The sequence below is a fragment of the Rhinolophus sinicus genome, chromosome 8, assembly GCF_057876585.1.
Source record: "Rhinolophus sinicus isolate RSI-liver-muscle chromosome 8, RSI-T2T, whole genome shotgun sequence".
Classification (NCBI taxonomy): domain Eukaryota; kingdom Metazoa; phylum Chordata; class Mammalia; order Chiroptera; family Rhinolophidae; genus Rhinolophus; species Rhinolophus sinicus.
In genome coordinates this window covers 34153938-34277039 of record NC_142508.1, presented here as the reverse complement: position 1 = coordinate 34277039, position 123102 = coordinate 34153938, and the positions used below count along the sequence as shown (strand labels likewise).

Here is a 123102-nt window from a genome sequence, read left to right as displayed (position 1 = left end):
TAAGCTGCAGGAAGATAGAGATTTATTTTGTCTCCGGCGTGCACTCCTTGTTCCCAGAGCCTGTAACTTAGCCTAATGGTACGCGACCGAAAATGGTTTTTGAATGAATGGATTCCCTAGGTCGTGGGAAACACCAGGGCACCATGGGAAATTGAGTCCGCAACCACTAAATCATACAAGACACTTCACCTCCAAGGCTCCCACGGTGGCCGCCCAGGGCATGCTGGGAAATTAATTTTGCGGCACAAAAGTCACGGCATCGCTTAACAGCCTCAGAGCATACTGGGAAATATAGTCCGCAGGACCACGCCCCTAACGGCTCTGCTGGTCCTTAAGCAGGGCCCCAAAGCACCAACAGAAATCAGGCTCAATGCCAAGAGAAGCTCAGAGTCCCTGATGGCAACCCCTGGATCACATCAGAAAAGGAACCCAAGGGGCGGAATCCACAATGACAGCGCCCCCAGAATACGTTGGCCCGCCCTTCTCCCGCTCTCACTCAGGGACGTGGAGCACACTGGGAAATGTAGTCCAGCCTCTACATCTTCGCAAGCCATGCTGGGATTTGTAGTCCAGAGGAGGGGGGGGAGAGAGACAGAGACAGACAGAGAGAGAGAGACAGACAGAGAGAGAGACAGAGAGAGAGAGAGAGAGAGGCGCGTTTGAATAGATTTGGAAAAGCGAATTGTTTCATACATAGCACTAGAAAGCACGAAAAAATACCTTAAGTATTCTGCACCCAAATCCCAATTGGGAAAAATGTGGGCACTTTGAGAGCAGAACAAAACTATACAAATTGCACAAAGGCGCCGAAATCTGGACAGGAGCAACAGACTCCACCCACTCTGAAGTCCTTGGACCTGTGCAAAGAAATAAACTATAAATCCCATGAGGCTTGGGAAACGCCAGCCATAGATACAAATGGGTTAGCACTCCCGGTGTCTCTTGGGATGGGTAGTCCTGAACCCCACAATTTCACACCCGTGCACAGCAATCTCCTTTAGGAGATTACCGCTTAAAAGCGGTAAATCATCCTGTTGTGTTTCTGTGCCTGTGTGTAACCTCGACGTTATAACTGTGTGCATTTGAGATTGTGTCTATGGCTGGGTGTGTGCTGTTGCTGAGTGTTTGTGTTTATGATGTCTGTAAGCTTTGGTGTAAATACATCTGTATTTTTGTGACGGTAATTTTTTTTATTTGTGAGACACAACTTGAGGTATCTGCTCAACCCATACAACGAACTGTGGGATGTGCTCCCACCATAAGCTCTATCAGCAATCTTTACATTGACTTTAACTTTTATTTTAAAAATTGTATTCTACTACAGTGGTTAAGAATTCCAGCTCTGGTTTAGGCAGTCCAGGGTTTGAATCTTGTCTCTGTCCACTTCCTAGCTCAGGGATTTGGGACTAGTCTCTTTATCTCTGCCTCCTGGAGTTGTTGACATAAATTATCTGATAGGTAGAAGTTGTTGGCTGTGTTCAGGCATTTGCATACTCCACTCATCAAAATGCTTTTCTTCTGCCGTTTTCTTTTCCATGGTGAAGGTTTTTTCACTTCTGAGGCCTGTTTTTCTCTCAGTGCTGACACTGGAATTTCAATGCTTGACCTTGGAACTGTGGACTCTCCTCACTGCTGGTGTAAATAATCTCAGAAAGATAAAAAAGATGTTCCCTCTTCCCCTGCATCAGGCAGAAAACCAGACACTAGGCTACATCATAAAGATGGTTCAGATAAAGGGATGAACTGAGAACTTCGCAAAGCATGCAGCTCACTCTCCTGCCCTGTGTGAAAACAGGGCTAGGCACATTATAAGTCAGTACTGATTTGTTATTTTAAAACTGTCCTTGCAAGACTTAGTTACACAAAAAAAGTTTTCTACGTTTAAGGGAGAAGTATACTGTGAAACACATCTCATGGCTGAGCGGCTTGTGGAGGCTGGTGGAGCACTGTCATTGTCTTAGTCAGTGCAGGTCGCTATGACGAAAACACCATAGACATAGACTGGGTGGCTTAGACAACTGTTGCTCACAGTTCTGGAGGCTGGAAGTCCGAGATCAGGATGCCAGCACGGCCGATTCTGCAACCCTCCTCCCAGCTTGCAGACGGTCACCTTCTCGCTGTGTTCTCACGTGGTGGACAGAGTGAGCGCTGGTCTCTTCCTCTTCTTGTGAGGACACCAATCCCATCATGGGGGCCGACCCTCATGGCCTCCTCTAACCTAACCACCTCCCAAAGGCCCCACCTCTGAACACCATCAAATTGGGTGTTCAGGCTTCCACATATGGATTTGAGGGGACACAAGCCTTCAGCCCATAACACTTGACCCTTGGACAAAGGCAACACTGTAGGATGGAAGCTTCACAGCTGAAGGAGGCCACGCCCGTACTTCACAAAACAGACCCCATCTCAATTCAGACAATCATGTGTGAGAGAAACCAACTAACTTGCTTAAGCCAAGGTTATTTGGGATTTTGGGCCCAGTAGCCAGACCTACACGCTCACTAATATAGGTCCCATGCTGAAAGTCACAAAGGCAGAGTGGCAAGTGACAGACATTGTCACTGAGCTGATCCTCCCCTGAGCAACTTTGCAAAATTTTTTGTTTAGCCTTGCATTTCTAAATTCAGATGTACTTCACATACCGAAAATTTGCCATTTTCAAGAGTGTAATTGAGTGATTTTTAGTATATTCAGTGCTGTACAACCATCACTACTATTTAATTCCAGAATATTTTCACCAGCCCAAAAAGAGACGCCATTCTTATTAGCCTTCACCCCCACCCCCATCCCTTCCTCTCCCCAGCCGCTGGAAACCACTAATGTAACTTTTTGTCTCTATGGATTTGCCTTCTGGAAATTTCACATACATGGAATCATACAATTTGTGGCCTTTTGTGCCTGGCTTCTTTCACAGAGCCTCATGTTGTTCGAGGTCCATCCATGTTGTACTGAATGTCCGTGCTTCCTTCCTGTTTGTGGCCGAGTAATATTCCACTGTATCCATTCACCAGTGATGGACACTTGGGTTGTTTCCATCTTTTGGCTGCCGTGAATAACGCTGCTGCCATATTTGTGTACAAGTTCCCATGTAGACCTATGTTTTCAGTTCTTTTGAGTAAACACCTATGACTGGGACTGCTGGGCCATAAGGTAACTCTGTGTTTGACATTTTGAGGAACTGCCAAACCGTTTTCCAGAGCAGCTGCTCCACTTTACACTCCCACCAGCTGTGTGTGAGGGTTTAACTTGACATATCATTGTAATGGCTGTTGATTCTCCAAGCAACAGCAAGTTGGTGGTAAGTCAATTAACCATGAGAGGCTGGCTGCATGTTAATAATAATAATCAAAGGACTCAGCAGGTGTCTGCAGGGGGAGCATTTATTTCAAGATACAGATGGGACAACACTCCATGGGCTCCCAGGTGCCTCAGGGTGGGCCACCGCCCCAGGTCCTCACTTCCAGCGGCCTCCAACACGGCCCTTCCCTGCTCCCTTCCGGCTGTGGGAGAAGGAAGGGTGTCAGGAAGGAGAGCTTTCCAGACCTCTGAGATGGGCCCCCCAAAATGCCTGCCCTCCCTGCCCAGAGGAAGAGGGGGATAAATGCATTCCCATTCAGGTGATGACTGGGGTGATGGGTGCATGGTCAAAGGCCAATTCCCATTGACATGTATGCATTGATATCTATGGTGAGTTGTGTCATGTGGAAGCTGATGACGTGAGTGACGAGGGGGCTGGCACTCCTGACATCTGGGGCCGGATCACTCTTTGCTGTGGGGTGCTGCCCTATGTACTGCAGGGTGTTGAGCAGTGTCCTTGGCCTCCCCCTGTACAGTTGTGACAACCAAAAATGTTCCAAATATTGCCCAATATCCAGGGGAGGAGGGAGGATGTTGGCGCGGGGAGGTTGTCTCCATTCCTTGAGAACAAGTGATTCAGAAGGACATGGAAACAGGAATGGAGATGCCAGAAGAGAGATGGGAGGGCAGAGAGAAAATGGAAGAGAATGAGGGACAAAGAGAAAGGGACAGAGACTAAGAGGGAGTAAGGGGCTAAACTCAGAGTGAGGGGCACCGAGAAAGAAGGAGAAACCCCAAGTCAGAGGGGCACTTACAACTTCTGGGCATGGCTGATACGGTTGTACAGCACGTTAATCTGTGGAGAGAGGCAAAGGGAGATGCTGGGATAGCGGGGGACAGGCCTGCCCCCCGTGCGCGCCCCACCCCTGGCAGCCTGGGCCCAGCAGAGATGGTGTCACCTCATATTTCTGCTGCTTCAGCTTGGCCATCAGGTCAAACTTCTCAGACTCCAGCTGGTGGATCCAGTCCGACAGTTCCTGGGCCTTGTCCCTGGCAGGGCAAATGGGCTGTCATGGAGGCAGGCCAGGCCACACTCTAGGCTCAGAGAGGTTGAGGGAACTGTCCAAAGCCACACAGTGCGTCTCTGAGTTTGGTGTTATTAGTGCCATTTTGAGGCCAAAATATTCATTGTGAATGGAAGCAAAGGGTTTTTAAATCTCTGTCCACTTTCTCCCTTTCCAGAATGGAGATTCATATCTCCCTAAGGGAGAATGAGGTCATGATTAGGGACCCAGGCTCCAGAGTTACAAAGCCCCGGTTCAAACAGCTCTGTCATTCTTTTCTTGGTGACTATGACTGAGTGACTTCACCCAGAATCCTGTTTCTCTCTCCAAAAAAATGTAGAAATGAAACTGTGAAAGAGACAGCTGGTTGCCCACCCAACATCCCTTCTCCCTTTCCTCCTTAGAAACAGAACTTTTTGCAACAGGCGCAGTCAACAAGCTACTCTCCCCAATCTCCCTTGCAGGTAGGGGTGTCCAACAGGATGAAAGTGGGTCACTGGCTGGGGCTTTCAGGAAAGCCTTTGTGGCTCTTCCCTTGCAACTTCTTTCTGCTGCTTAGATGTGATGTCTGGAGCTCCAGCAGCTATCTTGGACCATGAGGTGATTTTGAGGATGGAACTATTGGGCTAAAAGTGGTAGAGCAGAAAAATAGGAGTCTGGGTCTCTAATAATTTTGTAGAGTTGCCATACCAGCCATGGACTGCAGACATTTTCTATGTGAAAAAAACTCTGTATTTTAGGCTGCTATAGTCAGATCTCAGTTACTAGACACCAAACTTATTCTCAACTGATAAAAACCTATTGCATTGAGTTGTAGGATGAGATAATGGGCGTAAAGTGCCTGGCACATGGTAAACACTCAAGACAGCAAGTTGTTACTATTTTATTATTGCTAGCATTCTTTGTTTTCTTTTGCCAGCTAATGGCTTCCAACTGGAGGACCAATTAGCTTCCTCCCTCGTGTATTTTATTTTAAAATGTTACAGACTTTCATAGGACCTCTTCCTAATAAGTAAAATTTAGGTAACTGGAGAGCCTCAAAAGATACAAGTAGACCCAAATTGTGAGTGAATATATGGTGGGGGACAAGAAAAAAAAGGAAAATTGAACATTATTTTATGCCAGACCCTATGATCACGCAGGATGGAGGGCACAGAGCCGGCGGTAGGTTGGAACTGCGCACGCGCCTTCCAAGAACCCACCCCGCCCATCTTTTCTGCGTAGTGTCCTCCCACTGGTAGCTTGAAATTAGCGTAGTGGGAGTATTTACACCATGGAAATGGGTAAATGCTAAATTCTGGACTTTTTGCCCCTGGAGATCCGGCTATTAAACACTTACCATCACACCGTTTTATAACACAGTCATGAAGAGCACGGGCGACTACACCAGACTGCCGGGCTCCAATCCCAGCTCTTCCACTGCAAGTTGTGCAACCCTGGAAAGGTTACTTAACTTCTCTATGCCTCAGGTTCCTCATCTTTGTTAACATGAGGATAATAATAGTATCTGCCTCAAAGGGTTCCAAGTGCTCCCTAGGGGTTGCTGCTGCGATGATGATGATGATGTCACTGGCCTGTCACAGCTCTGTGAGGTCGATTTTCTTGTCATAGCCTCATTTTTACCAATGAGGAAAGCGAGGCCCAAAGAAGTTAAATACCATTAAGTCAACATCATCTCTTAAATTTTGGTGAGCTGTGTTGTATGGCTTCCCACCATATTACCTCCCAAACTCAGAGGTGTTGGCACCCACAAAAAGTGGGTGCTATCAGTGACACATTTCCCAGAGGAGGCTACAGCAGCCCAGAGAGGGAGAGACACTTGCACCAGGGCTGTGCCCACACGGATCTGGGTGAGGGTCCCCTTATCCCCTTGTGCCATCCCCAGGCCCCTCCCCGCCTACCGGAGCTGGTCCTCTCCCAGGTGGTCAATGTTCAGAGGCTTTTTACGTTCAGACAGGATACGCAGCTTCATCTCCCGCCCCGTCTGGCGCTTACCCCGCTTTTGTTCTGCCTGAGGGTTGCAAAGGGGACATGTTCACCCGGGGGAAGGATCCCCCAGGTGGCTCCCCACATGAGGGGTCTGCGCTCCTGGCCACCATCTCCCCCAGGACCCCAGGCATCTAAGACCCCAGCCCCTCCTCCCTTAGACCCAGGGGTCCAGCCCCCAGCCCCACCTCCGTCAGATGCAGGAGTCCAGGCCCTCCTCCCTCAGGAACCAGAAGTCTGGGCCTTTAGTTGCCTCCTCCCTGGGAACCTAGACCTTGGGTCTCAGCAGGCTGAACTCACCTTGACCAGGTAACCCCCAAAATGGGCCCCCATGTTGGAGAGAACCTTCTTCTTTTTGGCATCGTCCTCAGCCCGCTTCTTGGCCTCTTCCTCTTCCTTCCGCATCTTCTCCTCCTGTGGGAGGAAAGGGGTTAAACCCTCACTGAGGGGTGGCGCCCGAGATGGGGATGTGGGAGTAGGGCTCAGACCCACTCTGGGCCTTAGTGTCCCCCCAACAAAAATTAAAATGGGGGTGGGTTGTGCCTGAAATGGCCAATGGGGAACTTGGCTGTGTGATCTCAATGCAGATACTCACCCTCTCGGGGTCTTAGTCTCCCTTAGTCTTAGGAGATGAGAATGACTGTCTTTAGAGGGTCAAGGAGGGTAACTCGTGATGGTAGCAGGGGGCTTAGGGCACTAAAGAGGCTGATGGCCCTGAGCCTGAGGAAAGGGTTCCAGAATGTCTAGTGAAGGCGTTACCACAACCAGAATGTGTGCAATGCATGTTCGAGAAAGAGTGGCTTGTCCAGACCAAACTCCTTCCCACTGGAAGGGCCGGTGAGGCGGACTTAATGGCTTTTGCATGTCCAGTATTCCCCACCTGAGTTAGTAATTTGCAAATCTAGTGGCTTAAAAGAACACTAATTTATTATCTTACAATTGTGTAGATCAGAAGTCTGACATGGGTCTCACTGGGTTAAAACAAAGATGTGAGGAGGGCTGGTGCCTTCTGGAGGCTCGTCTCTTGCCGTCTCTAGCTTCTAGGGGCCACTGGCACCCCTTGGCAAGTGAGCCCTTTTTCCATCTTCAAATACCTGACTGACCCTCCTGCCTCCCTCTTGTAAGGACATTGGATCTACCTGCAATTCCAGTTTGCCTGGACAGACAGGATGCAGGATTGTTGGGGCTCGGACCGGGATAGTCCCACACTAATCCGGATGAGTCGGCCACCCCAGTGTCCACAGAAAGATGGGATGAGGAGAAGGAAGAGAAAAGCTAAGTTTTGTGATATTGAGTCCCTGAGCCAGCCACGCCTGAAGCAAGTCATGCCCTAGACTTTTGAGCTGTATGAGCCAATAAAATTTTCTGTCTGCTGAATCCAGTTTGGGTTGGGCTTTCTGTCCCTTCCAACAGAAAGATCCTTGAATAATAAAACATGAGGACTTTCTGGGGATCACAGAGAATATCATGAATGGAAAATGGAGCATCCTGCTGAAGCAGTCACACTCGGGCTCCCAGGGGCAGGAGGCACCCACCGCCAGCTTGGCCTGTCGCTCCCGCTCCTTCTCCGTTCTGAAGCGCTGTTGTTCCGCTCTCTCCGCCCTGCGCCGCTCCTGGGGGAGGGTGACGAATGAGGGGGTGCAGGGACCACCACCCACACGCCACCCCTCCCCAGAGGAAGTCAAGAGCAGAGGAATACAAGTTGGAGAGTGGCCACACTTGGGTACATTCCTCACAGTTTCAGCTTCGGGTCTGTACTGGACAGGAATTTGTTATCACCCAATACCCAAAGGATGGCATGGACTGAGGGAAGGATTTGGGGATCCCCACCTCCCTCCACTCACAATGCGGTCTTTCAGCGCAATGAGCTCCTCTTCCTCTTTCTTGCGCTGCTCAAAGTGCACATCAATGAGCGTCTGCAGCTCCAGCAGATCTTTTTCCATGCGCTTCCGGTGGATGTCCTGCAGGACAGAGGGTGGGAGTCCAGTCATGCCCAGGAGCGGGCCCTCCCAGCAGGAAATGATAGGTTTGACAATTTACTAAACTTCCAGCAGATGGCAGCAAAGCACCGTGTTCTGACACTACTTAGCTGTCAGGACGGAATTCCAAGAGGAGTCAGAATGGGACCCCTTTTCCTAGTTTGCACGAAGGCACCCTAAGGGGTAGCAGCTGTACCTGGGGGTGGGATATCTGTCACTTACATCGAAGTCCACACGTTCCCCTTCCGGGATCTTTGGGGGGATCAATGGAGGTACAGGACGGCTGAGTGGACAGAAGAGGAGAAAGACTGAGCAGTGTGACCTCCCTAACGCTCCCGGCTATGCTGTCTAGCATGGTGGTCACCAGCCACGCGTGGTTCCGAGCACCTGGGACGTAGCTGGTCCCAATCGAGAGGGGCTGTCAGTGAAACACACCTAAATTCGAAGACTTGGTACAAACAAAATAATCTAAAATATCTCACGTTTTATGATAATTACCTATTGAAATGATTAAATTTGGGACATCACAGGTTGAATAAAATATAAGATTAATTCTACATATTTTGTTTTACTTTTTAACATGCAGCTAATAAAAAATGTACCATTACATGCTAGCATTACATGGCTAGCATTATATTTGCATTGGGTAGGGTCAGCCCTCTCTCTTTGGTTTCTGAATTGCCTCCTACTTCTCTGATGTCCCATCTCTGTCTCCTTGTCCCCCTTTAAAGAGTTTTGCCCTTTTATTCAGAGTACACACTTGTGATCAATGTCATTCAGCTCCATTACTTTAACTTCGATTATCATCAGTTACTGAAGATTTGCCAATTCTATCGGAATCCCAGACTCTCTCCTAAGCCCCAGCCAACTTTTCCAGCATCTCCTCGCCTTCCTCACACATTTCACAGTTCCCTACCCATGTCCTGTGTCCTCCTGCCCCAGGGCCTTTGTACATGCTGTTCTCGCTGTCTGCAATGCCCTCCCCAATATACTCCATCCTCCTAAAGGGCTTTCCTCCTCCAACAAGCCTTACCTGACCCTGTGGCACATCTGTGCTCTCTCACCCAGATCTGACCCTATGCCTCTTCTGCTCAAAGCCCTCCATGGCCTCCCAGTGCCCTGGCCTTCATGGCCCCTCTCCTTCTTGCATTCTACACTGAAATTCGCACAGTGCCCACACAGGCTCAGAGAAGTTCTGCTTTTAACTTTTTTCTCATGCTCATATTGCTGCTTCCTTGTATGTCCAAGTTTTTTGCCCCAAGGTCGTCTCCAGGACCAGCTCCTCTCTGTGAGGTCCCACGGCCTCCCCTAGTTTAGGGTCCTCCTCAACAGAATGACCTGTGTCTGCGTCTGCTCCTTGAAAAATTGGCCTAGATCCAACCGCAGGACCTTGCATGTACCACACCACTTTCTTGTCTGCAATTTCCCTTCGACCTCCTTCAGCTAGATAGGCTTCACCTCCCCTGGGAAACCTTCCTCGATTGCCTAGGGCAAACGTAAGGCTCTGGTCTGTGTTACTCTGGTATCCTGGCTACCATCACTATATGTGGGTCCTTTTCACCAACAGGGCAGTCAGGGGCTGATGGGAAGACCCTGGGAACACAATGGGAAGTTCTCCAGACACGTTTGCTGAAAGAAGGAATCACTAATTGTCCTTTCCTCTGTTTGAATATCCCCAGTCTCCTTCTCTGCCTTCCTCACACCCTATCTCTGGAGTCGAGGGACAGAATTAGGAAGACATGATTGGGACCCCTCCCCCCAACCCTTTAGGATCTCACCTTGGTTTGGGGCGCTCCTCTTCTGGTGGGGGAGATACAAAGAAACAGTTAGTTAATGAGGGTGGGCCTGACACACCCAGAGGAGGGAACCCTCCAAGCCTCTGCTGGGTCCCCAGGAGCCTAGTTCCCTCCTCCTGCCACTATGGGTGGTGGGAAGGCATGGGGGAAGAAAATGGGAGAAGGGAAATCAGGGTGGCCAGAAAAGAGGAAGAGGGTCACACGCATCAGATATACATTCAGAACTGGTGTGGGGACAGCCCCCCACACACACTTTTCTGGGAACCCAGACCTTCCTCCTCCTACATACCCAGAGGTCCTGCTATCTTCTATCAAAACCTAGCAGTGCAGGAGGACCCCAAGCCCTCTTTTCATTCAGCGACCCAGGAGTTGTGTACCCAGCCCCTCCTCCTTGGGGACACAGGAATCCAGACTCCCAGTACCAGCCCTTTCTACAATCCAGGTCCTAATATTTGAATGTATATGGAAGAGAAAAACAACAGACAGGGTCGGGAGCAAAGATGGGAGCGGGGTGCCTCTCCGCAAACATCCAACCCTTCTTTAAGTATTCCTCCAGTCTGGAGAAGAAGGCTTGGGTGTCGGTCCCTTTAAGAAGGAAGGGAAAAGGTTAAAGCCGCAGAGAGGCGATTTCCCTTCGTATCCACCAGAGGGCGCGCGGGCTCTCCGAGGCTTAAAGGACCGGATCTGGAGCGTGTTTGGGGGACGGCAGGGAGTCTTCGTTGAGGTCAGGGTCCCGAGGATATCGGGAGTTCCCCGGGCCCCCGAAAGCGTTCTCGGGAAGCGAAGCAGCCGTTGTTACCTCGCTCTGCCACCGGCTCCGGCTCTTCAGGGGCTGGGGAGGGGGCAGCGGAAAAGCGAGGATTTGGGGAGCAGGGGATTTGGGGAGAGCGGCCACACCCAGATGCGGGAAGGGAGAGAGAGAGGGAAGAGGCTGTTAAAGGAACTGAAGCCGAAGCCATCGGGAGCCCCCGTAACCCCACCCCAGCCTCCACCCCTGGACAAGCGTCCCCACCGAGCCCCCGTCCCGACCCTCGCGTCCAGCTCCAGACCTTCGGAGTCCAGGGCCTCACCTTCCTCCTCCTCCTCAGCAGCCTCCTCTTCTGGAAGGGGTAGAGGCAGAGAAGAGAGGGCTTTAGGAGCCCAGTGAGGTCTGGGGGCGGGGTGGGGGGGCGGGGCAGAGACCCAGTTCCAGTCTTAGCTCGGACGGGGCACCGCTCTGAATACGAGTCTCAGCTGCATATGGGCACAGTGAGCTTTTCCCACTGGCTGTGCGGATTGAACTGGAAAACCCAGGAGGCTGGGATTCGGGGCGGGGAGAGCACACCCGCCACTCTGCACAAGCCTTCTCCCGGAAGGGTGCCACAAATCCTCTCGCCTCCCACAGGCTGTGATCCGCGTGGTGTCCCCAGGTGCCCAAGGCCAGCGCACTCCCCACTCACCTTCCGGCTGCTCCCTGCGGACCGGTTTGCGAAGGAAAGAGGGAGGGGGAGAGTTAGACGGTTGGAAGGGGGAGAGTGTCTCCGTTTCTCCAGGCCCCCCGCCCTCCCACCAGCATCACTCACTCCTCATATTCCTGTTCCTCAGCGTCCGACATCCTGGCGCGACCTAAGAACCGCAGAGAACAGGCGGAGTGGGGTGGGGTCTTGAAGGAAGAGAGGCTGGGGGTCTGGACTCCTGGGTCTGAGGGAGGAGGGGCTGGAGGCCGGCTCCTAAACCTCGGAGGACAGCTTCAGGAGGTGTGGTGCTGGCACGGCCCCAAAGCTGCAGCTCACCCACTCCACCCCACCCCCGCCCCCAGCTGTTCTCTTTTGTCTTATGATACGTCCCTGGGAACCTGATCTGAGTCAGCATTAGGAGAAGGTATTTGGAAGGACAGTGGCCTGAAGACAATAGAGCCCCACCCCCAGGAGCTATTTGGGGGGATGTCGTAGACAGTGACACAGAGGACATCTTCTAAAAAGGGATTCGAGGAGGGGGGCTTATTGGAGAATTAGTCACTCTCGTTGCCCTCTTCCGCCCCCAGATACCACCGCCTCCACTTTGGCTGTTTTGTCTTCCCACAAGTCTCCTTTCACCTTCACCCACAGCCAGGGAGGGAGCAGGAGCAGGAAGGTCCAGAAACCTCATCCTCACCCCTAAATAATACTTAGACCTCTCCCAATCACTGGCAAACTCCAGGCCTCAACCTGCTCATGCTGAGTCCCCCCAAATCCCAGTACCCACAGATCCTGAGACTCCCCAATTTATAATACACCAGCAACTCTCCAGATTCTGAAACCCCAATTGAGATTCCAAGTCTTGACACCACCTAAATTCTGAAACCTCAAGATCATGAGACCCTCTGATAGCGATGCCCAAACTCAGAGGCCCAATTCATGATACCCCAAATTATGACACTACAAGTTCTAAAACCCCCAGTCATAGGAAGATCCTGTGACCTCAGTTCCTAGAACTCTAGATTCTACACCCACCCAGGCCTGACACCCAGACTGTTTGACGTCCAAGCCCAAATACCCCCAATTTCTGAGATTCCCTGACTGTGAGACCTCTGAGGTCCTAAATTGTTATATTCTGGGGCACCCAAATCCCAGCACCCCAGATTCTTAACCCCCAAATCCTAACAATTTCCCCTCCATCCTCAGTCAACTAAGGCCTCAGCCTCCGGAATATCCAGACCTCCATATCTGTGCCCCTCCACCACTATACCTCTTCTTCACAGCGCCCCCCTGCCCGGGAGACCGCAGGGCCGTTACCTACGGCTGAAACAGCAGAGGCGTGAACTGCGGGGCCAAGCCTGGTGAGGCGGCGGAAGCACCCCTGGGTTTATAGTGGAGCTCAGCCCCGCCCCGGGGGAGAGGCAGGGGGGGAGAATTCCTTTCCCCAAACACTAGCCCCAGCGCCGAGGCTGCTCTGCCCCCACTCAGGCTCCAAGTTCAGGATCCCTGCACCTCCAGGCTGCTCTGAGACCCCTCCTCCATCCCGTGAGTGCCTCCCCGGAACGCCTGACTGGGTCCAGGCAACCCCATGCTTCCCACCCAACAGCACTCGGTACTCAGTGCTTTGAAGTCCCTGGGCTCAGCACATTTCTTATCTTTGGAGAATGCTTATTGACGAAGGGCGTAAAAGGAACGTTTTCTTTCCCAGGTTCTCTGTCCCAGGCTCTCATCTCCTTTTCTGTGTCTGGGCGCCGGTCTATTATACCCTCTTTCTCTCCTTTGTCTCTGTGACTCCATCTGTGTGTCTCTGTCTCTGTCCATCTTTCTGTCTCCCCTCCCCACCCCCACCCCTTTGTCTGCCACCAAGATTCCACCCTGGTGACAACAGGCGCTAAAGCAGGGAAGCAGGTGTGTGTCGGGGGAGGGGAGTGGGTGGGGTGTCAGGCTCGCTCGACCTCACTCCCCACATCTCCATCTGACACTGACCTTTTTTGGTATCCCTCTCCCCCCTTCCCAACCAAGCCATGACCTTGACCTCTCGGGGAGCCAGCCCTGGAGAGCAGGACTCCTCACCCTTCTGTGTCTCTTGGTGTGTCTGTGCTGTCTCTGTCTCTCATTGTCAGCCGTTCTCTTTATTTGTTTCTATGCATTTCTCGGACTTTCTCTTTGGGTCTCTTTCTCTAGCTCTGCATCTGTCTGTGTCTGTGTTCTTCACACTGTTTCTCTCTCCCTCTCTGCGCATTCTGGTCTCCTCATTTCTGTGGGTGTCCCTTCATATCGCTCCCTTGGTGTCTGTGTCCCCAGGTCTCTCTGTGCATATGTGTCTGTAACCCCGTTTCTGTCTCTCTTTTGCTCTGTGTCCATGTCTACCTTTCTAGCTCTTTCTTGGGTCTCTTTTTGTTTCTCTGCAGTTCTCCCTCCATGGGTCCTTATATCTGTCTCTTTCAGGGCTCCATCATCTCTGTGTCTTGCTGTGTGTACCTGCCTCTGTTTTCCCTTTATTTGCACTTCTTTCCATGAATCTGTATTTTTCCCTCTCCCTTTGGGTCTCTGTATGTGTCTTTCCCTGTGTCTCTGACTCAATGTCTCTGTGTCTCTCAGGACCTCAGTCTCCACATCTCTTTTTCCTCCGCGTGGAGCACAGAAGCTGAGAATGCCCCGTAACGGAGACGCTGCTCTGTTCCTGATATGCAGCATGCCTTCTGGAGAGCCTAGTCCTCAGTTCCCCTCTCTCTCCCACCCCCAAACCCCCTGGTAGAAGACATGCAGCCACTCCCAGCTGAGAGAGAAGCTTTATTCCTCAGGGCCATCCTTTAAGGCCAGGGCGATGGGAAGGCCGGCTCAGCCCTCAAACTTTTTCTTGCGGCCCTCCATTCCACTCAGTGCGTCGATGTTCTTGCGCCAGTCTCCCACTTCCCGGTTTTCCTGGGGGGGGAATGGAATCAGAGGTTGAGGTGTCTTCCTGGTCTACAGTCTCTCAAATATCCTCCACCTGCACTGCAGCCGGTGGGCCACTCTGTTCTGGATGCTTGCCCAAGGATCTTGTTCTGGAACATTTCTTTTCCCCTCAACAATCCCATCCAATTTTCCCCTTCCACTTCCTGTCTCTCCCATGTACTTCCTGTTTCCCCCATACACTTCCTGACTCCCTCATGCACTTCCTGCCGACTTGCTCACTTCTCTTCCTGTTGTACTCCCTGTCTTCTCCTTGTCTCCCTCATGTACTTCTTGATTCCTTGCTACTTCCTTTCTCCCTAAAGCACTTCCTGTCTCCCCCTTGCATTTCCTGGGCCCATCTATACTTCCTGTTGAGGACCCCTTACCACATACTGCTCCTCATAACTCCAAGGGCCATCTGCCTTCAGGATAGGCCCTGGGATTGTTGCCCCCGGACTCTCTCCTCTACATATCCCCTTTCCTGGCCCTGCCACACTCACCTTCTCTGTGTCCTCCTTCTTCACCTGCTTGAGGTGGGCCCGCAGGTCTAAGGACTCCTTAGCCCTTGTCCCCAGCAGTGCCTGCATCATGGCATCTGCAGAGATCCGCACTCTCCGTAGGGTGGGCCGCTTGAACTTGCCCCGAAGGTCAAAGATCTTCTGGGTCAGATCTGCGATCTGTGGGTGGCCATAAGGGGAGGTGGAGAGCCCTCCCTCCACTTCCCACTTCCCTCTCCCCCCACTCTTCCACCCTCCACTTCCCTCTTATCCCTATCAAGGCCTCATCCAGGGTGTCCTAGCTAAGGCGCCTACCACCTTCAGAACAAAATCTAAGCTCCACATCCTAGAACTGTAAGGCCTCCCCAATCTGCCCCAGCCTCAACTCTCTGAAAATCACTGACACATCCCTGTCCTGATACCTGCATCTCACAGCTCCCCACCCATGCCTGAGTTCATTTACCAACACTTGATGCTACAAGCATGTATGAAGCCTGACAATTAAGTTTGCGAACTCATTCTAGAAAAAGTGCTACATATCTCATTGCTGAATATCACTATGGTCACCTTTGAAGTACTCCCTTGGGAAGCTAGGCACTGACACCAGTGCCTAGTCCACCCTTCAAAGCAATTTTGGAACTTTTTCTGGAATGGCCATCAGAGCTGTTGTCGTATTACACTTGATGTCCTGAATGTCATCAAAATGCCTTCCCTTCAATATTTTCTTTATCTCTGGGTAAAGAAAGAAGTCATTGGGGGCCAGAGCAGGTGAGTAGGGAGGGTGTTCCAATATAGTTATTTGTTTACTGGCTAAAAACTCCCTCACAGAGGCAGCTGGTTAGCTCAGTTGGTTAGAACACAGGCGCTTAACAACAAGGTTGCTATTTTGATTCCCACGTGGGCCAGTGAGCTGCACCCTCCACAACTAGATTGAGGACAAAGACTTGAGCTGAGCTGCCACTGAGCTGCTGGTGGGTGGCCTAATGGCTCAGGTGGTTACAACATGTGCTCTTGACAGCAAGGTTGCTGGTTCAATTTCCGCCTGGGATGGTAGGCTGCGCCCCCTGCAACTAAATTGAAAATGGCACCTGGACTTGGGGCTGAGCTGCGCCCTCCACAACTAGACTGAAGGACAAAGACTTGACTTGGAGCTGACGGGTCCTGGAAAAAACAGTTCCCCAATAAAATTTAAAAAAAACAAAACAAAACAAAAAGACCCCTCACAGACAGTGCTGTGTGAGCTGGTGCACTGTCATGATGCAAGAGCCATGAATTGTTGGCAAAAAGTTCAGGTCATCTAACTAACTTTTTCATGCCGCCTTTTCAGCACTTCCAAATAGTAAACTTGGTTAACTGTTTGTCCAGTTGGTACAAATTCATAATAATCCATCTGATATCAAAAAAGGTTAGCAACATAATTGCAACAAGTTCACGAACTTAATGTCAGACCTTTGTATTTTCACAAACATGTTTTCTGCTGTCCTACCGCCTGGCTTTTGCGTGTGTTGTTTCCTCTGCCTGAAACAGCCTTGCCTGGCCATATTGAAGTCATCCTTCTGCCCCCTCCCTACTAGACTGACAGAGTTGTCATGGGTCTCCTTAACCACAAGCAGCTGCAAGGGGCCAGGCTGAGACAACAGCCCCAGGCATTGTACCCCACCCTGAAGGGAACCAGACTGCCCCGTGCCTCCCACCTCCGTGATGTTCTTGGTAACTTTTGCCTCCACATCGTATCTCTCCTCATCCACCTTGTCCACACGGGCATGAAGCTGTCGGCACAAGTCCTGGTGAAGGAAAGTGGTGTGTGTAGTTGGGGGGAGCCTGGGGACCTGGACTCTTGGGTCTGAGGGAGGAATGGCTGAGGACCTGGACATCTGGTCCTGAAGGAGTAGACTGAAGCTGAATTCTGAGGAACTGAGAACAAAGCAGAACTCTAGAGCAAGGAGTCCTGAGAATCTGACAGAATTAGGGCTGGAAAAAGCGACCTCTGGATTTTTTGCAGCTGCAGGCGGTATTTCTGAACTTGTGAGGGTAAGGATTGGGAGATTGGACCCCAAGGTCCTGAGCAGAAGGGGGAGAATAGTTACTGTACCCAACTCCCAAGGATGCAAGATCGGACACGAGGAACCTCGGAACCCGGGCTGGGCAGGAGTCCGTGATTAGGGCCAGTACCTGCAGCTCCTCGAAGCCCAGCCCAGCTAACTCCAGAGGCTGGCACCGCGTGCTCAGAGCGCGTCCCTTCTCTCCACGCCGATCCTCCGCCTCCCGCTCCAGCTCCTGCTTCGCTATCTGTAGCATCAGGGTCTGCAGAGGGGACGCCGGGACCACAGCCCACCGGGGTGAGGGGTTCGAAGTCGCAGAGGGGATGCCCCCTCTGTCTGGTCCTCCCTCTAATCTCAGGCGGGGTCCTTGGTCTTCCAGAGACCTGCCTCCTCAAGGTCCATCATTCCAAGGCCCCGCCTCTCCTATGGCGGGTTTCCCCACTTCAAAGTCACGCCCCCAAGACGCACCACTTCAAGCCACGCCCAATGACAATCCAAAGCCCTGCCCCAATTTTCAAGCTCTGCCACCCAAGGACATCTAGGCACCCTCTCCAGGCCCGTCCGCACCTTCAACTGCAGTTTTCTCGAGGCGGAGATCTTAGACTTTTTCTGCCAGGGTGAGATAGAGAGAGGATCAGGAAGGGGGATCCGAAGGTGGGCGGTGGGAGGGACTTAAGAACCCATGTGAGGCTACGCCCCTCAGTCCCATCCACCAATCTGGGCCCAACATTCCCTAAGCAATCGTAGTTCCCATGGGCAACGGAACTCCGCCCATAGGCAGCTCTGACAATCCGATCCCGGCCCCTTGATAACCCCCCGCCCCCCATCCAAAGCGCCTCATCCCTTTTGGCTCCGTCAGTGACTGAAGTCCCGCCTCTATTAAGGACCTGGCCCCGCCCCCATTTCCCAAGGTCCGAGTAAACCACCTTAGAGTCTGAATCCGGACCCCGCCCTTGCCCCGCCCGCCGCACTGGCCCCGCCCTCACCTTGGCATGCGGCTCGGTGGCATAAGCGCGGTAGTTGGCGGAGGAGCGGCGGCGGATCGGAGCAGGCGCGGGGCACGAGTCCCCGGCCTGGGTTGGGGGGACGGAGCCGCATTACCACCGGGACCTCCAGCTCCCCTGCATGCTCCAGCCTCCCGCCCCAGAGCCCTCCCTGCAGCGCCCTCCCCCGGCCCGCGGGTCCGGCCCACGCCTGCTCTCACCGCATCGCCGCTTCTGGAGGGAGAGAAACCAGGAAAGGGGGGTTAATGCTGGGCCTGTGTACTGTCCTGTCCAGTCCGTCTCCTAAGGGACCCCAGAAGCCCCTCTGACCAAGAGGTCTGGCCACCAGCTCTCCAGTCTCTGGTCCCAGGAGTGTGATTCACAAACTCTTAACCCATTCCGACTCCCAAGAATCCTGTCTCCACCTCCCTTCTCAGGCCAGGGGTCCAGTCTCCCAGCTGTCACTCCTCCCAGGGACCCAGGAGACCGGGTTACCATCTTCACTCACTCGTCTGCCATGCTGAGACTCCAGCCAAGAGTTGAAAAGGCAAAGAAGGGGCAACAGGCTCTTGGAGGGTCAGTGAGGGGGCGTCCGGAGTGACCTTGAAGACCCTTGGGACTTTGTGGCGTCTGAGCAGCTCAAGCCTCACTGAGGACACTGATAAAGGGCGAAGGCAGAGACTAAATATACTGCTGCCCTCTCCTCCCTCTGCCCAGGATGAGAGATAACAGGGCACGTGAGGGGTGGGATGGGCCATGCTTCAGCTGGATCACCCTTCCACATTGGTGGACTAGGAATCCAGCCCGGCCCCTTAGCTTTGACCCAGGAATCCAGGCCCCCAGCCCCTCCTCCCTCAGACCCAGGCATCTGGGCTCCTCTCCCCTCACTAAACTGCAATCTCCATGAGGGCAGGAGCTTTGTCTTTCGTTGTTTTTCATCTTATGGTTAGGTTCAGTGCCCCAAAGCTGTCAGCAACTCAATGTATTTTGTTGATTTATTTGAGGATCTAGGTGTGGGGTGCCCAGGCACTCAAGCGACAGCACCAGGAAATCCACTCCTAGTCTACTTGGAAACCCAGAAATCTGATGTTGGCTCTCCTTGTCTAACCACTTCTGACCCCTTCCTTGCCCCAACCCTGTGGCAAGGAAAAGACAGGAAAGACACACAGACACACAGAGAAGAGGACCAGGTTCTCTTTACTTGACCACGTGGGTGCTGACCAGCCCGAGAGAAGACACCCCCAACCCCAAGTTAGGAATGGAACAGCTGGGAACCACATAGAGGGCTGGAGACCCAGAGCCAAATCTCTAGGCCCCGTTTAGAGTCTCACCAGTGCAGTGTAGAACTCTGAGAAAACAATGTAGAATTCTAGGGATAGAATATAGAATCCCAGGAATGGAATCTGAAATTCAAGCAACACCTTTGGGGCTGAAGACCTGACTTTAGAAGTTAGAGATGGGGGACTTGGTTTCTGGGGATCCAGTCAGACTCTGGTTTTGAGGTCTGACTCCCTGTGGGTGGAGTCAAAGCCTGGGAGAATGAAACCTGAGATTCTGAGGGTAGTTGGAGGGGCACAGGGTGTGGGGTTCGGCCTTGGAGGGGCTGGATCAGATCCTCAGAGAGCGGGTTCCTTGCCTCATGGGGTGAGACCAAGACTTCAGGGAGCAGATCCATGACTCCAGGGGGCGGGACCAGGACTTCGGGGGTTGGAGGCCCGGGTTCCGCCACTGAGTCAGTGCAGACGAAAGCAGAGTCCCGGGACTTGTAGAAGCGCGCGAAGGTCTCAGACGGCCTGGCCCCGGGCTGTGGGGCGAATCCGGCTGCCTGAGCTAGCTCCCCGACCCGGGCGGTAAACGCCTGCAGCTGCTCCTGCCGCAGGTCCACCAGGTACCTGAAATCGGGAAATAGCGTTAAGAGACACGGTTTTCGGCCCCCAGCCTCGTTCCCTGCCCTACTCTCAGCTGCTGGCTCACCGGGCTAACTCCACAATCAGATGTCCACCAGGGGCCACACAGGCCCCGAGCTCAGGGCTGAGAAGATGGGCCATCCTGAGGAGAGAAACGGGGAGGGCTGAGGCTCAGACTTTCAGGTACTGAAGGAGGAGGGGCTGGTACCTGGACTCCCGGGTCTGAGGGAGGAGGGGCTGGGGGCCTGGACTCCTGGGTCCGAGGGAGGAGGGGCTGGGAGAGGGAAGTCTGCAAGCCCCCCACTAGGCCCTCGTACCCACAGGCCACGTAGAGAAGCTGGAACTGTCCCTTGTAGCAGGTCTTGTGGTGGAGGGTCTGGGAAGAATGGAGGGGCAGGAAGTAGATGGTGAAGGATGCCGGGCCCCGGGCTGCTGGGGAAGATGGCAGAGTTAGGCAGACACACAAAGCTTGGCCTCCTTGAAGCCCTTTCTCATCCTTTCTTTTAGGTGGATTCCTGGGAAATATTGGGATGTTGGCTGGGTAGGCAGAGACATTTTATAGACCAGGTAACTGAAACTCAGGAGAAGGGAAAAGAGTGAGCCCTCATGGCCACACAAGGCACGCAAACAACTGGGAGAGCTAGATTGGGGGATAGTTAGGAGGCGAGACCAGATTTGGGGCGGGGGGGCTTTTCTGCAAAGGTGAGCTGGGAAAGACCAGCACCTTATTAAAATGTTCTCATCCTCTTCGACTTCCCACGAAGGCTTAGAATTCTACTACTGGAATTCAGAATGCTAAGAATGGTGTCAGGACTTAGAAAAGGGAGATAGAAACACAAAGAGAATAGAGAAAAAGAGACGGACTGTCAGGAAGGGGAGGTTACTTGTCCAAGCATTGGAAACCGTTATCTGTCCACGCTGGTATTTGAAACACCTGAAGTCTGGAGCCCGGAAGGGGTGTCCAGGTCCCACTCTATCTGGGAGGATGATGTAACCACTTTATCACCTGAGCCTCCTCCCCTCTCAAGGGGAAGAACTGAGTCCGCCGCTTACCAGGCTCGCGGGTTCCATCCTCTTCGCCCGGCACCTCCATGGGGTTCCCCTCGGAAGCTCTCGGACGCCCCCAGGCGGTCAGCGCTCGGAACAGCTTCGTCACGTTGTGCAGCGTGATCTCGCCCGCAGTCTGTGGGGGAATGGGCGTGACCAGAAGCTGGGTTAGGACCGCGGGGCGGGGCTTAGAGAATGCCATCCCTCCCCCCTCTCCACCCCCAGAGCTAGCTTCTACGGTAGGGGGCGAGCTTGGATTCCCGGACTGTGTTTAGAAAGTAGAGAGAGGTGGGGCGTAAACCGTGGAGGCGGAGCCTATGATTTTGTGGCGGGGCCTAGAATACAGAGGGCGGGGCCTTGCGAACACCACTCTGGCCTCAGCACCCGGTGCCACACACTTTGATCGGCTGCGCGTTGCTGGTCCGCAGGAGGTTCTCATCGTCCGCTTCGATGCCAAAAGCCACGAAGGGCCCCGTGGCGATGTCCCCCCAGTACCCTCGTGCTGCCACGCGCTCCCCGCACTGGGAAAGCAGGGAGAGAGGAGGCGGATGAGGTCGACCCAAACTCCTGGGTGCCCCAAAAGAAGAAGGAGCTCGCCAGGGCAGGGAGTGGACACACACATGGCTCAGTAGGCGACCGGATGCCAGGGTCCTGTTGGGCACGTGGTAGGCGCTGGAGTCTCTGAGTTCAAAGGCGACGCCTGTGTCCCTCCAGCGCCGGAACTCGTGGATGTGGATGACTCGGGCCTGCAGAGGGGAGAAGGAAAGAAAAGAAGCCTCTGTGAGTCCGGTAAATGGGCCAACAACCCTTCCTCTCAAAGACCCAGGAGTCCGGGCCTCCAGCCCCTCCTCCTTCACACTCAGGACTGAAGGGCTCCAACCCCCTCACCCCGCGGTCGTGCAGCTTCATGTGCAGGTCCCAGTCGCTGACACCGCGCCGGGCGTCGTAGCGGGAGCCCAGGTAGTGGCGCAGCCTCGAATCCCAGAGGCGACTCATTGGGAAGGCCTCCGGCCCCTTCTCCCCACCTGCCCAAAAGCGGAACACCGCCTCCAGAACGTCCCGTTCGCGGAACTGCGCGGCCGGCATGCGTGGAGAGAAAGCGAGAGGGAGGGGCTGCAGGGAGAGCAGCCTCTCCTGCTTGACCCTCCCTTTCATCCCAGGGCATGGGCACGATTCTCCCGTTTCTCAGATAAAGAAACAGGCTCAGAGAGCAGAAGCCAACCCCTAGGCCAAATCCCACAGAGGGAGCCATGTAGCTGGAGTTCCAACTCTCCAGCTCCCGACCCGCTCCATCAACGGAAACCTTTTTGGACCGCTCATCTCCATTCTTTCCGCGGCCACCCGAATCCCAGGCGGTGACGGATGGAGGCTAGGCGGCGGCACCTTGAGTGCACCCAGGCTAATCCAGGGCAGCTGCTCCGCTAGGCTGTCGGGCTCCGGTACCAGGTGTGCTAGGCGGTCGGCCTGGGCGCGCACGAAAGCGGCCACCGGGGGGCGCAGCAGCGTGTTACCCCACACCTCCAGGAAGGCCTCGCTCCTCTCTGCGGGGAGAAGGAACAAAAGTAGTGGAGGGAGCAGAAGACTGAGTCCAGAAGTGAGACCCGTGTCTCATACTCTATTCATAGAATGACGCATTCTATATGATATATATCCTCCTTATTGTTTCCTAGTCATCTAATGAGTACAACGGACCCTGGCAAACTCCCCATCCATCCCAATAGCTAGAACGTGAAGAATAACTTACACCTCACCCAGGTTTCCAATCCCCGTCCCCAGGTAACCCCAATCCTGAATTTCAAGTTTGTTTCCCTTGCCTTTAAAAAAGAAAAGGTTATACTCGTAGATGGAGATGGAGATACATGTATGTTAAAATGTTACAGTATAATTTGTTTCATTTTAGTTAAGAATCTTATGAGAACTATATACCTTTAGTTGTATATACATATCTACATCAATAAATCTATACATCCATATATAGTTTTATTTTAGTTGTTTAAGAACCTTATAAAAGAGAACTCTATACCTTATGTAGACAGATAAGATTTGTTTAATTCTAGTTGTTTGTTTTATATAAAATGCACTTTGAAATGTGTGCAATGGATTATGAATGCCCTGGGCTACTAATGAATGATGGGTACTATCTCTAATCATGATAACAATAATCGCTAAGATATCCTGAGTGTATATCATAAGCCAAGAGCTAGGCTTTTTTTTTTTTTTTTTTTTTTTATTGAATCCTCAAAAGTACTCTGTGGGGCAAGAACTTTTAGGATCCCCATCTTATAAATGTAGAAACTGAGCTCCATAAAAAGGTAGATGCTAGCCCAATGTCCCAAGCAGAGCCAGAATTTGAACACTGCCTGTCTCAGTCGTGACTTTGCTCTAGGTACTAAGCTGAAGTTATTTCTGGGAGATAATCACTTTCTGCCTCCCCACCCAAACGCTCCTCCTCCTCCCTCTCCTTTTAGCCTCAGTTCCCAAACTGCCTCCTCCAGGCGGACTGCCTGGGATTTACATCTCTCACTGGGGAGGCTTTGTCAGGATTGAGCTCAGCTCAGCCAAACCCTCCCCACATCTGGGACTTACTAGCTCTCAAGAAGTCCCCTAATCTCTTTTGGACTTCTGTTGTAGGAGGTTTTGAATGCTTACACTGTGCCCATGCACTGTTCTGAGAGTTTTGTGTGGATTTTCTCTTGGAATTCTCTGAAACGAGTGAGCAAGTGATGAAATACGGAACAATGTCCAAAATGTTTAATTGCAACACTGAAATGCCAGAATCCCTACAAGAAGAGGCGAGAGACTGGGGGCCAGAATGCCTGGGTCCTCCTAACTGACCTTGCAGCCCCATCTTCTCAGGATCCTCCAGGGCTAGGCTAAAGATCAGCATATGTCTGGCCACAGCTTCCAGATTATTCTCCAGCACGTAGAACTGGAAGGATGGACAGGGCAGAATGATTCTCAGATCTACGTCTCTCGCTCCTAGGAGGCTCAGGAGTGGGAGACCTCAGGTGCCTCCTTCCACAGGACCCAGATCCCAACTTACACGGAATCTCCTGGGAGACCAGAGCTCCACACTGGCCAGTGTCCGCAGCAGATGCCGCCCATCCACGGAGCCCAGCAGCAGCACATTTAGCTGGGGGGTCCCGTGCTCTGTATCAGCCTGCAAGTCTGGGTTCACGGGAGGACCTGGCAAGGTGACAGCAGGCTGGGGGTTGGTGGGCTGGAGAGCACCCCTGCAGCCGCGCCTAGCACGAGGGACTACAACTCCCAGCAGGACTTGCACTTATGGCTTAGGTTCCAAAGGGAGCTGTGCCTCTAAGCATTCTGCGACTCGTAGTCCGCAGAGAGGCCACCTAAGCTGCCCCATTAAGGGGCGCCCCCACCTCCGCCGTTGTAGACTCAGAGAACGTTAGCCCATAGTCTGCCAGGTTGTGATGGTAGCCGCTGTGACAGATGAGGTCCTGGGGTGGGGGACTCACTCTCAGCCTGCAGGTCTAACGCCGGGGACAGGCCCCACCAGGACACGGAGCCGAAACCCGCGCCCGAGCCTGCCGGTGTGGTCATCGTACTGCGGGACAGACATCCAAGAAATCCTCAAACTTCGTCTCTCAGTCGCCCACAATTCCCTTCTCACCGACTCTGACTTCTTTCCCCTTTCCTCCAGGTGACAACCCCCCCCACACACACACACACCTTTATCCTTTCAGGTATCCGGGGGGGGCCTCCTCCCTCCCTGGTAGGTACTGTGAGGACGTCGGCCGCCGCTCCGCAACTGGGCCGGTAGCCCCCGCTCTTTTCGACAATCGGCCAATGGGAGTATACAGACTGGCAACACCTCGATGAACGGACCAATGAGAGTGAGCGACACCCGCCCACTTCGAACTTTTGGCCAATGGGAGCGCTGAGGGACGACTTCCAGGCGTGCCAGAGAGGAGGGCGTGTGGACGCGGTTGTCATGACGACGGTGTTGGAGGGAAGGGGGGGTGGAACGAAAGAAGCTGGGGCAAAGCCTATGGAGGTCCAAATTTCTTCGATGCGAGTGGCCTGGGCTTATTCAAAATTAGACAGAACTGAACAGAATCTTGATTAATCCAAATTAAAGTGAATTGCCCTAGACCTTAAATTATAGACCTCTGTGTTCCCTTTCCTCCCTCATACCCTGAATCTACCATACCGGGTTTCTCACCAGGTGGGAAACACAACAAAGTTCTGGGGCCAGTCAGCACTGGCCCCTGGTTATTAAATTTCCAGGAATTTTGGGACCTGGTTATTATACTCAGTCGTTACTAAAAATTATTTTTTTACTGTTAATTACTAAAATTACAATTCAATGCATTACATTAAAATAAAGGTAATACATACTCAAAACTCATACTTCTTATTTTACTATATTTTACTGTTATTGATGGTCCTATGGTTATTTACATCTATTGTATCTATATGAAGGAAATACTATTTTAATGTAATAATTTTTAAAAAGTAGAATAGGTAAATTGCGACTACAAGCTATCTTTGTTTTATTAGAACCAGGACCAGGATTAGGATGAGGCAGATTGGTCCAAGTGCAGGGTCAGATCCTATCTTTAAAATTTTTGCATTTTGTCCATTGTGGATTTTTTTGCATTAATTTGTATTTTTTAAAATATTGCATTAAAATAATATTTATCTTGATTACTGAGTGTTTTGTTTTTTGGAGGGGGGCTTTGCCTTAATTATTGGGACCATCGACCTGACACTGGGAAATAGTTTACGTTGGTGCACTAGTAGACATCTCTTCCCAACTCCATATTCAGTGTCTTCACAGTGGTGGCTTGCAATCAGCCACAGTGGAAGTATTTACACCATGGAAATGGGCAAACTACAGACCAGGGCTTCATAAGCTGGTAATAGCACATCATGGGAGTAAGTCCTCTCTTAGCTCCAGATCTGTATTCTTTGCATTATTTCTGCTAACATCCTCCCCATTCTCCTCCTAGAAAAATCCAGCTCATCCTTTTATTTCCAGCTGGAGATTTTCCTCTGAGTTCTGCTCCTGTCTTCCTGGCCAGCAAGATGGCCACAACAGCAGTCATTCCCACTACTTTATATTTGGGGGAACCAGACAACATGATTCTTGACAATGTGGCTTTTGGTGTCAGACATGCCTGGGTTTACATCTTGCCCTGTCACTGGCTGGCTGAGAGCTTTTGGCCAGGTGACAACCTGAGTTCCACAAGGGCAGGGATTTGAGTGAGACACATCCAGGTCAGCTCCAACATCCAGCACAGAGCGCAGCACCACAGGGGCCTCAGCCTTCTGCCTCCTCACCTCACCCAGCTACATAACCTTAGTCAAGTCATGATAAATTCACAAATAAGTAAGTGACCTCTCATCAACTCCTGGCAGCAGGGGGCCCAGTGAATGAATAAATGAAGGAATGAATGGATGAGTAAGTAGGTGAGAGGCTGGATGAACAGGTGGGTGGGTGTGTGGGAGGGTGAGTTTCCCTCAGTGTTTTTCCAGGATGGGCTGCCCTAACTCTACCCTTGCGTGATCCCACCCCTGGAGTTGAGGCTCTGTCTTGAGCCCTTGGCCCCGCCCCTGCCCCACCCCAAACAAGGAGCACTGAGCCAGACCACCAAAGTTGCTGAGTATTTATTTGGCCCCAGGAGCAGTGCAGGAATCAGAATATGGACAGGAGTGGGTGATCCTGTGTAGGGTGAAAGGGACAGTAGGATGGGATCACTGATTGTCAAAGCAGAGGGCAGGACTCTAGGTGGGGGGAGGGAGGCCAAACTGCTCCCTTCCCCCAAGGATCCCTGGGGCTTCTGAGTATGAGCAGTGGGGGTGTTGGCAAGTTATGACTGGCACGATGGGGGTGAGAAGGCAGGAATGGGTCAGATGATTGGGGTGGAGTGGGTGTGTGGCAGGTTAGTGGTCAGAGAAGCCTTAGAGGTGGGCCTGGGTGTGGCTTTGACCAGGAGTATGGAGTCAGGGGTTTGAAGGTGGGGTCAGGGTGCAGGCAGTGGCCTCACACGGTCAGGGGGCCGCAGCGAATGCCACTGGGCAATGGGCCGCCGGGGATTGGCCAGCATATCCGCCCAATGTCGCAGACCAGCTCCACCAACCACTGCCCCTACAGCCACCCTCCCAATGGCCTCGTTCTTGCCCAGCTTGTCATAATCCAGCACAGTCAGCTCCACCTGGACCTTCTGGATGGGCGGAGGAGGAAAAGAAGATGGGAGAGTGGGACACGGAGGCACTGGCAATGGCTCCAGTAGCATTACTAAGGAGAGGCCCCCCCCCGTGGAGTCCTGGGGGGCCTTGCTAAAGCCCTAGGCCAAAACCCACCTGGAGCTCAAACTGGGAGGGGGTGGGAGGTAAGGTGGGGAGAGGCCTGCATTTAGAAGGGTGCTGTGCCATCCTTCTTCCTCCGCTGCCATCTTTCTTCCTGTGCAATCAGATTGCACAGGCAGAAACCCTCAGGACTTCTTGCTATGGGGTTGTTAAAAGCCTCTTTAGGGAGCAACCACCTAAGGGGAGCCAACCTCCAGGACTCTTAGGTGGATGGAGGGGCCTGTCCCTAAAGGATTGTGGGGAAATCTCTTTTTCTTAGTAACCATGGCTCCTGAGGGGGTGGGGCATCCTTACTTGGGTTTGGGTCACCCTGGTCTTGCCTGGTTCTCATAGGAGGAAATCGAGAACAGAACTTCAGATCCCCAAGCCCTGGCTTCTAGGGGTAGCTAAGGAGTCTCCCTTTACCTAGCCATGGGGGGTTCTAAGGGTCTGGGGCTCTAGGGCAGGGGCTGTTTTGGTGGGGCTACTCGCAGGCAGTAATTCACCTGGACCTGGTCACAGGGCACCTCAAAGCTGAAGGCCTCATTGTAATAGGGGTTCAGAGTGTTCTTCTTGATGGTCGTTTTCTTCTTCCGCACCTTTTTGCCTCCCTGCAGCAGGTGCACCTTGACATACGGATCTAGGCAGAGGGAGCAGGAGTCTTATAGCTGCTCACTGATGAGTCCAGGGGGCTCAGATTGAGGGGAAGGCATGAGACTCTTCTTTGGAACAGAGACACCACATGCACCCCTCAAGTCTCCTCTGGTCTGTGTCCAAATCAAATCTACATCTTCCCATGGCAGCCTGGACCTCCCTCTCCCCCAAGGGACCCGTGGGCCGAGAAACTGTCAACCTTAGCCAGAGGAACCCCCCTGCACCACCACCACCACCACCACCACCACCACCACCACTACCACCACCATTTCCTTGCTTCCCGCACACCTGACAGCCCTCCTACATCCATCTTCTTCAGGTTTTTGGCCTCCAGGACGATGACAGTGAGCTTCCCGGCAGTGGGGACATAGCGGAGGGAGAAGCAAATGTCTCCTAGTTTCTCCTGCTAAAAGATGGGGAGAGACCCATCACTACAGCCCCACTGCACATCCAACCCCTCTGCAACCCTTCTTCCCTCCCCCTCGCCTTGGAATGGAATGGTCCAGAGGTAAGACTCCAGTGGTTCAATCCAAGAGGGTACCCCTCTGCAGCAGGTTGAATGGCTGGAGCCCTGGTCGGAAGGCCTGTGATCTGATTGGCCTAGGGTGCAGGGGCAGAGCCACACGTGCTCACCTCCTCCCTCGGAGCCGCCTGCAGCTCCCGCCAGGACAGCACTGGCCGCCCCAAGTCCACAGAGCTCATGGGGACCCGCACCTCCCCGATGGCATCATTGCGGGAGAAGCGGTCGAAGTCGTACACTGCCATGACCAGTATCCTGCCCCCTAGCTCCACGTAGGGGACCTGGGTGGGGAGTGCACAGAGAGAGCACAAGATGGAGAGTAGGGAATCAGAGAAGTGGGGCACCGCATATTCCAGTGTATGGTGACAAATGGAGAAGCGAGGGGCCCAGGGAACAGTTGGGGTGGGGTGTCCATGCTCAGATTGAGGGGAAGCATCCCCATGCATCCCAAATGGGACAACGCAAGGACCAAGGGTACAGCCCAGGGGTCTGTAGTGCCCCAAAGAGACAGCAAAGGGGTCAGTGGAATAGTCCCCAGAGCTGGTAGCTGCCACCTGAGCTGTGGCTACCTCCAGAAAAACCTGAAGGGGTCAGTCCCCAGTGCTCTACGGGCTGGAGGCAGGCTGCCAAGTGTGGGGCACTAAGGCTAGGTGCTTACCTTGAATGCAAAAGTCTCCCCAAAACGTGGGTTCAGCGTCTGCCGATGCACCTTGGTCTCATGCCGCCTCCGCTTGTCTGGCAGCAGGTAAACCCGCACATAGGGGTCTGAAGAGCCACCCAGGTCCAAGGCTGCCAATCCCTGGGCTTGCAGGATGCCCACTAGCAGCTGTACAGTGATGAAGGGCCCCTAGTCTTAACTTCCCTTCTGGATCCTCCTGGGACTCTCCCCTCCAAAGCCTCCGCGCCTCCTCTACACCCACCTGGCCACTCTGGAAATCATAATCCAGTGAGTACTGCAGTCGCCCTAGCTCATTCTTCTCTGCCACCTGCTGACCTGGCCCGGATAGTGCTGGCTCTAGTTCTTCCACTTCTGGCTGCACCTTAGGGAGGCAGGGGCAAGGGCAGGTGAACTCTTCCCCTGAGGGTGTTACCCTCCAGGGACAGAAGCCAAGGGAGACTCATACATCTGTCAGCTAAGCCTGAGCACTTGCAGGCTAAGCAGAGTCAGTGTTTAATTAGTGATGTCTGCCATAGGCAGACATAGCCATATCAACACATGCAGTATGACAGTGTTTGATTAGTGATGTCTGCTATGGTTGGGGAATAGACGTGATGACAGGTAGCCATGCTTGGACAGGAAAAACAAACAGGATAGTATCTCATTGCCTTCAGAAAGGAGGCAGGAGATTTTATTTCACGTGCTAATAGATGTATTGGGGTAGTTGTGTAAATTGCTACGTAGATTGGTGATCTTGTCACAGCAAAATATGGAGAAGATATGGCACATTTACTGTGTATTTGTTGTTCTAAAGTAAAACAGCAAAATCAGAAGACTTCTCCTTAACCTAAGCCAACAATTTTCAAAATTCAATGTGAATCAGAATCCCCCTGAGTAATGTGGTAAAAATTCCTTCACTTCGGAGATTCTGACTCAGTACGTTTGGTGCTAGATCAGAATTTCTTTTTCAAATACTAGAGGTGATTCTGTTGCAATTGGTCTTTGAATGTCACTGGCTTAAGGGTGGGGATGGAGACTGGACACCAGAACTCAAAAGGGCACCCTCGAGGGGTAAGAATTATAACAGCTATTTGTTGACAAGGGAGGAGGGGTAATACTAGTTATAGACCACGAATTTGAGGCTCAGAGAGGGACAGTGAAGTACCCTATAATTCAGGGGCCACAGAGCTGGCTTTTCTAGGATGGAGACCCAGGACTCCCTGGCTCCCAGGCGAGCATCATTTCACTTTGTATTCAGAGACCTAATGCTCAGATCCTTGCACCTGAAAACTTCCATTTTCCATTCCAATGGACTCTTCCAACTCATGGTTCCTTCACCCTCTCAGGGCTGCCATACGAACTCCTCCCTGGTCTCCTTGTCCTAGGCCTGTCCTCCACATGGGTTCCAGAGGGTTCATCCTAACACCCATCTGACCCTGTCCTCTCTTGCTCAAGTCTTCTGTGGCTCCGAATTGCCCTCATTATGTGGACATTGACGACTGTCCAGCCACCTCACTCTAGAGTGTAGTGTATCCGTGCTCTATGCCCCAGCCATTGTGGAAGTGACTCTTTGTTTTCTGAATATGCCTCAGAACCAGGATTCCAGGCCTCGACACATGCACTTACTTCCTTTGACTCAGACTGTCCTTTTCTCTGCTGTTGGTTAACTCTGTGTCACCTCCGCCGGGAAGCCTTCTGGGACCCGCTAGGCAGTCAGGTAGCTTCTTTACATCTCCATATGCCCTGTCCTGCCTCTAATGTGCCACATACCACCCTGTATTGTGAATGTCTGTGTGTATGTCTGACTTCTCCACAAAACTGGAAGGTTCTTGTGAATAGTGAGTAGGTCTGGTCCATCTCCAGATCCCCAGGGTCCAGTATGGGGCTAGACACACAGGGGAGAAGGGCAAGTAAGGTGGGTGTAGGGGGGAAGGGAGCAAGGACTGGGGTTGCTGGGCAATGGAAAAGAGCAGGGGTGCAGGAAGGGGCTGGGTTGAGGGGCTGGGCCAGGCCACACCTTGTCTATGTAACTCCGGCCCAGCTCCTTCACTTCCTGAAGGTGGACCTGGGCTTGGGCCTGGCTCTTCTTCCCCATACGCCTCCGACAACGCTTCCGGTAGAGACAGAAACAGCAGCTGAAGACGAGGAGGCCTGAGACTAGCACGATTGTGGCCAGGGCCCAGGGGGGCACTGCAGAGGGCATGGATACAACAGACATTGAGGCCCTAAGAAGCAAGCTGGCTGGTTCAGTCTTGATGACATGGGGAAGCTGGAATCCTGGCCTTGTTTTCCCTCCAGTCATATCCATCCCATTGTATTCCCAAGTTTTTTTCCCAACTGATCTCACCTATAAAGTGAAGTGATGCCCTAATCCAGGCTGACTGACACCACCCAGATTTTCTTGCCCATCACTTCAACTCCTATTCTAATTTTTCAGCTCAACTCCTGATGCTCTTAGAAGTCTTAACCGCTCCCTGGGCCTCAGTTTCTGTATCTTTAAAAGAAGGGAGAGGTGGACCTTCCATTGCACCAATCCAAGATTCCAATCCATTCCACACCCCTTGATCTGGTTCTCGTTTTTGCTGCGAACCTGTTCATTTTCCATTGCATTTAGATTCCAGTCCATAATACCGACTACGATGCCACCCGGATTTTCCAGCCCGCCAGCCGCCCAGTACACCCGTCCGAATCCCGCCCTGATAATCCTAGCCGGGCTTTCCCTCCGCTCCGGCCCCGGGTCTGGCTCACCAGGACCGTAGCTGATGCGACTCGAGTCCGGAAGAGCGTCGGGAGCTGGAGGCCCCGGAGTTGGCGGCTCCGGAAACATGGCGGCGGGGTCCTACGGTCCTTTCTGCGGAAGCAGCCAAGCGCCCTAGCCCCTCACGCCCACCCCGTGCCACCATTGAGTCCTCCCAATGACAAAGAACTCCAACTCCCATCGGCACCCTGGGCGACTGGTCGCAAAGGAGTTGGTCAGCTGCCGCGAGGCATGCTGGGGGTTGTAGTTTCATCCACGACAAAGGACGCGCGCTGGGAGTGCGTTCCAAGACCTACTTCCATTCTTAAAGGGACGTCTCCTCCTCCCGAGGTCCCCGCAGGAATCCCGCTGATGTCTGCTTTTTCCTTGCCCCTCCCCCGGGCCTGAACCGGAAGTGGGCAAAGACGAGCCAGGGAACCAAAGCACCGGGTTGCCCAGAGCAACGCCTGGCTCTACTCTGGCGGGGTGGGAGCCACGCTGGTTGCCCTGGCAATGGCCTGTTACCACGACAACGGGCGGGGCTATGCACGCAAGCTAAGTCTGCCGGGAAGACTGGCTCTGCGCTCTGTCCGGCCTGGGATCCCAGACCCAGGTCCTAGGACGAGCGAGGGTGGGTAGGGGCGGCCTTGCCCGTCGGTCCAGGCGCCCACAGCTGTCTCCTCCCTCCATCCACATCTGGCCCTGGAAGGGGACTCGGGAGCCCTTCCACTCCCATTCTTGCAGGGAGGCTGCCCTGTTGCCTCTGCTGGGCGCCCACATTCTTCTCCGCCTGTTTGTCTCTCCCGCGCATCCCGAGCAATTTCTTCATACCTGTCCTCGTGACCGCCTCGGCCTCCACTCTCGTTCTTGACTCCCTATTTCTGTCTGTACCCCCATCGGCTTCTCGTCGCTCCCCCTGTGTCTCCCTTGCCCTCTCCCTGTTGTCTGGCCTCTGTCTCCCGGGGTCACTCACTTTCGCCCCCTGCTCATTCCTCCCTCCTCTCTGGCTCTTTGTCCTTACACCTGTCTAAATCCCAATCTCAACGTTTCAGGCTCCAGCCCTCCCACGCCCTCTGTTGGTTCCACCCATGGGCCCCCCAACACAACACACTCCATTCCTTTAGGGATGGGATGGAGAATGGGGCTTAGGAAGGAAGGTCCCAGCAGCTCCTTACCTTCTCAGCAGCTGGACGGGACCCTCCCAGGAGACACCGAGGCGTCGGCCCTGACACTGACGTAGCCGTGTGGCGCTGTCCTGGGTGCTGATCGCGGAGTACGATGGGGCGGGGGCGCGGCTGGGCGGAGCCAGGCGTGTGTGTGTGTGTGTGTGTGTGTGTGTGTGTGTGTGTGTGTGTGAGTGTGTGTATGTTGAGAGGGTGTGTGTGTGTGTGTGTGTGTGTGTGTGTGTGTGTGTGTGTGTACGCGCGCGCGCGCGCGCTCGTGCGTGTTCGGTCCCGGGTGAGTGGAGAGACCCGCCCCGCCCCTCGTCCCCCCCACCCCCAGGCAGGAACCACCAGAGCGCCCACGGATATCCCCTCTGGTCTCCCAGGATTTTCTGCCTTCTAGTTCAGCCATCTGGCATCCAGCCCCCCACCTCCCCACCCCCTGTACTGCCCAAAGAACCGAGTGCCAGGGTGGTCCTAAGACACAAGAGACCCTCTCTGGAGACCCAAGAATTCAGATATCCAGATGAGAGACTCAGCGTGAAAGTCTCCAGCATATCAGCCGCAGACATCATCCCACCCTCTAAGTTCCCCTATCGCTAGGCTCAGGAGGCAAGGCCCCATGTTCCTTGCTCCAGGGAACCACATCCACACTGCCCAGACCCTGGACACGGAACTCTGTACCTCGAACCTTCTCTGAGAGACCCAACCATCCAAAGCTACATTTTTCAGGTGCAAAATTGTAGGCCCTTCTAGTTTCCTCCGTAGGACATTTGTCTCAGTACCTAAATATTCCATCTCCAGGAACCCATCCCAATACTATGTCCAGACCCAGAAATCCACGGGGCCAAGAGTCTTGGGTAGAACAGTGATTTAATAAATTATGGGATAGAAGAAAAAATATGTACAGGTAAATGTGTGCTGGGAAACCTGAGATCTAGAAGACTGATCTGGTTTCTGGAACAAAAGATAGTCACGATTCTGCCTGCCATTGCTATTTGGGTAGCCAGAATCCCAGACCCTCATTCCTTCCTTCTTTAGAACCCAGCTTGTTTCCATGAGACCCTGCAGCCCAGGCCCCTAGCATCCTCCTCCTGCCAAGAACTAGGACATTCATTCTATCCCCCACCCCCTCCCTGCCTTCAAGGAACCAGGATCCTGGCTCCCACCTGACCTCTCTCCCCCAGGGAAACAGTGTAGTCAGCCCCTTCTCTTGCAGGACCTGGGAATCTGGGACCCCAGCACTCTTCTCCCAGGGGTCCAGGAATCTGGGCTGAAGTCTGGATCCAGAGTTCAAGTCTAACTGGGCTGGGATCTCAGTGCCCCAAAGCTTAGCTTCCCCTAGCAGGCATGAATGGCAGCCTCATTCTCAAAGACCAGGTTCTCATATGTGGCCTCCTCCTTGGCTAGCGCTAGGGATGACTGCTGGAGAAACCGCAGGATGCACTGGTGCAAGAACACGTACTGGGCCTAAGGAGGTGACAAAGGGAGGGGTGAGCCTTGGCCTGCTTTCCCCTGTAGCCCCACTCCCACCAGCCCTGTCCCCTCAGAACCCATCACCTCAGTCTGCACCATCAGTGGCCGGCTTTCCCGCATCTTCCTCACATAGCTGAAGGGCGCCAGGAAACCCTCACATTCCAGTTGCCGCAGCAGGACGTCCAGGGCGATGAGGGTGCCTGTGCGGCCCACTCCAGCACTAAGCAGGGACAAGAAGCGGTCAGACCATGGGAGGGGGTTCTTGAGACAGATTGGAGGGATCTATTTTTGGAGCACCCAGGGATCAGGTTATTATTCAGCAAGACACCGTTCCAGGGAACACAATGTAAGTGGAGGGCACTTAATGAAGGGGAAAGTAATTACATGAGACTGCCTGGAGTTCTCTCTACCTGCCAGACCCTGTTCCAAGTGCCCCATGTGCCTTTCCCACTCCTCCCACACCTGAGAAGGAACTGTTAGCAGACCCAAATAATTCTATTTTCTGAGTCCTGAGGGTCCCACTGCTCTCACAGGGAGCGGCTTCAGGGTGGTCCTCACCTGCAGTGCACAATGGGGGGGCCTCCTCCCTGGGTCTGGTCCAGCCACTGCCTGAGCATCTTCCAGAAGGCTAGCAAGGGGTCTGGGGAGTGGGGGACGCCGTGGTCTGGCCAGGCCACATAATGGAACTGACGCACATGGAGAATCTTCTGCTCCTGTGTCTAGACAGAGGATGGGTTGGGGGAGGGAGAGCTCAGAACGCGAGGGGCTGTTTTCTGACTGGTAGGGGGATCCCTGGGGCACACTGGGGTTCCTTGGGGGAGTGCTAGAAGGTTAGACTTCCTGGGGAGTTCTGCAGAGGGCACTGCCTGGAATGTCCTGGGGCAGGAATTAGGGGCTAACATGGGGCTGGCAGCGTGGCGGGACTTACATGCCAGAGCTTCAGGTCTCGTATAGTCCAGTTCTCCATCACCTTCTCACCCTCCAGGGTCACTTGTAGGTGCCCGTAGGTGCAGGGCTGGGCATCTAGAGGCCAATAATGCTCACACTTCACCTGGAGGAGGACTGGGGGGTCAGAGAACAGGAGGCCCAAAAAACCTGCCATGAGGCCCCTCTGCATGGTGGTTCTTACATTCAGAGCTGGGAAACCCCCTGCTCTGGTGAGGAGGCAGGACCCACAGGCAGCCACGTGTAGATTCACCCCAGCCAGGGGGACCCCTCCATCCCAAGGTCATTGGGATCAGATTCACACCATATGTGGACCACTGCATGGACTGAGGGAGATGAAGGAACTTGGGGTCCTATGGGATGGAGTCAGTGAGGTCTGGTCAAGGCCTACACTGGGACCAGTGTCCGGGGCAGTGTCATGGGCCGGAGCTCAGGACTCAGGCCCCAGGTCTGCTCTCACCCGACCGAACTCCATGCAGTTGGTCAGCATGACCAGGGTGTGACTCTGCTGCTCCCACACCAGGCGCCAGAAGTCACCCACCGTCTGAGGCAGGGGACCCTGGGCTGCAATGAACTCCCGGGGGCTCCAGAGACCCTGGTCAAGGAAAACAGGCAGGTCATGACTCCTCCAGCCCTTCCCTTCTGAGACCCCTTCTGCACCCTCCCAGCTCCCAGCCACAACCTACAGGCATGAAGCTGGCGTTGATGTAGTCGGAGCCTGGCTCCCCACTGAGGGGCTTCAGGGGCACACGGGACCAGTCATCTAGGGGAAGAGGCCAGCTTTAGTGATGCAGAGAGAGGGGTGAGAGGCCCAGAGGCAACAGAGACGGAGACGAGTGAGACTGGGCGCTGGGACAGAAGTCCTACTGAGGTGCAGACAGACACTGGAAGCTCTGAAAAGGGCAGAGAACCTCAGCTGGGAAAAGTGGGCAGGGGACACACACCTCCCTGGGGTAAAGGGTGGGCTAGGGCTAGGGTGCTGCCAGTCATGCCTGGGAATGAAGTCGGTAGAAGCTTAAGACTCACAGGGCAGTACATTTCTGTACCGGTTCTTGGCGCTGTTTTCTGGAGCTGAGGCCACCCTTTGAGATTGGCTATGGCTCTCCAGGGCCAAATGCTGGGGGCAGAGGCAGAAGAGGGGTGCGTGGACATTACAATTCCTCCACCTTCGCTGAAGGACACCCCATCACTCCCTTTGCCTTCTTCAGTGTCCCCCATTTACCCTCATGCCCTGGAGTTCTGTAGCACCCACAGAAATGAAACGTGTGTGTGCCATCATCCCTTTGGGGCATTTGAGAGAATTGTGGGGATGGTGGGGACTGAAGAGTAGGCTAGAGAGTGGGAGTGTGGTGGGAAAACAAAGGCGTTTCTCTAGGACTGACCCAAGGATCGTCATAGTGTAAGATTCCAATGATTCAAAAAATGAATCGTGCCTCAGAATTTTTACATAAGCAAACAGATATATGTTACTGGTTTTCTTTAATCCCAAAGGGTGTGGAATGGTCTGGTGGGTGCAAGCGGCTCAGCTGAGTCCTCCATCCTCACCACACCTGCTACTCCCCTCTCCCCTCCATCCTCACCCCACCTGCTACTCCCCTCTCCCCTCCATCCTCACCCCACCTGCTACTCCCCTCTCCCCTCCATCCTCACCCCACCTGCTACTCCCCTCTCCCCTCCATCCTCACCCCACCTGCTACTCCCCTCTCCCCTCCATCCTCACCCCACCTGCTACTCCCCTCTCCCCTCCATCCTCACCCCACCTGCTACTCCCCTCTCCCCTCCATCCTCACCCCACCTGGTACTCCCCTCTCCCCTCCATCCTCACCCCACCTGCTACTCCCCTCTCCCCTCCATCCTCACCCCACCTGCTACTCCCCTCTCCCCTCCATCCTCACCCCACCTGGTACTCTTCTGCAAAGCCACAGTTGCTGTCCTTCTCGTTTTTCCTGACGTGGTCAGCAAAATCAGCTGCCCGGATGTCCCCTGGGAAGCTGGGCAGGGAGGGAAAAAGATTTACCTCCTTTAATCCTGTGCTCTTGGGATAAAAGAAAAGGTGTTTTCATTGTTGTTTACAACCCCAGAACTTATTTATTTTATAACTGGAAGTTCGTACCTTTAACCACCTTCACCTACCCCTTCGTCCCCCCACCTTTGGCAATCACTAGTCTGTTCTCTGTATCTATGAGTTCATTTGTTTTTTAAATTTTTTGATTATACATATATGTGAGCTCATACAGTGTCTTTCTCTGTCTGACTTATCTCACTTAACATAACACCCTCAAAGTCCATCCGTGTTGTCACAAATGGCTGGATTTCCTTCCTTTGAAAGGCTGAATATATTCCAATGTGTGTGTGTATATCACACTTTCAATATCCATTCATTCTTCAATGGATTCTTAGTTGCTTCCATGTCTTGGTATTGTAAACAACACTGCAATGAACATGGGTGTGCAGATATCTCTTCGAGACAGTGATTTTATTTCCTTCTGATAAATACCCAGAAGTGGAATTGCTGGGTCAAAAAAGGTGTTCTTCATCCATCAATTCCACTCTCGGGTATATATCAAAAGAATTAATAGCAGTGTCTTGGGCGGCCGGTTAGTCCACTTGATTAGAGTCAATGCTTGTAACACCAGGGCTGCTGGTTCAGTCTCCACATGGGCCAGTGTGAGCTGTGCCCTCCACAACTAGATTGAAACAACTACTTGTCTTGGAGCTGATGGGTCCTAGAAAAACACACTTATAATTTTTTTAAAAAGCAGTGTCTCGAAGAGATATGTGCACCCCCATGTTCACAGCAGCATTATTCACAATAGTCTAAAGGTGGAAGCAACCCAAGTGTCCATTGACATGAATGGATAAGTACAATGTGATCCATCCATACAAAAGAATAGTGTTCAGCCTTAAAAAGCAAGGACATTCTGACACGGGCTACAACATGTATGAACCTTGACATTATGCTCAATGAAGTTAATATGGTAAGTTTTATGTTCTGTGTATTTTACCACAATCACATTTTTTTAATGCAAAAAAAGGAAAAGTGTTTCTTCTCCATTTAAGGCTTCCCCTTCTTCTGGGCTCCATCCCCTCCCACCTCCTCCAGCCATCTGTTCTTTCTTGTCTTCTGTATCTGTACCCTTTCCTCTTTCCCTTTATCTTGTAAATATCATCACCTCTCTCCCACATTAAAAAAAAAAGCTTCAGATCTGTCGCTCCGGTTCCAGCCCTTTCTCTCTCCCTCCATACAATACAGTCATATAGTCTTATAAACGCTGTCTTGACTCAGTCTTGAGACCCTGGCTGGAGGCCCATCAGTTCCCTTTCCTGAACAACTGACTAAATATACAACCCATCACCTCCTTTATGGGACACACATGCACTGGGCCACTCTCCACCTGCCCTAATTCCCCAAAGGCAGGTACCAGATAATCATGGACAGCCCCCATGCCCCAGAGCCCCTGAAATTATTCAAACGAAGCCTGCTTGCCTTACAGTGCCTTTCCTTCTTGCAGAAACCACAATAAAGTTTCTTGCTCATGTCTCCCCCACCTCCAACCAAACCCGGTGCTTCCCCACATGGCCCCTTCTCTTGGGACCTCTGAGTGCAATAAACTTTCCTTTCAGTGGTGCAGTCCCCCGCTCCACTGGCCTTTCTCCACCTGGATGTCCTTGAGGGTTATCGCTGGGATGTCCAGCCATACACACTGAGGTTGGCAAACCCTGTCTCTGTGCTCAACATATAGACAGGGCCAGACTGGGAATCCAATGAATGTGGTGATTTGTTACAGATGCCATGTAAGGCAGGTGGGCACAGGACAAGGTGAGGAGAGGTCAACTTTACTGGAGTGGGATGCTGGCCAGGACAGGTTGTATGGCAAAGAAGAATCGGGACATCGCCTTCCCCTATATCTGCATCTATTCTACCTCATGCATCTGCTTCTGATGGCCACCGCCTCAGTTTACACTGCATTCCTTTGTGCCTAGACCATCACAGCTGGTCTCCCAACTTCCCTTCTCGCCCTGTCCCATCTCTCCTTATCCATCCCTGGGGATCATTCTAACAAAGAGATTTGATGACTATTGACCCAACCGAAAGAGGACTCAGAGTGATGAAGACATTTGCACAAAGTTTCTCTTGAACCACTGAGCTGTTTACCCAACTGCCCATTCAGCATCTTCACTTCAGATCCAACAAGCATTCCAGACATAAGGTGTCCACACGAAGCTCCGACTACTTCCCCCAAAACCTGCTCCCCTGTAGCCACTCCATCTCAAACAGCGGTGTTTCCAGCTGTCCTGGAGCTCAGGTTGCACTCCTTGGAGACACTCTTTAGTCCTCTCTGACACTCACACCACACACCCATTCTTTAACCAGCTCTTCTGTTTAAACGCTTGCACTGTATCTAGAATCTGACTACCTCTAATCATTTTCTGGTCCAAGATATGATCACCTCTTGTTTGGGTTATAACATAGCTCTTCCTCTATCTCGCTATTCTTGCCTTTGCTTCTTCAATAGGTGAGATTGTGTTACTGGCCTATTCACAACCCTCCCCAAACACCCATCTCAGAATAAAAATAGTCTTTACTTTCATGTACAAAGTCCTACCTGATCTGCTCCCACCTCTCAGACCTCATTTCTTACTACTCTTCCCTTCACCTACTTCACTCAATCTCTGAGACACACACATGTTCTCTAAACACACCAAGCACGCTCCTGCCCCAGGGCCTTTGCACTTGTTGGTCCCTCTGCCTGGAATGCCTTTTCTCCAGATGTACACATGGCTCCTCCCTCACTAGCTCAGTGTCTGTGTCAGGTGACTTCCTCTTAGTCATATTCTCAGTGAGGCTATTCCTGGACACCTTGTCTACAATTTCCTCTAGTTTTAACATCCTATCTAAAATGTTCCTCTACCCTTCCTATCCCCACCTCTTGCCTATTTGTCTCCAAGTAAGTATCACATTCTTTAATATCTTTTTTATCAATGTCTTCTTGTGCTAGAATGGAACATCCATGACGACAGGAATCTTTGTTTAATTCACTGTTTCTTCAGCACCTAGGACAGTGCCTGACACATACCATGTTTCCCCGAAAATAAGACCTAGCCAGACCATCAGCTCTAACGCGTCTCTTGGAACAAAAATTAATATAAGACCAAGTCTTATTTTAATGTGACTGTGTCTTGATAGTATAATATAATATGAAACAATATAATACAATATAATATAATACTGTGTCTTATATTAATTTTTGCACCAAAAGACGCATTAGAGCTGATGGTCCGGCTAGGTCTTATTTTCGGGGAAACACGATAATAGGTACTCAGTATTTTGTTGGATGAATGGAAGTCACAGAGGAGAAACTGAACCTGATTCCAAAGTCACTGGCCCAGGCTGCTTGGGGTATGGGGAGCAATGAAACTGTTGTGATCCCTGTCACAGAGGGCATTAGGTCCTTCTGAGACTAGTAGGTGGGTTCACTGATCCTGCCCTCTGAACCATCTAGTAACCAGCAAATGCCTCTTGATTTGACTGGACAGTGATCCTTTTGGATGCTTCCAAAACCTTCTACTCACCTGAAGACCAGATCCTGGGGTGCTGACTTCTTCTGGCTTGTCTTGTACCTGTGATTAAAGGCTCAGGGAGTGAGGCTGGAACCAGAGATGCTGATGCTTCCCCTGGTCCCCACCTCCACACGGTCGTCGCTCAGTCCTGCACTAAGTCTCTCACCTCTTCTTCAGGAAGAAAATCAGCAGGCCCACCAGGATGAGGAACAGGAGGACACCAACAATGGCCCCGGCAATGACCCCTGGGAGAAGGAGGGGTAGGGAGCCATTAGAGCCCGGGTCTTATCTCCTGGTGTCCCATCTCTCCTATCGTCCTTACCCAGACAGTGATCAGAAGGACTGCAGGGTAGATGCTGGGACAGAGAAGGGACAGGAGAAATCTGGGTAAAGCCCCGTCTCCCACTGAGCCTTTCCTCTCAGTCTCTCACTACCCCAGGAGACTGGTCCAAATGCATCATTTTCTCAGGTGACCTGGGGGCTAGAGTGACATTTCCCCTCCTTGGCCTAGGCTAATAGTTCTCAACGAGGGCAATTTTTGCCCCACCGATGACATCGGGAAATGTCTGGAGACATTTTGGTTTGTCACCAGTGGGGTGGTGGTGCCACTTGCATTGACTGGGCAGAGCCCAGGGATGCTGCTTAACCTCCTACAAGGCATAGGACAGCCCCCACAGCAGAGTGATCCAGCACCAACGGCAATATGCCAAGGCTGGGAACCCACTCCCTGAGGCTGAAGGCATTGATGGTTCTCCCCAGAAGCCAAGCTCATCTTCTCAGATGTCCTGTTTGCTAGGTGAAGGGCTCCCTTGCAGGGGGACCCACTGAGGCTGGTGGTGCCTAAGGCCTTGGTCCCAGGCTCTGATGGGCACAGATTTCCCAGGATCTGTCCCCAGACACCTGCTCTTAGGGTAGACTCAAGTCCATAGCCCACCACCATCAGCCATGGTGGCCTCAGGTTACAGCTTCTCAACTATCCTAGTTGCCAGGACCTGTCAACAGGCTCTAGTGGGGTCTTACACAGCCTGGTGGGAAGCCCATTCCCCTATGAGCCTGGTCCCACAGAATTGGACAAGAGGGTCTATCCTCCCAGAGACCCTTCTTGCCAAGATAGAGACTGTCCTGGGCAGTGGGCTCCAGTGAAAGTGAGTTTGGAGTCTCATCTATTGATCACTGCCAGTCTCTCTCCAGAGCACAGATCCAATCTTATAAGAGGCCCTGATTCCTAGGAAGTAACTGTGGAGGCCCAGTGAAGCCTATGACCACAGTCAGTGGGACATGATGAGAAACTTCCTGTTTGAAGAAGTTCAAACTTCTTTAAATACCCCCACTGATGAGTAAAAAATGGTGCCGCCATGGTGGGAATAAATCTGGCAGTTCTTCAAATGGCAACTCTAAACATAGAGTCGCTGTGTGATCCAGCAGTTCTACTCCTGGGTACATACTCAAGAGAAATGAAGACATACATTTACACAAAAACAGGTACATGCATGTTCATAGCAGCAATACTCATAATAATCAAAAAGTGGAAACCACCCAACTGATCCATCCACAAAAGAACAGAAATGACAGTGGGGTCCAGCCATACAGTGGAGTATCATTTGGCAACAGAACGGAAATGAAGCACTGACACACACTACAACATGGGTGGACCTGAAAGACATTATACTGTGAGAAAAGCCAGTCACAGAGGACCAACACGTTGTATTTTTAGGAAATGTCCAAAACAGACAAATCTACACAGAGAGAAAATAAATTAGAGATTCCCTGGGCTTGGTTATGGGGGAGTTGGGGCAACTAGGGGGCAATGGCTTAAGAAGGTGGTATTTCTTTATGCGGTAATGAAAATATTCTAAAATTGATAGTGATGATGGTTGCACAATATTGTGGATGCACTAAAAGCCACTGAATTATACATTTTAAATGGGTGAGTTGTATGGTATGTGAATTATAGCTCAGTAAAGCTGTTTTAAAGAAAGCTGGGAAAACACAAACAAACAAACAAAAGGACCCCATGAGCAGGTGAGACTCCCTTACAACAGGGCCTGATGAGGTCTAGAGAGACTTTCTCTATCCCCTGAGGCTCTGCTCACCTGTGCTCTCAGTGTGGCAGGTCACAGAGGCAGGCGGGGCCCTCATTGTGGACCAGATGGTAGTGACGGTGGCTGCGTAGGCCTGAGCCGGCTGGAGACCCGACACGGACACGCCCGTCTCACAGGAGGATCTGTCCTGGGAGACCTGCTGCCCACCCACCTGCAACTCAAAGGCCTCATAGCCTCCTGTGGGGCAGGACCAGGTCAGGATGACCCCGTAGCCCCCATGGGTGCTGATGCAGGAGGTGATGGTGACAGGGTCTGGGTCTGGGTAGAGGGGACAAGAGGAGTCAGTAGGTGCCATCCAAGGTGGTGTTCCATCCCTCCCCAACTTCACTACCAGTGACGCCAATTCCACGACAACAAGCCCATCCTTTCTTTCCCTAAACCAAAATACTTCTTCATGCCTCATTTTCTGTCTTTCCCAATAGGTCTCTTCACCCATGAGCTCTCTGACTCTGTATCATTGTAAATTATGAAATCACAGGCTGATGGGATTTTTAATCCACTCACTTCTCGTTGCCCCCAGGTCAGACCTAAGCCCCCCACCAGGTAAAAGGGGGCCCATCTCACCTGTGGATGCATGGAGGCTCTGTGTGGAACTGCCTACATCGTTCCTCTCTGACCACACACTGAAGTTGTACAGAGTCCCAGGTACCAGGGCCTCCACCACATACCAAGTCTCATTGGTCTTGCCTGTCTGGTAGGCTGGCCGCCTTTGGGGATCTCGCTCCCTCTGGGGATGTTCCCCACCAGCCCACTGGACCAAGTACATGTAGAAGTCAGCATGGGGGTCTGCAGGGGCCTCCCACTGCAGGGTGATTGAGATGTTGGTCTGAGTCTTCTTCTGCAGATCTGTGACCTCACTGGGAGCTGAGAATTGAAAAAGACACTCAAGAGGCTGAATCCTCAAGGATTCTCATACCCCAAACTGCTCACCTCCCCTTCACAGCAAGCTGAGGTGCCTCAGTCATCAGATGAGTCTACTTCCTAAGGAGTGTGGACCACAGAAAGGAGGCGGGGCCAGGATTACTCTGGCCCACTCTGTTCTGAGTCTGCAACACTGTGTCTCACCCACCACCTATCTCCATGGTCAGCCTAAGGCAGAGTCATTTCTCACTTCTAGATACACCAAGTTTCTAGAGGAAGCTGTTGACTTCAGTCTCCTTCGCCCAAATGACCAAAGACTAAAGGGTTCCAGATTCGGTCCATTCACAGTGAACCTAATCCCTGGGGGAATTCTGGTGCCTCTCGTGCTTGGGACCCTCCGTGTGTAGGTGAGAGGCGGGGCTCGGAGGCTTCAGCTCACTCCTCGACAACCTGTGGACGGTAGTCTAGCTGGTGACTTTGTTGGTTCCAGAGAGGTGGCACTGGACAGTCAGGGGCTCTCTTTATTCCCAAAAACAGACCCCAAAATTGGAAAGACTTGGTTGCTGAGGACAGACACCTCCTACGAAGCAGGCCTACAAGCCAAAGGTCTGATGAGGCTGGACAGGGTCCCCGAGCACAGCTCATCTCCCAGGAAGCTCCCAACACCCTCCTATCACTGTCTTCCCCCGTCCCAATAGTACTGGGTCCAGAACTAGACTGAGTCTCACCAGTGGCCCCAGTGAGGCTCCCTTTGTCACTGATGGCCCCGTTCCTCTCCGCTCGGACGCTGAAGGTGTACATGCTCCCAGCTTCCAGCTCCTTCAGCGTGATATTATTGTCTGTGGTGTTATGGGTCCTAAAGACAAAACTGCCCTCCTCTATCCATGAGACCCGGTAGGTGTAGGGAGGGTGACCTGGGCCGAGGGGAGCTTTCCAGCTCAAGGTGATGGAGCTGTTGGTCCGGTCCTGTATCCCGAGACTTGTCACTGCATTGGGGACTGGAGAAAGAAACAGGTAGTCAGGATTTCTATGTCCCCCATCCACTAGTAATCAGAACACAGTGATGTGCCCAGTTCCTGTACAGCCCAGCTTGTTAAGAAACACTTCCTAGCAGTGGGACCTGGGCTACTGCAGCCCTACGCTCAGTGGCAGACTTCTCGACAGGCCAGTCCCCAGGTATGGCCACGTCTCTGCTATGGACTCTAGGGGGGTGGGTCTGGCTCAAGGTCGAAGAGATGATGGGCAGAGCCCAGGGCCTGTAGGAGGTGCCATATTTGCCAGTTTTCAGCCTCTTACCAAACAGAATGAATATCGGTGCCTCTCACCTGTGGAGATGCTGAGGTTCTGGCTGGAGCCAGGTATATCATTCTTTTTTGCCCACACAGAGAATTTGTACAAGGTCCCAGGTTCAAGTCCTTCCATGGTGACACTGGTGTTTGTTGAGCTTTGGGTGTCAGTTTTGTCACTGTCACCCATCCACTGGACCCAGTAGGTGTAGGTCAGAAGATCAGGGCCATTGGGCACCTCCCAGCTCAGGGTGATGGAGCTGTTGGTCTGAGCCTCCACACTCAGGTTCCTGACGGGGTTGGGGGCTGAAAAATTAGGAAGAAGGAACTGGTGTCAGCAGGAGAGCAGATCAGACAGGACCCTCAGTGGTCATTTATAACCCTCAAAGTTCCCAGTCCTGCCTCAACTACCAGTCCCAGGAGATGCAGGGTGAGTGGTCTAGACCAGTGCTTCTCAAACTGTAGTGTGCACACAGAGCACCGGGATCTTGTTAAGATGTAGGTCCTGACCCAGTGGGTCTGGACAAGACCAAGATAGCATTTCCAGTCTGTCCTCGGGGCATGCTGGGGATGCCCCCGGGGGCCACACTTGGGGGAGTAAAGATCTAGGCCAGCGCTTTCCAGTAGAATTTCTGTGATGGTGGAAATATTCTTTCAGGGTCCCATATGGCAGGCACTAGCCCAGTGAGAGAATGAGGGGGACTGGGAGCCCCTCAGTAGGGCTCATGAGCACATGAAATGAGGAACTGAATTTGCAATTTTAGTGAATTTAAATTTAAATAGCCACACGTGACTAGAGGCTACCATATCAGACAGTGGAGGTCTAGAGCAGGAGCAATGTCCACGTCAGGGTGATGGAGCTGATGTCACAGCTTCCAGCCTCAAGACTGTGTCATAGCTGGAACGAGGTGAAGAGTCAGAGGTCAGAGTGTCCATATTCCACAGTACCTATTGCCCCCAGAGCTGAGGTGACCTGCTTTGCCCCTACACAGCCCTGGTTGCTCAGGAAGATACTCCCCACTATTATGGTCTAGAAAGCTGAGGTGCCCTGCTTTGCCCCTACACAGCCCTGGTTGCTCAGGAAGATACTCCCCAGTATTATGTCTAGAAAGCTCCCCAGCCACTAACTCAGAGGCAGGCGGGCCTGTGGATAATCCTTGGGATGTGGCCAGTGTCTCCCGCAGACTCACTGAAGGTCTGGCCTAATGAGGGCTAAGGACAAGTGGGCCCCCATTTGCTAACACCTTCTCCTGTGGGATCTTAACCATCTCCTACCACCCCACCCCGCTATGCAAAGCAAAGGGAACAAAACAGGGTGCTTCTGACCTGTGAAACCCTCGAGGGTCATCCTGGAGCCAGGTACACCGTCCTTCTCTGCCCACACAGAAAATTCATAAGAGGACGCCGATTGAAGTCCTTCCACTGCGTAACTGGTAATTGTCGTGTTTCGGGTCTCATTTTTGTTACCATCTCCAGGCCACTGGACCTGGTAGATATAGTTCTGAGGGCTTGGGCCATCGGGGACCGTCCAGTGCAGAGTGATGGAGCTGTTGGTCCACGTCTCCACACTCAGGTTTCCGACAGCGTTGGGGGCTGAAAAATCAGGACAGGAGGGGAAGTGAGCTGTGGTTTCTGGTTCCCACATTTCCAGGCCTTCCTTCACCACTGGACTCAGCAGGCATGGGGCGGGTAGCTAGATCCGCGAGTCCAATATGGCAGCTACTGAGCCCTGGAAACGTGACTTGTTCCGAGATGTGCTGTGAGTGTAAAATCCACACTGAGTTTTGAAGAATGATATGAAATTGAGCATGTATTAAGTTGGTGCAAACATAATTATGGTTTAAAAGGTTAAAAATAATTGCAAAAACCTCAATTACTTTTGCACCAGCCTAACAGAACATCTCATTGGTCTTCTTTTATATCAATTACATGTCAAAATGACAACACTTTGGATCTATTGGGCTAAACAAAATCTCTCTTTAAAATGAATTTAACCTGTTTCTTTTCTTTTTTTACTTATTTTAGTGTGGCCCATTGAAAATTTGAATTTATACGTGTGGCTTCCATAATATTTCTGTTGGTCTACACAACCTGCCATATTCTTGTGTGTGTTCTCAAGCACTGCCAGCCACCTCCCTTTAGAAAGCAAACAAACAACAAAAAATTAAACAGTGGCTGCCTCCCTCACCTGTGGTGGCTTTCAGGGTCTCCTGGGAACTGTTCACTCCACCTTCCTCTACCCACACAGAAAACTCATACGAAGACCCAGGGTCAAGTCTGTCCGCTGTGAAACTGATGTCTGTCGTGTTTCGGGTCTCATTTTTGTCACCCTGTCCAGTCCACTGGACCCAGTAGGTAGAGTTCTGCGGGTTCAGGCCCTCAGGGGCCTCCCAGCTCAGGGTGATGGAGCTGGTGGTCTGGGCCTCCACACTCAGGTTCCTGATGGGGTTGGGGGCTGAGAATTGGGAAGGAAGGTCCGATCTGAGCAGAAAGCAGATCACTATCCCCAGCTCTTATCACGTGTCCAGAAAGACCACTCCCATCAGCATCTGCCATGGATCACCGTGCCCTCCATGGAGACACCCCCCCCCCCCAGAAGCTCACAGGAGTTGAGGTGCAACCCCTTTGTGTGGGCGGTGAACTTAGCAGGGGTCACTCACCAGCTGCCCTGGCCCCTGTCCAGCTGCACAGGCCCTGGGGAGAGCCCAGAGGGCAAGAATCAGACTAAGCCCTACTTCCCCAGACCCAGGGGAGACCGTTGGGCTGGGCAGTTGGCCAGTACCCTCCTGTCCTCTGCCCCCACCTGAGTCACAGCTGCCTAAAGGAGAGGAGAGACAATGTGCAATGTCTCCTCCCCCACGCTGAGCTCTGACAAAGGTCACTCCAACTTTGGGCAGTCTTTTCTGGGTGTGTGTGTGTATGTTGGGGGGCAGGGGCGGGGCTCCAGGGACGCAGGAGCTGGTGTTGGCTCCACTGATAAGGCTGAGAGATAAACTTAATGGTTTCACTTCCTGAAAAGTATGGCCTTGGAAGACTAGGAACAGAAAAATAATCAACAAACGGAACAGGGAAGAGACCAAGGCTGGGGACCAGAGGCCAAACACACAGGTCTGAAGGAGGAGGGGCCAGGGTCTGGATTCCCGGGTCTGAGGGAGGAAGACCTGGGGGCCAGGACTCCCGGGTGTGAGAGAGGAGGGGCTGGGGGCCTGGACTCCAGGGTCTGAGGGAGGAGGACCTGGAGGCCAGAACTGCTGGGTCTTTGTAAACCAGAGTTTACTCTTACCCCAGACACTGCAATATCTAAAAGCCTGGGTGTAAGACTCCCTGACAATCTCTTCCAACCCAGACACCTGCTTCCTTCTTCCTGGAATCATCAGCCCTTACTCCCTCAGGACCTGAGTTCAGGGACTCCTGTTTCCCCATCTCTCAGACCCAGCAGTGGCCCTCCTGCCGCCCCTCCCTGAGAGCCCACTCCACCAGGCTGGAAGCACTCACCAGCAGCACCAGGCTCCCCCAGGTCCTGAGGCCCCCACCAGGACCAGCCATGTCTGCAGACACCGCGAGGGATTCAGGTGTGCCAACCCTGGACCTTCCACCTGCTGGACTTTAAATGGAAGCATTTCCCCTTTCCCAGCCCAAAGGTGAGGTCACAGGTCATGTTGGGAAGGGAGGAGGAGGAAGTGGAGGCTCCAGTGTGAGAGCTCCCAGCCCTGCCCCGCCCTTGGTCGGGTCTCTCGGTCTTCCTGCTCCACCTGGCCATGGGGTCTTCCATCCAGCCCCTGCCTCCCCTCCTGTGTCCCAAGATAAAAGCTGGGATAAGGCACTGTGTTCCCCGTTGGTGTGTGAATGCACTACACAGGTCGCAGACAGTCTCAGCTTTACTCCAACTACACAGAAGTTCTTAAGGTTTTTTTGGTAGGTGCTCCGGGCTGTTTCAAACACCACAGTCTTTTCACGTGCTGTTCCCTCCATCTGGCCAGTTCTTTCTTGCCTATGGCTCTGTTTACTTCTGGTTGACCCCAGATACAGTTGACCACTCCCTCCTGTGTGAGCTTACCTAAGCAAATCTCTTTCTATAATACTCATAACATTGCATGTGGTTATGTCTGTGTGTCCTTTCTTTTGAGGGTAGAAAGAAGTTTATTCCTCTCAGCAACCAAAGGGCCAACTTGACACCTGGGCACTGATGACATATCACGGATAAAGTGTGTCAAGTTCATTCATTCCCATTTGGGATTAGATCTCCCTGGATCTTGTGCTGGTGACCCAGCTCAGGCTCCCACCTCACTGCTCACTCCTCCAGCTGACTCAGCCTTGGTTTTCTTCTTCCCAGCCATGATGTGGGGAGCCAGGATGTGATGACCCAGAAAGTAATGGGAGCCTGCCTTGCCATGTTGTAGGAGGACTCAGGTGTCCTACAGTCAGTCTTGGCTCCCTTGTCTCACTCACTGAGGCAAGAAATGAAGCAGGTGTTGGGGGAGGTTGGAGAAGGGAGATTCCTGGGGGCATCAGGATCCCCACTCAGTTCCCAAAGCTGCCACCATACCCAAAGGTCCTTGGCAAAGCCATAGTTGCTTTTCTTTATCTTTTACCTGATGTCATCAGCAATATACTCAGCCAGGATACCCTTTGAAGACCTGGAGGAGATGGGCAGATTTCACTGGGCAGGAGGAAGGAAATAAGAATTTCTTCTCCTGTCCTCCCAGAGAGGAACCTGCCTGCCCCACCAGCCAGCCCCAGCCTGCCCTGAGGAGCAAAAGTGGACTTCTCTAATTCCTATCATGTTTAAGGGTTCTTTTGACTATGTCTTCACTAGGGGAGGGGCAACCAGAATCCAAAGCATCTGCATTTAGCTATCACCCCAATTCTGCCATTCACCCCCCCAGCCTCAGACAACCACAATTCTACTTCTGTCTCTTATCTATTCTGGATATTTCATATAAATGGAATCCCATACTAATGGTCTTTTGGAACTGGAATCTTTCACTGACTGTAATGTTTTCAAAGTTCATGCACTTTGTAGCATGTAACAGGACTTTATTCCTTTTTTATGGGCCAAATAACATGCCACGGGCCCATGTTTTTAAGGGCTGACAGGTTTGATTGTTTGCCTGCAGAAATGGATCCTAGTGAAGCCAAGGACTGCGAAAGAGCCCCCCAAGTTGGAGGAGAGGAAAGGAGCAGAGTCATCCTCATGGACCTCAGAAGGAGCCAACCTTGCTGACGCCTTGATCTTTCTGTCTCCAGAAGTGGCCTGTATGTTAAAAACAAAAACAAAAACAAAAAAACATGGTCATCAGACAGATACCATGTTTCCCCGAAAAGAAGACCTAGCCAGACAATCAGCTCTAATGTGTCTTTTGGAGCAAAAATTAATATAAGACCCGGTCTTATCATACTATAACATTAGACCAGGTCTTATATTAATTTTTGCTCCAAAGGACGCATTAGAGCTGATTGTCCGGCTGGGTCTTATTTTTGGGGAAACACAGTAGAAGCTGAAGTGTGGCTCCTTAGCACTTTTTGCTGGGGTGGGAAGTTGTTCTGGGGGGCTCTTTAGGAGGGGAAGAGAGAAGGTACTTTATTACAGCCCACTTAGTCTGTCGTGAGCCTCTCACTCTTCATGGCAGATAGGGCAATGGGGACCCGGGCAGCGTAGTAGGTAGCCATGACCACCAGGTGGGCGTGGGGCAGGGGTTGAATGAAGGCATCCTAGGCCAACACCAAATCTGAGATTGTGAAGACCCCATTCAGAACACCTGCCCCTGATCAGGCCCTGCCACAGCATTCATGCCTCATCCTGCCCGAAGCCTTCTTCTGTGGTGAGTAGGGATCTTGGCCTGAAGGTGGGGCAGGGACTAACAAACAGGTGGGCTCTGGGGTGTGTGTGTGGGGGGGTGTCTCTCAAAGCACAGAAGAATCTCCTCTCTTCTGTAAGAGTCCCCTGAAGCACATCGTGGATGTAAAAATCTCCTCTCTTGCTATAAGATTCCCTTAAAACACATCACAGATGTAGAAGTCAAGCATGGTTTGGAGAGCAGCTCTGACTGCTTTATGCCCTCAGATGCAGACCCTGAGGCCCAGAGAGGGGCAGTGGGCTGCCAAGGTCACAGCCAGGATGAGAGACACCCCTGGGTTTTCTTCCTAGTATTCTATTCCCACCCCATTGCTACCTGCCCTTTCCTCCAAGATTCCCTCCTCTTTGAGTCTCTTCACCTCCTCATCCCTCTCCTCTCCTGGTATTTTATGTGACTGTAGTGGGTTGAATTGCGTCCCCTAAAGAAAGGTGTCCAAGTCCTAAACCCTAGTCCCTATGTTTGTTACTTAAAAACAGGGTCCTAGGTGATGTAATTAAAGATCTCAAGATGAGAACATCCTGGATTTAGGGTGGGCCCTGAATCCAATGACTGATGTTCTTAGAAGACACACAGAGGGAGAACGCTATGTGGGAACAGAGGCAGAGATCATAGGGACACCAGGGATGGTTGGAGCCCCCTGAAGCAGGAAGAGGCAAGACGGGCCCTCCCCTAGAGCCTTGGAGGAGTGCAGCCCTGCTGACATTTTGACTTTGGACTTCTGGCCTCCAGCACTGTGAGAAACTAATGTTATAAACCACCCAGTATGTGGTCATTTGTGACAGCAGCCCTAGGAAACTAACACATGGACCAAAGCCTCCTCCTGGCCTCAGATCTGTAAAAACCTCTGTGATGGACATGAATCCTGCCGCCATCGAAGGTCCCTGGGTATTGTCCATGTCCCATAAGCCCTGGGTCCCAGGCCTGGTCACAGTGAGCATCCTGTGTGTATGCTTAATACTGCATGACACACATAAAGATGTCGCACTAAGTGTTCTTACCACGAGAACTTTGTTTTGTAATCCCCCCCCCCCTTTCTTCCACCTCCCACCATCCCTCCGGTTCAAGCCGTTGTTTCTCAGTCTAGTTGTAGGACACAGCTCCCAGGCCCATGCTGGTATTATGAGCCCTGCGCTTCCCCAGCTGAGGCTGTTGGTTGCCAGTCATCGGTCGGCCGCTCACAGCAGCTCACAGCAGCTCTTGCCGGCTGCTGGTCACTCATGCTGGCCACCGGCCACCGGCCACTCATGGTGGCATACGCTAGCCCACAGCAGCCCACGGCAGCTCACTGCCAGCCACTCACGCTGGCCACTGGTCACTCATGGCGGCACACAGTAGCCCACAGCAGCTCACTGCTGGCCACTGACGCTGGCCACCTGCCACTCATGGCAGCACACAGTAGCCCACGGCAGCTCGCGGCAGCTCACAACCACCTCTGGCTGCTCACAGCAGCCCAGCTCCATGGAGCGCTGTTGTTCACAATCTTAGCTGTAGAGGGCGCAGCTCACTGGCCCACGTGGGAATCGAACTGGCGGCCTTCAGCGTTAGGAGCGCAGCACTCCGACCGCCTGAACCACCGGGCCAGCCCTCAAGGATTTTAAAGTCAGTGCACAGCACTGTGAGTGTACTTCATGTCACTGAATCGTACACCTCAAATGATAAATTTTGTTGGAGGTAAGAAAGGAATAAAAAAACTTTTGTTCTTATTGTGATCGCCCCTCTCCCTAACACCCCTTCCCAAATAAAGGAGATGTCATTTCAATGTCAGCTTTACTCAGGTAACAAAGATAGATTAGGGCCAGAAGGATGGGGGTAGGCAGCGTGGGAAGCCACCTGGGGTCACGGGAGCAGGCAGAGGCCTGGTTGAAGGGCCTGGAACCTGGAATCAGAATGGAGAAAGGGTGTTTGGTGTGGTTTTGATTCTGCAAACGGTCCCCACACATCTCCAAATGGACCAGCGCCTGCAGATGGGAGTCTGGGAGCCTGGCTCCCGGACCCGAGGGCATTTCCCTCACTGGGCCCTTCTGGGAGGTCAAGGTCCTTGCAGGACAAGAGGGGGCAGATGTCTGCATGCCTGGACCCCTAGTCAGTTGGTCTTGAGCCTGGGGCTCTGGAAGGCCGACAGGGAGATGAGGAACTGGGCAGCGTAGTAGGTCGCCATGACCACCAGGCGGGCGTGGGGCAGGGGCTGGATGAAGGTGTTGCAGGCCAGCACGGTATCCGAGATGGTGAAGAGCTGCGCTCCCCAGCGGGCACTCCCACCCCTGGCCAGGCCACGCCATAGCATGGTGGCGAGGGCCAGGGTATAGGCTGTCAGGAGCAGGACCATGTCGGGGGAGAGGTGCAGCAGCAGGAGGCAGTAGAACGGGAGGGAGGCCAGGACAACAGGCAGCAGGAGGCCCAGCTGCAGGGGCCTGAGGCCAAAGGCCCAGATGTAGAGCAGCTGAGCCTTGGTGAAGGCAGCCACGCCTGGAGGACACAGGTTCAGGGCACCCAGTGAGGACTTCGCTGCATTGCCTCCCCACCCCGAGCCTAAGGGACAGGACTGCCCCCGAGCACCAGCACCTACCCAGGCTGTGCCACCCCGCTTCCTTGGTGGCCTTGCCTCCCCTGCCCTTGGGCCACGTGGTGGGATCTGTCCTTAGGCTGCTCAGAACTGTCCACTGACACCCTTCCCCCACCACTGCTTCCCACTTGCTCCATCACCGGACACACGCACACACCGGGCACACGCCCACCCCAAGGACTCTGTTTGCTTGCCCTTCTGCCTGGACCATCCTTCCTGCACCCCCTCCAAGATGTCCCTGTCTCAGCAAGGCCATCCTCAACCAGTCTACTCAAGGCCGTGACACCCAGACCTCTGCTGTTTCCTCCATGCCTGCCACACACCTTCTAAGATAAGGCTGCCCAGCCCCTCAGTGGACCGAGCTCCATGAGGACAGGGGTCTGGATGGGTGTTGGTCATTGCTATACCCCAGTGCCTTTGAACGCCACCTGGTTATGGCAGGTGCTATCGGGTAGCCGCCCCTGCACCCCAGACCCCTCAGTGTGGAAGTCCCAAAGAGACAACATGGCCCTGCTCCTCCTGCCTACCGTAGGGGAAGGCCTCGGGCCAGATGAGAAAGACGTCCCCACAGGCTGAGAACAGCAGGGCCACCTGCAGGAGAGAGCTGTAGTACCCGCCAGAGCAGGCCCGCAGGAACCCCGCCAGGCACAGCACAGGCAGGCACTTGACCAGGGCACCAACGCAGGACGGTGGGTCCTCGGGGATCCAGAGGAGGAAGTAGATGGCACAGGTGAGGAAGAAGGGGCTCAGGCACCTGCCCAGGTGTGGCTGCTTCGGGAACAAAGGGCTGCTGAACCACTGGAGCTCAACCCAGCCCCCTGCGATGAGGCTTGGGAACCCACCTGACCTCAGGGTCCCAGCCAGCCCCCGGCCCTTGGAGGTCAGGCCCCACCTGGCCAAAACTCAAGTCTTGGGGCTTCCATCCCACCCCCACCCAGGGATCCCAGGACTTCCAGTCCCACAGAACCCAGCCTACTGGGAGGCCAGCCCCCCCCCCCCCCGATTCCTCCAGGCTGCTTGAGTCCCCAGGAACCCAGGCCCAGCCCCCCTCCCACACTCAGGGGCTCTCACTTGGACTGCGAAGTGAGGATTTCGGGGTAGCCCCCCTTTCCGGGCGTCCATATCGGCCTGTGACCCCCCAGAGTGGTCTGTACGGGCACCAGTGGCTTTGGAAGTGGAGGGGACTGCGTGTGGTTACACGTTAACCCGGTAGTGTCCTGTGGACTCTGGGACTGATATCGGTTCAGGGAGATGCTCCCCCCACCCGGCGATGGCCCTGCCTGGCACTTGCTGATAAGGTGGCCCATCAGGTTGCAGGGGTCACTCCTCCGGCCCCCCGGGACCTAGTTTCCTCCCCCTCTGCCTGGGAGGCTGTGGGTACAAATGCCTGTCCTATAGTCCTGTGCCAAGCCACTCAATGCCCTCCTCTCCATGTGGGGTGGGGGGCATCGTCTCCAGTCTCTGCTGGTGGGGGGGCCACCCTGCCAGAGCAAGAGGCAGGCTACCCTCTACCCCTCACCACTCTGGGACCCCGAGAAGGCCACCCAGGGTCCTACCTGTACTTGGGCCTCTGGATGGTTGCTTCCCGGTGGGAACCCAAACCACCCTGCAGCACCCCATGCCGTGGCCTTCATAAGCCCTTCCTGCTCAAACGCCACAGTTGTCTGAGGCCATCACCAGCCTGCAGCACAGCTTTGGGTGTCACCAAAACAGTCTTCCCACACAGGTCTGGCAAGTGCGCTTGGTCTAGTCGTTCACTTCCCCTTTGGAAGGCACAGACCTACTGGGCACCTATTGGCTTAACTCGCTCGCTTCCTTGGCTGCCCCCAACCACCCACTGCTCCACCAGAAAGGTGGCGGCTCAGGGGACGTAGCTTCCGCAAGGTCACCTCCGCGGCCGGCCAGGGTAGGTGAGGGGTGAGCAGTGGACATGTGGGGTTGGGGAGACTAAGGGGACCCTCGGAGACGGCTCCTAGATAAGGCTGGGCAATGCCCAGCTCCTCCAAGGAAAGCCCTTCCTGGTCTAAGCAGCAGTCCCGCCCCCAGGAGTGTGTGGAGTTTTAAGAGCCCAGTTCCACATTCTGAAGGTCAAAGCCCAGAGGCGGAGGGAGGTGCGGGGACAGCTCAGGCCACCCCCCCGCCCCCCACATGTCCCAGAGCTCAAGGTCTGAACGGCAGGACTCTTAAACTGTCTGATTTATTCATAGTTGCAATATGAAATAGAAGCTCGGCACGGACACACAACACGCACGCCAGCCTGGGGACAGGGGGCTGGGACAAGGGCACTTGGCAGCTGGGCTGGACCCCAGACCCTTGAGCACAGGAGGGGGACCCCAGCCGGACCCCTGCCAGGCCCCCACGCTGGGGTCCATGGAGGCGCAAGGGTCTCATGAGTGTATCAGGGCCTCATGGGAAAGTCACTAGGGAGGCCCCCTTGGACTGGGACCCCCAGGTCCCAGACAGCCACCAGGCCAGGCAGAGGGTCCTTTAACTCCCAGCCTGGGGGAAAATGCAGGGTCCAGGGTGAGGGGCTGGGCAAAGGCACGGCCCCCACTCGGGCCCTCCCCTCCCAGGTGGACCTGAGCTGAAAGGCCGAGTGTGGGTGTGGGCGTTTGCACGGGGTGAGGGGGATGGGGAGGAAGGAGCATGGTGGGAGGAGAGGGTAGACTGTATCTTGGTAACCCCAATGAAGCCCCAGCTGGGCCAGGGTGATGGTCCAACCTCCCACCCTGCCTGCCCTGGGGTGTGGCTTCCTTCTGGCTCTCTTCCCACCCACTCTCTCCTCCCTCAATATATATATAATATATAATATAGGTCTCTCTCTCTCTCTCTCTCTCTCTCTCTCTCTCTCTCTCTCCCTCCCTCTCTCTCTCTCTCTCTACTGGACTCTATATCTTTATTCTAGGAGACAAAACTCCGTCATTTCTTTTCTCAGTGCAAATGGGGGGGGGGGGACCTGTCTCCCTGGCACCAGCCTCCTGGGAGTCCAGAGGAGAGAACGTGGTGGGTGGGGACGGGGTGATGGGACAACGGGCCATTGTGGGATCTGTCCTGCCCCTGCCCGGGCAGGGTCCACATGCAGGACGAAGATTTGGCTGCCACCACTGGGACCAGGCAGTTACCTAGGAACCGAGAGGGACACCCGAGTGAGAAGCTCGCCGGCCTACCCACCGCCCCTACCCCCAACCCCCTGGCCCCTGCCACTCACTGGGAGCCTGGGGACACTGGCCCTCCCGGGGCAGAGGTGTTGGGCATTGGAGGCAGCTGGAGGGCCTGGGCACTATCAGGAGAGAGGAACATGAGAGGTCAGTGCCTCCTCCCAAACCACCCCCCACTAGCTATAGGGCCTCTCCATGCTCACCTCTGGTTTTGGGGGAGCCGCAAGGGCTCTGGGCTCTTCTTCCCCTCCACGGTCGGCGGGGGCTGGTAGGCCCCAGGGGCTGGGACAGAGGTAGTAGGGTCTCTGGTTGCACTGAGGGGGGAGGTCAGTTGGGTTACCATCAGCTGTTTGCTGAGCATGGAAGGAAGGCACAGCCCAGGGCCTCACATCAAAAGACCCTGGGAGCTGTCCCAGGCAGGAGCTCAAGGTTGGCTGCGATGGGCTCCACACACTTCTGGCCTTCCTGGAAGCCTCTTTCCTGCCCCGGGGGCTGGGCTGGGGGCCCTGAGCTCCAGGATCCTGTATGGCTCCCATGTGGGCACAGGCACAGCCCTGGGGCAGGGACGACCCAAGGGCCAGACTCTATTCACCTCCCAACGCGGCCCCCCAGAAGCTGCTCCCCAGCCAGTCACCTGTCCAAGGACTTGGGGGCAGAGCTTGTCCCTCTGAGGGTGGCCTGGAGGTCCCCGAAGCTGACCAAGGCCCGACAGGGGGCTGTGCGGAGGAAAGAGGCCCAGAGACGTGAGACTTGGCAAGTCCTCCAAACTGGAGGTGTGTGCAAGGCCAGGGGACAGCAGGGGGAGGGCCGCAGGCGGGGGGGCAGTAGGCAGGAGGGCATGCTGGACGGACAGTGGGCAGGGGCTCACCCGAGGGCTCTGCTACTTTGCCGCCATCTGTGGCTTCCTGAGGTGCTGAGGTGGGTATGGGGTCCTGAGACCTGGGCGAGGAGAGAAACAGCCCAAGTGGGCAGCTGGGGTTAGCGCTGGAGCCTAAGGGAACCAGAACCGGGCTCCGCCTCCCGGTCCTGCCTCCTAGCCTCACCTGAGCTGCAGGGCGTTGGGGGCTGCAGGGTCGGCCCCGCTGGGGGCAGGGAGGTCCTGGGGCATGCAGAGGGGCCCCTGTGAAACAGGGGGCCCAGAGCACAGCTCTTTGTCCCCAGAGTCTTGGGGGCCAGCCAGGGCATTTGTAGGCACTGGGTCAAAGGTAGCTGTCCAGCTGGGGCCTGGTGTGGGGGCAAGAGTGAGCACAGCAGGCAGACACCCGCAAGCCCCCGACCACACCCTGCCTGCGTGTTCACCCACCCGGAGGCTGTGGGCCCGGGCTGGGGTAAGAGGAGGGCCCGGCCCCTCCACGAGCCACCCGGCTGTCTTCCTCGTCGTCTTCCTCGTCGTCCTCCTCCTCCTCTTCCTCCTCCTCCTCACTGTCTGTGCTGCCTCCACTCCTGCCCCCAGAAAGCAGCCATCAGCTGCTAAGCTGGGGCAGGGACAGAGTGGGAAGACACCCTGTCCCCACCTCCCGACCCTCCCAGAGCAGACCCCAGGGAGCAGTCTGTGAAGGAATCAACAGATGATAAAAACAGATCGGGGGGACACACACAGCAGGGAAACCCAGGGATGAACGGGTGAGGGCCTCCCTAGGCCCAGGGTGTGCCAAGATGCCCAGAGAGCATCCCACGACGGGCAGGCCAATGGGAAGCACGAGGGTCAGTGGAGAGTGCCACCGCCGGCATTACGGGTAGAAAGGCCCCGCCTCATCTCTCTCACAGGCCCTCCCGGCGCCTGAACCGCCCTCTCAGGGGGGCTGACTTGATGCTCTTCCCCCAACTACAAACTCGGGAGGACTTTTGTCACCACTGTATCCTCAGCTTAGAGCAGCACTGGCATGTGCAGCTGCTCCCAAAGCACTGCTGAGTGTTGACTAACACGTGACTCGAGACTATGGACAAAGTCCTACTGGCCTGCATGTCCCCCGATGGGGATGGTTGAGCAAATGCTGAACGCACCCTCCATTTGCCATGGGAGCAAATGGTGGAAAGGAGTACATCTTTTCTCACTGAAAATAAACTAAGACATTTGGCAAACAGGAGACAGAGGAGAGCTTCCCAATCCCGTGCACCACACCCACAACTAACACCACACTCGGTGGTGGAAACCGAACATTCACTGTTGGGACACTGGTGAAAGTAAAAAAGACCTAAAGACATGGAAACACATCCCATGTTCATGGATTAGGAGATGGAATATCATTAAATGGTACACTCCCAACCTGACCTACAGGTTCAAGGCCATCCCTCTCACAATCCCAGCCAGGTTCCTTATTGAAACTGACAAGCTGATCCTAAAATTCAGACGGAATCTCAAGGGAGCCCAGGGAGTCAACACAATCTTGAACAACGTGGCAGGACTCATACTTCCCAACTTCCAAACTTACTATAACACAACGGTGATCAAGACCAAGTAGTTCCGGCACAGACCGAGGAAACCCTCCACACACAGTCAATCGACTGCTGACAAGGGTGCCAAGACCATTCAGTGGGGGAAGGACAATCCTTCCCACAAGTGATGCTGGGACAGCGGCATTCCCACACGCAAAAGAATGAAGCTGGACCCCACTTCACACCACGTACAAAAAATTAGCTTGGAATGGATCAAACTTTAGATGTAAGAGCTAACACGATCAATTCTCAGAAGAAAACACAGGTGGATCACTGCCTTGGATTCCTCAATGACACACATTAAGTGCAATGAACTTGGTTAGTTCCATGATGGCACACCCACAGATGGCAGGTGAACATACCCACACCTACCAGAAGGATGAACCTCAAAGCAGAAGGGACAAAACTGATCTATATAGGACAAGATGTCAGCACAGCGTCACCCTGGGGAGGGTGGACAGTGGCCGGCAAGGGGGTACAGGGATGGTTCCACTGCCTCATCTGGCAAACGGAGGTCCATGGGGCCATACAGTCAGGATCCGTATACTCGCCTGCATACTTGTTACACATCGATTAAGAAGTTAAAACACTCTAATTCTCAAATCAGCAGCCAAGGGAACAAAGGACCAGAGTTGGGGACCCTGAGTTGTTCATGCTGGCAAAGCTATATGGCATGAACCCGTTCAGCCAGTGATTCTGGGGCCAGCCACTATTGAAGAAAAATAACGTTTGTACAAAGAGCTGGTCACGACTTACTGACATTTAGCCTGAGAGGGACTGACAATTATCATTTCTCCTTTTCCTGAAATTAGGGGGAAAGAGAGGCTGATGGGACCATCATACCATTTTGGGAACACCTGCACGAAAGCTAACACTGGGAGAGCAGAGTCAAGGGTGGAGGGACGGTACTGATTACAGATGCACCTGCATCAAGCCATACCTGAAGGAGGTGCCAAGTTTTCTGGCCATACACAAGCCGTTACCCATTCCTTTTGTAGTTTAACTCACCTGAATTGGGTTTCTATCACTCAAAATTAAAAGTGCCTAAACCAATACTCACATCGCATTCCCCGTCTGTTTCTCATTCACTTGAGCTGGTGAAAACTGTTTCATTGGGGGCCCTGCAGCCCCGCTGTGCTAGGGAGCCTAGAAATGGAGTCAGGAGGGGACTTACCGCAGGCATGGGGGCTGGCCCAGGCGGGTCCCCCTGGCAAGCTGGCCGCTCTGCCAGGCACCATCCTCCCCGTCGGACTCCCCAGAACCCTGGCCCTCTTCCTCCTCCTCTTCTTCCTCCTCGTCATCAAACTGCTGGATCCGGTCCTTGTAACATATCTCGAGCAGGTTGGCATTGGGCTGCAGGGTGCAGGGGTAGGAGGGAGGGTGGGTAGGGCTGCACTGCCTGTGCCCCCTTCCCCCACCAGAGGACAGGGCAGCACTCACGTTCTCATCGTCAGCGTTGAGGGAGAAGGTGATATTGGCTGTCTTGTCGAAAGGCGCGCTAGGAGAGAAAGCACAAGAGCAGTGAGGTGAGGCACGTGGGGCACCCACTGGCTAAAACTTATCTGTACCCTGAGTCAACACTCGCAGCACAGTCGTCATTTGTGCAGTTTGTAGAGCGGTGAAGACACACATGTTCCCAGCTGAGGTCCCACACTCCGCCCTCCTGTCTCAGCCCCTGCACAGGGATATCCAAGGGGACTGTGTGCAGCAGGAACCCACAGCCCCGCTGGCCCCATGGGTTGCAGTGGGTGTGAATCCCAACTCTGGCACCAGCTAGTGGGGTGACCCCAGGCAGGTCACTTAACACTTTTGAACCTTGTTTTCTCTGTTGTGAGATAAAGGAAACAGACTCTACCTGGACTACTTGTTTGCAGGATTTGAGATTACAATCTGGGTGAGAGATTCACACACAGGTATGAACTTCCCTTAGAAGTGGTGGTTCAGCATTAGCAGCCACAGCGAGAAACAAGAATGGAATGTAGGACCAGCCTGGGCCTCATTTTCCTAAGGACCCAGCTAACTGAGCCCCATCTGCAATCTGTCACTGTCGTCAACAAGGCTGCGTTAAACATTCTCCTATATCCTTCTTTGCTCAATTCTCTGTGCTTTCAAAAAGCCTCATAGAAGTTCAATTCCTGGAGTAAGGACTAAATCCACACATTTTAAATACTGACACAAACTGCTGCAAAGAATTTGTCGATTATGCTCCCACCAGCAGACTAAGCAACTTTTCAACAGCCTACTACTTGTTTTGTTTGCATCCTTTCCCCATTTCCTCTCCTGGGCTGTTGGTCTTCCTCCTGTTCCGTGGTGAAAATGCTGACTATCCCCAGGGCTCATGTTCTGCCCCACGTGTTAGGGAGACTTCCTAGGCTCTCTGGGAAGTCATCTTTTCAATTCAGGAAATATTTTACCACCAAGGTCAAGGGACAAATACAAGTCAACAGATCCTGAGTGCTGACTGAGTGCCGGTTTTCCCGCGCTTCCTTTCCACTGCCTCCAATAAGGCAGGTATTCCTGTCTCCTCTCAAACACACAGAAACAGAGCACACACACAGCACAGCTGGTTGGGTGGGCCGCTGACTCAGGCAGAGCAGCACCTTCAGCCCTGATTATAAATATATTAACCCATTTTCCAATCTAGAATGCTTCACGTTTTTTGTTTTTGTTTTACATTTTACATTTAAAGTTTGAAATTTGTCTTGACAGAGTAACAGTTCTGTCCAAAATTGCAGCTGTTCATCCCAACGCTATTCACTGAGCAGTCCATCACCCCACTAGGATGGGGCCGGGGCCCCCCTTGGGCTGCGTCTTCCCCAGGTGTCTCGGGCCTCTGAGACAGACCGGGCACTATGCAGGCAGACCAGCAAACACAATCTCACATCTACATCCAAAGAACCTCTGTCCAGCCATGGGCACGACAGGCCACAGCTGACCCTCACTGTACTGCAAAGGGTTGCTGACCAGCATATGCTCCGTCTCCCTAGCTGTAAAGGGGCTCCCAAGCCCTGAGCAAAGGCTGGTCGTGGGCATGTAATGGGTAATACCGAAATGGGCCCAGCACGCTGCCACAAGTTGTCCTTTTCATCAGGTATCCCCCCAAAACTCAGTCACAGCTGCAGCCCTTCCTGCCTATCCCTGGGTCCAACCCTGGGCACCCCATCTGGCCCCTTCTCCATCTGCTTCCCCACGGCCCATCTCAGGGCATCACAGGCTCATTCTTCAAAAGTAATCTCTTCTGCTCAGTGGACATGAGGCACAACTCGCTGTTCCCAGGCACTTCCTGAAAGCAGGCTCCCTAAGCCCCAAGATACACACGGGGAGACCCAAGCCTGGTGGTGTAAGAACCAGGCTCAGAATGGAGGCCCCTGAGCAGCTGGGTGGTGCCCCCCACGGTCACGGCAGCCGCTCCACTCCTGTCCCTGGCCGTGTCCCCTGCACTGACTCAAGTTGTCTGCCCTTCCCTTCGCTGTCTGCCTGGTGCTGTCACAAGGTTGCTTGCACAACTTATAAAACGTTAGTAAACTTGAATTTTCTTCTCTGACTATAAAAGCAACAGATGCTTATGGCAGAAAGTTCAGAAAATAAAGAAAAAAGTTCATGACTAAACCACCAGAAGTGACGATGCTAAAATGTGGCTGCACAACAAATACAAATAAGCAAAACTGGTCGCTGAAAAAAAACACCTCATGTCACCCCAGGCCTCTGGAGGGGAGAGGGGTGGCTCCGGCCCCTAGGGCTGTCCTGCCTCTGCAAGGGCCCATCTCACACACTCCCCATGACCCAGGACCCCCATCTACCTGGGGGCTGGTGAGCCCCCAGGGAGGAAGGAGAGGGGCCCAAGGTCTGCAGCCCTCCTCCAGGCTGAGCCCGAGCGGGTACTGGGCAGGAGGTGAGGACACCAGGGAGGACACGGGAAGGACGGCAGGTGGCCTCACACAGAGGGGCACACTCACTTCACGCTTTCTTCCTGCTCCCCAAACTCCTCATCGTTAAAGCCGAAGTGGTCAATGAAGGCTGAGGTCATGCGCTGCATCTGGAAGTCCATGAAGGCCTGGGAGGTGGAGCAAGGCGCTGCGGTCAGGGTTGGGGGGTCAGGGTGGGGGGGCAGGCAGGGCAGGATCCTGCTGCCCCACAGCCCCACCTGCTGCAGCACGGCCTCCTCGGGGAAGTTGAACTCCTTGAGCCTGTCGTCCTCGTCATCACTGGAGGAGTGCAGGTGGTGGGTGTTCACCTGGTGGGCGGGCGGTGGGGAATCAGGGCCTGTTAGAGCCCCCAACAAGGCCCGGGGCAAGGACCGGGCTGTGGGGACGGGAAGGCTGCAACTGGAGCGAGAAGAGATGGAGCAGCAGAGGCGGGCACAGCGGGGGCCTCACCAGGTCCACCATGTTCTTCTTGTTGGTCTCGGCCAGGGCTCCCGACACGAAGGCCTCCCACTGCTCCTGCTGCTCCCCTGGAAGCTCTGCTCAATGGGGGAACGAGGACATGAGGCGACCCAAAGCCTCCAGCACGCCCACCACCCAAGCGAGTCCCCGTCTCACCCTTCAGCAGCTGTCCCAGCTGCTCGGCATTGGGCCCCTTCTCTGTGTTCTGCACCAAGGCATTGGCCACTCTGGTCAGGTGACCCATGTAGCCTTTCCGAGGGCCCCCTGCAGACCTGGAAGAGAGGAGAGGCTGCAGCTGCACACAAGTGGCCTCACCCCCCCCCCCCACCCTCCCCACAGCAGAAAAGCCAGGGGACACTCACTGTACACGGTCATTCTCTTCCCAGGATGTCAGGATGCGCTCCACCAGGCGACACTGCTGCAACAGCTACGGGAAGCATGACAGCCACATGGGGATGGGGCCACATGGGGATGGGGACCAGCTAAGGGTGTCACCCGTCCCAGCCAGCCAGGCCTCAGACTCCAGACAAGGGAGGGACAGAGGCGGCTCCACCACCTTGGCTAGGCACCTGAGCCTCTGCTCTTCCCACAAATACATAGCGCATCCTTGTTCCCTGCTCCCCAGAAAGGTCCTTGGCCTGTGTAGCTCCCGCTCTATCCGGACAACAAACCCCAAAGGCACCCTGCCTGCCTCCCACTCCTAGTCTGACATCCCCTCTGAACAGTTCCTCCCTGAGGCCCCAGCTATACCCAGGGAGGTGCTCCCACCCACTGTGGTGGCTGGCACGCCAGGACAGTTCTTCCCTCTGTCCCCCAGGACACATGCTACCTCCTGAAGTCACCATTTCCACTCACCTCCCCACACACCACCCTCTATTTCTCCCAGACATGACCTAAGAGCAAGGCTGAACCTCCAGCCCCCAGGATGTGGTCACCCACCAAGTACTGGCTGCAGGACAGGCGAGGGACATAGCTGGGGCAGAACCCACCCCAGGGGGTACCCGGGAGCCCCCGCTCACATGTTTCACGACGGGGTTCGGGGCAGGGGTCTCGAGGCTGCTATCGGAAGGGGGCCCGGCGCTCAGCATGGCGCTGACACACACCTCCACTTGGGTGTGGAGGAAGTTGTTGAACACATAGTGGAAGAAGAGATCCTGGGGAGGGGACACAGGCTGGTGCCAAGAGGCCCTGCCCCTGACCCCACCCCACCCTGGCCAGTAGCCACGCCCCATCCCTGAGCCCACCCCACACTGCCCAGTAGCCCTGCCAAGCGCACCAGCATGGTGTTGGGCACGTCGAGTGCCAGAAGCTCCTGGGTCAGGGCCACGTCATTGGTGCTCAAGGCGCTGGCCAACAGCTTGACCACATGCAGCCGCGTGTTGCCCAGTGGTGGGGCCAGGGTGCCCCACGTTGTGCACAGTGGCTCCAGCTGCAGGCACAGGGGAGGCATGGTTCCCAGCTCAGTGCTGCTGGGGACCAAGGAGTGAACCTCCCTGCCACCTGTTCTCTGGCCCACATGGCCCACCTGGGGCGGCTCGAGTAGGAGCTGGTGGAAGCGGCCAAGCCGAGGACGCAAGGCGTGCAGGGTGCCCATGCTGGACACGGTGCTGTCCACGGTCGCCTGGGTCAGCAGCTCCAGCTGCCCGTCTACACTGCTGAAGAAGTTGTTCACGGTCATGGACTCGGACCTGCAGCGGGGGTGGGATTAAGGGCTGAGTGAGCTGCCTGGCTCATGTGCATGTGCGTGCGCATAGAACAGATCTGCAAGGGAGTGAGAAGCTGCTCCCAGCCAGGAGGCAAGGGTGAGGACTGAGAGAGGAGGCAGCTCGGTGGGGGTGGGTCCCTGGGGACCCTGGGGCAGAGGTCCCGCTGTGCGGTGGGCAGTACCCCACCCAAGGGGCCCGATTCCAACAGCCAGCTTGAAGCTACGGGTGGTTGACTTGGTCTCAGTTTCCTTGGCTGCCAGACAGAAATGGAAGGACTCCTCTCCAGGTCTGGAATGACCACCTTGAAGGGTGGTCATGTCCCCTGAACAGCACAGACCACCCAGGGAGGTCACCCCCTCACCGTGGCCTCCTTGGCTCCAGAAGAGTCAGCAGCACCTGGATCCCGCTGACGAGGACAGATGGGCTCAGCTCCCCTTCCAGCATGTTGCTCAGCAGCTGCTCGATCGTCTCCTGCCTGGGACGCAGGAGGGTTAGGGTGAAGGTCCTGGGCCCCAGAGCTCCAGAACAGCTTCCCTCCCGGGACTGGCATGCCCCCCGCAAACCCACTTCTCCAGGGTGGCCAGCAGCTGATCGGGCTCCGGGCTGTCCTGGACTTGGATCATCTGGTCCCGGCTCAGGCGGATGATGTCACACAGGGACTGGGACGCATTGGAATGTTGCTGGGGAGGTGGACAGAGAGCTGAGGACCCCAGCCAGGCCCTCCAAGGCATGGTATCGGTACCCCCCCACACCATGAGCTGACCACTTGACCCCAGCCTTTAGGGACAGGTGAAGAGGGTAGCACAGGCAGAGACACAAGTGCCAAGGGAGGGAGCCTGAGGCACTAAACACTGGGAGGGGAAAAAAGGGAAACCAAGGAAGGTTTCTTTGGGAATAGGAGACATCACACAGAAACACTGCACCATTCACAAGAGCCACCGTTTACATTCACAACTGGTGAACAGATAAGCAATCCTGGTCTGTCCACAAGTGGAACGTTCCTCAGCCTTAGAAAGGGACAAAACACCAACATTCTACAACATGGATACACACAACACAGTGCTAAGGCAAAGAGGCCAGTCACAGAAGACCACTCACTGTGCAATTCCCTGTATACGAAAAGCCCAGAAGAGGCAAACCCAGGGACAGAAAGCAGACTGGTGGCTGTCATGGACTGGGGGACCAGCAGGGGAGAGGGAGTGACAGCTAATGGGCCCAGGGTTTCCTTTTGGAGGGATGAAAAATATTCTAAAATAAATGTGGTGACGGTTGCACAACTCTGTAAATATACTAAAAGCCACTGAAACCCCATAAATGGGTAGGCTGCATAGTACATAAACTCATTTTCAATAAAGCTGTCACCAAACAGAAAACGCGAGAGAAGCATGAACAGAGTGCTGAGTCCAACGCAACAGGCAGCTGCCAGGGCTCCCCACGCAGACCCCAGACCCATCCAGTCGTGGGCTGCACCTCAGAGCCCATCAGAGGTGTCCCACCACCTGGCTCACAGTGGGTGCCCTCGTCCCGCTGCCACAAAGGTCTGGATGGTCATCACCCTCCCGGGACATGGGCTGGCTGGGTGCTGGGTGCTGACTACCTGCGCCTGTGAGCCGGAGGACAGCCAAGGCCCCACAAGCTGCCGGTGAGGACGCAGGACCTCCAGGTGGATTCTCTGAAGGACAAGCAGGGCTTGTCCAGGCACAAGAGATGGAAGGAGCAACAGGCCACAGAGCCAGTGCCAGAGGGATAGAGGGTGAGGGGCCCTGGGAAGGACAGCAGCGAGAGCGCCAGGGCAGAGCCTGTGTCAGGGGACTCTCACCAGACCCCTGATTCCTCAAGGGAGAATGGGCTAACTTCCTGGCTCAATGGAAACTTCCTGTGTGTAAAACCCCTTTTCTGTTCTTCTGTGTCCCCTCTGAGCCCTGAGGGTGAGTGACTGGGAGGGAGTGCGCTCGCTTCCTGGTGCTCCCTTTTCTCATCAATTCGGCTGAGGGGAGGAGGCCCTCATGGCTGGGAGCAGCAGGTGGATGGGGGGGGCCTCACATTGTCATCTTTCGATGGGTGGATCTGCTCGATGAGCCGCTGGACAATCTTCTCCTCATTGAGCCACTGGGAGGGAGAAAGAAGGCGGGGCTACGCTCACTGACCCCGCCCCGGCCCCGGCCCCACCCCCCACCCAGGCGTGCTGCTGCTTACATTGACCACCTCCTGCCTCAGTTGGGGCCGCTCCACGCATGTGAGGAGGCGCAGCAGCAAGTCCATGATGGCTGAGGTGCCGATGTGCTGCAGCAGCAGGTCCACGAAGTCGTCCTTCTTCCGCAGGAAGGACACGAGCTGGGGGCACAGGCGTGTCAGGTAGAGGCCCTGGGCCACAGCCGCCCACCCGCACGATGGCCCCAGGAGCGCCGCCGCACCTGGTCCGTCTTGCGGTTGATGAGTACCCCCATGACCTTGCTGAAGAAGCTGGCCAGCAGCGGGTTGAGGCAGCCGTCGCTCTGCAGGAAGCCATACAGCCGGTTCAGCAGCGACTCATCAGCACCCAGGGCGTCGTTGATCTGGGGCACATCTGAAGTCAGGATCTCGCAGGCCACGCTGGGGTACCTGGGCAGGGTGGAGTGGGGGCTGTCAGTTCCAGAAAACCAGGCAGATGCGGGGGAGGGCCAGCAGAGCCGCCCTCATCTCCCTGTACCCACCCCCATCAGAACTTCCCCCAAAGCAACATCCACCCTCCTGAGCCTGGACCCCCACCACCAAGCCTGTCCCTCTACCTCCAGGACATCCACCTGCCCGTCCCCGGGGCCCTGCCCCAGCCCAAACCACAGTCACAGCCCCCTTCTCAGCCTGTCCCAGGCCCAGCCCGGCCTCACCCCTCACCGCCTCCTGCACACACGCATGCCCAGCCCAGCAGGCCTCCCAGGGTCCCAAGTGTCCGACCACAACCTGCTCCAGGTGCCCTGTGAACTAACTGTAGGGGCCCTGTGTGCCTCATCCCTGGGTCCTTGGGCAGGGACACCAGGGGCCAGGAAGGCACAGGTGTCAAAATGGAGGGTCCCTCACTCAGTGTCTCTGCTGCTATGAGACAGAGCCCTGTTCTGGACATGCTCAAGGGAGGGGAGGCAGTGGGGGAGGGAGACAGACAGACGTGGGGACAGGTATCTAACATATAGGTGGACATCAGGAGGCACGGAGTACTCCCTGCTGATCCTGCCAGGTATGCCAGGTCCCGCACCAACCTCACCAAACCCCCACTTTACAAAGGACAAACGGGCAGCCCTCACCCACGCTCCATCTAGACAGGAGGGCGGGGCAGAGGGTGGCACCAGGGAACCGGGAAAGAGGACGGACAGGAAGAAAGCCCATGTGCAGTATAGACAATGCAGGGCCCGAGAAGGGCAGCGGAGCCCAGGGCAGATGAAAGCCCCCAGCTATGGAAACAATTCCAATTGCACCCCCAACAGAGCCCTGCCAGCCTCACCCCCAGCACACCCCAGGGCCCTAAGCACCCGAGTGATGGGGGTTGGATGGGGGGGTGGGAGAGAAGGATAGGAGAGGATGGTGACCACCTATGGCCTGTGCCAACTCTGCCCACAGCTGTGCCTTGTGTTCCTGGCACACTAGGAACCGTGTGGGCACAGGTAGGCCTCTTGCCGCTCATTCTCCAAAAAGGGAAACTTACAAGAGAATTACAGGCAAAAAGACTCTGTCTGGAATTAGGGAACTTGCTTTAGATCACACCAGGGCCTGCAGGCCGTCCCATGGTGTCATCCTGGCTGTGACACTGTGCTGCTATATTTTGCAAAATGTCACCAGTGGAGGAAACCAGGCAGTGCACAGGGAACTCTGTGTTCTCTCTCACAACTGCATGTGATTCTACAGTCATCTCAACAAAAATCCAACTGAATAAAACACCATGAAAAAGAAGTTGGGGGTGGGGTGGGGCCCAGATGCTGCCCCTTCGGGCCCAGTGCAGCCCCCATGGTGCTTGTCCTACTCGTCCCTCCACTGGATGTTGTCTGCAAAACCCCATTAAGAAAAACGTTTTTAAAAAGCTGTATCAGGAGCTATTTGTAGCACAGGCTATGAGGTCTGCACCCAGTGGCCTGGCTTCTCCCTGCCTCGGTTTCCTCATCCCCACAAGGGAATCAGTGACATCAACAGGGTGCCAGAACGGGGTGGGGCTCACTTGTAGCGCAGCCGCTCCTCGCCGCTGGCTGGCGGCTCCTGGGTGACCCAAGCCACCATGGCCAGCAGGTGCGGTGGCTGCAGCAGGAAGTCCAGCAGCTTGCGGTTGACGACCTTGCACTCCTGCAACACGTCCTCCTCATCCAGCAGCTCGGGCAGGCTCAGGTCCTCCCGCTCCAGCAGCGCATCCAGGTGCGAGCTTGTGTGCAAGTCAAACTTCCAAAACATGGCGCCCTGTGGGCAGGGGCTGTCACACACCGGCCCTACCCAGCAAGCACCAGACCCTGCTGTCTCCCTCAGCTGCCTCTGATGCAGACCCGCGGTCCAGGGGATCACTTTACACCTGAGGCCAGCTGTCCTGCCCATCCCTTGTTCCCCAGGTCCAGAAAAGGCCCCTGGGTGTGGACCAAGAACAGGGCCTTTGAAGGAGAGACCCGATCCTGTACACTGAGCGACCACAAACCCCTGTACACAAAGGCCTGTCCCCACATCTGGGCAGGGACACCCTGGGACAGGGCTGGGGCCATGTTCACCCGGGAACCTCTGCCATGAAACTCGCTTCAATCGGTATTAGCCAAACAAATGCAAGTGCCCCAGGGTGGCCAGCACACAGCTGCCATCCGGCCCAGAAAATTACCACGTGGTGCAGGGTGTAGGGTGGTGGCAGGCAGAGGGAAGTCTGTGCTGTTGCCTGGATCACACTCTCTCTCTCACACACACACACCATCCCCACCCATGGCCCAGGACAGAGAAGAGGGAAATAGGGGTGGCTCCCAGAACAGCCACCGAACAGGGCCCAAAAGAACCAGGCAGATGGGTAAGCAGCTCAGTGGGGTGGACGGGCCAGCTCCCACCACCTGAAGGGTGGCATCCTGGCTCCAAGGCTGACACTCAAGCCCCTGTATGCCTGACTGTGGCCCGGCCCCCAGCATTGGTGCTGACCTGGCTCAGAGGCATCTTGTGTGGAGCGCCCACTGGGTGCCAGGCAGGTCTGAGCCCCTATGCACAGACTCAGTTGCCCCTGAGGAGCCTGCAGGGACCCCAGTCCAGACCACCAGCTACAGACCTGCCCTGTGTTTGTGCCAGGCTCCCAGGCCTTTGGTCCCCATGCTGAGTCCACCATGCACTGGGCGCTATGCCCACACCCCCTCCAAGGGGCTGTCGTCATTCCATCACACAGTGGGCAAACCACACCCAGGGCAACTGAGGGATCCACTGCACTGCACAGGCACTGACCAGAGTGCACACTTGTCACCTGCCTCGTGAAGACCACCTGGGGCACAGGCCACTGCAGACAGACCGAGAGGCTACGATGCCACTCCTGGGTACCTCCCAGATCGGCAGACACCAGTCTCTCTCCTACAACACTCTCAGTCTTCTCTGTCCCACGCCACTGCGGCCATGGAGAGCACCCCAGCCACAGACGGAGCAGCAACCCAGGGAGAATGATGCTGATTCAGAAAGTGGCTGGGGCTGGGGCTAAGGAACCTGCAGGTGCAGGTGACAGGCCTCTGAGCCTGTCCCATCGCCGCACCACCACACCCAGTTCTCCTTTCCAGCCTCCACAGGCGCCTCATTCACCTCAGCTGTCCTCCCCACCCAGGATCACCTCCTGCCCATGACCAGGAACAAGGAGCTCTAAATCCACAACAATCCTGAGGGCACTCGTGTCGCTTCCTAAGCCCTGCCCAAGCACACCTGCAGGCGAAATGGAGGAACAGCCCTGTGCTCAGGGACAGCCGGGGGGGACAGCCCTATCCTACCACACGCAGGGACTCACCCCAGCCACCCCGCCGCCCCCCAACTTGGGCCATTTTTCTGAGACAAATTTGAGCACCTCATGTTTGTTCATTCCAGGCCAAAACCCAGTGATGACCTCTCCAAGTCTCCGCTTTCAAGGTCCCAAGGGCGCTCGCCCACCTCCAGTTCCGGGACATGTGTACCAACCCACCCAGCATGTACACTGTCACAGTAACGACACACGTGCAGTACACACGCCCTGACTGGATGACGGAACTGCACAGAAGTTCCTCGCCAGGCTGCCGTGAGCACCCAGGGACAGAACATAGCACAGAACCTGGCACTCGAAACATGCTCAGCAATGTTAGCTGAAAGACACCTCGCCTGCAAACAAACCACCTTTCACCAGGCACTGCCCGAGGCGGGAGGCTGCCAGAGCTGTCCGGGGAAAGGGAGTGGTGCCCATCCCGCCTCCAGCCATATTCAGAGGCTCCCTAAACCACAACCCCAAGGTGGGGCGGGCTGCACTAGGGGTGGAGTGAACTACAGCTCCCAAAGGAAACCAACCAGCAGCCCCCTCTGCAAGAGCACGGCCACCCTTCACATGCAGGCAACCCCTACTTGTGCCCAGAGCCTAGACCTCCTTGAGGGACCCTTCCACACATCCTACCCCATATGATGACAAGTCTGCAACAGGGCCCATGCCACAGGTGAGAAAAGGAAGGCTCAGCAGAGGTGATACACCAGCCCCAAGGCGCTGATGGCCCAGGGACGGACTTCCTGAACTGGGTGGACCTGGGACCAGAGTCATCGCAAGGGGCAGCCACCGCCTGGGGCCACAAAAGGCAGGGACCTGGAAGTGGTAAGATCACCACGTGTTTCTACATCGGAGACTTTCTCATGGCAAAAAGGAGTAGTACTAGAGAAGCCAAAAGGCCACCCAAGTGGAGTGAGTAAAGCAGTCACCAAGGATCACAGGCCATATGACTCCATCCACATCAAATGTCCAGTAAGAAAAAACTACAGGGACAGAAAGTACATTAGTGATTTTCAGGAGCTGGGAGAGATGGGAAAGGAGAATATGGGTTTTCCTTTTGGGAAAGGATGTTCTTAAAGAGCCACCCAAAACTTCTAAAGTCAATTATACACAACTTTATTTATTATACTTCAGCTGAAAATATCCATTGTCGTGAAGAGCGCACAGCTCTGTGACTACTAGAAACTACTGAATCACGCACTGTAACTAGGTGAATCGTGCAGTGTGTGAATTACATCTCAACAAAAACTGTTACCAAAACAAAACCAGAGCTATCTGAGTGCCATGCCGGGGCCAGGCCCAGGCCTCGCTCCAAGTCCCCATCACCACTCACCCCAAGCTGACAAGGCGCCAGCTGCCCACCGAGCTGAAGCACATGAAAGGTCCGCCCTGGGGAGCCTTCCCAGGTGGCCCCTCTGAAAATCAGGAGGCTGCAAGGCCCAGATGCAATCGAGTGGTGGTCGGTACCTTACACATATCACTTGTCAAGCTCTACACAGAACGAAGATGCAGATATAGAACTAGAAAAAAAGAACACACTAAAAAGAGGAAAAGAGAAAACAACATTCCTGGCCATAAACTCAATTCACTGTAGCTCCAAGTCCTGTGGGTCAACCTCACATTCTCACTTAATGCAAGTTGCGGAAACCCTGGGGATAGGACAGGTGGTTTCCTTCTCACTCTAACGGCATGAACCTAGGCTAGGCAGCTGGCACCCCAGACCCGTTTCCAGTCTGTGAAATGGGGGCACAGCCCACCAGGAAGGCCCATGCTGTGAGGAAAGCTGGGTCAGGCAGGTGACAGGCATGTGCTCAGCAGGTTTTGGTCCCTTCCTGTCTGTCCCTGAAACCATGCCGAAGCCCGGATACTTCTAGTAGGAGGGAAGGAGACCGCCATACACTGGGTGACGGTGCTAAAAACAGAACAGTAAGACAGAAAGACTCTGCCCGTTTGCCTGAGTGATTCAAATATGCTGGTGGGCACTACATACCCCGCCACCCCCACCCTTCGCAACTTTTAGCAAACTTCAAGAAAACGGAAGTGACTACCACTGGTTTTTAGAAACTGGTTGAAAACCAAGACTAGCTGCAAACGGAAGAAGGGGAAACTGTAAATGAGAAAGGAAGCCATTAAAAACAAACAGCACCTGTCCATCCGCCAGCTCTGCACCATGGCCTTGCGCTCTCGCTTTGCTGTGCTCTTAGGCCTCCCCGCCTGGGCTCAGACAGGGCCTGCCTGCAGCTCCCACAGAGCAGTCCCCACTGTCACTGCTGCTGCCACCACCCGTCCAAACAGCTCCGCCTGCCGGGGAGTCCTGGGATGATCCTTTATCTGCCACCCCTTCCTGTTTGCCTTGGCCCCAAAGTGCCCGGAAGTGGAGGTCAAGGGCGCAGAGGCCTCTGGGAGGGCCTCCAAGGTGGCCACCTGAGCTGCTCTGAGGCTCAGCAGAGTATCCAGCGTTGGGAGAAACCATCTGGAGCCTGGTGACTGCTGCCACCCTCAACCATCACACACCACCAACCGTTCTAATGTGACACAGGCAAGGTGAATCCCAGGATGGGAGAGAACCCCCGGCTCTCAGCCATGGCAGGGGCATTTCGGAGGATGGCGAGACCACCTCCCTCCAACCCACTGTTAGCTCTCAGCTAAATCTGGAAAGGGGGTAAGGGACTTCAGATTCCAAGGACAGGAAGATGGGGACAGGAGTGTGTGAGTATGTGTGTGTATGTGTGTCCACAAAACCCAATAAGGTAGGCGGTGGAAGAAGGGGTCATTGAGGCCACACAGGACGACAGGCTGGGACCTTTCTGTGACTCAGGAAAACTGTGTGGGGGGGTACCCAGTTAGAGTCACCTCAGGTGCCTCTCCCTCTGACCGTAGACCACATTCCCCTAAGGGAGGTGGCCATGCTGGTCCATCCCCAGGGGAATGAAGTAATTTGGAAATAAAAGACTGGGGACACCTGGCCAAGGACTGAGGAGGTGCCCAAAAGCTCACAATCAGGATGGTCTCCTGGATGGGCCATGGGTTCAAAGGAAAAAAGGAAAAGAACAACAAACAGATTTTGAAATGGCCCTTGGTGCAGAGTAAGTGTTACAGGTGATCCAGTCAAAAAGGCCTGGGTTCCAGTCCTACCTGTCCAAACTGAAATCTCTAGAGACCTAACCCCACGAAGCCTGAACTCCTCACCTGTGAGACACCTCATGGTGATGGGAAGACCACATTTCCCATGGGAAGGTCCATAAAACTGACATTCAAAGGGAAAACTGGGGCTCAGCCTCAAAAGGAAGGTGTGTCCTTAGCCCCAGTGCAGAGCCTGCCCACGAGTCCGGGAGCCCAGAAACACCAGGAAGGCTTCTCATTCTCACCAACGCTTCTAGGTCTCTCTCACCTCATCTCTTGCTGCCACCCGCATGGCGCTCAACACTCCCGCCACACCTGACTGCTCCTCTGCGCCCTCACCTCTGCCCTGGCTCGCTGCTCCCTCTGCCTTCCTCCAGCCCTTCGAGCCTGACTAGCTCCTCCTGGGTCCTTCAGGCTTCAGTGCAGACACCACTTCCTCCAGAGAGCCTCCCTGACTGCGTTAGGGGCCTACTCCACACTTCCACAGCTTCCGCGGTCACCGGGTGACAGCATCTGAGGGCTCTGTGACAGCATTTGCCTGTTTAGTCACCTGCCTCTCCCTGCCAGATGGCCACTTCCCAGGACCTAGCATAAGGTCAGGCCCACAGCTAGAGGTACTAGTTGAATGAATGAAAACTGAAGGTCATTTGGCCACAGGTCCTGAAGAAAAGTTGTAGGGGATGGGGGGGAATGAGCATTCTCCTCCAATGGAAACAGTAGATGACCCAACAAAAAGTACCAAAAACAAGTCAAAATACACAACACACAGCCACTCACAGGTAGTAACAGAGCAGACAAGCCAAAATTACATCACACCCAAGCAAGAGACCAGTGTCCCCACCACAGCCCCACTGACACAGTCTGACACACTGTCCCGGGGACCATCTTGTGCACTGTAGGGTGCTGAGCAGTGTCCCTGGTCTCTACTCACCAGGTGCCAGTAGCATCCCCCAAGTTGTGACCAAAAAATGTCTGCAGCCATTATCAAACTTCCCCTAGGGGACACAATCACCCCCAGCTGAATAGGTAACCCCAAACCAAATACTAACCTTAAAAGCTGCTGATTCTGGAGCACTTCCTGTGCCCTGCAGACTGCTCCAGGCTCCTATAAACAGCGCACTGAAGCCCCAGAACCAGCCTGAGAGGAGCCCGATGTCAACGCTACTTTATACCCCACTGGGATTTCCTTATGACTCTGAACACCATACCACAACTGACAACCCATCTTCCTTTAAACCAGGGGTGTTAAAACTGCGGCCCGCAGGCCAACTGCGACCCGCAATCCATTGTTAATTGGCCCGCAACAAATTCCAAAAATATATTTAGTTTACTTAAATAACCAGGTGAGGCAATACGTACTTCACCTCGAGTGAGTTGCCTGGCTGTTTGTGTATTTTACTGCATATGGTCCTTGATGAAAAACGTTGAAAAAAGTTTGGACACCCCTGCTTTAGACAAACACCTTGCCTTTTGGGCTGATGATAATACAGTAACATTTGCATCCTTAGCAGAGCTGTACAGTAGTGTATTAGAGCAATCAAGAAAGACCCACCAAGAAGGTCACCCTCAAGAGCCTAGACAAGCAGCACCCCCAAGGTGTCAGGCCACTCCCTCCCAATACACTGCACTCTGAGCGCACACCTGCTCCTGGGTTCCCACCTTCACATATTTGCACGTGCTGTTCCTTCCACCCAGAAGGCCCTTCTTCCCCCCCCCCACCATGTCAACTCCTACTCATCCTTCCTAGACAGAAAACGCCACCAGCTGAGCCAGTCTCACCAGTCCCTCCTCAGCCGTGGGGCCTTCCATAGCACCCTGACTTACCTCTATCACACCACCAGTATTGTGACTGACTGGCTCTGCCTTTGTCTCCCAGGGCTGGTCCCTCCCTCCCTCAGTGCCCAGCACCAGGCTCCCTGCCCTGCCCTCAGGAGGCCTCATCTCACAGAATAAGACTCAGTGGTGGCTGCTCCACAGAAGTACCTCCCAAAGCCCAGCTCACAAGAAGCCAGGGACACGGGGCGGGAGAGCCTGGTCAGGGTGAAGGGAAGCCCCACTCCTCCAGTCGTCCTGAGTCCAAGGATGACAGTCAGAGGCCATGGAATCTAGGATGGCAGGTGACAGGGACAGAAGGGTAAGGGGTGTCCAAGGGAACGGTCCGTGAGGAGGAAAAAATGAGGGTGGGTGGAGGGCAGAGGAGTAAGGAGTAAGGAGTAAGGAGACAGGAGGAGGTGGGGGTGTGTAGAGAGGAGACTGGGGAAGGTGGGCTAGGGGAGGGAAGGCCAAGGGAGACACACTAAAAGACGGAAGGAGAGCCCATGGAAGGAGGTGGGGTGGTAGTGGGCGGGCGTACGGGCCTGAAAGGGGAGGAATGGGGTGAGCTGGAGTTATAGAGACTTGGGAGATTGAAGGGAAAGACTAAGAAACGTAAGAGACTGCGGAGACAGAAAGACGGGGGCTGATGGGGAGAAACCCCAGGGAGGAGAGGAAGGGTCCGAAGAAGGGCTGGGGAGACTCGACGGGTTCCGAGACGAGGCTCCGGGGAACCAGGGGCGCCCGGCCTTGGGGAGGGCGCCAGGGCGGCCGCTCACCTGCGTCGGGGGGCGGCGGCTCCTCGCACTCGAGGCTCATCGGGGCGCCCCCCCCGCCCCGCTGCCGGCGGATCCGGCCCTGCTCAGGGGCCCGGTACGTGGGGGCGGGGGGGGCGGTGTGTAACGCTGGCGCAGACGCTGGGGCCGGGGCTCGCGCACGCGTTCTCGGGCCTACGTAGGGGAAGGCCCTCGCGCGCCGAGTTCCAGAGTTCGGGGGTCCGCGCCGGCTGGATGCGGGCGGGGGTCCAAGACTGCCGGTGATGTGGGTGCGAGTCCCGACTCGGGGCTGAAGGAAGTCAGCGGGGTCGCGAGGCCCGCACAGGCTCTCAGCGGGGAAGCCGCCCCAGTCTCCTGCGGCCAGCGCCCCGCTGCAAAGCAAAGGCCGGTCGGGGAAAACGTCCTCCACAGTCCGAACAGGCCGCAGTGCTGAGCGGAGGCCCACAGAAGCCAAGGGCTACTTCCTCCACACAACCCCCTCCCCACGTCGGCTGGGTTTCCCGGTGTTGCAATCGGATTCAAGGCCTCCGAAGCCCGGCTACCGTCCGCCACTATCCCACAATCCCCATAGCGCAGGGACACGCAGGAGACGCCGCCCTCCTGCCGTCGTCTCGGTGCGCGGAGGCCGCGCGCCCGAGCTCGGCAGTGCGCGTGCGCCTGGGGCCGGCCGCTCCCGACCCCGCCCACCCGGAACACCTCCTCTTGCCCCTCCCCCTTCCCCTCCCCCTCCCCCCTCTTCCTCCTCCGGTACGCTTGCGCCGGTTGGTGCCAACGGTCTCCCCAAATAAACCCAGACAACCCAATGGGCAGGCGCCACTGCACACCCGGTAGCATTGCTGTAAGACTCCGGAAGAGTTCTTGCTCCAGAATTTCTCTTCCTACTCGCTTCTGGCGGAATTTATTCGTTATTCTGTCTCCTCTAATCACATTCAGGCTTTGGCTCCAGAGTCGAGCTCCTGGGGAATTCATGCCGGGTTTCTCTCCAATGAGGGCCAGGCGCTTGTGTCCCCGGGGGTTCTTTCCCGACATCATCTCTGTGCCTCAGGCTGACTTCAATCCCACCACCAGACCTTTGCCCAGGCAGTGTCTTTACTACAGACATTTGCTGCTCAAAGAATTCTCTTACAACATCGACTGAAAGGGTTCTCCCACACCGTGTATCAATATTCATTAAGTTTCCATATGTCTCTGGGCCTCAGTTTCCCCAACTTTCATAGTTCCCCTTTGCCCATATTACAGGCCAATAAGGATAAGACAAATAAGTGGATGTAAAGATTTAGCTTTTATTTTTTAACCTTCAGTGTTACCTTTTTCATTTCGGGGACATTTTATTGAATAATGTCTGAGTATATTTTCCTGTTCTAGATGCTTGTTCTCTATTTCAAGGATGCCAATTATGCATTTGTCCTTCACATCTGTTAGCTTCTCTTTAATTGCTTTAATCTTTCTCATTTCCTCCTGCATTCACTGATTACCATGGCTGTAATTTGATTGTTCAGCCATGTCTCTTCTGGTCCTTGCTATTTCCAGTGTATTTGTTGTACATGATTTTTTTTTGGTCCTTGTATCAGGTAGCGACTGTTGTGTGACAGATAACCATAATAACCTCAGAGGCATGTATAATGTTTGCAGCTTGGAGCTGCAGATGTGAAGGTTGGCAAGCCGAGGCCTGTGTTTGCCCAGTGTTGTCTGTGACCAGATGGGCAAGACTGTCAATACTGAGATGAAATAGCAAGACTAAAGCCACTTCCTCTGATTGGCTCTGATAGTAATAAAGGTGGCAATTGATCTCCGATTCTCAGATCCTATAGATACCTTTCAGTTTATCCTGAATTTGGGAAGAGGGGTGAAAGTAATTGGTCCCTACAAAATCCCAAGTACAAGTAAATTCCACACGAGAAAAATTAGTCTGGCATCAAACAGAGCTAAGAAACCAGGATACAGGACGTAGGAGTACAGCTTCGGAATTAACCCAGGTCTGAATACTGCCTGTGTGAACTTGGCCACAAATTAACGATCTTGGGCGCAGCTTCTTGGTCTGAAAAACAATGGTCAGGCCTCTTGGTTGCAAAGGAAGAAACCTTTAGCTAAACTGAAAAGCAACTTACTAAAGGGGGTGAGGCAGTCCCTCTCCCTGCCCCACCATCTCGGAGATGGCTAGAGAGAAGGCTCGGTGCTTTGCACTCCAAGAATGCCAAGCACAGGCTTATCCGGAGCACACAGACTGGCCTCTACCACCTGTGCAGACAGGCCCGCCAGACCTCTCCGTGCACCTGCTCCCTTCTCTATTACTAGCTCCCCAGCAAGCCATGCAGCGGGCTCTGATTGGTGGGGCTGAAGTCACATGATGTACACCTGCACAGGATGCTGGGAAAGAACATGGTTTCCGCCTTAGAGCAGGTGGCGTGGACGTCTAATGTGGGGGATTCCTCAAACCAAGGAGAAATCAGAGGTGATGGGTGGCCGAGAAATATGGATGTTCCCCCACACCCTCTCCAGAGGCTGGGAAAATGAAAGGAGACAATGGCTCCGGATTTTAGAGAGCAGCACTTTTATTATTCCCAGGTTCTGCCCACTGCCGTCCCCTCCAGTGGCTCCCCAGACCCCCTAAGATCGAGCCCCTTCTCACCTTCCCAGGCAACCTCCAGAGGAGCTGACAAAGGCGGCAATGAAGGAGGAGAAACACTTTTATTGTAAGACAATGTGGACACAGAATGGTGGAATGGCGTGCGAGCATGAAATGGGGTCCAAGGAGCTGGTGCCTTTCTCAGCGCCCCTCCTAGAGGCAGAGCAGAGATGGGCTGGCACATCCCGGCCAGGCACCAACAAGGCCCTCTTCTCCCTTGGGAGAGGGCCTCATGGGTATGAGGGAGGCAAGAGGCCTGGGGTTCCCACAGAGGGGGGGCCGGAAGCAACCGTGTTTCACCGATCCATGCTGTCATCCGTTGGGCTGGAGAAACAGGTCTGTAGCAGCTTTTCACAGAACTCCAGCTCCTCCTGGAGGGTACGGGGTGGGGGGTGGGCAAGAGCCAGAGCCCTGAGGGCACAGGCCAGCCCCTGCCTATAGCACGCCCTGCACCCCGTGGTGGTTCCTCTTCCCTCCCGGAAACCTCCCTGCCCCAGAAGCCTCCCAGAGTTTTCCGACCTCTACTCAGATCCATGACTCACTGTTTCTATTCTCACCCAAGTCTGGACTACAGGGTCTCCTGGCCTCTGGTCAGACCCCATTGGTCTGTCATCACATCAGCGTCATTGGGCTCCTTCTAACTGCCAGATACAACTGACCCCTACTTATCCCTACTTAAAATCCCTTCCACGAATACAAACCCCAGAAACCAAGAATGAAAGCCTTGATGGGCTGGACCACATAAACAAAAAAGGTATCTGCATGGCAAAAAGATGCCCAAAACAAAAATGAAAGAAAAACAAGTTGGTGGGAAAAATAATTGCAACTCATCACAAAGGCTAACATAGTTAATACTTAAAGACCTTTCAAAAGTCAACTGCAGAACTACCATCCAGTAGCTAAATGAGCAAAACATATGAGTAATTCACAAAGGAAAAAGATGCATAACTTATGGGAGAAATGCAAATGTAAACTGGCTTCACCGATCAGCTTGAAAAAAGGTCAAAAGGCTTGAGGTCATCCTGTCCTGGCCAGGATGTGGGACAGCTGGGCATCCTCGTGGCTGGAGTATGGATCAGTTCAACCTTTATGGAGAGCAACTTGACCACAGCTAACAAAATAGCCCTTAACCCTGCAACTTCACCTTTAACCTACTCTAACCGGGCCTTCCCCTTTCTAGAAATTTGTTCCATAGACATATTCACACATGTAAAGTGACATAAGTAAACAGTTATTCTTTTTTAGCAGTGTTGGTAGTAACAAAAGAGTGGAAACAACCTGCACATCCATCAAAAAGGGGCCGTGACATGAGAGAGGCTCTCCCTACCAGCTATACAAGGAAAGAGGAAAGAACCTGCACCCAGCACACTCCCGGATATTATGAAATGGAATGAGGCAAGGAGCAGGACAGGGGGCAGGACAGGCTGATGTGACACAAAATGGAGAGAGGAGGAAAAGAATTTGCATGTACGTTTGCTTGTTTGTGCACAGATTAGCTCAGGAAGGCCACACAAACAGAGAGGTAGGTATTGGATTGCTAGGGTAGGTTGTTCTTTATCATTTATTTGTTGTTTACCTATTTAAGTATCTGTTACTCAATATCTATATAATTAAGTATCTAATGAGTTATTTCTTATCACTGATTTGTTCTCTAGCTAATGAGTTTTATTTACCACTATTACTTATCTAATTAAATATCTAATGAGTTATTGATTACATACGTTACTTATCTATTTAATTATTTAATTGGCTGCTATTTATCATTTACTTGTTATTTATCAATCTAATATATAATTTTAAATATTTGAATATGATGTGAATAATATGGATAATTAAATTAATTCATTAAGTCGGAGTTACGTGTTCTCCCTGCCATCCCAGGTACTAACACAGCACGGGGCACATGGGAGGTAGCAGTAATGTTTGCTGAATGGGTGAGGAGAGAAACACATGAATAACATGTAAAGAAAGCACGGAGAATAGAACACAGAGGCTCTGTGGGCAGGGACCCTACAGCAGGTCCCCTTGGCCAATACCTGCCAGCCCTACCTGGTACTCCTCATGCTGCTGCAGCAGCTGGCAGCGGTGGCGGAGGAGCTCCTCCAGGCCCAGTTCTGGCTCCCGGCATTCCCGCACGCCCTGGGGGAAGTCTGTCACCAGGCTGCGGGCACAGGAAAGCAGTCCTTGGACCTCCCTCTGCATAGCGCTCCCACAGGAGCCTGGGCAAGACAGTTCCCCACACCAGGCCTCAGTTCCCCCATCTGTGACATGGACCTCACGCTGCCCCCACCCTACCCCAGGGACTTGTACAAAACAGGGCACTAAGCACAGTGCCTGGCCTGGAGCCGACTCTGCACAGGGGACCTGCTACCCACTTGTTCGGCTGCTCCATCCTGTTATTTCTGTAGGCATTAATCTGCTTGTATTGTGTGTATATGAGGGTGGTGGAAGCAGTTTAAGAAAGCCTCTCCCTCCCTTCTCCTCCCTGGGCTGCTGTGTCATTCCCTTACAGGTGAGGAAACTGAGGCACAGAGATGGCTAGCAGACCCCCCCACACACACCTCCCACAAAGGGAAGGCCCAGACTCCTGGGTCCCAGGAAAGAAGAGGCTGGTAGGCCAGAGCCCAGTAGTGCCATCTGGGAGGTAGGGGCGCCCACCACAGGCCGCATTCTCCGTGGCCCCAGCACACCTGCACAGGGCTCCAAGCACGTGCTCATGGAAAGGGCTGTGTTCTGTCCGGACGAGGGCCACCAGCTGCTGGACCATCCCCATGGAGCACAGGGTACCTGAAGGAAGGGCCTCAAGGGTCAGAGGGGTAGTCCCTACCCCTCTTCTGTTTACTCACCCTTCCCTTGCCCCACCACCCAACCTCCCTTGGGGACCACTCCAGACCCCCAGCCCAGACGTCCCACCTTTGTGTTCCGGGTGGCCAATCAGCAGGTTCTGCAGCAGGAATGCTGACTTAACCTTGAGCTTTTGTACATGCTGCTGCATGGCCCGCATCAACACAGAGAAGCCATCTAGGCGGAGGAACTGCAGCAGCCCAGCCTCCTGCTCCCGGACCAGGCCTGGGGGAGGGGGGAGAGGGCAAGGTCACAGTCACCATCATCACCATCACCATCACCATCCTCACCACTACCACCACCACCACCACCACCATCATCATCATTGTCATCACCACTATACTATCACCATCACCACCATCACAATAATCACTACAACCATCACCACCATCACAATCACCATCATATCACCATCACCACCATCAATTTGTATGGGGCTGTACTTCACCAGCATTATCTGTTTTCAAATATTTTTAAATTGAGATATAATTAATGTAAGCTATCAGAAGAAAATTCTGCCCCATCCTTCCCTCACCACGCTCTGGCTCTTGGTACCTCTAAAACACCAAGTTCCTCTGTCTGCCCTTTGTGGCCAAGCCACCCCGGGTCTGTCTGTCCATCTGTCTCCCAGATTTGGATGTAACTTTCCAAATGCCACCTTCTCCAAGACTCCTTCCCTCATCCTTGCCAGAACTCCTCCCTCCTTCTCATCATCTCCTCCCATCCAAACCCTCCCTTTTGTTCTCCCGGGGCCACCACAATAAATATATATTTGGTCTCTGCCCCTGGTTCCTGACACCAAATTCCTAAACCCTTTGGAATATTCCAGGTAATAGGAACATCTTTTGTCCTGTTGAGGCCACTCCAGCTGGGCTCCTGGACGGGGGCTGATCACCAGAAGGAACGCGCCATGATTAGAAACTTGGACTTCTCAGCCCCACCCCCCAGCCTCCAGAGAGGGGAGGGGCTGGAAATGGAGTTTATGATCCATCAAGCCTACATGAGGGAGCTTCTATAAAATCCCAAAGGTATGGGGTTCAGAGAGCTTCTGGGTTGGTGAACGCGTCCCTGTGCAGGAGGATGATGCAACCCAACTCCACGGGGAGAGAAGCTCCTGTGCTCAGGACACTTCCAGACTGTGCTCTATGCACCTCTTCATTCGGCTGTTCATCTGTGTCCTTGATCATGTCCTTTGTAATAAACCATTAAACGTTAAGTCAGTATTTTCCGGACTTCTGTGAGCCATTCTAACAAATTATGGAATCCAAGGAGGGGGGATCGTGGCAACCTCCAATTTCTAGCTGGTCACTCAGAAGTATGGGAGGCTCAGACTTGCAATTGGCATCTGAAAAAGGGGAAGTCTCATGGGACTGACCCCTTCACCTGAGGGGTTTGCTCCAACTCCATGTAGTTAGTGTCAGAATAGAATTGCAAAACACCCAGCTACTGTCGAGAGGCTGGAGGATTGTTGTGGAAAATGCCCCACACAACTGGTGTCACAGTGTCGTGAGGCGAGGAAACGGGTTTTCCTCTAACTTTAAACAGGTAAACACAAAGCTGCCATGTGACCCAGCAATCGCACCCCTAGGTATATCTCGCACCCCTAGGTATATCTACCCAAGAGAAATCAAAACAAATGTCCACACTGGGGCCAGCCTGGTGGCTCAGGCGGTTGGAGCACCGTGCTCCTAACTCCGAAGGCTGCCGGTTCGATTCCCATATGGGCCAGTGGGCTCTCAACCACAAGGTTGCCGGTTCAGTTCCTCGAGTCCCGCAAGAGATGGTGAGCTCCACCCCCTGCAACTAAGATTGAACACGGCACCTTGAGCTGAGCTGCCTCCCGGGTGGCTCAGTTGGTTGGAGTGCGGGCTCTCAACCACAAGGTTGCCAGTTAGATTCCTTGACTCCCGCAAGGGATGGTGGGCTGTGCCCCTTGCAAGTAGTAATGGCAACTGGACCTGGAGCTGAGCTGTGCTGCGCCCTCCACAACTAAGACAAAGGACAACAACTTGAAGCAGGACAACAACTTGAAGCTGAGCTGCGCCCTCCACAACTAAGATTGAAAGGACAATAACTTGACTTGGAAAAAAGTCCTGGAAGTACACACTGTTCCCCAATAGAGTTCTGTTCCCCTTCCCCAATAAAATATCTTAAAATAAAAATGTCCACACAAAACCTTGTCCATATATGTTCACAGCAGCATTATTCACAATAGCCAAAGGGTAGAAACAAGCCTGATGTCCAACTGGTGAATGGATAAAATGTGGTCCGTGCATAAATGGAGTATTACTGGGCCACATACAAGAAGGAAGCACAGACACATGCTGTAAACATGGATGACCCTTGAAAACATGATGATGAGTGAAAAGAGCCAGACATAAAGGCCCATGTCTATGATTCCATCGATTTAAATGTCCAGAACAGGCAAATCTACATTGCCAGGAGCTGGGAGGGTGGAGGGATGGGGAAGGACTCCTAATGAGTACAGGGTTTCTTTTGGGGGTGATGAAAGGGTTCTGGTGTTAGGAGGTAGTGATGGTTGCATTAACCTCGTAAATATACTAAAAGTACTAAATCGTACACTTAAAAAGGATGAACTGTATGGCCTATGAATTATAGCTCAATAAAGCTGTTTGAAAAAAAAGGGAAACAGTCAAATGGGGGCCCCTAGCATGGCACACACAGATAGACGGCCCAGCACAGGTCAACATGGCCTTGGTGTGACCTCCACGTGTCCTCACAGGGTGCCCTGGGCTGTCACTTAGGCTCCCTGACTGGCCTCTCCTCTATGTGGTTTCAGTTATCCCTACCTCAGGGGGAGGGTATGAGGACTGAAACAAGTGAACACCACACAGGGCGTGGCACAGGGCAAGTGCTCACACAAGCTGACATCATCCCCATCCCCAACCTGGCACCTGTGGCCCAGGGGGGCAGCATGGTGAGAGCTACTGGTATCTCTAATGGGTGGAGGCTGGGTGCTGCTCAACATCCTACATCGCGCAGGATGGCCCCCCCACAATGAGGAATGTCAACAGGGCTGAGGCTGAGCACCCTGATGGGCACAAAGCACTTAAACTCCGACAGGTTCCTGTGGCATTAGGCTCTGGCCCTGAGGAGCAGGGGGCTGGCCAGCTCACCGCCCTGTTCCCAGGACCCAGCACACAGTCCCCATAGGTACTGGGAATAAATGAACAAATGAGGCCCTTCTCCCTCTGCCCCCAAGCAGATTCCTGCAGGCCCACCTTGTGCCGGCTCTGGCTCTTGGGGATACATGCCCCTTCCCGGCAACCCCCAGGACACTCACAGGAGATGGCGAACAGGGCCTTGACGCGCACTGAGTCACAGGGGTCCCGGTCGAGCAGCCGCAGCAGCTTGCGCAGGGCACCCAGGCCCAGCACCTGCTCCTGGATGGCTGCCACATTCTGGCTGCATGTGCCGATGAGCTGAGCTGCCCGCCACCGTAGCCCAGTGGGCCCCGCCTCTAGGTACCGGCCCACCAGCAGGTGCATGCCTGACAGCTGGCAGAAGTCTGTGCCACAGGGGAAGAGAGAGGCTGGGTGTTATTGGCTGAGCTGTGTCCCCCCAAGAATTCACACGCTGAAACCCTAACCCTCCCAGGGCCTCAGAATGTGCTGTATTTGGAGATGGGGCCTTTAAATAGGTGATTAAGATGAAACGATGTCATGCGACGGGTCCTAGTTCAATCTGACTGGTGTCCCTATGAGAAGAGGAGATTAAGACACAGACACACGCACAGCAAGGACTACATGAGGACACAGGAGGAGATAGCCATGTGCAAGCCAAGGAGAGAGGCCTCAGAAGCAACCAACCCTGCTGACATCTTAACCTTGGACTTCCAGCCTCTAGGACTCTGAGAGGATCGATGTCTGTTGTTTAAACTATCCAGTCTGTGGTCCCTTGTATTGGCAGCCCAAGCAGACCAATATACCAGGTGAGGCCAGAGAGGCAGGCTGGCTCTCAGGAGACCTGCTGACAAGTGGTGGCTCTCTCCAGCATCCAACCAGGGGTCCCTCCAAGGCTGGTGTATCTCAACAATGTTAGCATTTGGGGCAGTTAGGGTCCCAGGCTCCAGCCCACTAAATGCCAGCACTGAGAGCCCCCCCCCCCGGGATGTGTCTTCATAACAATTGGCACATCCCCTGGGGGAAACCACACACTAGACCAGGGTTGGCAAATGACAGCCCACCACCTGTTTTATAAATAAAGTGGTACTGGTGAAAAACTGAAACGCAAGAGTCATCAAATGACCGATACTGCGTATATGTCCAAAAGCATGGACAGCAAAGACTCAAACAGACACTTGTATATGAATGCTCCCCGCAGCCTTATTCAGAACAGCCAAGAGGACATGACCCAGGGCCCTTCAACTGCCGAACGGATACACAACATGTGGTCTGTCCACACAACAGAGAATAAAGCTCCAGACAGGCTACAACAGGGAAGGGCCTTCAAAATGTCACCTGGCAAAGGAAGCCAGTCACAGAGGATCACACAGTCTATGATGCCATTTACACAAAATGTCTAGAGCAGAGAAATCCACACCCTCAACAACTACACCACACACCTCCTAATGGAAGTGGCATCTTGTCACCAGCCCAGTCAGACTTTCTATCAGCTCCATAGCACTTAGAATAAGACCTATGATGCCCACCTCGGCCCATGAGACCCTACAAGCCCAGTGTCATTTCCAACCCCTCGCCCCTCACTCACTCTGTGCTGCCATGCTAGCCTTACAGCTGTTCGTGCACACACCAGGCACTTTCCCACCTCAGAACCTTTGTACTGGCCATCCCGTCCACCTGCAATGCTTTTTCCACAGCTAATCCCATGATGCACATCTTGACATCTGATCAAATGTCCCCCCTTGGAAAGGCCTTCTGTGACCACCCCACCCAGAACTGCCTCCTCTCTGTTACTCTACGGAGTAATAGTGGATTCCCAACAGGCCAAGGCAAAATGGCCAGTTTGGAGGCGTATCAGGGAAGTAGTGGACTGAACCTGCCGCCAGGATGGCTGGCTGTGCGGGGTGAGAGAAGGTGCCATCATTGTTCCTGATAGTAAGGGGACCGAGTAGAAAAAGAAAGGACAGTCCCATCTGGGGCCAGTGTCACAACCAGATCAGAGAGGGAGAGCCTGGAGGCTGGGAGGCCAGGGAGTAGGCCAAGACAAAGGACAAGGGCTGAGCCACAGAGGACATGAGCTGACGAGGTGGCAAGACACACAAGGGAGGACAGGAGACAGAAGGGGCAGGACACTGGCAGCTGGGGGGCAGGCCGGGCTATACCTGCAGCGTTGTCCATGTTTTCACACAGGTCAGCTAGCAGCTCCAGGGCCCCCTCACGCTCCTGCTGGTCTGAGGCCAGTTCAGCCTCCCCGGCCGAGAGGGGAGTGGGCTGGGACAGCACTTGGAGGCAGTTCTTCATTTGCTCCACCTCTTCCCGCTGGCCCCGGCAGGCGGCCGACATGGCCTCCTGCAACCACTGGCGCCTCTGGGGGATGAGATGGAATGAGAGGGTGGGGGGAGGAAAGCAAACTTTATTAATAATTAATTCATGAATAAGTCGTTGATAATAACCGCCAACATCTGAGAGCTGACTGTTCCTTCAATCAACAGATATCTGTTGCACTTCTTTTCTACCAACAGACTCTTCTAGACACTAGATCTACGAAGAAACAGGCTACAGGGTGGAACACAAAGAGAGAGGGCAGGACTCCTAGGTTTTTCTGCTGAGCAACTAGGAGATGGGAAAGATAGCAGGAGAAGCAAGTGTGGGGCAGGAGGAGTAGATCAGAGCTCATTTTTGAACATCTTAAGTTCAAGGGATCTATTATACATCCACAGCAAAATATTAAATAGGCTGCCTGAAGTTCAGGGAGGAGGTTCAGTCTAGACCTGGGTTTCTTGGCCTTGGCTCTCCTGACACTTTGAGCTGGATATTTCCATTACGGGCTGTGCTGGGCACTGTGGGGTGTTGGGCATCATCCATGGACTTCTCCCACCAGATGCCAGTAGCACCAGCACCCCAATTTATGACAACCAAGCATCTCTCCAAACATTGCCAAACTTCCCTGGTAGATAAAACTGCCCCCTGTAGAGAATCAATAGCTTAGAGATATACATTTGAGAGTTGTCAGGGTAAAGCCACAATACGACATGAGATCACACAGGAAGACAGCGTAGGTAAGAGTCCTAGTGCCGCCATTGTTAAGAGGCTGGGGGATGAGGAAGAACCAACAGAGAAGATGGGGAGGAACAGCCAGTGAGTAGAATGAAAACCAGCACACTATGTCATTCAAGAAGCCAAATGAAGAAAGAGATCAAAGAGGGAGCAGTAATCAAATGCTACTATTGGGTCTAATAAGGTGAGAGCTGAGAACTGGCCACTGGAAATTTTTTTGCCAGGCCCTGTGTTAAGTGCTTATATGAGAGCTCTGTCATCATAGTCCTAGATAAAGTTGGGCAAGATGCTAATCTTTCTGTGCCTGGTTCCTACATCATTGTCCTAAAGGTTCAAAGACATCACAGATGTAACTGGATTAGTGCAAGGTTTCACATTCAGGCAGACCTCAGAGGTACTGCAGGTTTGACACCAGACCAGTGCAACGGAGAGCATCGCAATAAAATGAGCCATAATCTTTTTGCTGGTGGAGGGTCTTGCTTTCAATTTGCAAATAACGCAACATCCCTGAAGCACAATAAAATAAGTTATGCCTGTAATCACCACTGCCAACTAAATGTCATATATATTACTATTAATCTTCAAAACAACCCTATGAAATATCACCATTTCACAGATGAGAAAATTGAGACACAGAAAGGTTGTGACTTGCCCAAGATCACACAGCCATCTGCAAAGCCTGAAGTCAAACCTAAACAGTCTGTTCTGAGAGCCTCTGCTCTTAATAACACGCTGCTGCCCTCAGGAGCACTGCCTAAGTGCCCAGCGCCATGTGGAGCCCTACTGAAACTGGAACCTCAGAATCACCCTAGGACATACCAATATTATTCTTATTATCACCACCAGTTTGCAAATGAAGAACTTGAGGCTCGGAGAGACTAAGGGATATAACCAAGATCACACAGCTGGATAATGCAGAATCCAGGTCTGTCTGGCTCTAGAGGGCCCTTGCTTTTCTTTTGATGATAGGATTATTCTGCCTCCCAGCACTGTGCTGGGACCCAGGGATCTGCCCCCTCAGACATTCTTGAGACCTGACCTTCATTCAGTCTACAATAACCCCATCGAACACAAATACAGTCTACTGTGCCTTCACACCCAGACTCCCTACCTCCAGACAGGAAAATCCCAGCTTCTAGCTCCCCAACCCGCGCTTCCCAAGATATATCTGTCCCCACACCCCCTCACCCTAGCTTCTTGCGCCCCCACCCTTTACCTCCTCACTCATGGGTTCTGGAGGGGGGTCTGGCTCCTCAGAGCCCGCCGTGATGGCCATCTGCAGCAGGCCTTGGAGGTTGCGCGGGGGCGGGGGATTGCCCGAGCCCCCAGCCGAGGAGCCGCCGCTCCCTGACGAGCAACCCTGTGAGGCTGGGGGCAGTGCCAGGGGGAGGCGGCTGCCCCCCGAGCCTTGGTCCGCCATGAGCTGTTTGTGAAGAAGGGAAGAATGTGTTGGGGTCGGGGGTGGTCACCGCTGAAGTAGCTCTGGCGTCCTGGCGGGTCGACTCCTGGAGGTCTGCGGAGAAGGTGGCGTTTTAGGAGAGCTCGGCGCCCGCCCATGATACCAAACCACTCTGCCCACCATTTAACTACAGTCCCCTTTCCTTCCTTCAAACCAAACGGACCCTTCCCCAAAGTCACAAGCCCCGCCTTCCTCCCTAGCAACAGGACCCACCTACTCTCCCTAGCAACCAAGCAACCCCCCCCATCTCCACTGCATGCGTCCCCGTTTCTTAGCAACCCCATTGCCCCGTCTCCAGAGCAACTAGACCCCACGTTGGGTCGTCTTATCAACGATTCTTCTTCCTCCTCTCCGAAAAGGGAGCTAGAGAGGGGCGGACCTCACCTCCCCGGGCCTCGAGTCGCCGCAGCTACTAAAGACAGAGTCGTCCGCACCTGATTCTGGTGGGCGCCGCCATCTTAACCGGAAATACGCACCGTCTCACCCGGAAATTTTCGGCGCATCCACCCAATTTCGGGCCGTAGCTGAGGCTGAAGCGCTTGCCCTGTTCTTAGGCCCTTCCCACCTGGCCGGATACACCGTTCGACCCCGCCCCTCACCTGCCGCTCAGCCTAAGCCCCTCCCTCGTCCCGGGTCCCGTCCCTTAATAAGCCCCGCCTCTTCACCCTCCATGCAAGCTCCACCCCTGCCCTGGTGTACGCCCCGCCCCTCCCAGGTTTGGCTACGCTCCGGCTGGACCCCGCCCACACCCATGTTCTCCTCCTCCTCTAAACACTGTCCCTCCCCGCCATCTCAGGCTCCGCCCCTGTTCTAGGCCTTTCGGTTTTTTCCAGCTAAACCCCATCCCCGTGCTGGTGTGCCGGCCACTCCCAGTTAGGCCCCGCCCCCACATGACCACTCCCCGTCTGTGATCACACCGCTTCTCTGGCCTCGCCCCACCCCGGCATTGCAGGTTGTGCGTGTCCCTCACCTGCAGTCCTTTTCCCCTCCTTTTGAGCCCCCACCCTATCTTACTAGAGCCATGGGTTCTCACCCCTAATATCTGACCTAGGCAGCCTTTCACCCACCCTACCACTTCTCTTGGCCTCAGTTTCCTCACTCATCAAAGGGAGCTGCCTGTTCTCCATGCTGCAGCTTGAGTTCAGACCCGTCTTATCACTCCTCTCCCTCTTGGAATCTTTCCTGTGTCTTGCCAGGTGCAGAGGAGGGGGATTCTTGAAGCAAATGCCTAGGTGAGGTTGTCTGGGAAGCTTGCAGCCTCCAAGCACTAGATTCAAGGCTCAGGGCTGGGAATGTGCCCCTGCAGGCCTGGTCTGCAGAGGTGTTTGCTTTGGGCTGAGCTTAAGGAAACCCTAGTTCTAGTCTTCTATAAAAGGCTGTGGCCCTCCAGAAAAAAGTTGTAGTCAGCTTTCAGGTGGGGTCCACAGTCTCAGATGTATTGTGATGTATTGAGCTGCTAGGCCTCGGGTGTGCAAGGCAATATTTTGGGCAGAGATGGGAAAACAAACAGGCAGTCATGCATGTATGTGTGTGTGTGTGTGTGTGTGTGTGTGTGTGTGTGTGTGTTTGTATGGTGTTTGTAGCACTGTGGAGGATAGCTACCGTGTTCCCCCCAAAATATGACCTAACTGGAAAATAAGCGTTAGCATGAGTTTTTCAGGATGATATCCCCCTGAACATAAGCCCTAATGCGTCTTTTGGAGCAAAAATTAATATAACACCCAGTCTTATTTTTGGGGAAACAGAATGAGAGTTCTGGGCCCTATTGTATTCGTACCCTATTGTAACAGGTACCCTATTGTATTTGTTTCCTATGTCTGCTATTAACAAAGTACCAAAAAACATGGTGGCTTAAAACAACACAAATTTATTATCTTAAAGCTCTGGAGGTTAAAAGTCCAAAATAGGTTTTGGACTTGTGGGCTTGCACTGGGCTAAAAGCAGGTGTCAGCAGGATTGCATTCCTTTTGAAGGCTCCAGTGGATAATCTATTTCCTTGCCATTTCCAGCTTTGAGAGGCTGCCTGCATTCCTTAGATTGTGGCCACATACCTTCTGCTTTAGCTTCTACTGTCCCATCTTCTCTGACTCTGAACCTCCTATCTCCCTTTCCTAAGGATCCCTGTGATTACATTTAGGACACACTCAGAAAACCAGGATCATCTCCCCATCTCAATATCCTTAACTCAATCGCATCAGCAAAGCCCCTTTTGCCATATAAGGTGACAAATTTACAGGTTCTGGCAATTATGATGTGACATCTTTGGGGCCCCTTATTCAGCATACCATACCTACATACAGCTATGTATAAGTCTATCTTATCTGACTATAATATATATTTACATATATAATTACACATAATGCCATATAATATATGTACATGCAACATATAACTGTATATAACTATATATGTGTGTGTGTGTGTGTGTGTGTGTGTGTGTGTAACATGACGGTGACCTAGATGGTGGTCCTAAGTATCCTACAAAAGCCATAGTCTTTACAGTGACCTATAAGTAGGATAATTACGTGATTTTCCATTTATAGCGAGACACTTGAAAGTGAAAACAGACCCTGTTAATAATTACGGAATACCAGGCATAAGTCAGGACTCCTAAGGCCCCATGAGATCTGCTTCCTCACCTCTTTTCCTCTCAGTCGTCACCCCCGCTCCCCTCCAGCCACATTGGCCCCTTCAGTGTTCCTGCAACCCACCAGGCACACTCCCACACAGAGCCTTCACACTTCCTGTTTCCTCTTGGCACTATCTAAAATAGCTTGTTGGACAAATACTTCCTATCCCCCTTCCCTGCTTGTCTCCTCTTTGGCACTGATCACGACTAAGAGACTACATGTTTTGCTTGATTATCTTGATTAATCATTTGCCTCATTCACTAGAATGGAGCACCATAGGGCAGGGATCTTTGTTGGTTTGCTTCGCTGCTGTGCCCTCACCACTTGCAACAGTACCTGGCTCAGACTTGGCACTCGGTAGAGGTTCATGGAATGAAGGTGGTGGACCACAAAACTAAAGGCTCATGTGTACACTCTGTAGGGGACTTGGGGGTTAAATGGATGCTTCACATGTTTGGGTACCTGATATAGAGGAGTCCTGGATGACATGGAAATCTAGCTGAGCACAGATCCATGGATATGCTATGGGGTGGGGGGTGCGGGAGTTGGTGAACATACGATTCTATCAAGGCCCACATGAGGATCTAGGGGACCCAGTAGCGGGCACAGAGAATACACAGGGGTCTAAAAACATGCCCAAGACCTCAGGGGGTTCTAGAAGTTTCTCTGTAGGAGCATCGGGGATCCTAAAGGGAAGTATGGAACCAAGCTGATCTGGGAACATGTACCCTGGGCTGTGGGTGGATATGGGGCCCTGGTGCTGGTAGAGAAAGGAGACCCAGGGAGGGCAGGCTTGGGGGTCTGGGGAAACAGAGATGAGTGGGGTTGGCAAGTCGCCAAATTCCTTCCTCTGCCTCTGTCTCTGTCTTTCTGTGCCCCTCCAATCTGTCACCATCTCCTTCATCATCTAGCCCTCCACCTGCGTGTAACCCTTCTATCCCTGTCTTTGTACCTCTCTCTCTGTAGTTCTCTCTTTCTACATCTCCCTGTTTCTCTCTAGCTACTTTCTGAACCTGTCCCTACACCTGGCCATTTTTCTGCCTCTTCTCTGACTGGCTGTTTCCCCATTTCCCACTTCTCTGATTCTCCACCTCCTCTCTTTCTCTGCTTTCCTACAGCTCTCTCCTCATCTGTGTGCTTCTCTCTATATTCCTTTCTTCTCTTCTGTCTCTGCCCATTTCTGCCCGTCTCTGTTTTCCTGCATCTCCCTTTCCTGCCCCAGCTGGGTCTCTGGTCCTCTCCATCTCTCTTGTTACCATATCTGTCTCTATGTGGGACTTCACCTCCCTTCGTGCAGCTCCATCCCTGCCCCATCTGTCTGTTCCTCAGCTCTCTCGCTCCATCCTCTCTTCAGCATCCCAGCATCCTCCCACCTCCTCTCCATCCCTCCACCTCCCAAGCCCGCCCCCTGCCCCGCTCCCCCCTCTCCGAAAGGGTTAACTTTGGGGAAGGGCCCGGAGTCCCCGGATGGTGATGTCAGCGTGCCGGAGAGAAAGGACGAGGTGGCGGGGGGAGGCGAAGAGGAGGAGGAGGCGGAGGAGAGAGGGCTCGTGGGGGGGCGGGGGGGAAACCTCGGCCTGCAGCATCCGCCGGCCCGCACCGCAGACACCACCCCCCCCCCGGCGGGGGGAGGCGCAGGAAGGGGGGGCAACCAGGGACTGGCTGGGGAGGGGGGGCCGCACAGCCCCCCCCTCCCGGGCCATGCTGACTCCCGGGGCCTGACCCCCCAGGCCCGCCCCCCCCCAGCTCCGCGGCCCGCCGACTGGGGGGCCCAGCCCAGCCCCCTGGGGACCCCCGGAGAGTTGGGGGGCAGCCGGGGGGGCCGCGACAGAGCGGTCGCTGGCCCCCACCGGAGAGACGGGGCGACCGGTCGCAGGGGGGGCGGCCGGGGGGCCGGTCGGGCCGGGACCAAGGGCACCATGTCGTCTGGGGCCAAGGAGGGAGGCGGGGGCTCCCCCGCCTACCACCTCCCGCACCCACACCCACACCCACCCCAGCATGCCCAGTATGTGGGCCCCTATCGGCTGGAGAAGACGCTGGGCAAGGGACAGACAGGTGAGCCCAGGGAGGGAACACTTGGCGGGGGCGGGGGCAGGGGAAGCTGAGGGCAGAGGGCGGGACTCAGGGGTATTCAAAGGGCAGGGGCTGGCCGCTCAGACCCCTGGGTCCCTCACAGAAAAGGAACTTGGGGTCCAGACTGCTGGGTCCCCAGGATAGAGTAGGGAAGAGGCTCAGACTCTGGGGTCCTGGGGATGAGGGGGCTGGGGTCCTGGACTCCTGGAGGATCCTGGGGCCCAAGGGCTCCCACCCGGTTGGGGCAGAGGTTGGAGGGGCTCCGGCAACGTGGGGAAGGGAGGCCAGCCTGCAGCAGGGATGGTGGCAATGAGAGCAGAGGTCCTTGGTGCAGTACAGACGCAGGCTGGGATGAGGTGCCGGACTGGGGTGCGCCCAGGAAGCTGCTTCCCTCTGCACTGTCCTCTGGCCTCAGAAGGCCGTTGGAATGATAGGGAGTGAGACTGGGGCTGTGGGGTCTACAGCATCCTCCCTCTTCTCCAGCATGCTGGCTCAGTGTGAGCACCAGGAACAGAGGTGCAAGGTGGATGTGAGAGGCAAATCCTTCAGTAGTGGCTGTGGGGGGAGGCGGCACAAGTCATGGTTTCTTACCTGCTGAATGGGGGTGGAAGCTGAACACCTGTGACCTGGGCAGAGGGTCCAGGGAAGGCTCCAGAGTCTCTATGAAGCTGAGGGCCAGGGCCTGAGGTAGGAGGGGAGAGAGTCAGACCTCCAGAACCTAGTGATGAGAGTGGGAAGGTGTTGCTGACCTGAATTCCAGAGTTTTGGGGAGGAAGGGGCCATGGGCCTGGCTGCTGTCTGAGGGAGGGGGGCTGGAGGCCCAGACTCCTGGGTCTAAGGGGGCGGGGCTGGGGGCCTGGACTCCTGGGTCTGTGGCTTTGGGGTTTCCTTTGGGGAGTGGGCATACCTTTGGGGGTTGCATTCACCTAGCTACAGCTGCTATTAAAAGAAGGGGATTAGAATGTCAGGGTTTGGGAGAAAGTAGAGAGGATGGTTTGGGAAAGGGGCAAACATGAGATTATATTCCTTGGGAGACATGGAGTCTTCCGAAGATTGAAGCACAAAGAATTCAAGGAAGTGATGGGTGGAAGGAGAGAGAGAGAGGTTTGAAGGAGGCAGATTGGGAGAGACAAAACTATGGAGACACAGTGAGGAAAGACTATACGGAGAAATGAACTTGTACAGGCACCCCGGAAGGACAGAATCGAGGTGAGAATCAAAGGCGGCTATGGAGATGAAGGCATGTGGGTGGATGGACAATCAGGAGGAACAGAACTCGGCAACAGGGAGTGGGCAGAGAACTGTGTTTTGTGAGCATGGCGACTGTCAGCCCCCAGGAGCTCAAGTCAAGGTGAATCAGGCCACTGTGAAATAGCCAGTGGGAGAAGGAGTAGGAAACAGGGTATCAAGGGGTGCATAAGAGCCAGATTGGGGGACAGTGCTCTGGGAGCACACCCCACATTTTCAATCCTGCTCCCCTAGGGCTGGTTAAACTCGGGGTCCACTGCATCACGGGCCAGAAGGTCGCCATCAAGATCGTGAACCGGGAGAAGCTGTCTGAATCCGTGCTGATGAAGGTGTGTGTGTGTGTGTTTCAGGGAGAGGGGATCCTTATGGAAATGGGGGGGAGGGAGACAGGCTGTGCTGACCTCCATTTCTCTGTCACCACCCTGTCCCCCAGGTGGAGCGGGAGATCGCCATCCTGAAGCTCATTGAACACCCGCACGTCCTCAAGCTCCACGATGTCTACGAGAATAAGAAATATTTGTAGGTATTTATAGACACCCAGCCCCTCCATGCGCCCTCCCCAAGTTCCTAGCATGGGAGCTTTCTTAGAAACAAGGCCTGGAGGGGCCTGGGGAAACTTGAGGTCTCCCAGCTGGGCCACTGAAGGTCCAGTTCCTTCTCGGGATAATTCTGTTATCTGCAGCCCAGAAACTAATGATAAGCACAGGGACACCCCCCTGCACACGCATAACACTGATTGTTCCCACACTGACCTGGCATGATGTTAACAATTTAATATGCCTCAGCGACAGGACCACCAAACCTGAGCTGCCCTGAGAGGGAGACAGAGGCTGATCCTCCCCCTTGCACTCCAGCCCCAGTCGCTCACTCCACTGCACTGAGGGAACACACTATACTGAATAATCTGGATGTCCTTGACCAGACCCAACTTGCTAAGGACAGATCCCTACTCGCCGCCTCGCCTCATACCCCATTTGCTAAGGCAATGGGGCCTAGCAAAGCTCAAGGCCCAGGGATTCCTGCTTCCTCCCAACCCCCACTCTGGAGCATTGGAGGCCCCTCTCCTTCTCCAACATAACTCTGGGCACTATGACTGGACAATCCAACAATGGGACTCCTTAGGAGTTCTGAGTCCCTCTCTCAAAGCTGTCCTTGCTTCAGACAATAGGCCTTTGTCTGGACTCTGGTGACCCAAGGGACAGCTGGGCTGGGCAGCAGGAGAGGGGACAGCCCCGCTGCCCCCACTACACAGTCCCCAGGATGAACTGACTCCCAACACCCATCAGATGCTAAGACAGGTTTCCCCAGACGGGAAGCGGCCTTGGCCCCAGGGCCTCATGGGAATTGTAGTCCTTGGGCTTCCCCAGGTGTGGCAGTAGGAGCTATCACTCCCACTCCAGGGGAGTTTGTGTCTCACTGAGGAATCTCAGCCTTCCAAGACCTCACAGAAATTGAGCTGGGGTTGGGGGGGAAGGGCTGATGGGAGTGAGAGTTTTTAACTTTCCAGAGCCTCATGGGATTTGGAGTCTTTAAAATCCAGGTGGCTGATGGGAAGTAGGAGTCTATGTCTCAGAGGCTTATGGGAGTTGGGAGTTTTTTTCACCTCTCTGGGGTTGATGGGAGTTGTAGTCATTTCCTTCACAGAAATTGACTTAGATTAGTACACAGTACCATCATTATTGCTAAAAATTAGTGTCATTTCAGTTTATTCACCCCAGAGACTTATGCGAATAAGAGGCTTGGCTTTCCAGGGAGCCAATGGAGATGTATGGGTGGATTGTCTCTATTTCCCAGAATCCTATGATAATTGGGGGTGTCCATCCTCCAAGTACTAATGGAGTTGCCATAGCTCTTGAAACAACTAGCAGTCAAAGTGTTAATATTGTTGAAGTTACCATAGGCGTTTCTGCTGCCTAGGGCTGATGGGAATTGAATTTTGGCTTCCCAAAGGCTGATGGGTATTAGAGTCTCTTCCTCTCAAGGACTAATGGGGATTGGAGTCTTTACCTCCCGTGAGGCTGATGGGAGTTGTAGTCTTTAACTCACAGAAGTTGACAGTGACGTGGTGCACACTGCAAATGTCATTGCCTAAGAATAGATGAGAATTCCGTTATCTGCAGCCCAGAAACTAATGATAATCAGAACTTTGGCTTTCCAGAAGCTGATGGAAATAGGGGGTTTATTTCCTAGGGGTCTTGGAGAATTGGGACCTAGTTGCTAACGAAATTGCCTTATCTCCTGAGGACAACTATAAGTCAAAGTGTTGACCCCTAAGGTTGACATGGGAATCTCCACTGCCCATGGCTGACAGGAATTAAGTTTCTGCTTCTCAATGACTGATGGGAATTGGAGTCTCTACCAGGGATTGATGGGAATTGGAATCTCTTCCTTCCAGGGACTCATGGGAATTGGAATCTACTCCTTCCAGGGATTTGCAGAAATTAGAGTTCTCTGCCTCCATGGGATTGAGTCTGGTATTGGGGTCGAGGGACTGATGGAAACGGTAGACCAGGCTCTTTGGTCCCTCACTTGTCCCTTCCAGCCCTCTACCCGCTCCATGTCCCTCAGGTACCTGGTTCTGGAGCATGTCTCTGGAGGTGAGCTGTTTGACTACCTGGTAAAGAAGGGGAGACTGACCCCCAAGGAGGCCCGGAAGTTCTTCCGCCAGATCGTATCAGCACTGGACTTCTGCCATAGCTACTCCATCTGGTGAGGGGCACAACTACTAACTGGCTTCCTATCTCTATGGATTTACATTTTGGACATTTCATAGAAATTGAATCCTACTATATGTGGTTTTTGTGACTGGCTTCTTTCATTTAGCAAAACATTTATAAGGTTCATCCGTGCTATAACAGGTGTCAGTACTTCATTCCTTTTCATAGCTGAGTAATATGCCATTGTATGGATGGACCAAATTTGTTCATCCATTCCCTGGTTGGTGGACATTTTGGTTATTTCTCCTTTTGGGCTATTATGAATAATGTGGACGTATGGACATTCATGTACAGGTTTTGGCGTGTACCTGTGTTTGTTTTCAGTTCTCTTTGTCTTTTCAGTCTTTCAATTCCACATACCTAGGAGTGGAATTGTTGGGTCCTATGGGAGTTCCATGTTCAGCCTTTCGAGGAAGTGCCAGACCATTTTTCAAAATGGCTGCACTAGTTAACATCCCCACCAGCAGTTTATGAGGGTCTGGATCTCTCCACATCCTTGTCACCACTTGCCATTATCTGGCTTTTTGATTATAGTCACCTTAGTGGGTGTGAAGTAGGATCTCATTGTGGTTTTGACTTCCATTTCCCTGATGGTTAATTGTGTAGAACATCTTTTCATGTGCTTATTGGCCATTCCTATATCTTCTTTGTGGAAATGTCCATGCAGATCTTTTGTCCATTTATTGAATTGGTTGTCTTTTTATTGTTGAATTGTAAGAGTTATTTATTCTAGCAACAAATCTCTTATTGGATGTATATTTTTCAAGTATTTTTTTCCAGTCTGTGACATGCTTTTGCATTTTTACAACAATCTCTAGTGAAAAGCAAAAGTTTTACATTTTGACGAACTCCAGTTTGTTGATCTTTTTTTTTTTTTTGCTTTTACAGTTCATGCCTTTTTTTGTCCGATTTAAGAATCTTTGCCCAGCTTAAGTTGCTAAGGTTCCCTCCTATGTTTTCTTCCAGAAGTTGTATAGTTTTAGCTCTTGCATTTAGGCCTGGGATTCATTTAAAATTAATGTTTGTATTTGGTGGGAGGTAAGGGTTGAGGTTATTTTTTGGAATATGAACACCCACAGGAAAAGATCATTCTTTCCTCTCTGAATTGTTTTCAGCTCTCAAACCAAGATATTAAACATGCAGCATGTTTATGATTAATTAAGGTACAAAATAGATGCTTTTGGTTCGTCTTTCAACTTCATCTATTTGCACCCCTCTCTCTCTCTGGGATGGGAATTGGAGATGGGGTGGGGATCAGGGCGGAGGGATTCAGACTTAGGGGTAAAGCTGGGTGATAAAAATGCAGCTCATGTAAATTGTCAACACCTCCCTATTGACAAGACGGTGTCAAAACCCTGACATTAAAAATACTTACCTCCAAGGGACTATAGTCAACATACTTAACAACCAGTATGACCCAATTCTGACCACTTCCAAGAGAAATAGTAGAATCTCCAGCCGTCCCCGCCTCACCCCCCCAGACAGTAACTCTTAAATCTTAAGAAGTTTGGCCCTGGGGGGAAGGGAGACCTGAGGGAGGGACCAGTGACAAGCTTGGGGTAGCAGTATTGTGTTTTTATTATTCAGTATGGAAATATTTAAATATTTAAAGAGCCAGTTCAATATCAGTCCTGCTTACCTCAAAATATCTCACCTCATACATATTCAAATATTTGTGTATAAAATGATACGACATATGGGGGCTCCCACAAAATAATCCAGTGTTGCAAAGAGAGACGATGTAGGGGTATCGATGAGAGAAGACTCGCCCTGATTTCATAATGGCTCAAGCCAGGGAATGGGTACAGGGGGCTTCTCTATGTTCTTCTATCTACTTTGGTACATGTTCGAAATTGTCCCTAGTCAAAGACTCCAGAAGTCTCCCCCTCTGAGACTGAATGGGGCCTAGGCTTCCAGGAGGGAGACAGAGGCCTGAGCCCCACCTGCCTGTCTTAGCCACAGAGACCTGAAGCCTGAGAACCTGCTTTTGGATGAGAAGAACAACATCCGCATTGCAGACTTCGGCATGGCATCCCTGCAGGTGGGGGACAGCCTCCTGGAGACCAGCTGTGGGTGAGTCAGGGGCCTGCCTCCTGAGTCCCCAGTGGAGGGGTAAAGCTGGGCAGAGGCTCACGTCACGTCTCTCCCTCAGGTCCCCCCACTATGCATGTCCAGAGGTGATTAAGGTGAGTGAGGAGCAGATGGAGGGGATGGGAGTGGAGGGAGCCTGGCGAAGAAATGAACTTCATGGCTGGTCCTGATCCCTTCCAGGGAGAAAAGTATGATGGCCGCCGGGCAGACATGTGGAGCTGTGGGGTCATCCTCTTCGCCCTGCTTGTGGTAAGGTGCCCCTCGCCTCTCCTCCATTTCTAGAACAATCCTGCCTGGTGGAAGCATAGAACATGAAGTTCCATCCTCACCCCAGGGGTTGTGTCTCAAATATTTAGCTGTTATCAGGAAGGTGGGTTGTGTATTCACCAGCAGACCAAGATCCTGGAGGTAACCATTCAGTCACCGAGCTGTGGGCTGGTCCAGAGGGGGGCCCCAAAAGGGATGGGGCAGCCAGGAGCCTTGGGAGAGCTTGGGACAGTGGTGGGTCATTTGTCACCCAGGGGGCTCTACCCTTCGATGATGACAACCTCCGCCAGCTGCTGGAGAAGGTGAAACGGGGTGTCTTCCACATGCCACACTTCATTCCTCCAGACTGCCAGAGCCTTTTGAGGGGGATGATCGAAGTGGAGCCAGAGAAAAGGCTCAGTGTGAGTTGGGGGGACCAGGACAGTGGGTGATGAGGACAGAATCCCTAAGGGAGTCATGAGGATGGATTTCCAGGACGGGCCTGTCAGTTCCTGGGACGATGGCTAGGAGGGGAGTTGCTGACTGAACCTCAGCCCCAAGTCCTGCAAACCTGCCACTTCAAAAAGGGGAGGAGGATCCCCCACTTCTGCGGGAGAGCACATGCACAGACAGGCCATCCCAGGTGGCCCAGGCAGGGTCCAGAGTAGTTGGACTGAGCATGCACAGGGCAATACCTTCAGCCGCCACTAAGGGGAGGCAAGAGCAGTCATCCAGCCGTTAGTGACAGGGAGGGTAGGGGGCAGTCAAGGACCCCTAACACCACCCTATCAACTTTCATTGCGACCAACTGTGATCATACAACCTCACTTGTGCTTCTCTACGACCCACCCCCTCACAGCTGGAGCAAATTCAAAAACATCCCTGGTACCTGTAAGTATGGAGGAACTGGACACAGGGGTTCCTGAGGGAGGGACAGTAGTCCAAATATCCAGGGCCCTCAAAGCAGGAGGGCCGGCTACGGGGATGCCCCAGTTCCTGAATGAGGAGGGGCTAGGGACTCGGAATTCTGGGTCCTAGGGGAAGAGGACACAGGTGGAGGAGGGGCTGGGGGCCTGGACTTCTGAATCTGAGGGAGAAGAGGGCTTGGAGCCTGGACTCCTGGGTCTGAGGAAGGATTCTGGGGGGCTAGGATTCTGGACTCTTGCTTTGAGGGAGGAAGGGCTGGGGGGCCTGGATTCCTGGGTTCCCAAGAGGTGAAGGCTGGGACCCAGGACCCCTGAGTCTCAAATAAGAGAGGGCTGGAATCCCTGATGCTGGGTTCCCTATCATGTTTCTTCCCCTCCTCAGGGGTGGGAAACACGAGCTGGACCCATGCCTGGAGCCAGCCCCAGGCCGTAGGGTGGCCATGCGGAGCTTGCCATCGAATGGAGAGCTGGACCCCGACGTCCTGGAGAGCATGGCTTCCCTGGGCTGCTTCAGGGACCGCGAGCGGCTGCACCGCGAGCTGCGCAGCGAGGAGTAAGGCCTCCGCCAAAATATACACTCCCGGTGAACTGCGGTAGTTCCCGCGACAGCCCACAGGGGCGCGACAAGGGCGTGCCTGGCCTCGCGCACGCGCAGACTCCCTGGACGCGGCAGACTGGCCTCTAGATGGGGCGTGGCTTAAAACTCCCGCGTGGAGCTGTTCCCAGAGGAACCACGAGGGGGCGGTAGAACCAGCAGGGAAAAGACAGACTGCTGAAAAGTATTAACGGATGCTGAGACAGACTTAGACGGTGTGTCTCCCATAGTACTTTACATATAGTAAATGCTCAAATGTTAGATATCATCATCATCATTATCTTTATTATTATTATTATGATTGAGTAAAGTGATGCTGAGATATACACCAAGACAAAGGAACCAACCGTTTTTATACCTAGGAAAATTGAACCATAGACAGAGATACTGGGAGGACTGAGCCCTCAGAGAGCCACAGCTGCAAGGAGTGGGTAAGAACCGCCTCTGGGACTTGACCTCTAACTCCAATCCTCTCCTCCACCCCCAATAGGGAGAACCAAGAAAAGATGATATATTATCTGCTTTTGGATCGGAAGGAGCGGTACCCCAGCTGTGAGGACCAGGACCTGCCTCCCCGGAATGATGTTGGTGAGAAGGCAGGGCTGGGAGTCCAGACCCCAAATTTCCGAGGGGGGAAGGAGCTGCAGGACCTGAAGTTCCAGGTTTAGACTCCCTGACTTGCTCTGTGACCTTTGTCAAAACGCCTCTCCACTCGGGGCCTCAGTTTCTCCATCTGTCTGAATGCCATGTACAGCTGGATGAATCTGTCTTTTGATTGGATTGAAACTCTCGGCCCTCAGACCCCCCTCGGAAGCGTGTGGACTCCCCCATGCTGAGCCGTCACGGGAAGCGGCGGCCAGAGCGGAAGTCCATGGAAGTCCTGAGCATCACTGATGCCGGTGGTGGCGGCTCCCCCGTACCTACCCGACGGGCCCTAGAGATGGCCCAGCACAGCCAGAGGTAGGAACCCTGCCCCTCCAATGGGATTTACAGTCCTGGGTGGGGAAGAACTTAAGGGTTCTAACCCCATCCCCATCTCTAAGTTGTTGTGTGATTGAGACAAGTCACTTGCCCTCTCTGGGCCTCGTTTCCTCATTTTGAAGGAAGAGGACATCTGAGCCTTTTGAAACACTTCCTCCTGGTTTTTCCTTCTTTTTTTTTTTTTTTTTTTTTTTTTGTTGTTGTTGTTTAATCTATCCTGGAAACAGATCCCGTAGTGTCAGTGGAGCCTCCACTGGTCTGTCCTCCAGTCCTCTGAGCAGCCCGAGGGTAAGGCCAGGTCCCCGATGAATTGAGAAGGGGTAAAGGGTTGAAGATCCTGTGTAGCAAAGATCGAGTTTCACAAACTGTAATTCCCATGAAGTTTAGAAATGTTGCCTCCTTGTACCTAACGGGCCAAAGACCCAAGGCCTCATTAGTATTTTAATCCATGGGCCATTTCCACCTCTTAGGGTTGGGTGTTCACTGGGTCTGAAGGGTTCATTTACTCATTTAAAAGAAGGTGATTGAGCGTCTACTGGGTACTGGTCACTGCTTGGTTTACAGCGGTGAGCATGATAGAAAAAGCCCCTGTCCCCTTAACAATGGGGATTGCGGGGGGCGGGGGCGGGGGGGGGCGGGGGGGGGATAATTGGACTATAAGTTCCAGCATGCGTCGGGGCCCTCCTGAGTGAGTGTGAGAATGGGCGCCTACAGCTTCCTGGGAATTGTAGTCTTCTCACCCGCCTCCGCTCCTTGACAGAGTCCGGTCTTTTCCTTCTCACCGGAGCCGGGGACTGGAGATGAGGCTCGGGGCGGGGGCTCTCCGACTTCCAAAACGCAGACGCTGCCTTCTCGGGGCCCCAGGGGTGGGGGCGCCGGGGAGCAGCCCCCGCCTCCCAGTGCCCGCTCCACGCCCCTGCCCGGTCCCCCAGGCTCCCCACGCTCCTCCGGGGGGACTCCCTTGCACTCTCCCCTGCACACGCCCCGGGCCAGCCCCACTGGGACCCCGGGAACAACACCGCCCCCAAGCCCGGGTGGTGGCGTCGGAGGAGCCGCCTGGAGGAGTCGTCTCAACTCTATCCGCAACAGCTTCCTGGGCTCCCCTCGCTTTCACCGGCGCAAGATGCAGGGTACAGGGTCCCTGGGGGCGTGAAATCCTGAGTCCTAATGTGGGGAGGAGTCTGGGGCCCAGATTCCCGTATCCTAGGGGACGATGGGGCTGTGAGCAGAGATGCAGGTGATGGAGGAGATGGGGCCTCTGCCTCTGAAGGACCCGCCTCTTGGGCGCTCTGGCTCACTGTTCCATTGGCTCGTGGCGAGTCAGCCCCACCGGGGGCCGTGGCCTAATGGGGCCCCAGCCCTAGAAGAAACATCAGGCAGCCTGTCATTTGGGGGTGTTTAGCTACTGGGAGGTGAATAGACACTGGGTCTGGACCCCCTAGTTGGAGGCGACTGCTGGCCTGTGTGCTGGACGCGAGGATGATGGACAAGTGTTGACCATGCCCTCCCCTCCCCCCCCAGTCCCCACCGCAGAGGAGATGTCCAGTTTGACGCCAGAGTCCTCTCCAGAGTGAGTCTGACAGGGAAGAGAAAAGAGGGGATGGAGGGGAGAAGGGGGAATTCATTCCCTTAGCTCCCTCCTGACCCTCTTCCAACCATCCCCTCCCACTCAGGCTGGCAAAACGCTCCTGGTTTGGTAACTTCATCTCCTTGGACAAAGAAGAACAAATATTCCTCGTGCTAAAGGACAAACCTCTCAGCAGCATCAAAGCAGACATTGTCCATGCCTTCCTGTCGGTGAGGGGACTGGGTCCCCATGTACCCTGGCCACCATAGAACTACAAATCCCAGCAGCCCTTAATGTTCACCACCTTAGCACAGGCCTGACTTCTTTCTGGGGTGCATGGGATTTGTAGTTTTATAGACAGTTGGGTTTGATCATTGTGGGAGCAAGGATGCAGGAGAGGTTTGTTTTGTCCTGGGCCTGGAAGTGATGAAATAGGATCCTGAATTACAGTTACCACATATTAGTAGTGGCTCCTGAGGATTGGTGATTTGCCATTCCCTTACCATTAAGTTGGGAATCAGTTGCTCAGTTCGTCCTCTTGTACCCTGTTTATATAGGAGGGGGAAAAACTACAAATCCCAGCAGGCAATGGGGCTTCCTGATGCCTTTTATTGTCCTTTTGCCCCAGTGACTGATGGGATTTTTAGTTCCTTGGGCAGAGGCAGTGGTAGGGTTCATTATCCATTCACTGGAATCAGGTCACTGGAATCACTTCCTACTTATGTCCCCTACTTCTCTCAGATCCCCAGCCTGAGTCACAGTGTGCTGTCACAGACCAGCTTCAGGGCTGAGTACAAGGCCAGTGGTGGCCCCTCCGTCTTCCAGAAGCCCGTCCGCTTCCAGGTGGACATTAGCTCCTCTGAGGGGCCAGAGCCCTCCCCCCGACGGGATGGCAGTGGTGGTGGTGGCGGCATCTACTCTGTCACCTTTACTCTCATCTCTGGTAAGTTTCCCTCGACTAGACTGCCCTAGCCAAGTGTTTGGGACGTTGAAGACACCTGAGGTAGGATAGCAGCCCAGGAGGGCAGCATAAGGGAGGAGGAGATGGTGCTGAGCTGCTGCTGGCTGTGTGAGCCCCCTCCTCACTCAGACACCCATATCTTCTCCCTTTTCTCCTCAGCATTTAATGTGGTAGCAACATTTACAGTGTGCCTAGTGCTTTATATGCACTATTTCCTCAAAGCTTCCCAGCAGCCTTTGAGGTGTTAGTAATCATCCATTTGATGGATAAGAAAACTGAGTCCTCGATTGACTTGACCAGAGTCACACTGCACACTGTGACAGAACTAGGGCTCAGCCCATGTCTCCTGACCTCCCAGTACAGAGTTCTTCCTACTATTTTAAGACTCTATGTCAGAAGAGCGAAGACATTGGTGCTGCTGTCACTAGTGGAAAGTGGAGAAACCAAGCTCTCCATTCCTGCACCTAGAGTAGACATTACCAATTGATCGCAGCAGTTGTTCCTGTAGAGTTCAGGGCAGCCTCAGAAACTCAAGGCAGCCACAACCAATCAAGAGTAGGCACAAAAGATAAAAACCACAGAAATGCCTTGTTTCCAATTCTGCTTTGTTCCTGAGTCCCGATAACAAGAGTTTGGAGAACGAGGGATACCTCTGTTCTCCTTGTCAACGGGGTTAATATGTCACAATTGGGAGATGAGCTTGCTCCCATAATTTCTAAACCAGGTTGCTATGGAACACTGGGGTGTTACATCACCAAAATGAATTATGGCTTTTTTTTTTTCTTCCTTAAAGACTAAAATACAGAACATTCTCAATTTTAAGATTTTCTTCCTCCCATTGATTTTTCTTACATTTCTAGCTGCATGGCCTTTACTAGAAACTAACAAGTAATAGAACCTACTTAAATAGAAAACTTGTTATCTTAAATCTAACGTTTCTTAGCTCCATTTGCAAACCATGGATTTATGCCTGGTCCCAACAGACTAGGAGAAATTGAGACCAAGAGGAGGGAGAGTCCTTTGCTGGGTGGAGGGACCACAGGTTCCACAGGATGGGAGGGCCTTCCCTGTCCCCATATGTCCCCAAGTCAGTCCGTTTCCCTGCCCCTTCCAGGTCCCAGCCGTCGGTTCAAGCGAGTCGTGGAGACCATCCAGGCACAGCTGCTGAGCACTCATGACCAGCCCTCCGTACAGGCCCTGGCAGGTGGGAGGCAGGGATGTGGGGCTATCTCCCTCTTCTATCCTGTGGGGTGGAGGGGAGGCTTCCTGGTGACCATGTGCTTCAGCATTTGGTTTGCAGGTGAGGCTTTAGCTGTGGGGAAGCAGGGCCCACCTGTTGTTGCGCTGACGCTATTGTTTCATTGAGGCCTCACCTGCTGACCTGTGAGCAGGTTCCTGGAGAAGCTGGTGTCCTTTCTGGCCTTGCTGAGCTGGAGAATGTCAGGAGACATTCTCTAGGGGGTGGGGCTTCTTGGACACTAGACTCCTTGTCATAAAGTGGAATTCCCAAACAACCAGGGATGACCAGAATTCCTAAGTGGAGAGAGAGTCCTGCTCAGCTCTACTCCTGAGATACGGCAGCTCCTCCCCTTGGAATAGGTATCCCATAGGCCCCATGGGAAAAGGGAGCAGGTAAACAGGACCCCAGCCATGAGGGCAGGAGCTTGGGTGGCCTTGTCACTGGAGAACCCCAAGTCCCAGAGTCAGGTCTGCGTGGCAGCAGTGGTGCCAGATGGATCCCATTTCACCAAGGTCAGAAATGACAGGGCTGATATCAAGGTGTCCCAAGAACCGGGCCACACTTCCTCCTGGAAGCTTTGGGGTGGGGAGATCTGGTTCTGTCTTCCGAGAGGCCACAGGCCCACATTCCTTTGCTTGTCTCCCATCTTCACAGCTGGTGACACGGCATCTTCTTGAAAGTCATTCTGTGGTCACATCTCCTTGTGACCCTGACCTCAACTAGGAAAGGTTTTAAGGTCCTACCCAGATAATCCAACACAATCACTCCACCTGAGGGCTTTAGCCTTAGTCACAACAGCAGGGTTCCCTTTGCCTTATAAAGTAACATAATCATAGTTCTCAGTATCAGAAGATGGACCTCTTTGCAGCAGTGCATGGTTTGGCCTATCACAGCCCCCAAGGGGACATCTGTCAATGTCTGGAGATATTTTTGGTTGTCTCAGTTTTGGGGGAAAAGGGATGCTACTGGCATCTCATAGATGGAGGTTAGGGAGGCTGTGAAATACCCCAAAGTGCACAGGATGCCCCCACAGCAAGGAGATATTAATATCTGGCCCCAAGTGTCACTAGTCGGGAGTGGAGAAACCCTGCTCCATTAGTCTCCACAGGGCCTGGTTGCCCAGACAACCAGAAAGCAAGTTAGGTTCCCTGAACCTTTCTAGACCTGTTTGCCAAGGAAAGGTGGCCTTAGCAACCAGCGTTCCCAAAAGGGTACAACCTTAAAGATGCAGGACCTACAGGCACCCTTGGGGCTTTAACCATGTAACTTATAAAGGGGAACAGGGCAGGAAGCAACCTCCAGTCTGCCCCAGAAGGGGGAAGAGCCTTATTGGTTGCTATGACAATGAGCCAGTCTCTGCTAGGGGACCTCAGGTACTGTTTTGGGCCCTATAGAAATTGTTAGATGACTACTGGCAACCAGTGCTGCTATCACAGTCCCCTAGTCGGGAAGTCAGGCCCCACAAAAAGGTGACCCCAGTTAGGCAGGCCCAACTGGGAGGGCTTAAGACCCCCAAACAACCTACTATAGGCACTGCAGGCCCCATTGCCAAGGAGCGTTCCCCCTAACAACCAGCGTAGTGGAAAGTAAGGAGGGACCCTCTGGCTGTGATTTGGAGAATTCAAATCATATCTGTTGCCATACAAGCTGTACCTTAGCAAAGAGGTTGTAACCATTGTCTCTGAGAATGTCTCCTGAAGTCGGGCAATAGGGTCTCACTTGGACAAACTTGGCCTGGTTTCCAAAGCCACAAGGTTTGGAGGGGGCCTAGGATACGTGACCTGTTGTTCTAGGGTTGCCAGGCCTGGTTGCTGGTGTGTGTCCTGCTGGCAACTATCTTCCCAGGCTCCCAGCCTCATGTTGGGGGCTTGGGCCTCAGCACACTGTCACCGGAGCGCGATCCCTGTGGTTTGGTGGCCTTAAGATTACTGAGGCCAGTTGATAGCAGGAACCTCCACGCTGGGCTCCACAGCTCTAAAGCCTGTGCCAAACTGCTTTCTCCCCATAGATGAGAAGAACGGGGCCCAGACCCGGCCTGTTAGTACCCCACCCCGAAGCCTGCAGCCCCCACCTGGCCGCCCAGACCCAGAGCTGACCAGCTCTCCCCGCCGAGGACCCCCCAAAGACAAGAAGGTCCTGGCCACCAATGGGACCCCTCTGCCCTGACCCCAGGGGGCTGGGGAAGGAGGGGACCCCCCTCCACCCCCCTTCCCTGCCCCCCAACTGTGAATCTGTAAATAGGGCCCAAGGAGTACATAGGGAGGGGGGAGACACAACAAACTCAGCCTTGCCCTGCAGGGATGGGGCTCAAAGGGCCGTGCCCAACGGGGGGTGGTTTTAGGGGGCACTGAGGGCGGGGAGCTGTTTCTATTTTATTTATTGGTTAATTTATTATTTTATTTATTGATCAATCTCTTTGTGGGGTGGGGTGGGGGAGAGACGGGGGCTGGTTGGATTGGCTTAGCAGATCCGGATGGACAGAGCCATCTGTCCTTGTGTCATCCCCAACTCTCCCTTTCCGGGCACCCCTCCCCAGGTCCCCCCTCCCCCCATGCCCTTCTGTTCTCATTTGCGGATTTGCTCTCCGGAAGGAATTCTGGTTTCATGTGATCCTGCCTGCGTCCCTGTCTCTGATTCTGCCGGTTGCAAAAAAAAAAAAAAAAAAAAAAGTTTAACAATAATAAATAGCCTTGATCAGGGATGGCTGGCTGGCCTTGGCCTCTCACTTCCTGGGTGGCCCTGATTGCAGGGGTGGGGCTGGATGGCAGGGACAGAAGGGCACAAAGATTCCCACCAACCAGTTGTTTACAGACCCACCACACGTGTACACCCACTAGGGTCCAGGAGGGGCATAGATGGCACATTCTTGAAAGTTCATCTCTGATGATTCATCCCCGAAGTTGCCTCCTCCGTTCACCTTGGGGACTCCAGAGACTGGCATTTTTTGCCTCCACCAACTTTTGCCTCTGCAAATGGGGGCAAGGTCTGTGTCAGAACGCCTGGGCCGGCTGGGCCTGCAGGGAGATGGGGGAGGCTGGCGGCGGAGGGCTCAGACTGGAGCCAGGCTGGAGACACAGGGTGCAGCTGTCCAGGCCAGAGAAGTCGACAGCCAAGAGGCCAAACAGTGTGAAGAGCAGCATGGCAATGGCCCACTCGCAGGCAGCAGAGGCAGAACGCAGCAGCCAGGTGTGGAGGATGACCACTTTACACAAGGGTCAAGGGCACACAGCCACAGGAACTATCCAGACGCGCAGCTGGTTTGCCATGTGACTGGGCAGGTGAGGCCATCTCTGGGAACCCTCCTGTGACATGCTCACCCTGCCCCGGCTGGAATGACCCCTCTGGCCAGCCACCCTCCTCGACGGTTCTAGGACACTCAAAGGGATGCCCTCCAGTCCTGTCTCCATCTCAAGCTGTTTCCCAAATATTTTCCCCCACATGTCCCTCCTGTTCTTACTGCATTCCCAATATCCCAGAACAAGGTTCTTATCCTCCCGTCAGCCTCCCCTGATCTCCCCGCTTATCCAGGACAGACAACCAGGTGTATTGCTTCCACCCTCAAATACCCAAGGTTTCCTAAAGACACCCACCCATCCATGGCCCTCAGGTTCCTCTTGCTCACTCCCAAAGATAATTGAATCTTCCTCCTAAAATATCCTTTCTCTAGGTGCCCCCACCATCCACTCGTGCCCCAAATCACCCCTCCCACCTCCATCATGTCCCATGGCTAGCTGGTTAACCCAAGTCTTATCCTGTCTGCCTTGCATCTATCTCTGCTGGTTTGCCTTATCCCTTCACTGGCTCCCCAGTCCCAACTCCTTAAAACCTTTTTCTAACTGCAGTGCACGTATAATCCAAGCTCCAGCCTAGCAAAGACGCCTCTTGGTTTCTGGAACTTCCCTCGCTGGAACACTCTCCCTCCTCTCAGCCAAGATAGCTCTGACTCCTTCCAGATCAGATTAGACGTTATTTAATTCATTCAAGGATTCTGAGGCAGTCAATATACCCAGCCCCATGGCTCCTTGAGCAAAAACAGTGTGAGCACCCAAACAAGCTGCTTACCCCCAGAACTAACCTGTTCCTTTCCTGCTCACAAGCTTTCCATGGCTCCCCACTGCCCCCAGGCAGAAGCCCAAGCCTCTAACCCCTCATCTTAGCGCTGGAGATCATCTCCAGCCCTGCCAAAAACTGTATCTCCCCTCTCCCGCTACTGGTTTTTCCACCCTCGGCATGCATGCACCTGCAGTATCCCCCAACCTTCTGACCCAGGCCCAAAGCATCTGGTTCTGCAAAACCAGCTCAGAATCTGCCAGGTCTGAGGCCCATCTTTGCAGATGTCCAGCCCTTACCACACTCAGCTAGCCATCTTTATGGTCCATCTCCCCCTCCTTGCAGCCAAGGGATATTTAAGCCACACAGAATGAGGACCCTGTCGCTAAACCGATGATCAGCCCGGTGGGGACTATGAAAGGGGTTGGGATGGAGCTTATCACCAACGGGGCCCAGCAGAGGAGATCTGCTGGTTTGTAGCTGGAATAGCCTTTCCCACCTGGTCCATGCAATTCAATTTGCTGCTCTGGAAAGTGGACGGGATCTGTTTAATGCAGTCAGCACAGGACCTCAGCCAGGTTTTTTCCAGCATCTTGGGAATGTAAAGGTCCTCTCAGCCTCTCTTCTATCCTCCCCAGAGGCCGGCGGTCCCCATGGTGAAGTCTGCAGCCCCTACACTCTCTCAGCGCACTCTACCTAGCAGTGATAATTATCAGTATGATAAAAGCAACTCTAGTTTACAGACATGGAAACTGAGGCTCAGAGAGAGATTTGACTCACCCAGAGGCGTGCTGGGCTGGGTTCTGGGCTGACTCACAAGTGGGTTAGAATAGAGGTGCCACTCAGTGGTGCACCGGTAAATGTTTAACAATCAACTCCAATTTGAAGTGTTTGCCAGTTCCTGTGATGTAAATACTCCCACCATGGCTGTTTGAAGCTACTAACATGACATCACCCAACATGGAGTTGGGAAGAGATACACACAGACTGCCCTTGAGAGCCTTCACAATTGAACTTTATAATGGCTCTTGGCTGAGAGACTCCCCCTGTCTGAACCTCAGTTTCCAGTCTCAGCCTGCATGATTCATGGCACAGAGCAGGTACCCCAAGTAGACAGCAGGTACCCCAAATGGTTGATCATCCTCCCAGTATTTGTTGGTCACTAACTATGTGCCAGCACTGATCTAAGCACCTCACATGTATCATCTTCATTACAACCCCCAGTTGGCCTTGTCTTTATCCACATTTGATTGATGCAGAAACTGAGGCACAGAGAAGTTAAGAAATCAGCAGACCTTCCCCCAGCTAGTATGTGGACAATGTGGGATTCCAACCCAGGCAGCACAACCCTGGATCGTCACTCTGACGACTGTGCTATAGCGGGGCTGAGAAAGGAGGGGCATCCACACTAGCACACAGCAGACCCACCCCAATGAACAACCACCCCAAGCCCTGCCCTCAGCCCCCATAAGGATACTGGCCACCATGAGAATGGTGCAGAGACTGCAGAGGACCAGGCGGAGTGGTCTGATCCAGGGGGCCCCAGGCTGGGGCAGGCTCTTCATCCTCCAGGACAGAAGGAGCTGCAGCCAGAAGTAGAGATGACCCACAAACAAAGCGAAAAAGGCCCCTGTCAGGTGCGTGGCCTGCTGGTTCTTTTGCTGGAAGGAGGAGTGAGGAGAGTTGAAGGGAAGACCTGTGGGGAGGCCAGGGCCATGAGGTGGGGAGGGGCCCCGACCAAGCCCAGGGACTGTGACTGACAATTGCCATGCCCAGTGATTGGCTCACTGAGTAGCCTCAGTCCCAAAAACACTGCCTGGCACATAGCAGACACTCATAAATACAAGTACAATAAATCTTTCATTCTCAACCACGGTAGGGGAAAACATATACTGCCACCAAGGGTGTAAAAATTGGTGCTTGGAGGGCAAAATAATTTTAAATATTACAATGGTTTGTGGCTTACCAATATATGGTATATATTATGTTAAAATTTTAAAATATTAAAAATTTCATGTGAAAAGGGATGATTAAGGAAAATTGTTTTAAAAAGGCTCCTCAGGGGAGTGATGTCATAGTTAAAAAAAAAAGAAAGGTTGAGGAACACAGGAATAAGTGAATGAGTGAGTGAATGGTTATACAAATATGATGGGTCGTTATTGAAAAGCTGGAGGCAGCCTCTGGTCTGAGCACCCAATGGTTTCGCCAGCCTTTGGAATCAGAGATATTATAGTAAAATAAAATGATAACATAAAGTAAATCAGTAAGATTTCTCCATTTATTTATTCTACAAAGATCTACTGAGCTTCACTGTTAAGAATGCAGGTTCTAGAGCATATGAATCTGGGTTCATTTCTGACCACCACAGACCAACCGATAAAAAATTAAAAAAAAACCTCTGCGGGATTTCTCCAAGAAGGACCTACCTAGAGTCCTGTGCCAATGAATAAAAATAGTACAGAATGTAAAACCAAGTGAACACTCAACCCGTGCGGTTTGCAAACATTAAGAATGAGTGAATCTTAGTAATTTCATCATGGGGGTGGTTGGTGGCAGGGAATTACCCCTACGTCCTAGAGTGCAACCTAATAATTATAAAGAGCTTCCCACGCGGCGCTCCATTCAAATAACGGAACTCGCCACCGCCACCCAGGGCCCGAGACACACAGAGAAATACAACTCCCAGGAGGCTGTGCGGGGACGAGCCCCCGAAACAAGAAGCCGGCGGCCCCGAGGAATGCTGGGAGTTGTAGTGCCAGACTCTGGCCGGTCAGAACCCCGGGCTGGGCTCCGCGAGCCGACTGCGTCTCACCTGGAAATTGCCCACCACGGAGGTGCCCAGCGCACAGAGGAGCCCCGACCACAGAATCATCTGGTTAGGCCACTTTCCGACGCCCCAGTCCCGGAGCTGGTGGTAACGGAGAATGCAGATCCAGGCAGCTGGGAGGAGAGGGAAGTGGGCAGGAGACCGGGGACCCACCCCAGGAGAGGGAGGGCTGTGGGATGAGAGAGACTGGGGGTCCAGGGGTGTGAGCCAAACTCCTGGATTTGGGGGAGGAGGGACTGGGAACCTAGCCTCCTGGGTCTGAGGAAGGAGGGGCTGGGGACTCCTTGGCTTGGGGCGGTGGGGGCGGGGAGCAACGTTGAAGGGAAAGCGCTGGGGCACAGTTACCCATAGCAGCTCCCATGTTGAGCAGCTGGCTGAAGATGCAGCTCTGAGGGGGGTACGATCCACAGAGACTGGGGAAGATAAAGGGTCATCCTGTGGCTCCTCAGAGCCAACACCCCCTTTCCTCCCAATGGACCCTCCAAGTGCCAAAGCTACCTGATATAGGGGATGCCTTCGGTGAGGTTCACAGTCCTGTTGGACACTGCAATGGCAAAACTGAAAGAGAGGGAAAACATCAAATGAGCAGCGGTTTTCAGTGACAACTTTTCTGTTATCCCCCCTCCTCCCTCAGACCCAGGAGTCCAGGCCCCCAGTTCCCAGCCCCTCCTCCCTCAGACCCAGGCATCATCCTGCCTCTAACACTTACACCGTCCAGATGCTAGCGACAGCCCAGACGGCCAGGAAAGCAGGCAGCACGGACAGGTAGCCCCACATGCCAGATTCTGCAGGGGGAGTGTGGGACCACCAATATCTGTGTGTGTCTCTCCCACCCTCTTCTCTCTCTCCCCCACCTGCCCATCGTCCCTCCATTTTAGGTGAGGAACTTTCCCTAAGGGTCCAGGTGCATCAGACTATGGCATCTTGCCTCTGAGGCCCCCCAGCCTCTGAGGCCCCCATTGGCTCCCAGGCATAAGTATGGGCCCGGGTCTGGTTGGTTGAGGCCAGCTCTCAGCTCTGGGGCACTTTCCCTATCTTACAACTGTCCTTCAAACACCAGTCTTCAACCCTGATCTAGAAGTTTCTCCCAGCTGCCCTACTCCAACCCAGCTCCCAGGTCTCTCCTAGCCCCTCCCCTCTACTGCCAGCTGCAGGGCTCCCCAGGATGCTCACCTGTCTCTGTCTCTCTCTCTCTGTCTCTCTCTCTCTGTCTCTCTGTCTCTCTGTCTCTGTCTCTCTCTCTCTCAGTCCCAGGACTGGGGCTGCGTGCGAGGTTCAAGGAAGAGGAGCTGGGATGTGGGGTGGGGCTCCGGCGGGTGTGAGCTCTCTACAGAGCCAAAGTCCACACTGAAACAGCTGCAGGACAGCGTCGGGCCAAGAATCTGATCGCCACTTTCTAGGGACCTCACCCCCAAACCACCACTTCTGGTCTCCTCAGAACCTACCAGGCAGCACCTTAGCTTTAAAAGGCCTCCAACTTCCTCCTGCTTTATAGGTTCAACTGTAAACTTCCAGCCCTTATCTTCCCCAGGACCCAGAAATGAGAGCTTCCAGTTCTCTCCACCCTCCCTCCTTGGGGGATCCAGATGTCTGGGCCACCAGCTGTTCTAGAACACAAGCATTTATTTCTAGCCCCTGGGGTCCAACCTCCTGGCTCTTACCTTTTCAAGGACCCAGAATCCAGGCCTGCAGGTCCATCTCTTTTCTGGGTGCACTTTCTGTCCTTAGGTTGCTGGATGTAGGGCCTCCGGTGACCCTGCCTCCTTCCCCCAACTTGCCTTCCCCTCTCCCTTCCTCTACTGGGCTGGAGTTCCCCAGCAGACAGGGTGTGAGTGGGAGGGAGACCTTGGTGATGACATCTCCACCAGAAAGCAAAGGCTTCCTCTACTAAGACCATTTCTGCTCTCTCCACACAGCAAGCAGCCCTCCACTTTCCGGCATCCTGTCTCTGGGTACGTGGGTGTTTGGGCCCAGCCTCCTCCTGCTTCCACAGGCCCAGGAGTCCAGCCCCCAGCTCTTCCTCCCTCAGATCTAGGGAGTATCTCCTCCCACAGTACCCCACCTCTTTTTTTTTTTTTTTAATTGAGGTAAAATTCACAAAACATAAAATTAACCATTTTAAAATAACAATTCAGTGGCATTTAGCACATTTGCAAGTTAACCACCACCTCCATCTAGTTTGAGAACTTTTTCATCACCCCAGAGGGAAACCTCATACCCATTAAGCAATCCCTCCCCATTTCCTCCTCCTGGCAGCCGTTGGCCACAACCAAACTGCTTTCTGTTTCTATGAATTTGTCTCTTCTGGACATTTTATATAAATGAAATCATATACTATGTGGCCTTTTATGTCTAGCTTCTTTCGCTGACCATCATGTTTTTGAGTTTCATCCATGTTGCAACACGTACCTGGGCACCATCCCTTTTTATGGCTGGATAACATTCCATGGACTCCACCTCTTTTGGGACTTTTCTGTCTGAAGGGCCCAGCGATCAATCAAGAATGAGAATTCACCCCTCTCCTCAATGGGTTCCCAGCCTGAAAAGCAGACACACATGGATCCAACGATTAGAATACAAGGTATTATAGCAAATGTAGCACAGGGCATGGTGGCCCCAGAAGAGGAAGTGGCTGATTAGCGATGGTGGCCACTCTGTGTGTGGTTGTGGAGGAAGGTCTGGAAAAGAAGACGGTGTGAGCCTGCGAGCTGTAGGGAGGCTTTCTCAGTCAAGTCCAGGAGGTCCCTGAAACCTGGCCCGGGACAGTCAAGTGCTTTTGTCTGCTGTGTTACACAGTGTAGGACCCACTAGGAGAAATGAGCCAGGACCCAAAGCTCTTAATTGCCATGAAGGATTTGGACGTTACCCTGAAGGTACTGGGGAGCCATGGAAGGATCTTGAGCAGGGAAGACAGAAAGGAACTGACACAGATGGTATGTAGGTAGGAAAGAGGTGTAATGATAATAACCTTTAACACATCACTAGTGCCAGGCAGGCACTGCCCTTAGTGCTCCATGTGGGTTAACTCACTAATTCCCATTATAGCCCTGAGATGCCATTGGCATCTTTATGTACCAGGTTCCTTAATTCTCGTGGAAGTCGAAGTGCTGGTTTCTTGACTAAAAAGTACCTGAACTAGTTCCAAACTTCACACATCCAAGAAGGTCCAGGGTTTTCAACTTGGTGAAACTTGAGTTCGAACCCGGCCTCTGCCGCTTAAGAGCTGGGTGCCTGTCTAAGTTTCCTCTGGCTGCTGTAACAAAGTACCACAAACTTAGTGACTTAAGACAACATACATTTATAAGCTCACAGTTGTGGAAGTCAGAGTCTGACATGGGTCTTAGGGGCTGAAATGAGGGTGTTAACAGAGCTGGTTCCTTCTGGAGGCTCCAGAGGAGAGTCCATGCCCTTGCCTTTTCCTTCTATAGCTTCTAGAGATGCCCACATCCTTCAGCATGTGGCCCCTTCCTCCGTGTGTGTGCAGAATGCCTCACTGCAAAGTCTGCTTCTGTCATCATGTCCCCTCCTCTGCCTCTGATAGTGACCCCTTCTTTCACTTACATAGACACTATGATTACATTGGGCTCACACAAGTAATAAAGATCATCTCCCCACCCCAAGACCCTTAATCTAATCACAGCAGCAAAGTCCCTTTTGCTATGAGAGATGCCATCATCACAGGTCCCAAAGATTAGGATGTGGACACCTTTGGGGGGCCAATATTCTGCCTCTAGTCACCTTGGGTAGGGGGCTTCAGTTTCTTCAATCTGTAGATACAATGTGTAATGTCACTGGGTTTGCAGTCTGGGTTTGCCTCTCCATCTCTGCCTCTTGCTAGTGGTATGACCTGGGGCCAGTGGCTTCATCTGTGTGCACCTCAGTTTCCTCATCTGTGAAATGGGAATAATAAGAGTAACTACCTCAGAGGGCTGTGGTGTAGAATCAATGAGCTGATCCATTTACGTGGGGGGTTGTGGAAAGAATCAAGTGAAGAGGAAAAAAGCCACAGTTCGCCTTGGCTGGGTTCCTGGCACATGGTATTTGCTCAGTACAGGACTGTTTCTTTCCAGGGGGCGTACATTAGCTGCTGGTGACAAGAGGGGGATCAGAGCTCGTGGCATACACGCGCGCATGTGTGTGTGTCTGTTTTCCATTTAGCAAATATTGACTGAGGACCCACTGTGTGCCAGCACTGTTCTAGACCCTGGAGACACAGCAGGGAACAAACAGACAAAAAGTACCTGGTGGAGTGAGGCATGTTCTCATCCTTCTCCACCCCCACACCCCTCCGCCCTCCCACATCCTGCACCCCCCACCCATGCCCAGCTCCAAATATTCCTCCTCTTTGTCCCCTCTTGTCAAGGGGCTTAAGCCTGGTGGGCTACTTTCAATTTGGGGATTAGTCTCCACCCACTGTCCACGCAGGCTGGCAGACTGCATTTTTCTGTATCCTTCTGGAAACTGGAGTTGCTGGCCTGGCTCAGCTAAGGGGACGAGACTGTGGTCTCCCTCTGGGTGAGATGATGTTGCACTTTCATGTTTAGGAAACCACTTCCGATTGGGGTGGGAACTGTTTTTCCCAGAGGAGGGACTGTGCCAGCGCAGGGAATGTAGGTGTCCCAGGAGCTTGGTTTTCTCGGCTGTAAAAGCAAAGATCATAATGATGCTGGGGCTCGAGTGTGAGTTCATGTGACGACTTAGAATAGTGCCTGGCCCCTAGGAAATGCCCCGTAAAGCTAGGTATTGACATCATTGGGTCCTCAAGTGACTTGTGCATTTCTAAAGAGCCATCTGTAGGCCTAGAAGTTTTGCTGCTTTGTAGAAGAGATACCTGGACCTCACAGTCTTATTGTGTCATTAGGTCCTCCAGGAAGCAAGTATTTTGATAGCGTCAGAAATGGAAGGAATTTTTTGGAAGTGATGCCAGTGAAAGATAAAGGGAACAGGGGTGGGCAGTGAAAGCCTGACAGGCTGGGCTGTCAGTCTGCCACCTGTGAAACTGAAACTGGAGGCCGAGTTTGGGGCTCATGCTGCCAGTGCCACTCAGCCAATAGACCGACACAATAGACCGGTGGTGGGTCATAGAATAAATGTTTATTATCAGAGCACCCGTGGTCTGAGAAGGCAGCGGGTTAACACCTCCCAAAACTGCCTCAATATTTTCAGACCAACTTGGGATACTTAAGGGAAAATCTGGGCGTTCCTCCAGAGGCTACGTGATGGTTCCAGGGGTCTGCATGGAGCCTTCCCCCTGGTAACATGGCTCTCTGGTGGCATCAGCAACCCCGGAACAATGATGGGAGCAGCCTGGAAAGAATGTTAGACCACAGAGATTGTGATCAATAAGCCTAAGGGTATTAATCATAAGTTTCAGGGTAATTTTTTTCGGAAACAGGTAACTGGGTGTGACAGGGGACATTCTGTGCTCAAGCCGCGGGGGAATGGTAAGGAATAGGATCTATTGTTAAGCTATAAGTCAAGAAAAAGTGAGGCTGAGAAGTTGGGAACTGGGCCTGTTTCAATTCCCCTGTCTTTTATTCATTTTATTTCTATAAAATTAGTATGATTGCAAGGGTAGGGGATGATGACCTTTCTCAACTGCTTCTGATGAGAGAGGGCGTCATGCCTGCCTATGAGAATAACGGGGAGGGGGCTGTTTATGGCATATCCAGCATTCAGAGATGCTATTGCCCCAGCTCTTATGTTAGATCCCAGGTGGGGCACAAGCAAAGAGGAAAATTAGACCCAAAATAAGGCCCAAGAGAAAAGCAACAATGAGCAGCTCCAGCAGCCATCAGTAAGAGGAGCTTAAGGCCTTCAATTGGCTCACAGGATCAGGAGTGACAGTCTTCCTTCTGGAGGAGTCCTGTGGAGACTTAAATGAAACAGGTTTGATTCGAGGGAAGTGGACACAGCCACTGACTCTCTGCAGCCTGACAACAGTTGGGGTGCTTGGAAGAACTGCAAAAGGTCCCTTCCATTTGGGAGCTAACTGGTCTGTTAGGGACCGCCCCCCCCCCCCCCCCCCGGCTTCTAATAGTACTTGGTCCCCTGGCTTTCCGGGGTACAATGTGTAGGGGGGTTGGCCTGGGGGAGGTGGTGGTCTCCCATATTTCCTAAGTGCCTGCTGAACCTCTCCCAAGTTAACAACATAGGAAATAACAGAATTGAGGTTAGAGTCTCAGCAACTAGAGCTACAGCTTAGAGGTCTCCTGACAAAACTTTCCCAGAGTCCTTTTTGTACAAGCATAGAATTACCCCTGGTTGTTTGCAGAATGTGAAAGAATTCACAAGATTCATAAAGGAATAGAAGTTAGAAAGTTTATTTAAGAAGAAAAGTGCCAGCAGAGAGGCTGCCAGGGGCAGTCTCAAGTGGACAACTGCACCTATCTTCAGGTTAGCTTTTTCTTATATAGGAAAGGGTAGGTAAATTTTCTTATAGCAGGAGATGTGATGTCTATCTGATGTTTAGACTGAGGTTATTTGATTGACATGTACAGGTTATATAACTAGTTTCTTTCTGTGCATGCTCTTACCCATAATGCATACAGAAAACCCCACAGGGGAGCCAAGGCTTAACCTTCATTTTATTCTAATTGTATTATAATGAGGATGGAGTTCAAGCTGAGGGCAGGCTCCAGCAGTCTGCACAGGTGTCAAAAACTAGTTATTTCTGGGTTGGGGTTTTATCTCCTTTTTCTAAGGCTGTTTTGACAGAAAAATATATCTCTAGGGGCTGAGTCTGAGTGGTCCCTGGGGAGAGGATGCAGGCCTGAGCAGTCCCCCTTGGGCTCATGGTTATTAATTCTTTTTCTGCCTCATCACTTTTTCAAGTCTGATTTGCTTGTTTTACATTTCCTCTAAGGTATAGACCAATGATAAGGAATAGGATGATCCCCACAACCGAGCAGGTTTCAAAGGAAGTAGGTCCAGAGTGAGCAGTCAAGAAAGAATAAATGGCTCCCATATCAATCAGGAAATTCACAGGCTGACCTGCCACATCAAGGGTGACCCGCAGCTCCACCCTTGTGAAAATGGAATCTCCTCTGGGAAGCCAGCCTCTTTCCTTTGGGGAGCCACTGGGAACCTCACACCCATGAGTCAACCACAGCCATTTGTGGGGAGGGAGTTGGTCCCTGCCCACTTCAGAGCAGGGGACAAGCCCTCCTCCGGTGCTCTTTTAGTTTGCACAGGGGGGCACAGCTGCTCTGCAGGATTTGGACACTCCTTAATCCAGTAGTCTGGGCTTGCACATCCAAAGCAGGCTCCTTCACCTGGTGTTCCTCTTCTGGGGTTTCTGGGGTGACCCTCAGGTGGCTTCAGCCCTGGTTTGTCTATAACTGCAGCCAAAAATCGGACCTGTCTCCGGCCTCGTTTCCAGTCTCACTGTTCCTTTCTTTCCTTTTTTTCCCCATCTCGGTTGTTAAAGAAGTTTAAACAAATTCCCTGGCCTTCTTTTAGGATTTGAGCCTCTTCATCAGGGATGTAAGAGTGGGACAGAACCATTATAATACCTTGTTAGGTTAGGGAAAACATCAAGCCAAGCTTCCTTATTTTGCCCCATATCTAACACTGAGGAGGGCATGTGAACTCGAGCAGTCCTAAAATACAGAAGCTTATAAAATTATTAGCAAAACTTAGTCCTTAGATTTAGTTTTCTTGAGTAACAAAAGACCTAATTAAGACAATATAAAACATAGAAAATTATTTTGATGACACATATAATCTTTTCAGGAAGAAAACTTTTTCATAATATCAATACCAGACCAATAGTCTAATAAACTTTGTTTTATTTAGCAGAGAGGAAACTTAACTCTAATTTTGACCAGCTTACTTTTGATATTTAAACTTACTTAATCACATTTAGCTTAATCATTCATAAAATTATTTCAAGACTTTCCTTTACAAACCTACAACTTCCCAGTCCTTCTCAGTTTGTCTCCTCTCACTCATTCAGAAATAACCATCCTTAGGACAAACTACTTTCTTTCAGTTCCTTCAAAAATGCATTTCCATACCTTATGCCTTCCTTGAAAACATACATCATTTCCTTTCATATTAGTTAGAATCCATAACCTTCACAACCTTAATTTTTACTAACAACTGAAAGCAAACAATTAGTATTTCTATTGGCAAATCCAGGAACATATTTTGTAAAAAGCATAGGCTTTTGTAATAAAATACAAGATATATTTATTAACAGATCTTAATGTACCTTTTAATGTTCCTGTGACAAGAAGCCAGAAATAGATTAACTCAGACCTACCTAATAATATTTCAGTATTTCATTATTTTGAAATACCTAATTATTCAATAATTTTTATCATTTAACACTACTTAGCAAAACTAAAATCTTAAGTTACCAACAGATGCTGAGAAACCATGTCCAAGCATCCACATCATGTAATTATTACTGAATAGTTTTATCTAAAACCTTATTTTAGTTAGCATTTTATTAGTTTTTTATGAGATTTCAAAATTATTACTCAAGCTATTTTCTTAACAAATTTTTTAACAGAGATTACATAAATTTATTTTTTTGTAAAACACAAGATACCATATTTAATGTTAATAACCTTAAAAGACATGTCTCTTTAACCAAGTTAAACCAGCCTTAGTATCAAATATTTTCTTAGATCACATGATCCTGAAAAGTACTTGGGTAATTTTTATTATTTAAATTTATATAAGCACTTAATCCTTATTTCTTTAAGCCAATCAAATATTATAAACTGGTAATACCATCTGGAGGCAAAAATCACCACATCATATATAAAACACAGACAAGCACAGAT

At 53.1% G+C, this 123102-nt stretch overlaps 10 protein-coding genes across 36 annotated transcripts; 1 reads left to right on the top strand and 9 right to left on the bottom strand.

Annotated features, from left to right (window-relative positions):
• Positions 1 to 3362: 3362 nt before the first annotated feature.
• Positions 3363 to 13046, bottom strand: TNNT1 (troponin T1, slow skeletal type). Of its 4 annotated transcripts, none has more exons than XM_019710979.2 (14): positions 12876 to 13046; positions 11685 to 11727; positions 11562 to 11575; positions 11193 to 11222; positions 10922 to 10954; positions 10105 to 10126; positions 8549 to 8609; positions 8192 to 8308; positions 7883 to 7960; positions 6648 to 6761; positions 6263 to 6372; positions 4257 to 4347; positions 4113 to 4153; positions 3363 to 3500 (listed from the first exon to the last, which is right to left on the bottom strand). In XM_019710979.2, the coding sequence occupies exons 2-14, from the start codon at positions 11714 to 11716 to the stop codon at positions 3455 to 3457; spliced, it is 789 nt and encodes a 262-aa protein (XP_019566538.1). In that variant the 5' UTR covers positions 11717 to 11727; positions 12876 to 13046; the 3' UTR covers positions 3363 to 3454. The 4 variants fall into 4 exon arrangements, with proteins under 4 accessions (XP_019566538.1, XP_019566537.1, XP_019566540.1 ...); XM_019710978.3 differs by having other exon boundaries at positions 12829 to 12948; XM_019710981.3 differs by lacking the exon at positions 10922 to 10954 and having other exon boundaries at positions 12829 to 12948.
• Positions 13047 to 14338: 1292 nt separating this feature from the next.
• Positions 14339 to 18694, bottom strand: TNNI3 (troponin I3, cardiac type). Of its 2 annotated transcripts, XM_019710886.2 has the most exons (8): positions 18526 to 18692; positions 18239 to 18251; positions 18021 to 18107; positions 17602 to 17643; positions 17165 to 17296; positions 16687 to 16776; positions 14996 to 15172; positions 14339 to 14483 (listed from the first exon to the last, which is right to left on the bottom strand). In XM_019710886.2, exons 1-8 carry the CDS (start codon positions 18534 to 18536, stop codon positions 14400 to 14402), a joined length of 636 nt encoding a protein of 211 aa, XP_019566445.1. In that variant the 5' UTR covers positions 18537 to 18692; the 3' UTR covers positions 14339 to 14399. The 2 variants fall into 2 exon arrangements, with proteins under 2 accessions (XP_019566445.1, XP_019566446.1); XM_019710887.3 differs by lacking the exon at positions 18021 to 18107 and having other exon boundaries at positions 18526 to 18694.
• A 501-nt stretch (positions 18695 to 19195) lies between these two features.
• On the bottom strand, positions 19196 to 24858 carry DNAAF3 (dynein axonemal assembly factor 3). 3 transcript variants are annotated; one of them, XM_074316024.2, is made up of 12 exons: positions 24665 to 24858; positions 24451 to 24539; positions 24015 to 24157; positions 23807 to 23900; positions 22355 to 22512; positions 21860 to 22042; positions 21592 to 21717; positions 21370 to 21492; positions 20978 to 21107; positions 20242 to 20353; positions 19992 to 20066; positions 19196 to 19909 (listed from the first exon to the last, which is right to left on the bottom strand). In XM_074316024.2, the coding sequence occupies exons 2-12, from the start codon at positions 24533 to 24535 to the stop codon at positions 19468 to 19470; spliced, it is 1671 nt and encodes a 556-aa protein (XP_074172125.1). In that variant the 5' UTR covers positions 24536 to 24539; positions 24665 to 24858; the 3' UTR covers positions 19196 to 19467. The 3 variants fall into 3 exon arrangements, with proteins under 3 accessions (XP_074172125.1, XP_074172124.1, XP_074172128.1); XM_074316023.2 differs by having other exon boundaries at positions 20242 to 20356; positions 24665 to 24854; XM_074316027.2 differs by lacking the exon at positions 24451 to 24539 and having other exon boundaries at positions 20242 to 20356; positions 24665 to 24789.
• A 1731-nt stretch (positions 24859 to 26589) lies between these two features.
• SYT5 (synaptotagmin 5) lies at positions 26590 to 33288 on the bottom strand. 4 transcript variants are annotated; one of them, XM_074316036.2, is made up of 9 exons: positions 33031 to 33288; positions 31867 to 32259; positions 31136 to 31308; positions 29381 to 29500; positions 29119 to 29286; positions 28574 to 28741; positions 28229 to 28346; positions 27793 to 27926; positions 26590 to 27162 (listed from the first exon to the last, which is right to left on the bottom strand). In XM_074316036.2, the coding sequence occupies exons 2-9, from the start codon at positions 31943 to 31945 to the stop codon at positions 26962 to 26964; spliced, it is 1161 nt and encodes a 386-aa protein (XP_074172137.1). In that variant the 5' UTR covers positions 31946 to 32259; positions 33031 to 33288; the 3' UTR covers positions 26590 to 26961. The 4 variants fall into 4 exon arrangements, with proteins under 4 accessions (XP_074172137.1, XP_019566526.1, XP_074172138.1 ...); XM_019710967.3 differs by having other exon boundaries at positions 31867 to 31969; positions 33031 to 33282; XM_074316037.2 differs by having other exon boundaries at positions 28229 to 28343; positions 31867 to 31969; positions 33031 to 33258.
• Positions 33289 to 33874: 586 nt separating this feature from the next.
• On the bottom strand, positions 33875 to 50456 carry PTPRH (protein tyrosine phosphatase receptor type H). The gene is made up of 18 exons (XM_088799982.1): positions 48746 to 50456; positions 47911 to 47944; positions 47439 to 47705; positions 46577 to 46843; positions 45290 to 45556; positions 44693 to 44962; positions 43668 to 43967; positions 43095 to 43361; positions 41168 to 41246; positions 41014 to 41061; positions 37340 to 37430; positions 36466 to 36556; positions 36126 to 36202; positions 35900 to 36034; positions 35423 to 35545; positions 35053 to 35213; positions 34579 to 34714; positions 33875 to 34488 (listed from the first exon to the last, which is right to left on the bottom strand). The coding sequence occupies exons 1-18, from the start codon at positions 48794 to 48796 to the stop codon at positions 34360 to 34362; spliced, it is 2793 nt and encodes a 930-aa protein (XP_088656108.1). The 5' UTR covers positions 48797 to 50456; the 3' UTR covers positions 33875 to 34359.
• Positions 50457 to 52858: 2402 nt separating this feature from the next.
• On the bottom strand, positions 52859 to 55706 carry TMEM86B (transmembrane protein 86B). Of its 2 annotated transcripts, none has more exons than XM_019710973.3 (3): positions 54743 to 55706; positions 54199 to 54442; positions 52859 to 53574 (listed from the first exon to the last, which is right to left on the bottom strand). In XM_019710973.3, exons 1-3 carry the CDS (start codon positions 54791 to 54793, stop codon positions 53192 to 53194), a joined length of 678 nt encoding a protein of 225 aa, XP_019566532.2. In that variant the 5' UTR covers positions 54794 to 55706; the 3' UTR covers positions 52859 to 53191. The 2 variants fall into 2 exon arrangements, with proteins under 2 accessions (XP_019566532.2, XP_019566533.2); XM_019710974.3 differs by having other exon boundaries at positions 54199 to 54439.
• A 143-nt stretch (positions 55707 to 55849) lies between these two features.
• PPP6R1 (protein phosphatase 6 regulatory subunit 1) lies at positions 55850 to 77655 on the bottom strand. 5 transcript variants are annotated; one of them, XM_074316042.2, is made up of 25 exons: positions 77030 to 77653; positions 76422 to 76543; positions 69540 to 69772; positions 67771 to 67957; positions 67553 to 67690; positions 67400 to 67465; positions 65924 to 66036; positions 65718 to 65831; positions 65176 to 65338; positions 64927 to 65079; positions 64670 to 64804; positions 64013 to 64077; positions 63807 to 63922; positions 63642 to 63727; positions 63410 to 63499; positions 63222 to 63319; positions 60706 to 60763; positions 60440 to 60618; positions 58133 to 58272; positions 57873 to 58053; positions 57698 to 57768; positions 57464 to 57545; positions 57033 to 57143; positions 56880 to 56951; positions 55850 to 56793 (listed from the first exon to the last, which is right to left on the bottom strand). In XM_074316042.2, the coding sequence occupies exons 3-25, from the start codon at positions 69764 to 69766 to the stop codon at positions 56790 to 56792; spliced, it is 2649 nt and encodes an 882-aa protein (XP_074172143.1). In that variant the 5' UTR covers positions 69767 to 69772; positions 76422 to 76543; positions 77030 to 77653; the 3' UTR covers positions 55850 to 56789. The 5 variants fall into 5 exon arrangements, 4 of the variants coding, with proteins under 4 accessions (XP_074172143.1, XP_074172142.1, XP_074172144.1 ...); XM_074316041.2 differs by lacking the exon at positions 76422 to 76543; XM_074316043.2 differs by lacking the exons at positions 76422 to 76543; positions 77030 to 77653 and adding an exon at positions 73462 to 74449.
• A 2040-nt stretch (positions 77656 to 79695) lies between these two features.
• On the bottom strand, positions 79696 to 95546 carry HSPBP1 (HSPA (Hsp70) binding protein 1). Of its 7 annotated transcripts, none has more exons than XM_088799987.1 (8): positions 95450 to 95546; positions 89913 to 90209; positions 87802 to 88006; positions 85801 to 86025; positions 82566 to 82721; positions 82214 to 82439; positions 81702 to 81813; positions 79696 to 80023 (listed from the first exon to the last, which is right to left on the bottom strand). In XM_088799987.1, the coding sequence occupies exons 2-8, from the start codon at positions 90114 to 90116 to the stop codon at positions 79949 to 79951; spliced, it is 1203 nt and encodes a 400-aa protein (XP_088656113.1). In that variant the 5' UTR covers positions 90117 to 90209; positions 95450 to 95546; the 3' UTR covers positions 79696 to 79948. The 7 variants fall into 7 exon arrangements, with proteins under 7 accessions (XP_088656113.1, XP_088656112.1, XP_088656115.1 ...); XM_088799986.1 differs by lacking the exon at positions 95450 to 95546 and adding an exon at positions 90632 to 90760; XM_088799989.1 differs by lacking the exon at positions 95450 to 95546 and adding an exon at positions 90632 to 90754 and having other exon boundaries at positions 82343 to 82439.
• Positions 94342 to 110131, top strand: BRSK1 (BR serine/threonine kinase 1). Of its 3 annotated transcripts, none has more exons than XM_074316044.2 (19): positions 94342 to 94840; positions 96341 to 96435; positions 96540 to 96625; positions 98675 to 98815; positions 100780 to 100896; positions 100976 to 101009; positions 101095 to 101163; positions 101436 to 101582; positions 102020 to 102051; positions 102469 to 102639; positions 103172 to 103269; positions 103482 to 103641; positions 103890 to 103950; positions 104423 to 104792; positions 105184 to 105232; positions 105336 to 105459; positions 105971 to 106172; positions 107305 to 107394; positions 109439 to 110131. In XM_074316044.2, exons 1-19 carry the CDS (start codon positions 94705 to 94707, stop codon positions 109594 to 109596), a joined length of 2340 nt encoding a protein of 779 aa, XP_074172145.1. In that variant the 5' UTR covers positions 94342 to 94704; the 3' UTR covers positions 109597 to 110131. The 3 variants fall into 3 exon arrangements, with proteins under 3 accessions (XP_074172145.1, XP_019566496.2, XP_019566497.2); XM_019710937.3 differs by lacking the exon at positions 94342 to 94840 and adding an exon at positions 96045 to 96067; XM_019710938.3 differs by lacking the exon at positions 94342 to 94840 and having other exon boundaries at positions 96540 to 96629.
• TMEM150B (transmembrane protein 150B) lies at positions 109840 to 116937 on the bottom strand. Of its 5 annotated transcripts, none has more exons than XM_088799991.1 (7): positions 116717 to 116937; positions 115017 to 115092; positions 114806 to 114865; positions 114653 to 114720; positions 114293 to 114420; positions 112958 to 113141; positions 109840 to 110632 (listed from the first exon to the last, which is right to left on the bottom strand). In XM_088799991.1, exons 1-7 carry the CDS (start codon positions 116748 to 116750, stop codon positions 110421 to 110423), a joined length of 762 nt encoding a protein of 253 aa, XP_088656117.1. In that variant the 5' UTR covers positions 116751 to 116937; the 3' UTR covers positions 109840 to 110420. The 5 variants fall into 5 exon arrangements, with proteins under 5 accessions (XP_088656117.1, XP_019566501.1, XP_074172149.1 ...); XM_019710942.3 differs by lacking the exon at positions 116717 to 116937 and adding an exon at positions 115969 to 116107; XM_074316048.2 differs by lacking the exon at positions 116717 to 116937 and adding an exon at positions 115481 to 115936.
• Positions 116938 to 123102: the final 6165 nt, after the last annotated feature.

What these genes read in the sequence shown, in the direction of transcription:
- DNAAF3 (XM_074316023.2), bottom strand. Translation starts at nt 24,535, where the DNA reads ATGACCACACCGGCAGGCTCGGGCGCGGGTTTCGGCTCCGTGTCCTGG. An exon ending in CCGGTCGCCTACTGAGCCAT is followed by an intron (nt 21,493 to 21,591) that starts GTGTGTGTCCAC and finishes CTGCTTTCCCAG; the next exon opens with TGCGGGGAGCGCGTGGCAGC. An exon ending in CTGATTGTGGAGTTAGCCCG is followed by an intron (nt 19,910 to 19,991) that starts GTGAGCCAGCAG and finishes TCCCGATTTCAG; the next exon opens with GTACCTGGTGGACCTGCGGC.
- PTPRH (XM_088799982.1), bottom strand. Translation starts at nt 48,796, where the DNA reads ATGGCTGGTCCTGGTGGGGGCCTCAGGACCTGGGGGAGCCTGGTGCTG. An exon ending in GACAGGGGCCAGGGCAGCTG is followed by an intron (nt 47,706 to 47,910) that starts GTGAGTGACCCC and finishes CCCAATTCTCAG; the next exon opens with CCCCCAACCCCATCAGGAAC. An exon ending in GACCCTCGAGGGTTTCACAG is followed by an intron (nt 45,557 to 46,576) that starts GTCAGAAGCACC and finishes CTAATTTTTCAG; the next exon opens with CCCCCAACCCCGTCAGGAAC.
- TMEM86B (XM_019710973.3), bottom strand. Translation starts at nt 54,793, where the DNA reads ATGGACGCCCGGAAAGGGGGGCTACCCCGAAATCCTCACTTCGCAGTC. An exon ending in ATCCTCACTTCGCAGTCCAA is followed by an intron (nt 54,443 to 54,742) that starts GTGAGAGCCCCT and finishes TTGTTCCCGAAG; the next exon opens with CAGCCACACCTGGGCAGGTG. An exon ending in GCCCGAGGCCTTCCCCTACG is followed by an intron (nt 53,575 to 54,198) that starts GTAGGCAGGAGG and finishes TGTGTCCTCCAG; the next exon opens with GCGTGGCTGCCTTCACCAAG.
- PPP6R1 (XM_074316042.2), bottom strand. Translation starts at nt 69,766, where the DNA reads ATGTTTTGGAAGTTTGACTTGCACACAAGCTCGCACCTGGATGCGCTG. An exon ending in GAGGAGCGGCTGCGCTACAA is followed by an intron (nt 67,958 to 69,539) that starts GTGAGCCCCACC and finishes CACCCTGCCCAG; the next exon opens with GTACCCCAGCGTGGCCTGCG. An exon ending in CGGCTCCCCCAAAACCAGAG is followed by an intron (nt 56,952 to 57,032) that starts GTGAGCATGGAG and finishes CTCTCCTGATAG; the next exon opens with TGCCCAGGCCCTCCAGCTGC.
- TMEM150B (XM_019710940.3), bottom strand. Translation starts at nt 116,204, where the DNA reads ATGGTCTTAGTAGAGGAAGCCTTTGCTTTCTGGTGGAGATGTCATCAC. An exon ending in GATTCTGGGTCCTTGAAAAG is followed by an intron (nt 114,866 to 115,968) that starts GTAAGAGCCAGG and finishes CCTCTCTTTCAG; the next exon opens with TTTTGCCATTGCAGTGTCCA. An exon ending in CACCATTCTCATGGTGGCCA is followed by an intron (nt 110,633 to 112,957) that starts GTATCCTTATGG and finishes CCTTGTGTAAAG; the next exon opens with TGGTCATCCTCCACACCTGG.
- TNNI3 (XM_019710886.2), bottom strand. An exon ending in CGAGAAAACTGCAGTTGAAG is followed by an intron (nt 17,297 to 17,601) that starts GTGCGGACGGGC and finishes TCCCCTCTGCAG; the next exon opens with ACCCTGATGCTACAGATAGC. An exon ending in TGGGCTTCGAGGAGCTGCAG is followed by an intron (nt 16,777 to 17,164) that starts GTACTGGCCCTA and finishes TTCCTTCACCAG; the next exon opens with GACTTGTGCCGACAGCTTCA.
- TNNT1 (XM_019710979.2), bottom strand. Translation starts at nt 11,716, where the DNA reads ATGTCGGACGCTGAGGAACAGGAATATGAGGA. An exon ending in TGCTGAGGAGGAGGAGGAAG is followed by an intron (nt 10,955 to 11,192) that starts GTGAGGCCCTGG and finishes CCCCCTCCCCAG; the next exon opens with CCCCTGAAGAGCCGGAGCCG. An exon ending in ATCAGCCATGCCCAGAAGTT is followed by an intron (nt 3,501 to 4,112) that starts GTAAGTGCCCCT and finishes CTTCTCCCACAG; the next exon opens with CCGGAAGGGAGCAGGGAAGG.
- SYT5 (XM_074316036.2), bottom strand. Translation starts at nt 31,945, where the DNA reads ATGTTTCCGGAGCCGCCAACTCCGGGGCCTCCAGCTCCCGACGCTCTT. An exon ending in GCCGGAGTTACATAGACAAG is followed by an intron (nt 29,501 to 31,135) that starts GTGTGGCCTGGC and finishes TGCCTCCCTAAG; the next exon opens with GTGCAGCCAGAAGTGGAAGA. An exon ending in AGGCGGCTCCGAGGGAGGAG is followed by an intron (nt 28,347 to 28,573) that starts GTGAGCACGTGT and finishes CCCATCTTTTAG; the next exon opens with CAGGAGAAACTAGGAGACAT.
- BRSK1 (XM_074316044.2), top strand. Translation starts at nt 94,705, where the DNA reads ATGTCGTCTGGGGCCAAGGAGGGAGGCGGGGGCTCCCCCGCCTACCAC. An exon ending in AGCCAGAGAAAAGGCTCAGT is followed by an intron (nt 101,583 to 102,019) that starts GTGAGTTGGGGG and finishes ACCCCCTCACAG; the next exon opens with CTGGAGCAAATTCAAAAACA. An exon ending in CACCTTTACTCTCATCTCTG is followed by an intron (nt 106,173 to 107,304) that starts GTAAGTTTCCCT and finishes TGCCCCTTCCAG; the next exon opens with GTCCCAGCCGTCGGTTCAAG.
- HSPBP1 (XM_088799987.1), bottom strand. Translation starts at nt 90,116, where the DNA reads ATGGCGGACCAAGGCTCGGGGGGCAGCCGCCTCCCCCTGGCACTGCCC. An exon ending in AAACATGGACAACGCTGCAG is followed by an intron (nt 86,026 to 87,801) that starts GTATAGCCCGGC and finishes CCTGTGGCACAG; the next exon opens with ACTTCTGCCAGCTGTCAGGC. An exon ending in TGGCCACCCGGAACACAAAG is followed by an intron (nt 82,440 to 82,565) that starts GTGGGACGTCTG and finishes CCCTTCCTTCAG; the next exon opens with GTACCCTGTGCTCCATGGGG.